Source organism: Tachyglossus aculeatus, chromosome 19 (assembly GCF_015852505.1).
Source record: "Tachyglossus aculeatus isolate mTacAcu1 chromosome 19, mTacAcu1.pri, whole genome shotgun sequence".
NCBI lineage: Eukaryota > Metazoa > Chordata > Mammalia > Monotremata > Tachyglossidae > Tachyglossus > Tachyglossus aculeatus.
This window is the reverse complement of record NC_052084.1, coordinates 39,004,727-39,138,202: the sequence shown is the minus strand read 5'-3', so window position 1 is coordinate 39,138,202 and position 133,476 is coordinate 39,004,727. Positions and strand designations below refer to the sequence as shown.

General features: G+C 48.2%; 3 protein-coding genes and 1 long non-coding RNA gene across 4 annotated transcripts; 1 reads left to right on the top strand and 3 right to left on the bottom strand.

Annotated features, from left to right (window-relative positions):
* Positions 1 to 17,445: 17,445 nt before the first annotated feature.
* Positions 17,446 to 22,260, bottom strand: LOC119940919. The gene is made up of 7 exons (XR_005455065.1): positions 21,808 to 22,260; positions 20,941 to 21,660; positions 20,698 to 20,772; positions 20,036 to 20,185; positions 19,771 to 19,922; positions 18,929 to 19,061; positions 17,446 to 17,890 (listed from the first exon to the last, which is right to left on the bottom strand). It is a non-coding gene; the product is annotated as an uncharacterized LOC119940919 (long non-coding RNA).
* Positions 22,261 to 58,973: 36,713 nt separating this feature from the next.
* QRSL1 (glutaminyl-tRNA amidotransferase subunit QRSL1) lies at positions 58,974 to 72,721 on the bottom strand. The gene is made up of 11 exons (XM_038761442.1): positions 72,635 to 72,721; positions 70,198 to 70,357; positions 69,537 to 69,635; positions 68,716 to 68,812; positions 66,403 to 66,579; positions 64,633 to 64,808; positions 64,432 to 64,544; positions 62,645 to 62,837; positions 62,314 to 62,431; positions 60,338 to 60,543; positions 58,974 to 59,552 (listed from the first exon to the last, which is right to left on the bottom strand). The coding sequence occupies exons 1-11, from the start codon at positions 72,656 to 72,658 to the stop codon at positions 59,341 to 59,343; spliced, it is 1,575 nt and encodes a 524-aa protein (XP_038617370.1). The 5' UTR covers positions 72,659 to 72,721; the 3' UTR covers positions 58,974 to 59,340.
* A 617-nt stretch (positions 72,722 to 73,338) lies between these two features.
* On the top strand, positions 73,339 to 90,141 carry RTN4IP1 (reticulon 4 interacting protein 1). Its single transcript, XM_038761320.1, has 9 exons — positions 73,339 to 73,950; positions 75,597 to 75,748; positions 76,442 to 76,510; positions 76,737 to 76,861; positions 80,191 to 80,239; positions 83,604 to 83,740; positions 84,473 to 84,656; positions 85,401 to 85,493; positions 90,004 to 90,141. Exons 1-9 carry the CDS (start codon positions 73,686 to 73,688, stop codon positions 90,109 to 90,111), a joined length of 1,182 nt encoding a protein of 393 aa, XP_038617248.1. The 5' UTR covers positions 73,339 to 73,685; the 3' UTR covers positions 90,112 to 90,141.
* Positions 90,142 to 91,512: 1,371 nt separating this feature from the next.
* Positions 91,513 to 131,516, bottom strand: CRYBG1 (crystallin beta-gamma domain containing 1). The gene is made up of 22 exons (XM_038760894.1): positions 131,511 to 131,516; positions 129,260 to 129,525; positions 128,509 to 129,072; positions 115,651 to 117,970; positions 113,338 to 113,385; positions 113,136 to 113,254; positions 111,527 to 111,695; positions 110,815 to 110,954; positions 110,383 to 110,509; positions 109,672 to 109,707; positions 108,012 to 108,136; positions 107,433 to 107,559; positions 106,931 to 107,076; positions 105,063 to 105,189; positions 104,836 to 104,868; positions 102,235 to 102,347; positions 101,841 to 101,970; positions 100,177 to 100,316; positions 99,281 to 99,404; positions 98,702 to 98,860; positions 96,283 to 96,445; positions 91,513 to 92,042 (listed from the first exon to the last, which is right to left on the bottom strand). The coding sequence occupies exons 1-22, from the start codon at positions 131,514 to 131,516 to the stop codon at positions 91,954 to 91,956; spliced, it is 5,271 nt and encodes a 1,756-aa protein (XP_038616822.1). The 3' UTR covers positions 91,513 to 91,953.
* Positions 131,517 to 133,476: the final 1,960 nt, after the last annotated feature.

The following is a 133,476-nucleotide window of genomic DNA, read 5'->3' as shown; positions in this document are numbered from 1 at the left end:
TCTGTAGGATTTGAGGAGGGAGGGAGTTCCAGGATAGAGGCAGGATGTGGGTGAGGGGTTGGCAGCAAGATAGATGAGAACGAGGAACAGTGAGAAGGTTAGCATTAGAGGAGCAAAGTGAGCAGACTGGGTTGTGAAAGGAGTTGCAGCGAGGTGAGGTAGGAGGGGGTAAAGTGATTCAGTGCTTTAAAGTCAATTGTGAGGAGTTTTGTTTGATGCAGAGGTGGATGGGCAACCACTGGAGTTTCTTGAGGAGTGGGAAAACATGTCCTGAATGTTTTTGTAAAAAAAAAAAAAAAAGATCCAGACAGCAGAATGAAGAATGGATTAGGGTAGGGAGAGACATGGAGGCTGGGAGGTCAGCAAGGAGGCTGATACAGTAATCAAGGTGGGAGAGGATAAATGACTGTATTAATGTGCTAGCAGTGTGGATGGAGAAGAAAGGGCAGATTTTACCAATGTTGTGAAGGTGGAACCAACAGGATTTAGTGATGGACTGAATATGTGGGTTGAATGAGAGAGAGGAATCAAGGATAATGCCAAAGTTACGGGCTTGTGCGAAAAGAAGGATGGTGGTGCTGTCTACTGTGATGGGAAAGTCAGGAGGGAGGGCAGGGTTTGGGTGGGAAGATAAGGAGCTCTGTTTTGGATGTGTTAAACTTTTGGTGGCGTGAAGACATCCAAGTAGAGATGTCTTGAAGGCAGGAAGAAATATAAGACTGCAGAGGGGGAGAGAGATCAGGGCTGGAGAGGTAGATTTGGGTGTCATCCACATAGAGGTGGTAGTTGAAGTGATGGGAGCGAATGAGTTCTTCAGGGGAGTGGGTGTAGATGGAGAATAGAAGGGGACCCAGAACTGAACCTTGAGGAACCCCCCCACCAACAATAAGGTGGGAGGCAGAAGAGGAGCACACGAGGGAGACTGAGAGCGAAGGAGACTGAGAATGAGCAGCCAGGGAGATGTGGAGAACCAGGAGAGGTTCTCTTAACATAAAATTTTTTAACATAAAATATGTTCCCAGTTGTCTTTAATTCAGACTTTCTTGTACTCCATGCAGTAATCAGCTTCCTTCCCCCTTTGAGGAACAAACTGCTGAACACCTAGCATTAAAATCCTGAAGCAATTCAGAGAGCCCTATCGATGTAAACTTCAGCTTGGCTTTAAGGAGTATCAAAATCTTCTTGAAACAGTACTTTTTCAGATTTCACATTAAAGCCTAAACAAGTTTATTAAAAAGCAAAAGAATTTCTGATAAATAGTTGTCTATGCAAAAGCATTTTAGGTCCACTTCTGAAAATGAGACAAAACTCTCCCATTAGTGTGGTTTACAAAACAATTTCTTGTGGATAAATTGAAATCTGTTCACCTGCATGATGGGAGAGCACTTAACTAAGTATGCAGAGCACTTAACTAAGATGGAAGTGGGTGGTGGGGGGCAAGCCCGAAAATAAATTACTGCAAAGAGGTTAGAGACAGTAAATTCTAAGGGGGTGAAGGGGTGAGTGTGAATGTGTAAGTAGCCTAGAAGTGCTGAAGTGGCATTTGGAAGAACCTCAATCAATCTGTGATATTTACTGAGCACTTACAACGTGCTGAGCTCTGTACTAAGCCCTTGGAAGAGTATAATACAATAGAATTAGTGGATACGTCCCCTGCTCATAAAGACCTTACAGTCTAGAGGGCTATAGGAGGAGATACGAATTAATATAAATGATTTATAATATATAATTCAAAGACATTACAAAAGTGCTGTGAAATTAGAGATGGGGTAACAGTTTCTAAACTGTGAGCTCGTTTTGGGCAGGGAATGTGTCTGTCTGTTGCTATATTGTACTCTCCCAAGAGCTAAGTACAGTGCTTTGCACACACAGAGCACTCAGTAAATATGATTGCAAAGTAACATAGAGTGAGGAGATTAGAAACTGTGGAAGGCTTCCTAGATATGTAATTGCAGAAGGGACATTTCAGTACCAATATGGAATCTAATATTTTCTAACTATAATTCTGCCTACGATTAGTACACTTTTTAATAGACATTCATTCATTCATTCAATCATGTTTATTGAGCGCTTACTGTGTGCAGAGCACTGTACTAAGCGCTTGGGAAGTACAAGTTGGCAACATATAGACAGATCACAATGTTTATCTGCCAGGCAAACTAAAGCTACATTTGGTTTCTTAATTTACATGGAGCTATGTGCCAGTATTGTAGAACCCTGTCACTGCCCAAATTAACTATTATTTTTGGTGGCAGAAGAAAATGACATGATTAGAATAACAACTGCTAGAAAGAAGCCTACGGTCACTATTTGAGAACACCTCTTCCTGACCTTTGGCTGATATTTATTTCACTTCAATATCTGGAAGAAGACTGAGGTATTCTCTGAGACTAATGAAATGAACCTTGAATGAATCCTAATTATTACTGTGAAATGTAGCTAAAGACATCCATCCCATATGCCCCTTTCACAAAGTGGTCCCTTTGATAGTAGTTTATTTAAAAAAATCTGCTTAGAAATTTTAGTTTCTCTAGGTAGCTGCCTTCCGTTCATGAGAAATAAATGCAGGAGCAGATTTTATTGCTTAGCCATTCCCTCCTCATATGGAAGTAGTTATTCTTGCCTAGAATAAAGACTTAAATAGATGACAAAAGGGTTGCTTCTATGTACACCATTTTAGAAGTATTTGATTGGGGTCGGGATTTCTGGACTAGGTTCAATCTCAACCTTACAACAATACCCCATGTTTAGCACATAGTAGAAGCTTAATAAATGCCATAATTATTATTAAGGTAATAATTAGCCCTGGCACAGGAATTTATAACCTTTTCATGAACTAGAGCAAATAAAATGAACCTTGAAGCAGTTGGTGTGTAAAGAAACAGAAGAATTGGCGGGGGTAGGGCAGGTAGAGGGAATGCAGAGACAGAAGCAGAGGCCAGATTCAGTCCTGGTTCATTTGGGAAGGGGACTGCAGGTGCCAGAATGGTGAAACCTGCTGCTGTCCTTTTTCTTTCACTCACCTCCTCCTCCTGTGCGGATGCAACTCCAGGCATGCTTGTGAAGTAGGGAATCTGGCTCAACGGCTGGCTTGCATGGGGCACAGTGTCAGGCCGAACATGGGCTCTTCTTTGTCCCTGCCAGAGTGTGGCTGAATGCTGTCCCTGGGGGCAATTAAATGGTAGAGTTTTTTAAGGTTGTTGAAATAAAATATCTTAATGACTCTAACACTGAACATGATTGAAATGAATTTCTGAAAAATGACCACTAAAATGATTTACATTTTATCTATGAAATCATAGAGAAAAATTTCACCCCTGCTGGGCTGAAAATGGAAAAGAATTCCCTTTTATCTTAGTAAGGGTAGAGGGTATTCTCTCTTCATCAGGCAGTCATCTCCTGTTTTCCTCGGGTGATTCTATTCTCACTTTTGCAGGGTGCCTTCAGCTCTCTCTCCTCCTCAAGTCTCCTCAAACTGTTTTTTTGAAACACCGGAGGGCAACAACAGGTGTTTTCCCACTCCTCCCCTCTCCAACTGCTCTATATGGACCTAAACTTTTTCTCTGGTTATTTCTGTCCTTAAAGAATTCAAATCCAGCTGTGTAATACCGTAAGTAAATACTACTCTAATTCATTCATTCATTCACTCAATTGTAGTTATTGAGCGCTTACTGTGTGCAGAGCACTATACTAAGCGCTTGGGAAGTACAGGTTTGCAACATATAGTGACGGTCCCTACCCAACAGTGAGCTCACAGTCTAGAAGAACTCTCAGAACTGTAAAATTCAAACTGTAAACGTTACTGTACTGGGAATTTCTCCCCCAGAAAGTGTACCCAGTAATCTGTTCTGGGAAAAATTTTGATAAATGAGTAAACCCACATTTTAGGGAAAAGGTAGCTTTTCCCTGTTCTGAGGAAATGTTAAGTACACATTCTCAAGGCCAGTATGGCTTTGAAACTCATTTCCACACTTCATTTACCTGTTTTCTCCCAGTTCTGGAAGTTAATCCCATTTTATTTTTTACCTTATCTATTGCAATTTGAAGGTGATTTTTATTGGCTGAACTCAGAAACTTGGGGTTTTTGCCACTGATCTTGAGTCAGGCAATATTCTGTGAAGAAAATCATTTTTTAAAGAATGACCAATCCAAAGATAAGAGTGAGAAAAAACTAACTGCTGTTCTGACAGGATTCTGGAAAATAAAGTAAAAAAAAGAAAAGAGTAAAGTAAAAAAAAGTAAAAAAAAAGGCTAACACTAAAATTTCCCTAGAGTTTCTACTGGCATTTTTTTTTTTTCTGTGAGGGTATTTTATTTTTGCCTATTTTCTTTTTCTGTTTCCCATAGCCTTGCAGGAGTCCACCTCCCTCTCTTTCTCCCCTGCTTTCCCCTACCAAATCCTTAGTGTCCATATCTGTTTTCCTCAGGTAATCTGAGTTAATCCCATCTTACTTTTATCTTTTGCTACCATATACAGAAAAGGGTGACCGTAGAAAATCACGTTAGTCTTTCCCACTGTGCACGAGTCAGGGGATAGTCTGTGAGGAAAATCTTTTCAAGACTGATTTATCTTGTCCAAAAGGAGTGGTAGGTGAACAAAATAGTGCCGCTATAACAGAATTGCACGGAAAACAGAAAACATTCACCGGTCTCTTCATCATTAAGGCACTACGCATGGTTTAGGGAACTTTCTGTGGAAAAAATCGTTACGATTCTCCTTCCATCATGAAAATTATCGGAAAAAATATAACCCTGCTTAGCTAAAAAAGAAAAATAAAATAATGGAGCATTTTCCCTTTTAGTCAAGCTACATGGGACTATTTTTACGGGTTTTTTAGGTACGTGGTTTTTTTTCTCCTTCCGTTTGCAGACAACCGACAGCTAGTCCTTTTCCTAAAGACCCGTTCTCCTCACCAAATCACCTCAAGGCGTTTATATCGGTTTTGAATTAAACCCGTCTTACTTTTTTTAAAATCTATCGCTAACTCCCTTAAGGATGCCTTCGGAACACTGAAGTCGTATGTCATTAAAGTGAGGAGCCCCTCCTTCCCACTGAACACGGGTCAGGGGATAGTCTGTGAGGAAAATCTTTCAGAGGTGGATTTATCCTGACCGAAAATGAGAAGGGGGCAAAATTAGCACTGCTCTGACAAGACTGTGTGGAAAACAGTCGCGGGTTTGTTGAAAAAAAGGAAGACGTCTTAAAAGTTTACCCCGGGAAATGTTCCCTGGAATCCTACTGGCTTCAGAGGCCCTTACTAGTGACCTTTTCTTTTGAGAGTATGTTTTTTTATTCTTACGGCGTTTCTGCCGTGGTGGTTTCCCTCAGGCTTCTCTGGAAACCGACCCCGCGGCTCCCATTCGCTCCCCGAGCCTCCCGCTCTTAGCCCCGCTCGCTCCGCCGTGAATCTCCTCAGAGAGCGGAGGGGCGGAGCCTGAGGGGAGCGACGGGGGCGGAGCCTGCGGGCCCCGAGGGGGGGCGAAGCCTGCCATTTCCCGCGCTTTTCCCTCCTGCCCTCCCCCGCATCCCCACCATCGCACACTGACCCAAGCAGTAAAATGGCACGGGGATTTGGGGTTAGGCTTTGTGTTTTTTTTTTTCTTTTGAGAAAATCACTCAGTTATATTACATGAACTATTTTATCCTAGATCCTTAAACTCGCATTAAGGAGCCTACGACCCCTCAATTAGAACTCCACAACCTAGATTTACTGAGAAGTATATTTCTCAGAGTTGTCTTGTTAACCTTCTTTGCTTGCTTCACTTCATTCGCCCTCATTTATTGTTAACGATAATAATAATAATAATCATATTTCTCAAGCGCTTACTATGTGCCAAGCACTGTTCTAAACCCTGGGGGAGATACAGGGTTATCAGGTTGTCCCAAGTGGGGCTCACAGTCTTAATCCCCATTTTACAGATGAGGTAACTGTGGCCCAGAGAAGCTAAGTGACTTCCCCAAAGCCACCCAGCTTCGTAGAAAGTCATGGAGTCAGGGGATAGTCTGTGAGGAAAATCCTTTGCGATTGATTTGTCTTAACCAAAAGGAATGGGAGGTGAACAAAATAGTGCTGCTCTACCCGAATTGTATGAAAAACATTCCCCGGTCTTTTCAACATGCTGGCACTAAACGGGGTTTAGGGAACTTTCTGTGGTAAAAAATCTTTACATCGATTCCCCTTCCATCATGAATATTCTAGGGAAAATGATAACCCTGCTTAGCTACAAACAAAAAGTAAAATAATCGAGCATCTTCTTCCGTTTTAGTCAAGTTACCTGATACTATTTTTATGGGGTTTTTTTTAAACCTCCCAGGGTTTTTTCTGCTACAGCTTGCAGAAAACTCTCAGCTAGACCCTAGGCGCTTTCTTCTCACCAAATAATAATAATAATGATAATAATGATGGCATTTATTAAGCTCTTACTACATGAAAAGCACTGTTCTAAACGCTAGGGAGGTTACAAGGTGATCAGGTAGTCCCACGGTGGGGGGGCTCACAGTCTTAATCCCCCTTTTACAGATGAGGTAACTGAGGCCCAGATAAATTAAGTGACTTGCCCAAAGTCACACTGCTGACAAGTGGCGGGGCGGGGATTTGAACCGATGACCTCTGACTCCAAAGTCCGTGCTCTTTCACCTCAAGGCGTATCTATCAGTTTGAATTAAACCAATTTTACTTTTTTAAATAACCTATCGCTAAGTCCCTTCAGGGTGCTTTCGGAACTCGTACCCTGAAAGTTAGGAGTCCCTGCTTCCCACTGAACCCTAGCCTCCTAACTTTCAGGAACTTTTATTCTAGGGATAGTCTGTGAGAAAAATCTTTGAGTGACGTATTTACCCGGGTCGAAAAATGAGAAATGAGCAGAATTAGCGCTGCTCTGACAAGATTGTGTGGAAAACATTCGCGGGCTTGTTGAAAAGAGGGAAGACGTCTTAATAGTCTACCCCGGAAAATTTTCCCTGGAATCCTACTGGCTTCAGAGCCCCATCCTAGTGACCTTTACTTTTGAGAATTTTTTTTTTTCCTTATGGCGTTTCTGCCTTGGAGGTTTCCCTCAGGCTTCTCGGAAAACTGGTCCCGCGGCCCCCGTCCTCTTCCCGAGCCTACCGCTCTTAACCCCGCTCGCTCCGCCGTGAATCTCCTCAGAGAGCGGAGGGGCGGAGCCTGAGGGGAGCGACGGGGGCGGAGCCTCCAGGCCCCGAGGGAGGGCGAAGCCTGCCCTTTCCCGCGCTTTTCCCTCCTGCCCTCGCCCGCACCCCCACCATCGCACACTGACCAAAGGAGTAAAATAGCACGGGGATTTGGGGTTAGGTTTTGGTTTTTTTTTTCTTTTGAGAAAATCACTCAGTTATATTACATGAACTATTTTATCCTAGATCCTTAAACTCGCATTAAGGAGCCTACGACCCCTCAATTAGAACTCCACAACCTAGATTTACTGAGAAGTACATTTCTCAGAGTTGTCTTGTTAACCTTCTTTGCTTCTTCACTTCATTCGCCCTCATTTATTATTAACCATAATAATAATCATCGTAATAATAATATTTCTCAAGCACTTACTATGTGCCAAGCACTGTTCTAAGCCCTGGGGGAGATACAGGGTTATCGGGTTGTCCCAAGTCGGGCTCTCAGTCTTAATCCCCATTTTACAGATGAGGTAACTTTGGCCCAGAGAAGTTAAGTGACTTGTCCAAAGCCACCCAGCTTCGTAGAAAGTCATGGAGTCAGGGGATAGTCTGTGAGGAAAATCTTTTGCGATTGATATGTCTTGACCAATAGGAATGGGAGGTGAACAAAATAGTGCTGCTCTAGCCGAATTGTATGAAAAACATTCCCCAATCTTTTCAACATGCTGGCACTAAATGGGGTTTAGGGAATTTTCTGTGGAAAAAAATCTTTACTTCGATTCTCCTTCCACCATGAATATTCTAGGGAAAATGATAACCCTGCTTAGGTACAAACAAAAAGTAAAATAATCGAGCATCTTCTTCCGTTTTAGTCGTTACCTGATACTATTTTCATGGGGGGTTTTTAACCTCCCTGGTATTTTTCTGCTACTGCTTGCAGAAAACCCTCAGCTAGACCCTTTCTTCTCACCAAATAATAATAGTGATAATAATGATGGCATTTATTAAGCTCTTACTACATGCAAAGCACAGTTCTAAGCGCTGGGGAGGTTACTAGGTGATCACGTTGTCCCACGGCGGGGGGGGGGGGGGGGCTCACAGTCTTAGTCCCCATTTTACAGATGAGGTAACTGAGGCCCAGATAAGTTAAGTGACTTGCCCAAAGTCACTCTGCTGACAAGTGGCGGGGCGGGGATTTGAACCGATGACCTTTGACTCCAAAGTCCGTGCTCTTTCACCTCAAGTCGTATCTATCGGTTTGAATTAAACCAATTTTATTTTTTAAAATAATCTATCGCTAAGTCCCTTCAGGGTGCTTTCGGAACTCATACCCTGAAAGTTAGGAGTCCCCGCTTCCCACTGAACCCAAGCCTCCTAACTTTCAGGAACTTTTATTCTAGGGATAGTCTGTGAGGAAAATCTTTCAGTGACGTATTTATCCCGACCGAAAAATGAGAAATGAGCAGAATTAGCGCTGCCCTCACAAGACTGTGTGGAAAACATTCGCGGTCTTGTTGAAAAGAGGGAAGACGTCTTAAAAGTCTCCCCCGGAAAATTTTCCCTGGAATCCTACAGGCCTCAGAGCCCCATCATAGTGACCTTTTCTTTTGAGAGTATTTTTTTTTGTCTCTTACGGCGTTTCTGCCTTGGAGGTTTCCCTCAGGCTTCTCGGAAAACCGGCCCCGCGGCCCCCGTCCTCTTCCCGAGCCTCCCGCTCGCAGCCCCGCTCGCTCCGCCGTGAATCTCCTCAGAGCGGAGGGGCGGAGCCTGAGGGGAGCGACGGGGGCGGAGCCTGCGGGCCCCAAGGGGGGGGGGGGCGCGAAACCTGCCCTTTCCCGCGCTTTTCCCTCCTCCCCTCCCCCACATCCCCACAATAGCACACTGACCCAAAGAGTAAAATAGCACAGGGATTTGGGGTTAAGTTTTGGGGTTTTTTTTCTTTTGAGAAAATCACCCAGTTATATTCGCCCCCATTCATTATTAACCATAATCATAATCATAATGATATTTCTCAAGCACTTACTATGTGCCAAGCACTGTTGTAAGCCCTGGGGGAGATACAGGGTTATCAGGTTGTCCCAAGTGGGGCTCACAGTCTTAATCCCCATTTTACAGATGAGGTAACTGTGGCCCAGAGAAGTTAAGTGACTTCCCCAAAGCCACCCAGCTTCGTAGAAAGTCATGGAGTCAGGGGATACTCTGTGAGGAAAATCCTTTGCGATTGATTTGTCTTGACCAAAAGGAATGGGAGGTGAACAAAAAAGTGCTGTTCTAGCCAAATTGTATGAAAAACATTCCCTGGTCTTTTCAACATGCTGGCACTAAACGGGGTTTAGGGAACTTTCTGTGGTAAAAAATCTTTACATCGATTCTCCTTCCATCATGAATATTCTAGGGAAAATGATAACCCTGCTTAGCTACAAACAAAAAGTAAAATAATCGAGCATCTTCTTCTGTTTTAGTCAAGTTCCCTGATACTATTTTTATGGGTTTTTTTAAACCTCCCAGGGTTTTTTCTGCTACAGCTTGCAGAAAACTCTCAGCTAGACCCTAGACACTTTCTTCTCACCAAATAATAATAATGATAATAATGATAATACTGATGGCATTTATTAAGCTCTTACTACATGAAAAGCACTGTTCTAAACGCTGGGGAAGTTACAAGGTGATCAGGTAGTCCCACGGGGGGGGGGGGGGGGCTCACAGTCTTAATCCCCCTGTTACAGATGAGGTAACTGAGGCCCAGAGAAAAGTTAAGTGACTTGCCCAAAGTCACACTGCTGACAAGTGGCGGGGCGGGGATTTGAACCTCTGACTCCAAAGTCCGTGCTCTTTCACCTCAAGGCGTATCTATCAGTTTGAATTAAACCAATTTTACTTTTTTAAATAACCTATCGCTAAGTCCCTTCAGGGTGCTTTCGGAACTCGTACCCTGGAAGTTAGGAGTCCCTGCTTCCCACTGAACCCTAGCCTCCTTTCAGGAACTTTTATTCTAGGGATAGTCTGTGAGGAAAATCTTTGAGTGACGTATTTACCCAGGTCGAAAAATGAGAAATGAGCAGAATTAGCGCTGCTCTGACAACACTGTGTGGAAAACATTCGCGGGCTTGTTGAAAAGAAGGAAGACGTCTTAAAAGTCTACCCCGGGAAATTTTCCCTGGAATCCTACTGGCTTCAGAGCCCCATCATAGTGACCTTTACTTTTGAGAATATGTTTTTTTTTTCCTTACGGCGTTTCTGCCTTGGAGGTTTCCCTCAGGCTTCTCGGAAAACCGTTCCCGCGGCTCCCGTCCTCTTCCCGAACCTCCCGCTCGCAGCCCCGCTCGCTCCGCCGTGAATCTCCTCAGAGAGCGGAGGGGCGGAGCCTGAGGGGAGCGACGGGGGCGGAGCCTGCGGGCCCCGAAGGGGGGCGAAGCCTGCCCTTTCCCGCGCTTTTCCCTCCTGCCCTCGCCCGCACCCCCACCATCGCACACTGACCAAAGGAGTAAAATAGCACGGGGATTTGGGGTTAGGTTTTGGGTTTTTTTTTTCTTTTGAGAAAATCACTCAGTTATATTACATGAACTATTTTATCCTAGATCCTTAAACTCACATTAAGGAGCCTACGACCCCTCAGTTAGAACTCCACAACCTAGATTTACTGAGAAGTACATTTCTCAGAGTTGTCTTGTTAACCTTCTTTGCTTGCTTCACTTCATTCGCCCTCATTTATTATTAACCATAATAATAATCATCGTAATAATAATATTTCTCAAGCACTTATTATGTGCCAAGCACTGTTCTAAGCCCTGGGGGAGATACAGGGTTATCAGGTTGTCCCAAGTGGGGCTCACAGTCTTAATCCCCATTTTACAGATGAGGTAACTTTGGCCCAGAGAAGTTAAGTGACTTGCCCAAAGGCACCCAGCTTCGTAGAAAGTCATGGAGTCAGGGGATAGTCTGTGAGGAAAATCTTTTGCGATTGATTTGTCTTGACCAATAGGAATGGGAGGTGAACAAAATAGTGCTGCTCTAGCCGAATTGTATGAAAAACATTCCCCGGTCTTTTCAACATGCTGGCACTAAACGGGGTTTAGGGAATTTTCTGTGGAAAAAAATCTTTACATCGATTCTCCTTCCACCATGAATATTCTAGGGAAAATGATAACCCTGCTTAGGTACAAACAAAAAGTAAAATAATCGAGCATTTTCTTCCGTTTTAGTCAAATTACCTGATACTATTTTCATGGGGTTTTTTTTAACCTCCCCGATTTTTTTCTGCTACCGTTTTCAGAAAACCCTCAGCTAGACCCTTTCTTCTCACCAAATAATAATAGTGATAATAATGATGGCATTTATTAAGCTCTTACTACGTGCCAAGCACAGTTCTAAGCACTGGGGAGGTTACAAGGTGATCACGTTGTCCCACGGAGGGGGGGGGGGGAGTGGGCTCACAGTCTTAGTCCCCATTTTACAGATGAGGTAACTGAGGCCCAGAGAAGTTAAGTGACTTGCCCAAAGTCACTCTGCTGACAAGTGGCGGGGCGGGGATTTGAACCGATGACCTTTGACTCCAAAGTCCGTGCTCTTTCACCTCAAGTCGTATCTATCGGTTTGAATTAAACCAATTTTATTTTTTAAAATAATCTATCGCTAAGTCCCTTCAGGGTGCTTTCGGAACTCATACCCTGAAAGGTAGGAGTCCCTGCTTCCCACTGAACCCAAGCCTCCTAACTTTCAGGAACTTTTATTCTAGGGATAGTCTGTGAGGAAAATCTTTCAGTGACGTATTTATCCAGGCCGAAAAATGAGAAATGAGCAGAATTAGCGCTGCCCTCACAAGACTGTGTGGAAAACATTTGCGGGCTTGTTGAAAAGAGGGAAGACGTCTTAAAAGTCTCCCCCGGAAAATTTTCCCTGGAATCCTACAGGCCTCAGAGCCCCATCATAGTGACCTTTTCTTTTGAGAGTATGTTTTTTTTTGTCTCTTACGGCGTTTCTGCCTTGGAGGTTTCCCTCAGGCTTCTCGGAAAACCGGCCCCGCGGCCCCGTCCTCTTCCCGAGCCTCCCGCTCGCAGGCCCGCTCGCTCCGCCGTGAATCTCCTCAGAGAGCGGAGGGGCGGAGCCTGAGGGGAGCGACGGGGGCGGAGCCTCCGGGCCCCGAGGGGGGGCGAAGCCTGCCCTTTCCCGCGCTTCTACCTCCAGCCCTCCCCCGCATCCCCACAATAGCACACTGACCCAAAGAGTAAAATAGCACAGGGATTTGGGGTTAAGTTTTGGGTTTTTTTTTCTTTTGAGAAAATCACCCAGTTATATTCGCCCTCATTTATTATTAACCATAATCATAATCATAATGATATTTCCCAAGCACTTACTATGTGCCAAGCACTGTTGTAAGCCCTGGGGGAGATACAGGGTTATCAGGTTGTCCCAAGTGGGGCTCACAGTCTTAATCCCCATTTTACAGATGAGGTAACTGTGGCCCAGAGAAGTTAAGTGACTTGCCCAAAGCCACCCAGCTTCGTAGAAAGTCATGGAGTCAGGGGATACTCTGTGAGGAAAATCCTTTGCGATTGATTTGTCTTGACCAAAAGGAATGGGAGGTGAACAAAATAGTGCTGTTCTAGCCGAATTGTATGAAAAACATTCCCCGGTCTTTTCAACATGCTGGCACTAAATGGGGTTTAGGGAATTTTCTGTGGAAAAAAATCTTTACATCGATTCTCCTTCCATCATGAAAATTCTAGGGAAAATGATAACCCTGCTTAGCTACAAACAAAAAGTAAACTAACCGAGCATTTTCTTCCGTTTTAGTCGTTACCTTATACTATTTTCATGGTTTTTTTAACCTCCCTGTTCTTTTTCTACTACCGTTTGCAGAAAACCCTCAGCTAGAACCTAGACCCTTTCTTCTCACCAAATAATAATAGTGATAATAATGATGGCATTTATTAAGCTCTTACTAACATGCAAAGCACTGTTCTAAGCGCTGGGGAGGTTACAAGGTGATCACGTTGTCCCACGGGAGGGCTCACAGTCTTAATTCCCATTTTACAGATGAGGTAACTGAGGCCCAGAGAAGTTAAGTGACTTGCCCAAAGTCACACTGCTGACAAGTGGCGGGGCGGGGATTTGAACCGATGACCTCTGACTCCAAAGTTCGTGCTCTTTCACCTCACGGCGTATCTATCGGTTTAAATTAAACCAATTTTACTTTTTAAGATAATCTATCGCGAAGTCCCGTCAGGGTGCTTTCGGAACTCGTACCCTGAAAGTTAGGAGTCCCTGCTTCCAACTTTTATTCTAGGGATAGTCTGTGAGGAAAATCTTTCAGTGATGTATTTATCCAGGCCGCAAAGTGAGAAATGAACAGAATTAGCGCTGCCCTGACAAGATTGTGTGGAAAACATTCGCGGGCTTGTTGAAAAGAAGGAAGACGTCTTAAAAGTCTATCCCGGGAAATTTTCCCTGGAATCCTACTGGCTTCACAGCCCCTTCCTAGTGACCTTTTCTTTTGAGAGTATGTTTTTTTTTTTCTTACGGCGTTTCTGCCTTGGTGGTTTCCCTCAAGCTTCTCGGAAAACCGGCCCCGCGGCTCCCGTCCTCTCCCGGAGCCTCACGCTCGCAGTCCCGCTCGCTCCGCTGCGAATCTCCTCAGAGAGCGGAGGGGCGGAGCCTGAGGGGAGCGGGGAGGGGGGCGGAGCCTGCGGGCCCCGAGGGGGGGCGAAGCCTGCCCTTTCCCGCGCTTTTCCCTCCTGCCCTCCTCCCATCCCCAACATCGCACACTGACCCAAAGAGTAAAATAGCACGGGGATTTGGGGTTGGGTTTTTGTTTTTATTTTTTTGAGAAAATCAGTTCTATTACATGAACTATTTTATCCTAGATCCTTAAACTCGCATTAAGGAGCCTATGACCCCTCAAATAGAACTCCACAACCTAGATTTACTGAGAAGTGCATTTCTCAGAGATGTCTTGTTAACCCTCTTTGCTTGCTTCACTTCATTCGCCCTCATTTGTTATTAACCATAATGATAATCATAATAATAATGATATTTCTCAAGCGCTTACTATGTGCCAAGCACTTTTCTAAACTCTGGGGGAGATACAGGGTTATCAGGTTGTCCCAAGTGGGGCTCACAGTCTTAATCCCCATTTTACAGATGAGGTAACTGTGGCCCAGAGAAGTTAAATGACTTGTCCAAAGCCACCCAGCTGCCAAGTGGCAGAGACAGGATTAGAACCCACGACTTCTGACTCCCAGGCCCCTGCTCTTTCCACAAAGCCACTGTGTTTAAATAGGGGGGTGATTTTGTTTTTGCTTAATATGTCTTGGAGGTAAATCAAACTTCTTTTATGTAGTTTTAGTAAAATAATTCTTTGGAAAATTGTAATTAAATCCATTGCCATTCTTTTTAAAAAAAACATGAAAAATGACTTCATTTAGGAGTGTTTTTATTGTTTCTCTGAGTATTCAAACAATTGCCTCAAAGAATTAAATATCGAAAAGGAGGATTCGGGTTGTTTCTATAATGCTTTTAAGTATTCAACCCTTTTTTATGTCTGTTTCGTAAGTCCAGCGACACAATTGTAAATCGCTTCAGAACACCCATTCTCGAAAAGGAATCCTTTAAGACCTTGCCAGGGATACTTTATTATTATTATTGTTGTTATTATTAATGATAATAACAACAATAATAATAATGGTATTTGTTAAGTGCTTACTATGCACTAAGCACTGCTTTAAACGCTGGGTAATCAAGTTGTCCCAAATGGAGCTCGCACTTTTAATCCCCATTTTACAGATGAGGTAACTGAGGCACAGAGAAGTTAAGTCTTTCCCAAGGTCACACAGCAGACGAGTGGCGGAGGTGGCATTAGAACCCACGTCCTCTGAGTGGCAAGCCCGTGCTCTTTCCACTAAGCCACGCTGCTTCTTTTATCGGAACCAAATTCACAGTCTATTTGGATGACATTGTTAGTGCACTTTCAGTTGCTGGCAATTACCTTGGGATGTAGTACTGTCTAGAAATGGCTGTTTTTAAAGGCCATCAACATATTTTTAAACACATTTGCACTAAATGTGGCTTAGTAAAATTTTGTTTTGAAGAAGTGGTTTTTCATTTGATTTGCCTTTCATGGAAGAAATCCTTTTTTTTATGAAAAAAAGGCTTGTTGGCTAAAAGAGAAAAGTTAAATAGAAACCTGTAGCCTCTCCTGCCATCGTAAGGCGCCTGAAGTTGCTTGATTTTTGATTCAGACGTCATCTTGTTCCTTTTCTGGTTATTTTATTTTCACATTTGCAGAACCCCCTTAGCTCTTCTCCTGAGGGTCCTGCTTTCTTCTCACTCCAGGTGTTTATATCTGTTATTCTCATGTTATCTGAGGTAATATCATCTCACACTTACTTATCTATGCAAACTCTTTTAAGAGTGACCGTGTAGGACATAAGTCTTGAAGGCCTGGAGGGCTTCCTCCCCAATAAACCCGAGTCAGGATTTAGCCTGAGGAAAATCTTTTAGAGGTGGATTTATCCTGACCGAAAAGTGAGGAATGAGCCAAATGAGTGCGGCTGTGACAGGATTGTATGGAAAATATTCGCAGGGTTGTTGAAAACAACGGTAGAACGTTTAGAAAGGCTAACTCTGGAAATTTTCTCTAGACTCTCAGGGGCTTCAGAATTGCCCCTAATCATCTTTTTTGGGAGGGTTCCCCCCCCCCCCCCACCCGCGACCCCATTGTATCTGCGTTTGTGTTTTGCCTCAAGTTTGTCAGAAATCTCCTGCTTCGTTCCCCCCCAGCCCCCGTCCCCCTAAACTCCGACCCTCCCGCCGCTCGCTCCATACTGAGGCTCCGCCCAGATGGGCGAGGCGGGACCTGGCCGTTGCCTCTCTTCTCTTCAGTCAGTCAATCGTATTTAATGAGCGCTTACTGTGTGTACGGCACTGTACTAAGCGGTTGGGAGAGTACAATTTAACAATATGACAGACACCTTCTCTGCCCACAAGGACCTTATGGTCTAGAGGACTTTGCTTCCTCCAGAATTAGCAACCCTCCATCATCCATCATCATAGGCTGAGATTTTGTTCTTGACTAGCAGCATGGCTAGTGGAAAGAAAAAGGGCCTGGGAGTCCAAGGAACTGGGCTCTATCCTGGCTCTGCCACTTGCCTGCTGGGTTGCCTTCGGCCCATCGATTCACTACTCTGTTCCTCTGTTTCCTCACCTGTAAAATGGGGATTTAATAATTGTCCTTCCCTCTTAATAAAACCGTGACACCCCTGAAGGACTGGGACTACGTCCAACCTGATTTACTTGTAGCTATCCCTGCACTTATTACAGTACTCAGCACATAGAAAGCACTTAACAAATACTCTCACTAATATCATCATCATCATTGTTATTATGGTTTTTCTCGCTTATGGTCAGCACTTCACGAAAGGGGTCCATCTTGGAAGGTTTAGTGTGACTGGGGGAACCTGTGAGGGAATGGAGCTGTCTTGTGGGTCAGAGTTCTGGCAATCAGATCGTTTGAGAACAGGTAGGGAGGAAATGGCAACCACTGAGGTGGTGAGAGTTGTCTAAGTCCAAAGAACACAGTTCAGTTTTCCCACCGTTGGTGGCTCGGGCCCAGCACCAAGCAGGCAGAAGACGGCCTGGCCTCTTAAACATTTCAGGTGTACACACATAGGGCTGGCTCAGAGGTTCAGGCCCACGCGCTTCTGCTAGTTCTGTTCAGAGAGCCTCCCTTCTCTTCCCACCTAGAAGAATGTCTTAGAGACATCCATCAACCTGGAAAATCTTTGCCACAAAAGCACTTTCATTCACCCAACCTCCAGCCCTCAGCAAACGCCGCCCCTCAAACAGCAAAGACCTCATTCACAAACAAGAGAAGGTCCACAGGCTTGAGATTGAAGTTCATACATTTTTATTCATTATTCCTGGGAAATGTGTTTTTGTGTGCTTGGTGGGCAGGGGGTGGGGGGGGATGCCGGAGAAGGTTAGACACAGCTGGAGATCCCAGGAAACAGCCTGGGGGAGGGGCTGGAGTTGTCCTGGCTGAGGTGCAGAGGAATGATGATTCAGGCAAGTCCTGGGGTGGCTGTTGAGGAATTATGATTCAAGCAAGTCCTGAGGTGGTTGTCCAGGAATGATGATTCAGGTACGTCCTGCTGTGGTTGTCGCCAGAGACTCTTTGCTTCAGTCGGTTAAATCAGTGTGTGCAGGGCACTGCATTAAGCGCTTGGGAAAGTACAACTTAACACTATCACGGACACATTCCCTAACCACAAGGAGTTTACAGTCTGGAGGATTTTGCTTCCAGCAGAATTAGCAACCCTTGATCATCATCATCTTGATTTCCAAGCCTCATATTGCTCATAGTCCTAAACGTGTCTCCCATCTCATAGGAGCACTGAGCTTAGATAAACCCAGGCCCCTTAATTTGCATTTTCCAGTTAACAAAACAAAAATTTAAGGCATAAGACTTAAAATGTATTACTTTCACAGAACTTGGCAGTTCCCAATTCAGTATGACAGGTTTACAAACTGAATATGAGGGGGTTTGAAAATCTTTCTGAGTTATGCAAAACCTATTAGCCTTCAAAGATGTGCTAAGCAGGTAGAGTTTGAGCATTTGTTAGGCACTGAATTTTCTCTCTTCTTTTGACTTATAAGTGCAACATCGTTTTTTGGTTTCCAGAGCCTGGAGTCTAGTCGTTCCTCAAAGTTCTTGAGCATATGTGTCTATCTTTCAGGAAAAAGATGCAACTGCTTGTCATCCTCCTGAAAATCGATACACACAGATAAGTGACAGCATTAGTGTATACTGACTAGGTTCTATTTTGTGAGTCACGACAGGCAGCAATCTAAGGCATCACAAAACAATGACTAGCATACATACACTAAGGAATGTCTTGCTTTGGTTGCACTCCCCCCAAGCAAATACTGATAGGGTAGCATCAGGCCTAACTTTTTTTCCCCTAGTTTTCCCATCTGTAAAAATCACCATAACTGACGCCTTTCAGCATTTCTTTTCAGCAGTCTAGTACTCTTGGATCCAATTAGGAATTGAAGGTCTTAAATATTGCTGGAATAAGTTTATCACCATCTTTTCCTTGAAAAACATATAACTGACTGGGTTTCCCCTTATCAGAGAAGTAGCGTGGCTCAGTGGCAAGAGCACGGGCTTTGGAGTCATAGGTCATGGGTTCAAATCCTAGCTCCACCAATTGTCAGCCGTGTGCCTTTGGGGAAGTCACAACTTCTCTGGGCCACTGTTACCTCATCTGTAAAATGGGGATTAAGACTGTGAGCCCCATGTGGGACAACCTGATCACCTTGTAACCACCCCAGCGCTTAGAACAGTGCTTTACACATAGTAAGCGTTTAATAAATGCCATCATTCTTCTTCTTATTATTTCAAATGAGTTAAGATTTCTGTTGTTTGCCTGGGTGAACAGGTAGTATCTCTCTTGTCCATCTTCCATTGTCTTTGGAGATCCCTCCCTTCCCCGTTTTGGTTGAAGCCTGGGTCTTTCTAATGAAATTGCTAAGCTGGGGTGCTCACGGTATCTGCTCCTTTTAGGTACGCTTACCTGGACGCTTCCCTCTCAAAGTTCTTCAAGTCAGGTCTCCGTACAGACTGATGCAATAGATTTTGGTATTTGTTAAGCGCTTGTCATTTGCCAGGCACTGAACTAAGCGCTTGGGTAGGTAGGAGACAATCGGGTCAGTTACAGTTCCTCTCCCACACAGGGCTCAAATTCTTAACCCGGTTTTATAAAAGAGATAACTGAGGCACAGAGAAGTGAACCGACTTACCCAAAGTCACACAGCAGGCAAGTGTGGATGCGGAGCTGTTTCAGGAACCTGTGAACGCTTGCTGCAGGATGACCCAAGTGCTGTCTGTCTGACATTGTGACGAGTCGGGGAACGGAACAGCCAACTCCGGCCCCTGGTAACAGACCGGCCTCTGGTAACAGAAAGGACCGGCACTTCCTGGGTTAGAGCTTCTAAGTACTGGCCTCTGGCTAGGCTTTTGGCAGAACTCCAACTCACGAAGGACAGTATTGGGAGAAATTCGGTCCCTCCCGATCTATCTTTTTGATTTCTTCCTCCCTGAGGACATGATCATCATCCCAATAATGCATTTTCCTCTCCCTCATCCTAACCCTTCCGCTCAGGTTATTCATATGGCCGAAACACTGAGAAGCAGCATGACCTAGTGGATAGAGCATGGGCCTGGAAGTCAGGAAGACCTGGGTTCTAATCCTGGCTCCGCCACTTCTCTCCTGTTGGACATTTGGTCATTTAACCTCTCTGGGGATTAAGACTGTGAGCCCCTTGTGGGAGAGGGACTGTGTCCAACCTGATCATCTTGTATCTACCTTAGTGCTTAGTACAGTGCCTGGCACATAGTAAGTTCCTAGATCCCATACAAAAACAGCTATTCTTTTTCATAGTACATTTTACATTGGCATAATGCTTTTTTTAGCCCCTGGGAAAAATGGAGGATTAGCTCTATAACTGGGCATGCATATTCATATATAAACAAGGGCAAGTACAGTTAAATGGTTTCAGAAGCCTCACCTGTACAAGAAATGCAAAAATATTAAGGACCCCTTTGCCACCCAGAAACCAAATGGAATTCCATGCTTACGTACAAGTGCTCTGTAATGTCTCGGCTGCTGTAACTGCCCCTTCACTTTGTTCATGCTTTAATAGAAGACTTTCAAAGTCTTGACAAATTCAGCATCATAGCTGGGCTGGTGAGCACACAGCATTAATTGATCCGGTAGCTTCGGTAGCTTGCTATCTGAAGTTGAAGAGAAGAGAGATTATTATGGGATTAATCGTTGAGAATAAAAAAAAACCAGAACCTTGCAATTGGCATTCTAGTCGTAATTACGATTTGGGGAGAGCACTCACTTTCTCGTTGTCCTGTGCCAGAGATTTTCTGCCAATCCTCGAGAAAATATTTTCTTCCCTGAGAGCTCTGTCAATATTCCTCAGCAGTTCACGCTCCTGCTCCAACTTCAACAGTTCCAGGCAAAGTTGTGATAGTTCCTGTGTGGGAGTCTGCAAAATAATCGCAGCATGAAAAAGGTCCTTAGCTGTCAGGTGTTTATTCCAAACGTGTTATCTAGATGGCTTTCTTGGGAGAAGGCTGTGTGAGGTTGGAGAAATTTAAAATGAGTGACTGAATCTCTTGGACTTAGAGGGAGTAAGCAAAGCATGAAGAGGACATGGAGGTGAAATCAGTAGTACAGCGCTCTGCACACAATAGGCACTTAATATTAAGTGCTTGAGAGATGAGCTGATAGCTGGAGGATGCAGAAGGACAGAGAGGAGGAGTCCCCAATAAAGTGGTAGTCAGTGTTTGGGCAAGGTGAAAGGGGATAGGGTCAGAGGCACAAGTAACCCATTTGAGAGCAGACAGGAGATAAGGCATTTAGAAGAAAAATAGAACCCCTGGGGCAGAACTAAACAATTCTAACTAGCATCATCAAAAGCTAAAAGGAGTTGACCCTTTAAAAAGCAAGATACACAGGTAAAGAATGATCATATGGTTATCATTTCAGCACAGTTACCTATCTTCACTTGTGCTGGTTTTCAGGTTGGCTATTTCAGGTCCGGCTGAAAACAGTTCAGTTCAGGGCTGCCCTCTGGAGCATCAAAGAGATACAATCCCATCAAGGCTCCTCTGACATGTGAAGCAGGAGCACTGTAAACTCCAGTAAAGTAAGACATGCTTTTCCACAAACCCCAACAGAAAAATCCCCCTCAAATCCATGTTGAAGCCACTTCAGACCCATCCAATAGTCAAAACTTACCCAGAGTGCTCTCAAAGACCCCATCCACAAACAAGTTGGGGAGGGGGGTTCCTCAGGCTAGAAACTGAAGTTAATACATTTTTATGAATTATTCCTGGAAATGTGTGTGTGTCCTGGGTGGGGGAGGTGGAGAGAAGAGAGGAGGGAGAAGGGGCGCTGGAGAAGGTTAGAGACAGCTGGAGGCCCCAGGGGACACCCTGGGAGAGGGGCTGGAGTTGTCTCGGTTGAGGTGCCGAGGAATGATGAAGCAGGCGGGTCCTGGGGTGGGTTTCGGCAGGCAGGTGACGACTTCCAGAGCAGGAGGTGAGGGCGCAGGCAGGCGATGAATTCCAGAGCAGGACAGTAAGGGGGCTGTGTTCCAGGATGGAAAAAAAGGGGAGGTAAAGAGGAGAAGGGAAAGACAGGGAAGGGGAGAGACCCAGGAGAAACTGATAATACTCCTTTGCCCTCCTTCCTGGCACTGCCACTGTCCCCCCTGAAATGGTGCTCCCCTTGAGAATCAGGGGGGAACTAGTGGCAGTGGGGCTTAGTTGTTCAAACCTCCAACCCCACCTCCTCGCACCCGGTTTCCCTGCTCCGCCTCACCAGGCTGCCCCCACATCCCCCCTGCAATATGGGGCTGCAGGGACAGCTGCCAGGTCGACGATGCAGACACAGTAAAACGGCTCCTTCATTGTACTTCATTGGTATTGCACTCTCTCCAGCACTTAGTACACTGCACTAAACAACACAGGTGCTCAGTAAATACTATGGAATGGAAGACGAATGAAACCTCAGTATCCCCCAATTATCCCTCCCCTAGAGGAACTGAATCCAGCTAATAACCCTCAAGTCACCTTCTCTACTACCTCTCCCCTCTTCCCTTACTTTGGGTGCAGCTGGCATCTCTCCGCCTGGCCCTCCTCACCCACCCCCGGCTGACATCTCCACTTTCCTTGAAGCCTGCAGGCGATGTGGGGAGTTGAAGTTTCTTAAAAAAAACAAACTGGGTTTGAGAGCAAAGCCACACTTTTTGGGAGACAGCAGAAAGGGCCTAGAGAAGAAGGATGGCGTGGAAGACAGATGAGATACAGAGAAAAGAAGGGGACAACTGATGGCCCAGGGAACACCATGGATGAGGGGCTGGAGTTGTCTTGGCTGAGGTTCCGAGGAATGATGAAGCAGGCGTGTCCTGGGGTGGCTGTCGGCAGGCAGGCAGGCGATGAATTCCAGAGCAGGACGGTAGGGAGGCTGTGGTCTAGGATGCAAAAAAAGGGAGGCAAATACGGGAAGGGAAAATAGGGAGGTGGGGAGACCCAGGAGAAACCAATAATACCCCTTTTCCCTCCCTCTCGGCACTGCCACTGTCCCCCTTGCAATGGTGCTCCCGTTGAGAATCAGGGGGCACCTAGTGGCAGTGTAGCTGAGTTGTTCAAACCTCCGGCCCCACATCCTTGCACCCCGTTTCCCAGCTCCGCCTCACCAGGCCGCCCCACATCCCCCCTGCAATATGGGGCTGCAGGGACAGCTGCCAGGTCGACGATGCAGACACAGTAAGACGGCTCCTTCATTGTACTTCATTGGTATTGTACTCTCTCCAGCACTTAGTACGCTGCACTAAACAACACAGGTGCTCAGTAAATACTATGGAATGGAAGACAAATGAAACCTCGGTATCCCCCAATTATCCCTCGCTTTGCACATAGTAAGCACTTAACAAATATCAACATTATGATTATTATTATCCCTCCCCTAGAGGAACTGAATCCAGCTAACCCGCATGTCACCTTCTCTACTACCTCTCCCCTCTTCTCTTACCTTGGGTGCAGCTGGCATCTCTCCGCCTGGACCACCTCACCCACCCCCAGCTGACATCTGCACTTTCCCTGAAGCTTGCAGGCGATGTGGGGAGTTGAAGTTTCTTAAAAAAAACAAACTGGGTTTGAGAGCAAAGCCACACTTTTTGGGAGACAGCACAAAGGGCCAAGAGAAGAAGGATGGCGTGGAAGCGAGATGAGATACAGAGGAAAGAAGGGGACAACTGAAGGCCCAGGGAACACCCTGGATGAAGGGCTGGAGTTGTCTTGGCTGAGGTGCCGCGGAATCATGAAGCAGGCGTGTCCTCGGTGGCTGTCGGCAGGCAGGCAGGCAATGAATTCCAGAGCAGGACGGTAGGGAGGCTGTGGTCTAGGATGCAAAAAAAGGGAGGCAAATACGGGAAGGGAAAATAGGGAGGTGGGGGGACCCAAGAGAAACCGATAATACTTCTTCACCCTCCCTCTCGGCACTGCCACTGTCCCCCCTGCAATGGTGCTCCCATTGAGAATCAGGGGGCACCTAGTGGCAGTGTGGCTTAGTTGTTCAAACCTCCAGCCCCACCTCCTCGCACCCCGTTTCCCTGCTCCGCCTCACCAGGCTGCCTCCACATCCCCCCTGCAATATGGGGCTGCAGGGACAGCTGCCAGGTCGACGATGCAGACACAGTAAGACGGCTCCTTCATTGTACTTCATTGGTATTGTACTCTCTCCAGCACTTAGTACACTGCACTAAACAATACAGGTGCTCAGTAAATACTAAGGAATGGAAGACAAATGAAACCTCAGTATCCTCCAATTATCCCTCCACTAGAGGAACTGAATCCAGCTAATAACCCTCACGTCACCTTCTCTACTACCACTCCCCTCTTCCCTTACTTTGGGTGCAGCTGGCATCTCTCCGCCTGGCCCTCCTCACCCACCCCCGGCTGACATCTCCACTTTCCTTGAAGCCTGCAGGCGATGTGGGGAGTTGAAGTTTCTTAAAAAAAACAAACTGGGTTTGAGAGCAAAGCCACACTTTTTGGGAGACAGCAGAAAGGGCCTAGAGAAGAAGGATGGCGTGGAAGACAGATGAGATACAGAGAAAAGAAGGGGACAACTGATGGCCCAGGGAACACCATGGATGAGGGGCTGGAGTTGTCTTGGCTGAGGTTCCGAGGAATGATGAAGCAGGCGTGTCCTGGGATGGCTGTCGGCAGGCAGGCAGGCAATGAATTCCAGAGCAGGACGGTAGGGAGGCTGTGGTCCAGGGTGCAAAAAAAGGGGGGCAAATAGGGGAAGAGAAAATAGGGAGGTGGGGAGACCCAGGAGAAACCGATAATACCCCTCCTCCCTCCCTCTCGGCACTGCCACTGTCCCCCCTGCAATGGTGCTCCCATTGAGAATTAGTGGGCACCTAGTGGCAGTGAGGCTTAGGTGGTCAGACCTCCAGCCCCACCTCCCCACACCCAGTTTCCCTGCTCCGCCTCACCGGGCTGCCCCCACATCCCCCCTGCAATACAGGGCTGCAGGGACAGCTGCCAGGCCGGCGACGCAGACACAATCACACGCCTCGTCCTTCACCAGCCGGGGATGCTGTCTTGTTCCTCCTGTAACTTCATCTCATTCTTCCTGGATACGGGAAACCTGGTGATACTCTCCTCCTGGAGGGAACAAATATCCTCCCCACAAATTCTCAAATGAATAAGCCTCAGCAGGTGTGACCGGACCTAGTTGACTCTCCCCCGTCCCCAGATCCATCCCAGGGATACGGCAAGAGCGCGCCACTCGGGACCATCTTCTCTCCCACTCCCTCATACCTCTGTTCAGGCGCACCAGTGGCCTGCTCTGCCGTTCCCCGGAGAGACCGCTTACCTCTGCTCCGCATCGGGGCCTGGTGCTCACTTTTCCGGGTGGGGATGACCGAGCCCAGGGTGACAAATTCCTCCCGTGCTGTGGCCTAAATCTCTAGACACTCAGGGCTGTTGGGACACGATACTACATGTGCATTGTTAAAAAAAGAGAAGTCATGGTTTACTCAAAAAAGAACAAGTGTTTTCACACAAAGAGAAAGCAGAGCTCTGACTGTGATGACATTAGGCTGCCGGCTTTTCCAGCAGAATAAATAGATAGGAGTGTTGGATCACATTCACCTTGCTCACTCAAACCAATTAGGCTAATGGTGGCCCACAAAGCAGAGATAAAGCTTCCCTTCTTTTGTCTTCCAAAGCTGGAATCTAGAGAGAATGATTTCTAACCAAAGATTTCCACATATCTATATTCAATGGAAAGGAGAATTATATGTGATGATTATATGTCAGTGATGCCTTTTTTATATGTTAACTTTTAACGATTAATTTTAATTTTAAACTATTTCATTGAGTTTTGGATTTCCTAGGGTTTTTTTACATTTTACTTATTTATTTTAACTACTTTATTGGCTTTTGAAAGACTATGGATTTAAGGAATGCTGGTGAATGAGCTTGCTTGTAACTGAATCTGATGAATGTATTTTTCCATTGAACATTGATTGCGGGAAGAAAAAAATTAGTTTGTAATGGTTAACAATGATTAGGAAAGAAGGGTAAAGATCTACCTCTGGGTTGTGCATGAGCCATTTAAAAAGTGAGCTGACATCATGGCAGTGCTATAGAATTTTTCAGTCCCCTAAGTTTCTATACATTTTCTCTTCTCTCTCCCTCCCAGCCATGAAGATAGGTGGGCAGGGGAGAACCTGCTTTCTCCCTCCAGCACCTGGGCCTTGCAGACCCAAACAAAGCCCTCTTTTCCCTCTTCCACAGTTTGGGCCATAAAGACCGGAGGGGGTGATTGGGACCCGCGGGCAGTTGCCTGATGTCCATGCGTCCTCTCTTCTTCTGCTGCTGAGAACATTCATTCCAGAGAGTCTTTCTACACCACGGTTGGTGCTGCAGAGGGATAGGACAGATAGTCAAATTCTCTAGTGTATGTACACACAAAGAACTAGCTTATAGATTCATGAGTTATAACCAGCACACATTTTTTCTAACTTTCTGTCCTGCACAAAAACTTAGTTAACATTTATTGTCCAGCCTAGAGGAGCTGGATCCTGGTCATAGGCCCAGGCCTTCCTTACAAGTACAGCTGGAGAGAAGAGAGAAAAATAATAGAATTGACAAAAATTACATGAATTTTCTAAGTTATTTCTGTTTCAGAACACTGAAAACCAAATGTCTTCTACCGAAAACAATGGCCCAGTGTGTGCCCAACATTCACTTTGGAGAGTCACACCTACCCCTACTTTTCTGCTGGGGCTGTTGAGAATTCAGAGCAGAACCTTTATCAGTTCCTGCATTTGCAGAACAGGCAGGAGAGTCTTTAGAAGAGACAAGCTGTGGCAGAGGGGGCCCCATATCTGCAGAACCACCCATTCCATGGGAGTCTGAGGGAGAATTCAATTGCACCAACGCACAGAAATTGAACTATACATTTTATCTTCACGAAAAATAAATGCCACTAGGCTCCTCAGCAAGGTGAGAGGCAAGAGCTTAGATCTGGGCTTCCTTTGACTTCCAGATCCCCTAACCATTACATGGAGGCAATCCAAGCTAGAGACACAGAAAAAACACAATGAAGTCAGATGGAAAAAGCCCATGTTTCTCGTTTTTATGGAGGATCAGAAGTGAAAGGTATTGCCCAGGATTTACTGGGCAAACTTCAGTTTTTGTGCAGGTCTGGATTATATTAAACTAAAGCTTAGGGCACATAATATTTTTGTGAGTTATAATAAACCCTTTCTAATAATGCTAGTAGTTCAAACATTATCATGCCCTCCCGATACAGTTGGGATGTGCAATGCTTCAATGAATCAATCACTGGTATTTATTGAGAGCTTACTCTGCCCAGAACACTCTACTGTGCATTTGGAAAAACACAAAAGAGTTGAGAGACATGCTCCCTGAGCTAAAATCAGCTAAGATTCTAGAGAAGGAAACAACACACTGAAATAAATAACTATACCAAAATTCCCAACATTCTCCACAACCCGATCTCTGGCTACCCTCCTCTCATACCTGTTTCACTGTCCCAGAGGCCCAGGGCCTTGATGCCGTTTGTCCCCCGCAGGTAGTGTGAGAGGATAAAGGCAAAACTCTTTCAGAGGTTTTTAGGGGAATTAGCACGTAGATTTCTGCGTGATTTGTATCTCATATTGGCTCAAGCAGCCAGGACTTGAAGACCCAGAAGAGAATTATGCAGGTGAGACATTGCATGAAGCAAATCTCTCCGTTTCCCTCTCAAATATTATCTCTGATTGCTCATAGTGTAAGGCCTTGAAGACCCAGAAGAGAATTAAATGGGAGACACTGCACGAAGCACATCTCTCCTTTTCCACCTCAAATATTCTTTATGTTCTCTCAAAGCATTAGGCCTTAAAGACCCAGGAGACAATTATGAAGAAGATATGAAGAAGTGGATGTTTCCTTTACCTCTTCAATCATTTTCTCTGCTTTCTTTAGATATCGTGTTATAAAGACCCAGAAGAGAATGGAGGGGAGATATTGCATGAAGCAAGTCTCTCATTTTCCCCCTGAAATATTCTTTTTGCTTACTTGAGGCATTAGGTCATGAAGACCTGAAGAGATGAAGACCTGCATTAAGCACATCTTTCATCTTTCACCTCATATATTCTCTCCGTTCTCTCAAAGGTTTAGGCTATAAAGAACCAAAAGAGAATCAAGGAGATATTGCAACGAAGCAAGCCTCTCCTTTTCTGCCTAAAATATTATCTGCACACGTGAGGCAATAGGTCATGAAGACCTAGGTGACATTTAAAAGGGAGATTCTGCATGAAGCAAATCAATCCATTTTCACCTTAGACATTGTCTCTGCTCTCTCAAGGAGTTAAACCTTACAGGCCCAAAAGGGAATTAATCAGGAGATACTGCATAAAGCAGTTCTCTCCTCAACGTCCCACATTTCCACTGTTCTTTCATAGGGTTTGTCCTTAGAGACCGGTGAGGGAATTAAGGCGGTGATGGTGCATGAAGCAAAATTCTCCTTTTTAACCTCAAACATTCTCTCTGATCTCTCAAGGACTTAGGCCATAAAGACCCAAGAGAGAATTGAGGAGAAGATACTGCATGAAGCAAGCTTCTCCTTTGCACGCTCAAACATTCGCCAGTGCTCTCTCAGGGATTTTGGCCTTAAGGCTCCAGGAGATAATTGAGGAGGAGAGATATTGCATGAAGCAAACCTTCCTTTCCTCACCTCATTCTCTCTGCTCTCTCAAGGAGTTAGGCCTTAAAGGCCCAAGAGAGAAATAATCAGGAGATATTGCATGAAGCAAATCTCTCCTTTTTATCTCCAGACATAATCTCTGCTCAGTCAAAGAGTTAGGCCTTAAAGACCCAAGACAGAATTACAGGGAGATACTGCATGAAGCAAATTTCTCCTCTTTATTGTCAAAGATTCACCCTGCTCTCTCAGGGAGTTAGGCCTTAAAGACCCAGGAGACAATTATGAAGAAGATATGGCTTAAAGGTATTTCTCCTTTACCTCTTCAATCATTTTCTCTGCTCACTTGAGGCATAGGGTCATAAAGACCCAAGAGAGAATAAAGAGGAGATATTGCATGAAGCAAAACTCTCCTTTTCCACTTAAAATATTCTCTCTGCTCACTTGAGGCATTACGGTCGTGAAGACCAATGGGAGATACTGCATGAAGCAAATCTCTCCTTTTTTCAACCCAAACATTCTCTCTGCTCTCTGAAGGAAGAAGTTGGACCTTAAAGGTCCAAGAGAGAATTAAGCAGATATTGCATGAAGCAAACACCTCCTTTTCTGCCCATAATATTCTCTCTGCTCACATTAGACATTAGGTCGTGAAGACCTAGTGAGATTTAAATGGCAGATATCGCATGAAGCACATCTCTCCTTTTTCAGGTCCAACATTCTCTCTGGTTTCTTAAGGAGTTAGGCCTTAAAGACCAAAGGGAGAATTAATAAGGAGATATTGCATGAAGCAAATCTCTTCCATTTACCCTCAAACCTTCTCTACTTTCTGTCAAGGGGTTAGGACTTATAGACCCAGGAGAAAATTAACAAGGAGATACTGCATGAAGCAAGTCACTCCTTTTCATTTTCAAACATATTCTGTGTGCTCTCTGTGGGAGTTTGGCCTTAAAGACCCAGGAGAGAATTAAGAAGGAGATAATGCATGAAGCAAATCTCTACTTTTCTTCCTCAAATATTCTCTCAGCTTGTTCAGGGAACTAGGCCTTAAAGACCCATGAAGCAAACCTCTCGTTCTCCCCCTCTCAGATTTTATCTTTGATCGCTCATGGAGTCAGGCCTTGAAGACCCAGGAGAGAATTACGAAGGAGAGATATTGCATAAAGCATATCCCTCCTTTTTGGCCTCAAATGTTCCCTTTGCTCTCTCAAGGATTTTGGCCTTAAAGACCCACGAGAGAATGATGAAATAGACATTGCATGAAGCAAGTGTCTCCTATTCCCCTCCTACGTTCTGTGGGCCCTCTCAAGGGGTCTGGCCTTAAAGACCTAGGAGACAATTAACAAGGAGATACTGCATGAAGCAAACATCTCCATTTTGTACACTTTTAGGAAATGTCTCCTTTTTAACCTCAGATATCAATTTTTTGTGTCTCCTTGTTGGTAGTCATAAAGATCAGGGGTGGAATTCTTACAAGCTTCTGGGAAATTATGGGGACCCTGAAAGAGTTTTTCTTTATCCATCTCGCAGGTTTCCTCAGCTTGATCCACATGTTCATTTTCTTCTTTACTCTCTTCTTTTTTGCAGTTTGCTTTCCAATGAAGGTCTGAGCCATTTGAATTCGTTTCATTATTGTTCCAGTCCTTTTCTGGGAAAAGAAAAAGCTTTCATCATTATCTCTAGACCATGGTGATCCAGACTTAGACTGGCATTCTTGGTCCATTTTATTCGATGAATACTCAGGTAGTGGATCACAATCCTGAAGGGGTGTGGAAGGCCTGCTTCATTTGGGCAGGTAGCATGTTATGTTGAAGTTCCAGGCATAAATACAGCCCACTTTGCCTTCAATCAGGACTTATATTGTACAATGTGATTTTGCAAAAAACTTCTCAAAGAGAGGTTTGACTAAACTTAACTTTCTTTGACCTTAGCTAGGTGCCAGGTATTTCAGTATCAAATGAAATTTTTTTTAAAAAAAATCCCCATTCCATGCCCTTAAGAGTTACGTTTCAGAATCGTTCCCAGAGCCATCATTTTAATTGTTCACTAGCTCCTCCAGGGCAGCAGACATAGCTTCCATTTCCATTGTGCTCTCCCTATTGCTTAGTAGAGCGTGCTACACAAACATGGGTGCTCAATGAGTACTATTGAATTGAAGATAAAACTTGAGACTTCCCTTAATTTTCCTTCCCCATGGGAAGGAAGTGAATCCAACTATTCCTCATGTCACCTTCTCTACTAGCTCTTCCCTCTTCTCTTACCTTGGGTGCAGCTGGCATCTCTCCACCTGGCCCTCCTCACCCTCCCCTGGCTGACATCTCCACCGTTCTTGAAGCCTGCAGGTGACGTGGGGAGTTCCAGTTTCTGAAAAGAACCAAACTGGGTTTGAGAGCAAAGCCACACCTTCATTTTCCTAGACCAGAGCAGGTGGGGAGCCTACTCCAAATGCTTTCCATATTACCATTATTACAGGATTATCATTGGGTAGAATTTCCTTTCCTCTCTCTCATGTTTATCAAAAGCCTCACGACAGTTACCCAAACCAGTAGTCAGGGGAGAGAACTCCTGAAAATCACAGCAGCTTACAATGCAGAACTGTCTTTAGTATTTAAGGTCAATTTCCTTTGAAAATTTACCCTAACGTTCCTTTTGACCTATTTTAAATTCCCTATTTACTTATTTTCTAGTAAACCTCATTCTGTATCTTATTAAATTGTTCTATTTATTATCTTCCGGCCGACAACACCCTCTTTCTAGCCATGATTAAAAACTTTACATTAGGAAAACACACTAACTAAAGTTTTTTCCACTGAAAATGGATTGGGCAAATATTCTGTGAGGGAAAGTACCAGTATATTTCTCTGGTGTGTTAGGTAATAAGTTTGATAGAGAGATTCCTGAGGTAAGGTACACTTCATTGCTAGGAACAAGGACTTCAAAGGAAGATTTTGATAGAATAATATTAGAATGCCCTCCATCCCCAGGACCAATTTGGAGATACTTATTTTTTTTCTACAGGCAGTCAGCTCCTTATCTGGTCTCAGTCAGTCCAGGCCTTCTCCAGTTTTTCTGTGAAGGTTTCTTTTTTGGGAGACAGCAGGGAGGGCCTAGAGGAGAAGGATGGAATGGAAGACAAATGAAACCTTAGTATCCCCCAATTATCCCTACCCTAGAGAAACTGAATCTAGCTATCCCTCACATTACCTTCTCTACTACCTCTCCCTCTTCTCTTACCTTGGGTGCAGCTGGCATCTCTCCGCCTGGCCCTCTTCATCCATTCGTGGATGACATCCCCACTTTCCTTGAAGCCTGCAGGCGATGTGGGGAGTTGAAGCTTCTTAAAAAAACCAAACTGCATTGGAGAGCAAAGCCACACTTTTTGGGAGACAGCACGAAGGGCCTAGAGAAGAAAGATGGCATCAAAAAGATATGAGATACAGAGAAAAGAAGGGGACAGCTGAAGGCCCAGGGAACACCCTGCCAGAGGGGGCCCCATGTCTGCAGAACCACCCATTACATGGGAGTCTGAGGGAGAATTCAATTGCACCAACGCACGGAAATTGAACTATACATTTTATCGTCACGAAAAATAAATGCCACTAGGCTCCTCAGCAAGGTGAGAGGCAAGAGCCTAGATCTGGGCTTCCTTCGACTTCCAGATCCCCTAACCATTACATGGAGGCAATCCAAGCTAGAGATACAGAAAAAACACAATGAAGTCAGATGGAAAAAGCCCATGTTTCTCTCTGTTTTTATGGAGGATCAGAAGTGAAAGGTATTGCCCAGGATTTATTGGGCAAACTTCAGTTTTTGTGCAGGTCTGGATTATATTAAACTAAAGCTTAGAGCACATAATATTTTTGTGAGTTATAATAAACCCTTTCTAATAATGCTAGTAGTTCAAACATTATCATAGCCTCCCGATACAGCTGGGATGTGCAATGCTTCAATGAATCAATCACTGGTATTTATTGAGAGCTTACTCTGCCCAGAACACTCTATTATGCATTTGGAAAAACACAAAAGAGTTGGGAGACATGCTCCCTGACTAAAAACAGCTAAGATTCTAGAGAAGAAAACAAGACACTGAAATTAATAACTATACGAAAATTCCAAACATTCTCCACAACCCAACCTCTGGCTACCCTCCTCTCATACCTGTTTCACTGTCCCAGAGGCCCAGGGCCTTGATGCCATTTGTCCCCCGCAGGTAGTGTGAGAGGATAAAGGCGAAAACTCTTTCAGAGGTTTTTAGGGGAATTAGCACGGAGACTTTTGTGTGGGTTGTATCTCATATTGGCTCAAGCAGCAGGGACTTGAAGACCCAGAAGAGAATTACGCAGGAGAGACATTGCATGAAGCAAATCTCTCCTTTTCCCTCTCAAATATTATCTCTGATCGCTCATAGTGTCAGGCCTTGAAGACCCAGAAGAGAGTTAAGTGGGAGAAACTGCATGAAGAAAATCTCTCCTTTTCCACCTGAAATGTTCTTTGTGTTCTCTCAAAGCATTAGGCCTTAAAGACCCAGGAGATAATTATGAAGAAGATATGGCATGAAGTGAACGTTTCCTTTACCTCTTCAATCATTTTCTCTGCTTTCTTGAGACATTGTGTCATAAAGACCCAGAAGAGAATGGAGGGGAGATATTGCATAAAGCAAGTCTCTCATTTTCCCCCTGAAATATTCTCTCTGCTTACTTGAGGCATTAGGTCATGAAGACATGAAGACATGAAGACCTGCATTAAGCACATCTCTCATCTTATATATTCTCTCTGTTCTCTCAAAGGTTTAGGCTATAAAGAACCAAAAGAGAATCAAGGAGATATTGCAACGAAGCAAGCCTCTCCTTTTCTGCCTAAAATATTATCTGTGAACGTGAGGCAATAGGTCGTGAAGACCTAGGTGATATTTAAAAGGGAGATTCTGCATGAAGCAAATCTATCCATTTTCTCCTTAGACATTTTCGCTGCTCTCTCAAGGAGTTAAACCTTACAGGCCCAAAAGGGAATTAATCAGGAGATACTGCATAAAGCAGTTCTCTCCTCATCGTCCCACATTTCCATTGTTCTCTCATCGGGTTTGTCCTTAGAGACCGGTGAGGGAATTAAGGCGGTGAGGGTGCATGAAGAAAAATTCTCCATTTTGACCTCAAACATTCTCTCTGATCTCTCAAGGAGTTAGGCCATAAAGACCCAAGAGAGAATTACGGGGGAGATATTGCATGAAGCAAGCTTCTCCTTTGCACGTTCAAACATTCGCCACTGCTCTCTCAGGGATTTTGGCCTTAAGGCTCCAGGAGATAATTGAGGAGGAGAGATATTGCATGAAGCAAACCTTCCCTTCCTCGCCTCATTCTCTCTGCTCGCTCAAGGAGTTAGGCCTTAAAGGCCCAAGAGAGAAATAATCAGGAGATATTGCATGAAGCAAATCTCTCCTTTTTATCTCCAGACATAATCTCTGCTCAGTCAAAGAGTTAGGCCTTAAAGACCCAAGAGAGAATTACGGGGGAGATATTGCATGAAGCAAATTTCCCCTCTTTATTTTCAAAGATTCACCCTGCTCTCTCAGTGAGTTAGGCCTCAAAGACCCAGGAAACAATTATGAAGAAGATATGGCTTAAAGGTATTTCTCCTTTACCTCTTCAATCATTTTCTCTGCTCACGTGAGGCATAGGGTCATAAAGACCCAAGAGAGAATAAAGAGGAGATATTGCATGAAGCAAAACTCTCCTTTTCCACTTAAAATATTCTCTCTGCTCACTTGAGGCATTACGGTCGTGAAGACCAATGGGAGATACTGCATGAAGCAAATCTCTCCTTTTTTCAACCCAAACATTCTCTCTGCTCTCTGAAGGAAGGAGTTGGACCTTAAAGGTCCAAGAGAGAATTAAGTAGATATTGCACGAAGCAAACATCTCCTTTTCTGCCCATAATGTTCTCTCTGCTCACATGAGGCAGTAGGTCGTGAAGACCTAGTGAGATTTAAATGGGAGATATTGCATGAAGCACATCTCTCCTTTTTCACGTCCAATATTCTCTCTGGTTTCTTAAGGAGTTAGGCCTTAAAGACCAAAGGGAGAATTAATAAGGAGATATTGCATGAAGCAAATCTCTTCCATTTATCCTCAAACCTTCTCTACTTTCTGTCAAGGGGTTAGGACTTATAGACCCAGGAGAAAATTAACAAGGAGATACTGCATGAAGCAAGTCACTCCTTTTCATTTTCAAACATATTCTGTGTGCTCTCTGTGGGAGTTTGGCCTTAAAGACCCAGGAGAGAATTAAGAAGGAGATAATGCATGAAGCAAATCTCTACTTTTCTTCCTCAAATATTCTCTCAGCTTGTTCAGGGAATTAGGCCTTAAAGACGCATGAAGCAAACCTCTCGTTCTCCCCCTCTCAGATTTTATCTTTGATCGCTCATGGAGTCAGGCCTTGAAGACCCAGGAGAGAATTACGAAGGAGAGATATTGCATAAAGCATATCTCTCCTTTTTGGCCTCAAATGTTCCCTTTGCTCTCTCAAGGATTTTGGCCTTAAAGACCCACGAGAGAATGATGAAATAGACATTGCATGAAGCAAGTGTCTCCTATTCCCCTCCTACGTTCTGTGGGCTCTCTCAAGGGGTCTGGCCTTAAAGACCTAGGAGACAATTAACAAGGAGATACTGCATGAAGCAAACATCTCCATTTTGTACACTTTTAGGAAATGTCTCCTTTTTAACCTCAGATATCAATTTTTTGTGTCTCCTTGTTGGTAGTCATAAAGATCAGGGGTGGAATTCTTACAAGCTTCTGGGAAATTATGGGGACCCTGAAAGAGTTTCTCTTTATCCATCTCTTGCACGTTTCCTCAGCTTGATCCACATGTTCATTTTCTTCTTTACTCTCTTCTTTTTTGCAGTTTGCTTTCCAATGAAGGTCTGAGCCATTTGACTTCATTTCATTTTTGTTCCAGTCCTTTTCTGGGAAAAGAAAAATCTTTCATAATTATCTCTAGACCATGGTGATCCAGACTTAGACTGGCATTCTTGGTCCATTTTATTCGATGAATATTCAGGTAGTGGATCACAATCCTGAAGGGGTGTGGAAGGCCTGCTTTATTTGGGCAGGTAGCATGTTACGGCGAAGTTCCAGGCATAAATACAGCCCACTTTGCCTTCAATCAGGACTTATATTGTAGAATGTCATTTTGCAAAAAAACTTCTCAAAGAGAGGTTTGACTAAACTTAACTTCCATTGACCTTAGCTAGGTGCCAGGTATTTCAGTATCAAATGAAATTTTTTAAAAAAAAAATCCCCATTCCATGCCCTTAAGAGTTACGTTTCAGAATCGTTCCCAGAGCCATCATTTTAATTGTTCTCTAGCTCCTCCAGGGCAGGAGACATAGCTTTCATTTCCATTGTGCTCTCCCTACTGCTTAGTAGAGTGTGCTACACAAACGTGGGTGCTAAATAAGTACTATTGAATTGAAGATAAAACTTGAGACTTCCGTCAATTTTCCTTCCCCATGGGAAGGAAGTGACTCCAACTATTCCTCATGTCACCTTCTCTACTAGCTCTTCCCTCTTCTCTTACCTTGGGTGCAGCTGGCATCTCTCTGCCTGGCCCTCCTCACCCTCCCCTGGCTGACATCTCCACCGTCCTTGAAGCCTGCAGGTGACGTGGGGAGTTCCAGTTTCTGAAAACAACCAAACTGTGTTTGAGAGCAAAGCCACACCTTCACTTTCCTAGACCAGAGCAGGTGGGGAGCCTACTCCAAATCCTTTCCATATTACCATTATTACAGAATTATCATTGGGGTAGAATTTTCTTTCCTCTCTCTTATGTTTATCAAAATCCTCACGACAGTTACCCAAACCAGTAGTCAGGGGAGAGAACTCCTGAAAATCACAGCAGCTTACAATGCAGACCTCTCTTTGGTGTTTACGGTAAATTTCCTTTGAAAATTTACCCTAAAGTTCCTTTTGACCTAATTTAAATTCCCTATTTACTTATTTTCTAGTAAACCGCATTCTGTATTTTATTAAATTATTCTATTTATTATCTTCTGGCCAACAACACCCTCTTTCTATCCCTGACTAGAAACTTTACATTAGGAAAACACACTAACTAAAGTTTTTTCCACTGAAAATGGATTGGGCAAATATTCTGTGAGGAAAAGTACCAGTACATTTCTCTGGTGTGTTAGATAATAAGTTTGATAGAGAGATTCCTGAGGTAAGGTACACTTCATTGCTAGGAACAAGGACTTCAAAGGAAGATTTTGATAGAGTAATATTAGAATGCCCTCCATCCCCAGGACCAATTTAGAGATACTTATTTTTTTTCTACAGGCAGTCAGCTCCTTATCTGGTCTCAGTCAGTCCAGGCCTTCTCCAGTTTTTCTATGAAGGTTTCTTTTTTGGGAGACAGCAGGGAGGGCCTAGAGGAGAAGGGTGGCATGGAAGAGAGATGAGATATAGAAGAAAGAAGGGGACAACTGAAGGCCCAGGGAACACCCTGGATGAGGAGCTGGAGTTGTCTTGACTGAGGTGCCGAGGAATGATGAAGCAGGCGTGTCCTGGGGTGGCTGTCGGCAGGCAGGCAGGCGATGAATTCCAGAGCAGGATGGTAGGGAGGCTGTGATCTAGGATGCAAAAAAGGGAAGCAAATAAGGGAAAGGACAATAGGGAGGTGGGGAGACCCAGGAGAACCCGATAATACTCCTTTGCCCTCCCTCTCAGCACTGCCACTGTCCCCCCTGCAACGGTGCTCCCATTGAGAATCAGGGGGCACCTAGTGGCAGTGCAGCTTAGGTGTTCAGACCTCCAGCCCCACTACCTCGCACCCAGTTTCCCTGCTCCGCCTCACCAGGCTGCCCCCGCATCCCCCCTGCAATATGGGGCTGCAGGGATAGCTGCCAGGTCGGCGATACAGACACAGTAAGACGGCTCCTTCATTGTACTTCATTGGTACTGTACTCTCTCCAGCACTTGGTACAATGCACTAAACAACACAGGTGCTCAGTAAATACTACGGAATGGAAGACAAATGAAACTTTAGTATCCCCCAGTTATCCCTCCCTTAGAGGAACTGAATCCAGCTAACCCTCACGTCACCTTCTCTACTACCTCTCCCCTCTTCTCTTACCTTGGGTGCAGCTGGCATCTCTCCGCCTGGCCCTCCTCACCCAACCCCGGCTGACATCTCCACTGTCTTTGAAGCCTGCAGGCAATGTGGGGAGTTGAAGTTTCTTAAAAAAACCAAACTCGGTTTCAGAGCAAAGCCACACTTTTTGGGAGACAGCAGGAAGGGCCTAGAGAAGAAGGATGGCGTGGAAGAGAGATGAGCTACAGAGGAAAGAAGGGGACAACTGAAGGCCCAGGGAACACCCTGGATGAGGGGCTGGAGTTGTCTTGACTGAGGTGCAGAGGAATGATGAAGCAGGCGTGTCCTGGCGTGGCTGTCGGCAGGCAGGCAGGCAGGCGATGAATTCCAGAGCAGGACAGTAGGGAGGCTGTGGTCCAGGATGCAAAAAAAGGGAGGCAAATAGGGGAAGGGGAAATAGGGAGGTGGGGAGACCCAAGAGAAACCGATAATACTCCTTTTTTCCTCCCTTTCGGCACTGCCACTGTCCCCCCTGCAATGGTGCTCCCATTGAGAATCAGGGGGCACTTAGTGGCAGTGCGGCTTAGGTGTTCAGACCTCCAGCCCCACCCCCTCACACCCAGTTTCCCTGCTCCACCTCACCAGGCTTGCCCCTGCATCCCCCCTGCAATACGGGGCTGCAGGGACAGCTGCCAGGTCGGCAATGCACGCACAGTAAGACGGCTCCTTCATTGTACTTCATTGGTACTGTACTCTCTCCAGCACTTAGTACACTGCACTAAACAACACAGGTGCTCAGTAAATACTACGGAATGGAAGACAAATGAAACCTCAGTATCCTCCAATTATCCCTCCCTTAGAGGAACTGAATCCAGCTATCCCTCACGTCACCTTATCTACTACCTCTCCCCTCTTCTCTTACCTTGGGTGCAGCTGGCATCTCCCCTCCTGGCCCTCCTCACCCACCCCCGGCTGACATCTCCACTTTCCTTGAAGCCTGCAGGCGATGTGGGGAGTTGAAGTTTCTTAAAGAAACCAAACTGGGTTTGAGAGGAAAGCCACACTTTTTGGGAGACAGCACGCAGGGCCTAGAGAAGAAGGATGGCGTCAAAGAGATATGAGATACAGAGAAAAGAAGGGGACAGCTGAAGACCCAGGGACCACCCTGGATGAGGGGCAGGAGTTTTCTTGACTGAGGTGCCGAGGAATGATGAAGCAGGCGTGTCCTGGCGTGGCTGTCGGCAGGCAGGCAGGCAGGCGATGAATTCCAGAGCAGGACAGTAGGGAGGCTGTGGTCCAGGATGCAAAAAAAGGGAGGCAAATAGGGGAAGGGGAAATAGGGAGGTGGGGAGACCCAAGAGAAACCGATAATACTCCTTTTTTCCTCCCTTTCGGCACTGCCACTGTCCCCCCTGCAATGGTGCTCCCATTGAGAATCAGGGGGCACCTAGTGGCAGTGCGGCTTAGGTGTTCAGACCTCCAGCCCCACCTCCTCACACCCAGTTTCCCTGCTCCACCTCACCAGGCTTGTCCCTGCATCCCCCCTGCAATATGGGGCTGCAGGGACAGCTGCCAGGTTGGCAATGCAGACACAATAGGATGGCATCTTCATTGTAGTTCATTGGTATTGTATTCTCTCCAGCACTTAGTACACTGCACGAAACAACACAGGTGTTCAATAAATACTATGAAATGGAAGACAAATGAAACCTCAGTGTCCCCCAATTATCCCTCCCCTAGAGGAACTGAATCCAGCTAATAACCCTCATGTCACCTTCTCTCATACCTCTCCCCGCTTCCCTTACTTTGGGTGCAGCTGGCATCTCTCCGCCTGGCCCTCCTTACCCACCGCTGGCTGACGTCTCCACTTTCCTTCAAGCCTGCAGGCGATGTGGGGAGTTGAAGTTTCTTAAAAAGACCAAACTGGGTTTGAGAGCAAAGCCACACTATTTGGGAGACAGCACAAAGGGCCTAGAGAAGAAGGATGGCATCAAAGAGATACGAGATACAGAGGAAAGAAGGGGACAACTGAAGCCCCAGGGAACACCCTGGATGAGGAGCTGGAGTTGTTTTGACTGAGGTGCCGAGGAATGATGAAGCAGGTGTGTCCTGGCATGGCTGTCGGCAGGCAGGCGATGAATTCCATAGCAGGACGGAGGCTGTCTAGGATGGAAATAAAGGGAAGCAAATAGGGGAAGGGAAAATAGGGAGGTGGGGAGACCCAGGAGAAACCGATAATACTCCTTTTTCCTCCCTCTCGGCACTGCCACTGTCCCCCCCTGCAATGGTGCTCCCATTGAGAATCAGGGGGCACCTAGTGGCAGTGCGGCTTAGGTGTTCAGACCTCCAGCCCCACCTCCTTGCACCCAGTTTCCCTGTTCCGCCTCACCAGGCCGCCCCCACAACCCCCCTGCAATACGGGGCTGCAGGGACAGCTGCCAGATCGACGATGCCGACACAGTAAGACGGCTTCAGCATGAGACAGCACGAAGGGCCTAGAGAAGAAGGATGGCGTGGAAGAGAGATGAGGTACAGAGAAAAGAAGGGGACAACTGAAGGTAAAAAAGCAATACTTTTTTACTTCAAGCACTTAGTACAGTGCTCTGCACACAGTAAGTGCTCAATAAATACAACAATGAATGAATATTAAGTCGACCCTTTTCCACTGAAAATGGATTGGGCAAATATTCTGTGAGGAATATGTGGATTCACTTAGTTTTCCGATGTCTTGATTAGTAAGCTTGAGAGCAAGATATTGGAGGTAAAATATGCTAATTGCTAAGGACAAGGCTTTTTTAAATGTTCTTTTGGACAGAATAAGATTAGAATTCCCTTCCACACCAGGAACAATTTGAGATATTTATTTTTTTCTCCTCTCCACTGGTCTTGGTGTCCACAGGTATGCTGGATTTCCCTTCAGCTCTCCTTCCTCCTGTGGCCCTTGCTCTGTTAATAACAATAATGTTGGTATTTGTTAAGTGCTTACTATGCGCAAAGCACTGTTCTAAGCACTGGGGTAGATACAAGGTAATCAGGTTGTCCCACGTGGGACTCACAGTCTTCATCCCCATTTTACAGATGAGGGAACTGAGGCCCAGAGAAGTTAAGTGACTTGCCAAAAGTCGGCCAGCTGACAAGTGGCAGAGCCGGGATTTGAACCCACGACCTCTGACTCCAAAGCCCGTGCTCTTTCCACTGAGCCACGCTGCTTCCCCACCTGTTCACCCTGATTCCCCTCAATGTCAGTAAGCTTATACGATAAATTAACTATATACTACACTCTACTTATACTATAAGTCCTCTCTCCTACCTTCAAAAGTATGTGTCTTCTCTCTTCCCGAGATATTCCTCTTACATCTATTTTTTCCACTGTATTCTCTATTGGCCGGGGGAGATCACGGTTGTGGTGCAAAGGAATGAGTCTGAGATGGCTCTCAGCAGGCTGGTGAATTCCAGAGGAAGCTGGATCATATGGGTAGGTATGAGGATCAGGGTCTAGAAGTTGGGGTGCTGTTTGAATAAGGGCATTGTTGTGGAGGTGGTGGGGAGGGAGAAGGAAGGAGATGGATAAAGACAGAGAAAGAGAGAGGTGAGGCAACAAAAGGAGGGTTAGCAGAAAAAAGAACAAAGGGGAGAAACTTCAAACCCCCAATAACCCCCTCCTCCCTTCCTCCCTCCCTCCATTGCCACTGTTTCCCTTTGCAATGGTGCTCTCACTGAGGACTAGGAGGCACCTAGTGGCAGTGCTACCAGGGGTTAAAAATCTAAATTTCAACCTCCTCGCCCCCAATTTCCCTGTCTCCATCTCACCAATCTGTCCCTGCTTCCCCCCTTGCAATATGGAGCTGCAGGGACAGCAGCCAGGCCAGCGATGCAGACACTCTCACAGGACTCCTTCATTAGCCAGGATTGTTCTCTTGCACCACCTGTAACTTCAAGTCATTTCCCCAACAATTGGTTTTAAAAACCTACCCAGGCGGTTGGTGTAAAGATACAGTTATATGGTTCCCAAATTTAGTTCCCCTCTCCTTTTCATAGACAAATTAAATTAAACTAAACTGAATTAAACACTGCCTCCTTCCTCCCCTTACACGTGTGTTTCTCCCCTCCTCCCCTGAGTCTTTACCTCTTACACACAAATCTTCCTACAAAGAGGGTTTCTCTTACCATTTTGTCCACCGGCTTGTGACGGTCTCAGTTGGGGTGCAAAGGAATGGTGTATCAGGAATATCCCAGGATGACTGGTGGCAAGTAAATTCCAGGGGAAGCTGGACAATCTGGCTAGCCCTGGTGACTGAGGTCCAGGAATGTCGCTGAGCTGCTGGACTAAGGTGTGGAAAAGGAAGAGGACAGAAAAGGAGGGAGAGAGAAAGAAAGGAGGCCAAAAAAGTAAGGGGCAAGAAAGGAGGAACCCCCGCAACACACCCTCCCAGCACTGCCACTCCCCCCTTGCAACGATGCTCCCACTGAGGATTAAGGGGCACCTAATGGCAAACCTAATGGCAATGCTGCTGGGGTTTTATACCCTCCGGCCTACCTCCTCACAACCAGTTTCCCTGCTCCCTCTCACCATGCTGCCCCTGCTTCCCCCTGCAATACGGGGCTGCAGGGGCAGCTGCCAGGCCGTTGATGCAGAAGCCATCTCACAGCCTCTTCAGTAGCCAACGATGCGCTCTTGCTCCACCTGTTACAACCTCATTTTCCCAGCAAATTACTTATTTAAAACCACTCAAGAAGTAGGGCCAAAAATTAAGTTTCTCGGACACACACATTTAGTCCCTCTCATTGTCCCTCCTTCCCTCATAAATGGGTGTTTGCTTTCTTCTTGTGTGACTGTACTTACCTTATCTAATTCTTCCTTGAAGCAGGATTTCTCTTATTGTTTCCTTCCCTGGCCAGAGATGGTCTCAGCTGGACTGCAGAAACATGTCCCCCACCGCTGGAGTGCAGAAACATGTCCCCCACTGTTGGGTAGGGACTGTCTCTATATGCTGCCAACTTGTACTTCCAAAGCACTTAGTACAGTGCTCTGCACACAGTAAGCGCTCAATAAATACGATCAAATGAATGAATGTCCCAGGACAGCAATCAGTAGGCTGGTGAATTCCAGAGGAAGGTAGACTGTCTCACTAGGCCAGAGCACTGTGGTCCAAGAATGAGGGGGAGCTGTTTGTATATGAGACTTTTTGGCAGAGGAGGTGGGGGAAAAGAGAGAGAAGAAAAGGGATGGAACAAAGAGGGAGAGTGAAAGAGGTGAGGCAAAGAGGGGAGTGTAAACTGAAGGAGGAAAGGAGGGAGGAGCCAGGAGCCACCCTATAATCCTCTCCTCCCTTGCTACTATCCCCCTTGTAACGCTTCTCCCGCTGAGGATTGGAGGAAGTGCTGCACTGGGTTCAGAACTTCTGCTCAAATTCCTCACACCCAGTTCCTTTGCTCCCACCTCACCATACCGTCCCTGCTTCCCCCTTGCAATATGGGGCTGGAGGGACAGCTGCCAGGCCAGCAAGGACTCCTTCACTAGCCGGGATTCCACTTTTGCTCTGCCAGTAACTTCAACTCATTCTTCCAGGAAGGTTGATGATACTTTTCTGATGGAGGGAACAGACATTTTTTTTTGCAAACTTTGACATGAAAAAGAAGACATTCTTCTTTCCCACCCCCTCATACCTCTGTTCAGTTCCTGCCAGCAATCTTCTCTGACATACCCAGGGGAGACCACTTACTGCTGATCCATGGTGGAGCTTGGTGCTCCCTGCTCAAGCCCAGGGTGCCAACCTCTACCTGTGAATTAAATCTCTAGACATTCAAGACCAAGTACTAATTCTGCAATGTCACAAAAAGATGTTCTTAAATAGAAATGTAGAGTTTTAATAGTTATATACATGGGCTAGAGAGAATCTTTCTTAGCCTAAAAAATGTCCATATATCTATGTTCAATGGAAATTAGTACTATGTGAGGGTCTATGTTAACGATGTTTTAATTAGTAATTTTAAACTTATTCCATTGAGTTTTGGTTTCCTCAGTTTTACTGATTTACAAATCTGATCATTGTCCCTAGTTTCCCTCCCCTTAGAGAAATTATATCCAGTTATCCCTTATGTCATCTTCCCCAATTACTCTTGACCCCTTCTTTCTTACCTTGGGTGCTTTCAGTATCTAGCCACCTGACCCTCCTCACCCTCCCCACGGGCTGTACTGTTGTTTCTGGAGTGCAGGTCTGGATCTGGATAACTCCTTGGAACTTCCTGTGTCCAAGGATATGGCAGGCATCCTGGGAATAAATCTATCAACTGTTCAATGCACTTGGGCTTCCGTAGCCTGATGGGGCCTTGGATATCCCAGCACAGTGTCACTTGGAAGATACAGCAATAATAAGAAATTTTACTTGGTGTTTTAAGGAGTATTAAAATGAATTTCCCCTGGAAATGTTCATTTTTACAAGTTTTTCAAAATGTCCTACTCATTCCTCTAGCAAAAATTTTCTTTTCTTTACTTTTTGATAATTATGTATCCCTGAGTGGAATTCAATGAGGAAAACACTCATGCATTTTCCTTATTTCTCAGACATGAATTTTGTGAGAAATGTTTCTGAGATAATAAACACTTAAAGAGAATTTTCAAACTTGATTTGAAGAGTCCAGGCTTAGAATTCCTCCAACCCCACCCAGAAATAATTTGAGATGCTTTTCCCTTCCCTTCCGCAAGGAAGGTGTCTACCAGCTCTGTTGTAGTGAGCACTCAATAAATACCATTGATGATGATGATAAATACCAGATGGTTCCCATGAAGTACACCCAGCACCTCAAGGTATAATTTATTTGCCATACTTGCTTTCTGTGAAGACCAATTTGGGAAGAGATTGTTTATTCTACTTCCAGTAGGGTTTATTGGGAAAGGCTTAGGTAGAGTGGAGTGGGAAGAAGGGGAATTTGAAAGATGATTGGAGGAAAAGGACAGGCAAAATGTTCATTCATTTGTTCTTACTGAGCGCTTACTGGATGCAGAGCACTACACTAAGTGCTTGGGACAGTACAATAGAACAGTAGACACAGTCCTTGCCTACAATGAGTTTACAGTCTAGAGGGGGAGACAGACATTAATATAAATAAATAAATTACAGGTCTGTACAGAAGTGCGGTGGGGCTGGGAGTGGGGATGAATAAAGGGAGCAAGTCGGGGCGACACAGAAGGAGTAGGAGGAGAGGAAAGAGGGGCTTAGTCAGGGAAGGCCTCTTGAAGAAGATATGCCTTCAGTAAAGCTTCGAAGAGGGGAGAGTACTTGTCTGTAGGATTTGAGGAGGGAGGGAGTTCCAGGATAGAGGCAGGATGTGGGTGAGGGGTTGGCAGCAAGATAGATGAGAACGAGGAACAGTGAGAAGGTTAGCATTAGAGGAGCAAAGTGTGCAGACTGGGTTGTGAAAGGAGTTTCAGCGAGGTGAGGTAGGAGGGGGTAAAGTGATTCAATCAATCAATCAATCATATTTATTGAGCGCTTACTGTGTGCAGAGCACTGTACTAAGCACTTGGGAAGTACAAGTTGGCAACATATAGAGACAGTCCCTACCCAAGAGTGGGCTCACAGTCTAGAAGGGGGAGACAGAGAACAAAACCAAACATATGAAGAAAATTAAGAAAATAAAATAAAATAAAATAAAATTAAGAAAATAAAGTTTTCAGTGCTTTACAGCCAATTGTGAGGAGTTATGTTTGATGCAGAGGTGGATGGGCAACCACTGGAGTTTCTTGAGGCTGTGGAAAAACATGTCCTGAATGCTTTTGTAACAAAAAAAAGGATCCAGACAGCAGAATGAAGAATGGACTGGGGTAGGGAGAGACATGGAGGCTGGGAGGTCAGCAAGGAGGCTGATACAGTAATCAAGGCGGGAGAGGATAAATGACTGTATTAATGTGCTAGCAGTGTGGATGGAGAAGAAAGGGCAGATTTTACCAATGTTGTGAAGGTGGAACCGACAGGATTTAGTGATGGACTGAATATGTGGGTTGAATGAGAGAGAGGAATCAAGGATAACGCCAAAGTTACGGGCTTGTGAGACAAGAAGGATGGTGGTGCTGTCTACAGTGATGGGAAAGTCAGGAGGGAGGGCAGGGTTTGGGTGGGAAGATAAGGAGCTCTGTTTTGGATGTGTTAAACTTTTGGTGGCATAAAGACATCCAAGTAGAGATGTCTTGAAGGCAGGAAGGAATATAAGACTGCAGAGGGGGAGAGAGATCAGGGCTGGAGAGGTAGATTTGGGTGTCATCCACATAGAGGTGGTAGTTGAAGTGATGGGAGCGAATGAGTTCTTCAAGGGAGTGGGTGTAGATGGAGAATAGAAGGGGATCCAGAACTGAACCTTGAGGGACCCCCACCCACAATAAAGTGGGAGGCAGATGAGGAGCACATGAAGGAGACTGAGAGCGAAGGAGACTGAGAATGAGCAGCCAGGGTGATGTGGAGAACCAGGAGAGGTTCTCTTAACATAACATTTTTTGACATAAAATATGTTCCCAGTAGTCTTTAATTCAGACTTTCTTGTACCCCATGCAGTAATCAGCTTCCTTCCCCTTTTGAGGAACAAACTGCTGAACACCTAGCAGTTAAAATCCTGAAGCATTTCAGAGAGCCCTGTCGATGTAAACTTCAGCTTCGCTTTTGAGTATCAAAATCTTCTTGAAACAGTACTTTTTCAGATTTCCCATTAAAGCCTAAACAAGTTTATTAAAAAGCACAAGAATTTATGATAAATAGTTGTCTTTGCAAAAGCATTTTAGGTCCACTTCTGAAAATGAGACAAAACTCTCCTATTAGTGTGGTTTACAGAACAATTTCTTGTGGATAAATTGAAATCTGTTCACCTGCATGATGGGAGTTGTGTGCCTACAGTATGCAGAGCACTGAACTAAGATGGAAGCGGGTGGTGGGGGGCAAGCCCGAAAATACATTACAGCAAGGAGAAGGTTAGAGACAGTAAATTCTAAGGGGGTGAAGGGGTGAGTGTGAACGCTTAGGTAGCCTAGAAGTGCTGAAGTGGCAGTTGGAAGAACCTCAGTCAATCAATCAGTGATATTTACTGAGCGCTTACAATGTGCTGAGCTCTGTACTAAGCCCTTGGAAGAGTATAATACAATAGAATTAGTGGTTACGTCCCCTGCTCATAAAGAGCTTACAGTATAGAGGGCTATAGGAGGAGATAGGAATTAATATAAATAATTTATAATATATAATTCAAAGACATTACATAAGTGCTGTGGAGTTAGGGATGTAGTAACAGTATCTAAACTGTGAGCTCGTTTTGGGCAGGGAATGTGTCTGTTTGTTGCTATATTGTACTCTCTCAAGAGCTTAGTACAGTGCTTTGCACACACAAAGCACACAGTAAATATGATTGCAAAGTAACATAGAGTGAGGAGATTAGAAACTGTGGAAGGCTTCCTAGATATGTAATTGCAGAAGGGACATTTCAGTACCAATAAGGAATCTAATATTTTCTAACTATAATTCTGCCAACGATTAGTACACTTTTTACTAGACATTCATTCATTCATTCATTCAATCATGTTTATTGAGCGCTTACTGTGTGCAGAGCACTGTACTAAGTGCTTGGGAAGTACAAGTTGGCAACATATACACAAATCACAATGTTTATTTGCCACGCAAACCAAAGCTACTTTTGGTTTCTTAATTTACATGCAGCTATGTGCCAGTATTATAGAACCCTGTCACTGCCCAAAATAACTATTATTTTTGGTGGCAGAAGAAAATAACATGATTAGAATAACTGAACTGCTAGGAAGAAACCTATGGTCACTATTTTAGAACACCTCTTCCTGGCCTTTGGCTGATATTTATTTCACTTCAATATCTGGAAGAAGACTGAGGTATTCTCTGAGACTAATGAAATGAACCTTGAATGAATCCTAATTATTACTGTGAAATGTAGCTAAAGACATCCATCCCATATGCCCCTTTCACAGAAAAATGGTCCCTTTGATAGTAGTTTATTTTAAAAAATCTGCTTAGAAATTTTAGTTTCTCTAGGTAACTGCCTTCCTTTCATGAGAAATAAATGCAGGAGCAGATTTTATTGCTTAGGCATTCCCTCCTCATATGGAAGTAGTTATTCTTGCCTAGAATAAAGACTTAAATAGATGACAAAAGGGTTGCTTCTATGTACACCATTTTAGAAGTATTTGATTGGGGTCGAGATTTCTGGACTAGGTTCAATCTCAACCTTACAACAATGTAAGTGTTTAGCACATAGTAGAAGCTTAATAAATGCCATAATTATTATTAAGGTAATAATTAGACCTGGCACAGGAATTTATAACCTTTTCATGAACTAGAGCCAAATAAAATGAACCTTGAAGCAGTTGGTGTGTAAAGAAACAGAAGAATTGGCGGGGGTAGGGCAGGTAGAGGGAATGCAGCGACAGAGGCAGAGGCCAGATTCAGTCCTGGTTCATTTTGGAAGGGGACTGCAGGTGCCAGAATGGTGAAACCTGCTGCTGTCCTTTTTCTTTCACTCACCTCCTCCTCCTTTGCGGACGCAACTCCGGGCATGCTTGTGAAGTAGGGAATCTGTCTCAACGGCTGGCTCGCATGGGGCACAGTGTCAGGCTGAACGTGGGCTCTTCTTTGTCCTTGCCAGGGTGTGGCTGAATGCTGTCCCTGGGGGCAATTAAATGGTAGAGTTTTTTAAGGTTGTTGAAATAAAATATCTTAATGACTCTAACACTGAACATGATTGAAATGAATTTCCGAAAATTGACCACTAAAATGATTTACATTTTATCTATGAAATCGTAGAGAAAAAATTCACCCCTGCTGGGCTGAAAATGGAAAAGAATTCCCTTTTATCTTAGTAAGGGTAGAGGGTATTCTCTCTTCATCAGGCAGTCATCTCCTGTTTTCCTTGGGTGATTTTATTCTCACTTTTGCAGGGTGCCTTCAGCTCTCTCTCCTCCTCAAGTCTCCTCAAACTGTTTTCTTGAAACACCGGAGGACAACAACAGGTGTTTTCCCACTCCTCCCCTCTCCAACTGCTCTATATGGACCTAAACTTTTTCTCTGGTTATTTCTGTCCATAAAGAATTCAAATCCAGCTGTGTAATACCGTAAGTAAATACTGTTCTGACAGGATTGTGGAAAATGAAGTAAAAAAAGAAAAGAGTAAAGTAAAAAAAAGTAAAAAAAAAAAGGCTCACTAAAATTTCCCTAGAGTTTGTACTGGCATATTTTTTTTTTCTGTGAGGGTATTTTCATTTTGCCTATTTGCTTTTTCTGTTTCCCATAGACTTGCTGGAGTCCACCTCCCTCTCTTTCTCCCCTACTTTCCCCTACCAAATCCTTAGTATCCATATCTGTTTTCCTCAGGTAATCTGAGTTAATCCCATCTTACTTTTATCTTTTGCTACCTTATACAGAAAAGGGTGACTTCGTAGAAAATCACATTAGTCTTTCCCACTGAGCACGAGTCAGGGGATAGTCTGTGAGGAAAATCTTTTCGAGACTGATTTATCTTGTCCAAAAGGAGTGGTAGGTGAACAAAATAGTGCCGCTATAACAGAATTGCATGGAAAACATAAAACATTCACCGGTCTCTTCATCATTAAGGCACTCCGCATGGTTTAGGGAACTTTCTGTGGAAAAAATCGTTACAACTATTCTCCTTGCATCATGAAAATTATCGGAAAAAATATAACCCTGCTTAGCTAAAAAAGAAAAATAAAATAATGGAGCATTTTCCTTTTTAGTCAAGCTACATGGGACTATTTTTACGGTAATTTTTTTAGGCACCTGGTTTTTTTCTCCTGCCGTTTGCAGACAACCGACAGCTAGTCCTTTTGCTAAAGACCCGTTCTCCTCACCAAATCACCTCAAGGCGTTTATATCGGTTTTGAATTAAACCCGTCTTACTTTTTTTAACATCTATCGCTAACTCCCTTAAGGATGCCTTCGGAACACTGAAGTCGTATGTCATTAAAGTGAGGAGCCCCTCCTTCCCACTGAACACGGGTCAGGGGATAGTCTGTGAGGAAAATCTTTCAGAGGTGGATTTATCCTGACCGAAAATGAGAAGGGGGCAAAATTAGCACTGCTCTGACAAGATTGTGTGGAAAACAGTCGCGGGCTTGTTGAAAAGGAAGACGTCTTGAAAGTTTACCCCAGGAAATGTTCCCTAGAATCCTACTGGCTTCAGAGTCCCTTCCTAGTGACCTTTTTTTTTGAGAGTACTTTTTTTATTCTTACGGCGTTTCTGCCGTGGTGGTTTCCCTCAGGCTTCTCGGGAAACCGACCCCGCGGCTCCCGTTCGCTCCCCGACCCTCCCGCTCGCAGCCCCGCTCGCTCCTCCGTGAATCTCCTCAGAGTGCGGAGGGGCGGAGCCTGAGGGGAGCGACGGGGGCGGAGCCTGCGGGCCCCGAAGGGGGGCGAAGCCTGCCCTTTCCCGCGCTTTTCCCTCTTGCCCTCCCCCGCACCCCCAGCATCGCACACTGACCCAAGGAGTAAAATAGCACGGGGATTTGGGGTTAGGTTTTGGTTTTTTTTTTCTTTTGAGAAAATCACTGTTACATGAACTATTTTATCCTAGATCCTTAAACTCGCATTAAGGAGCCTATGACCCCTCAATTAGAACTCCACAACCTAGACTTACTGAGAAGTGCATTTCTCAGAGATATCTTGTTAACCCTCTTTGCTAGCTTCACTTCATTCGCCCTCATTTATTATTAACCATAATAATAATCATAATAATAATGATATTTCTCAAGCACCTACTATGTGCCAAGCACTGTTCTAAGCCCTGGGGGAGATACAGGGTTATCAGGTTGTCCCAAATGGGGCTCACAGTCTTAATCCCCATTTTACAGATGAGGTAACTGGCCCAGAGAAGTTAAGTGACTTGCCCAAAGCCACCCAGCTTCGTAGAAAGTCATAGAGTCAGAGGATAGTCTGTGAGGAAAACCCTTTGCGATTGATTTGTCTTGACCAAAAGGAATGGGAGTGGAACAAAACAGTGCTGCTCTAGCCGAATTGTATGGAAAACATGCACCGGTCTTTTCAACATGCTGGCACTAAACGGGGAATTTTAGGGAATTTTCTATGGAAAAAAATCTTTACATCGCTTCCCCTTCCATCATGAAAATTCTAGGAAAGATGATAACGCTGCTTAGCTACAAACAAAAAGTAAAATAATCGAGCATCTTCTTCCGTTTTAGTCAAGTTACCTGATACTATTTTTATGAGGTTTTCTTTTAACCCCCCTGGTTTTTTTCTACCCCCGCTTGCAGAAAACCCTCAGCCAGGCCCTTTCTCCTCACCAAATCACCTCAAGGCATATCTATCAGTTTGAATTAAACCAATTTTACTTTTTTAAAATAATCCATCGCGAGTCCCTTCAGGGTGCTTTCGGAACTCACATCCTGAAAGTTAGGGGTCCCTACTTCCCACTGAACCCTAGCCTCCTAACTTGCAGGAACTTTTATTCTAGGGATAGATAGTCTGTGAGGAAAATCTTTCAGAGATGGATTTATCCTGACCGAAAAATGAGAAATGAGCAAAATTTGCGCTGCTCTGACAGGATTGTGTGGAAACCATTCGCGGGCTTGTTGAAAAGAAGGAAGACGTCTTAAAAGACTACCCCGGGAAATTTTCCCTAGAATTCTATTGACTTCAGAGTGCCTTCCTAGTGACCTTTTTCTTTTGAAAGTATGTTTTTTTTTCTTACGGCGTTTCTGCCGTGGTGGTTTCCCTCAGGCTTCTCGGAAAACCGTTCCCGCGGCTCCCGTTCGCTCCCCGAGCCTCCCGCTCGCAGCCCCGCTCGCTCCGCCGTGAATCTCCTCAGAGAGCGGAGGGGAGGAGCCTGAGGGGAGCGACGGGGGCGGAGCCTCCGGGCCCCGAGGGGGGGCGAAGCCTGCCCTTTCCCGCGCTTTTCCCTCCTGCCCCCCCCCCCCCCACGCATCCCCACCATCGTACACTGACCCAAGCAGTAAAATAGCACGGGGATTTGGGGTTAGGTTTTGGTTTTTTTTTTCTTTTGAGAAAATCACCGAGTTATATTACATGAACTATTTTATCCTAGATCCTTAAACTCTCCTTAAGGATCCTACGACCCCTCAACTAGAACTCCACAACCTAGATTTACTGAGAAGTGCATTTCTCAGAGATGTCTTGTTAACCCTCTTTGCTTGCTTCACTTCATTCGCCCTCACTTATTATTAACCATAATGATAATCATAATAATATTGGTATTTCTCAAGCACCTACTATGTGCCAAGCACTGTTCTAAGCCCTGGGGGAGATACAGGGTTATCAGGTTGTCCCAAGTGGGGTTCACAGTCCTAATCCCCATTTTACAGATGAGGTAACTGTGGCCCAGAGAAGTTAACTGACTTAACTAAAGCCACCCAGCTTCGTAGAAAGTCATGGAGTCAGAGAATAGTCTGTGAGGAAAATCCTTTGCGATTGACTTGTCTTGACCAAAAGGAATGGGAGGGGAACAAAATAGTGCTGCTCTAGCCGAATTGTATGGAAAACATTCACCGGTCTTTTCAACATGCTGGCACTAAACGGGGAATTTTAGGGAATTTTCTGTGGAAAAAAAATCTTTACATCGATTCTCCATCATGAAAATTATAAGAAAAATGAGAACCCTGCTTAGCTACAAACAAAAAGTAAAATATTCGAGCATCTTCTTCCGTTTTAGTCAAGTTACCTGATACTATTTTTATGGTTCTTTTCTACCCCCGCTTGCAGAAAACCCTCAGCTAGGCCCTTTCTCCTCACCAAATCACCTCAAGGCGTATCTATCAGTTCGAATTAAACCAATTTTACTTTTTTAAAATAATCTATCGCGAAGTCCCTTCAGGGTGCTTTCGGAACTCACATCCTGAAAGTTAGGAGTCCCTGCTTCCCACTGAGCCCTAGCCTCCTAACTTGCAGGAACTTTTATTCTAGGGATAGTCTGTGAGGAAAATCTTTCAGAGATGGATTTATCCAGACCGAAAAATGAGAAATGAGCAGAAGTAGCGCTGCTCTACAAGATTGTGTGGAAAACATTCGCGGGCTTGTTGAAAAGAAGGAAGACGTCTTAAAAGTCTACCCCGGGAAATTTTCCCTCGAATCCTACTGGCTTCAGAGCCCCTTCCTAGTGACCTTTTTCTTTTGAGAGTATGTTTTTTCTTCTTACGGCCTTTCTGCCGTGGTGGTTTCCCTCAGGCTTCTCGGGAAACCGGCCCCGCGGCCCCCGTCCTCTTCCCGACCCTCCCGCTCGCAGCCCCGCTCGCTCCGCCGTGAATCTCCTCAGAGAGCGGAGGGGCGGAGCCTGAGGGGAGCGACGGGGGCGGAGCCTGCGGGCCCGGGGAGGGCGGAGCCTGCCCTTTCCCGCGCTTTTCCATCCTCCTCTCAAGCAACCCTCCTCCATCGCACACTGACCAAATTAATTAAAAAAGTGATTTTTCTTTTTCAGAAAATAAGTCATTCAGTTACACTCCATGATCCTAGAACCTAAAATTGGGTATTGAGTACCCTATGACCCCACCACTAGAACTCCACAAGGTAGATTTACCGAGAAATACATTTCTCAGAGATATCATGTCAATGTTTTCTTCACTTCCTTTCATTTGCCCTAATTTATTTCTGTATTTAAATGTTGATGATTATTTTGATGCTTTCTATGACTTTGAGGTAAATAAAACTTATTTTGCTTAGTTTCATTAAAATTATTTATGAAAAATTGTAATTAAATCAATTGTCATTCTTAAAAATACATGAAAAATAACTTCATTTAGGAGAGGTTTTTTTCCTGAGTATTCACACAGTTGCCTCAAAAAATTAAGTATCAAAAAAGTGGTATTTGGGTTGTTTTTATAACAGTTTATAACAGTGCTGAGCGCTTAGTACAGTGCTCTGCACACAGTAAGTGCTCAATAAATATGATTGATTGATTGATTTTATAATGTTTGTAAGGATTCAGTTCTTTTTTGTTAATTTCATAAGTCCAATGACACAAAGGGACTGAAAACCACTCCAAAATACCAGTTCTTGAAAAGGAGTAATTTAAGGCCTTCCCAAGTGGTTACTTGGTCAGAACTAAATTCACGATTTACTTTGATGACATTGTTACTGCACCTTCAATTGTTGCCAATTCTTCTGAGGTGTAGTGCTTTCCATAAATGGCTGTTTTTAAAGACTGTTAATGTATTTTAAATATTTTTGCACTAAATATGATTTATGGAAATTTCTGTGAAGAAATATTTTTCGATTGATTTGCCTTTCATATAGGAAATTATTTTTAGAAAGTCTTGTTGGCTAAAAAGGGAAAATGAAATAGAAATCTGTAGCCTCTCCTTCCATCGTAAGGCTTGAAGACGCTTTACTTTTTGTTCAGTATCTCCTTTTTCCTTTTCTTATTTGTTTCTTTGCAGAAACACTTTAGCTCATCCTTTTCCTGAGGGTCTTGCTTTCTTCTCACACAAACTATTTATATCTGCTTTCTTCATGTTATCTGCCCTTGGCCTCCGGCCAACCCGGACTCTCCCCTGCTCATGAATGACGGCCGACCCTCCCCGGGGACCCCCCAACTCCTCACCTCCTCCAGGAGGCCTTCCCACACGCAGCCCCCCATCCCCTGCTCCTCCTTCTCCCCTCAGCCGTCCAACTAGCCCTCTTCCCCCCTTCAAAGCCACACTGAGAGATCACCTCCTCCCGGAGGCCTTCCCAGGCTGAGCACCCCCCTTTTTCTCTCCTCCTCCCCATCTCCCGCCTCTGCTCTACCCCCTTCCCCTCCCTACAGCCCTTTTGTATATTTGTACGTATTTATTATTGTATTTATTTTATTTGTCCATATTTATTATTCTACGTATTTTATTTGTCCATATTTATTATTTTAACAATGCTTTGCATATAGTAAGTGCTTAATAAATGCCATTATTATTATTTTATTTGTCCATATTTTTCTACTTATTTAATTTGTCCATATTTTCTACTTATTTTATTTGTCCATATTTTTCTACTTATTTTATTTGTCCATATGTATTCTATTTGTTATTTGTACATATTTATTATTCTGTTAATTTTACTTGCACATATTTATTATTCTATTTATTTTATTTGTACATATTTCCCTTTTTTATTAATTAGGGGTATCTAGCTATAATTTTACTTATTCTGATGGTACTGACACCTGTCTACTTATTTGGTTTTGTTGTCTGTCTCCCCCCCCCTCCCCCCACCCATCTAGACAGTAAGCCCGTTGTTGGGCAGGGATTGTCTCTATTTGTTGCCGAATTGTACTTTCCAAACGCTTACTACAGTGCTCTGCACACAGTAAGCGCTCAATAAATACGATTGAATGTATGAATGAATTAAGTATTAGTAGCATGGTGTAGTGGATAGACCACGGGCCTGGGAGACAGAAGGCCATGGGTTCTAACCACGGCTCCACCACTTGTCTGCTGTGTGACCCTTGGGCAAGTCACTTTGCTTCTCTGTGCCTCAGTTACCTCATCTGTAAAATGGGGATTGAGACTGGGAGGCCCACATAAGAATAATAACGATGGCATTAAGTGTTTATATGTATATATGTTTGCACATATTTATTACTGTATTTATTTTACTTGTACATATCTATTCTATTTATTTTATTTTGTTAGTATGTTTGGTTTTGTTCTCTGTCTCCCCCTTTTAGACTGTGAGCCCACTGTTGGGTAGGGACTGTCTCTATATGTTGCCAACTTGTACTTCCCAAGCGCTTAGTACAGTGCTCTGCACACAGTAAGCGCTCAATAAATACGATTGATGATGATGATGATCCGAGCTACACAAAGGATTCCCGGGCGCGCGAAACTTTGGCACCCTGTTGTGAGGATATGTCAGCAGAAGACATCGCCCACACAGGATGGGGTCGTTTCAGACAGGGCGTAGCCGCTTTGATCATCCTCTTTGATCAGTGTCCGCCCTCCTCGATTACAGAATCTTCCGCGAGGCCGGCGCCTATTCCTCACACACCCTGCCGTTAAGCCTTGCTTACAATGGAGTCGTTTATGCATTTTCCTTTAGGGAAAATGCAGTCAGTGCCGCTTCTGCTGGAGTATGCGGCTAAAGTGGACAACACCACGTGCCAAGCACTGTTCTAAGCGCTGGGTAGATACAAGGTTATCAGGTTGTCCCACGTGGCTCACAATCTTAGTTCCCATTTTACAGATGAAGTAACTGAGGCACAGAGAGGCTAATTGATTTGCCCAGTCACACAGCTAACAAGTGGCAGAGCTGAGATTCGAACCCATGACCTCTGGCTCCCAAGCCCATGCTCTTTCCACTAAGCCACGCTGCTTCTGGGACATGGGACTATGTCCAACCCGATTTGCTTGTATCCACCCCAGCACTTAGAACAGTACCTGTCACATAATAAGCGCTTAACAAATATGATTATTTTCCCGCAGCACTCATATATATATGTATATATCTATAATTCTATTTATTTCTATTAATGACTGTTTACTTGTATTGCTGTCTATCCCCCCGGCCCCACCCTAGACCGTGAGCCCGTTGTGGGCAGGGATTGTCTCTCTTTATTGCTGAACTGTACTTTCTCAGCCCTTAGTACAGTGCTCTGCACATACTAAGTGCACAATAAATACGATTGAATGAATTAATGAATGAAAGCCTGGAGTGCCTCCTCCCCACTGAACCCGAGTCAGGGTTTAGTCTCAGGAAAATCTTTTAGAGATGGATTTATCCTGACTGAAAAATGAGAAATGAACGAAATTAGTGCTGCTCTGACAGGACTGTATGGAAAATATTCGCAGGCTTGTTCATTCATTCAAGCGTATTTATTGACCGCTTACTGTGTGCAGAGCACTGTAATAATAATAGTAATAATGATGATGGCATTATTAAGTGCTATGTGCAAAGCACTTTCTCTCCCCCTCGTCCCCCTCTCCATCCCCCATCTTACCTCCTTCTCTTCCCCACAGCACCTGTCTATATGTTTGTACATATTTATTACTCTATTCATTTTACTTGTACATATCTATTCTATTTATTTTATTTTGTTAGTATGTTTGGTTTTGTTCTCTGTCTCCCCCTTTTAGACTGTGAGCCCACTGTTGGGTAGGGATTGTCTCTATATGTTGCCAACTTGTACTTCCCAAGCGCTTAGTACAGTGCTCTGCACACAGTAAGCGCTCAATAAATACGATTGATTGATTGATTAATGGTATTTGTTAAGTGCTTACTATGTGCCAGGCACTGTACTAAGCGCTGGGGTGGATACAAGCAAATCGGGTTGGACACAGTCTCTGTCCCACATGGGGCTCACGGTCTCAATCCCCATTTTACAGAGGAGGTAACTGAGGCACAGAGTAAAGTGATTTGCCCAAGGACACAGCAGGAGACGTTTTGAAAGGCTACATCTGGGAATTTTCTCTGGACTCCTAGGGGCTTCACAGTTGGTCTTAATAATCTTTTTGATAAGTTTTTCTCTCTCTACAGTATCTGCGTTTGTGTTTCCCTTCATGCCTGTCAGAAATCTTCCGCTTCGTCCCCCCGCCGTCCCTCCGACCGCTCCGCCACTCGCTCCGTAGTGAGGCTCCGCCCAGATGGGAGGAGCGGGGCCTGGCCGTTGCCTTTCTTCGCTTCTGTCAATCAATCAGTCGTATTTATTGAGCGTTTACTGTGTGCAGGGCACTATACTAAGCGCTTGGGAGAGTAAAATATTACAGACACATTCCCTGCCCATAAGAAATTTACAGTCTAGAGGACTTTGCTTCCTCCAGAATAAGCATCATCATCATTTATTGAGCGATTATTGAATAGATTTGGTAGACATGTTCTCTGCTCAGCCCACACTGTCCCACATAATAGAAAACCACAGGGATTTTTTTAAATTTTAGTTTTGTGCTCAGTAAATGCAGGTGATAAATTAGCTTTAAAAATGATTAACAATGGTAATATAAATAAGCAATACTATAATTATTAATTATACTACGTAAACACACTAAATAATTATTGATAATTGTTACTTAATAATATTAATAATTAATGATGATGATAACTGTGGCATGTGTTAAGTGCTTAGTATGTGCCAGGCACTGTACTAGGCACTGGGGTGGATACAAGCAAATCAGGTTGGACACAGTCCCTGTCCCACATGGGATTCTGTCTCAATCCCCATTTTACAGATAAGGGAACTGAGGTACAGAGAAGTGAAGTGATTTGCTCAAGGTCACACAGCGGACAAGTGGCAGAGCTGGGATTAGAACGCATGACCTTCTGACTCCCACGCCCGTGTGTTTTCCACTACGCCATGCTGCTTCTCTGTTTTGATGTTTATTGAACATCTGTGAGATTGTGAGCTCATCCCTAAACTCAAGTGCATTGTGGCGTGTCTACCAACTCTGTTGTACTCGCCCAACTGCCTAGTTTAGGACTGCACACAGCACTCAAAAGTACTATTGATTGATTAATTAATGTAATATGGCTTCCATTAAACATGGAAAAGTATGTGGAAAATTTTAATCAAAGCAATCTTCCTTAAAAACAACAAAAATGATTGTTCATTTGGGAAGGGTTTTCTCTGGATAAAACATTCATGTTATTACCTCGAAGAGGTAAAATTTCACCCAAAATATGGTATTACTTTTATAATACTAGAAAGGACTCAACTTATTAGGGAAGAAAACGATTGTTGTTGAGATGCCCTTAAATGGGAATAATTTGGAAGGAAACCAGCTCTCCAAAATAGGGTTAGGATTAGATGCAAGGGGCCCCAAAATAGCTAACAAGAAATTGACTACAAGGCTGATTGGAGTTGTTTAATCAACCATTCGCTGACCATTGGCACAGCAACCAGACATGCACAGTGGCAAAGTATATTCATTTTTTCTTCAGGAGAAACTGATTTGAGTTTTAATGTTGTGTATGTAATATGACTTTGCAGTTGAGAGTATGGGTGGTTAACGATCGACCCCCTGGACAGCTCTCACAGAAACCAAGGATCATAAAATGGGAGCCTAAGTGTGGGATTTTCCCATCAGGGCATTCATTGTCTCCTGTATGTGTCCTTGCTCTTGTTTACTGATATCTGGGGTGAAGGGTCTTGCTCTTTGGGTCATTTGGCAGAGTCTATGAGGACTAGGCAATAAATTCAGTCCTAGTTACATAAAGGGTTTCACTTGTGACAATGTGAAGGGTTTCACTTGTGACTTAAATCCAGTGCAACTGCCGTGTGACATTATATGAACCTCCCTAAACACAGATTCTCTAAAAGGAGTAACTTAAAACCTTTCCAGTGGTACTTCATTGATACTGAATTAATGAGCTACTTTTATTATATTCTCAATCAGTCAGTCAATATTATTTACTGAGAGCTTACTGGATACCAAACACTGCACTAAACGCTTGGGAGAGTACAGTAGAGTATGTTAAACCCAATACTCCGAGCCCTCCAGCTCCTTGTTATCTTTCTCCTGGGGCCACTCACTTGCACTGGTGCTAGGAAGCTCTGCAGGAATAGGCCCACCTCCGCACCTCTCCACATCACCAGCCTGTCCCCACTGGCCTCCTCCGAGTCCCCCGCTCCAGGAGAGGTAGGGATGGAGAAGGCAGAAAGGAGAGAGGTGTGAGCAGCCAGAGCAGGGTGGGGCTACCCAGAAGTTTTGAAATTGAATCCAAGACTGTCTTCACTCAACCACCTAGATCAATAAGGTAGGCTGGATTTTTTACATGTAAAATGGAAGAAGTGAGACCAGTGTTTTGGGAAAGAAATTCAATGGATTCTCCAATAACTTGAAGATGATAGTCTTGAGGAACCACACCGCCTTGACTGACATCACTTCCACAAGGCACTCTGCCCTGGCATTTGCTGTCAGAATGTTCCCAAATTCCCCAACAGCACTTCCCCCTGCCACCCCCCCCCCCCATCTAAAACACACAGGGAAGGCACAACTACAGGAGAACTGATTTTGTGTACAGCATTTATTTTTCACTTTTTCACTTTCACATGATTTATCCCCTCGTGCATTTCATGCAGAAGAAACCGAGGCCAGAGCAGTTAACTGATGTGCTCAAGGCCATTGGCATTGTTGAGATGCAAATCAAAGGCCTCTGACTCCCAGACTTGTGCTCTTCCCACTAGATCACACTGTCTCTCCAGTCCAATCTTTCTCTTTATTGGAAGCTGGCTGAACGATCAACCTATTATTCACCCCAGACAAAAGATGTTTGTTTGCTTTGCTTTTAGCCATCTGGGACAGCAGTTCATCTCGTATCGCTACGAAGGACTGCTTCTCCAACCGACTGTGACACTTCTGCGCATCCCCTGGTTCTAAGACACAGAGACCGATTTCTCACGCCGAGCAGCCACCAGGCTGGCCTCCGTCAGGTCCTCGAGGCACAGGGCAGGGAATCTGACTTGTTGTTCGAACCACTTGGCAACTGCGAGAAGCTGCTGCTCGCAGAATGCCCGGCCGATGAACTGGAGTCCGATTGGCAGCCCCCGCTCTGAGTGAGCAGCTGGGACAGTTACCGCAGGCAGCCCTGAGTGGGAGACAATGGGGATTAGTGATCCAGTGGCCCCGCAGGGCCAATGCACTGTTCTTCCTCAGACCTCCCCCAGACTGTGCTGGCACAAACGATTCAATTTCTATGTTTGGAGCTTCTTCCTCCCTCTCCAGAGCCCTTCTTGACTGTCCCCAGTTTATGAGGGAAGGACTGATGATGAGGGAGCCCACGAGTGACTGGAAACAGAGCGAGGGTCGGTCAGTCTGATGTCTGGGCCCTACGCCAGAGTGTGGACAGCACTGGCAATGGATCATCCTCTGGGTACACAACTAAGCCCCGCAACCTAGCCGGGGCTGGGGTTCTCCTCTGCCGGAGCTGTGGGGTCTGCCCTGGATCCACCCACCTATGTTGGGGGGCAGATTTGAGGCTGCACTTTGTGGCAGCTGCTAAATTACCAGGAATGTTGGCCCACTGGGCCAGCAACAGCCCTGTGGGAGCAATGTGGAACTTGAGAGGATTCCTTGGACAATACCGTTCCACAGCTCTTATTCCTGGGGGGTTATTATTGATTTATTCGTTTAGGTTTTAATGTGTTTCCTGTCTTTCCTTGTGCATCTTTCACCTGTTCTCCTTTGGGAGGCTGAGCATCCCCCAAGGGCTTATAGTCTCCGAATTACAATCCTTAGGTTTTCCCCAGGGCACAGCAGTGCTCAGCACAAAGCATTAACTACTGCAATGATAAAGAATAATAAGTGCTGGGGTAGAGAGAAGATCATCACATCAGACCCAATCTTGCAGGGACAAAGATGCTGCTTTCTTACCGGCCATATTCACAGCCTGGGTAAACACGTCATCCTGGGCGCTCCGGGTCCTGTTGTCTTCCTTGATGAACTCCAGGTAGGGAACGGCATCGCTCAGCGTTGTGGGAGTGAGCAGCACATCCACACCAGAACTGAAGACGTGGATGAAGTCGTTGGCAATGAGTCGCCTCACTTTCTGCGCTTTGATGAAGTAGTCATTATAATTCCTGGAAGAAAGGGGTGGTAGACAGATTGTCAGCCTTTATGGCTGTTAGGGGATAGCAGAATTTCCCGAGGCTGCACCAGCTGACCAACTCAGAGCTTTCCCCATGCATACTCAGGACTTGGCTAAGTACTGGTCCTCAGTGGCCTGCTCCAAGGAGGAAAGACTGGCACAAGGGGGAGTCCCTCTGGATGCTGGGAGAAAGAGAAAAAACTAGAGATATGTGTCCCACCCAGGAAGGCAGAAGTCCCCAACCCAAGTGGGCTATGAGGGAGGAAGCTGGGACTCGGTGGTGCAGTGACTGCCACTTGCCATTTTGGCAAGCAAAAACAAGTCTCCCCCTAAGCATGCCACTCATAACTTCAGGAAAAAGGAGCCATCTCAATGAATCAATCAATGGCATTGATTGAATACATACAAATTAATTTACCAATGGAAAGAGCTCGGGCTTGGGAGTCACAAGGTGTGGGTTCTAATCCCGGCTCCTCAGTTATCAGCTGTGTGACTTTGGGCACGTCACTTAACTTCTCTGTGCCTCAGTTACCTCATCTGTAAAATGGGGATTAAGACTGTGAGCCCCACGTGGCACAATCTGATTACCTCGTATCTCCCCCAGCACTTAGAACAGTGGTTGGCACATAGTATGTGCTTAACAAATACCATTATTAGTATTATTATTATTTATTGAGTTCTTACTGAGTTCAGAGCAGTGTACTAAGCACTGGGGAGAGTACAAGGCAATAGAATTGGTAGACAAGATTCCTCAAGGCACTTAGTTTAGTGGCAGAGACAGACATTAAAATAAATTACTGATAGGGGAAAGGGCAGAGTAAAAGGATATGTACACAAGTGCTGTTGGGTTGGGGAGAGAATCAAAGTGCTTAAGAGTGATGTGGGACTGGAGTGGGGAGGGGACAGGGTTTGGGCAGAGAAGATGAGGAGTTCTGTACTGTTTGGGACATGTTAAGTTTGAGGGGCTGGTGGGACATCCAAGAAGAGATATTCTGAAGGCTGGAGGAAATGCGGGACTGCAGAAAGGTCAGGGCTGGAGAAGCAGATACGAGAATCATCTATTTAGAGATGGCAGTTGAAACTGTGGGAATGAATGAGTTCTCCAAGGGAATGGGTGTAGATGGAGAAAAGACTGTACTACATTAAGACAATTTACAAGTTAAAGGAGCAGGAGGATATGATGAAGTACAAACATGTCAGGATGAAATGGCTGAATAAATGATTTGATATATGCATTAATACACATATACAAAAGTGTTGAGGAGAGGAATTAAAGACAAAAGTGGCTGTTGCACTGAAGTGGTTAGGGTGTGGGGAATTAATGGGGGACGTATTTCTCGAGGCGGTAGAGTTTAGAAGGGTTCGGAAGGTGGAGAGGGATGTGGCTTGTTGAATTTGACGGGAGAAAGAGTTTTGTGTCAGGGGAAAGATGAGAGCAGAGGGTTGGAGACTCAAGGGTCATGTGTGCAGTACAGCTAAAAGGTTGATTTAGAGACAGCAAAGAGTGCCAGCTGGGGAGAAGAGAGTGATTAGATCAGGAGATGACAGCCTTAAAACCAATGTTTGATTAGGATTAGGAGTGTTTGATTAATACGGAGAGAACTGGGTAGCATTGGAGGTTTGGAAGCAGGGGCCTGAAACATCCTGACGGGCGCTTTAAGAAGCTGGATGGAGAGAGACTAAAGAGGGGAAGAGGCTTGAGAGAGTCATAGGCTTGGAAGTCAGTGGGATCTATGTATATTTCCCAAATTTGCCACCTTACTCTTTTAGAAGGAAAAAGTTTCCTGAGATAATTCGTCCTCTTACGACATCATTGAACCCTTCTCGTCTGGTCGCAGCATACATGGCCTCTGTGGACACATCTGTGTTACACCGGTGACCTGCGGGGCCAATGTGGAAGACCCATGAGCCTGGACACTGAGGTTCAATCTATAAACAATCTGGGTTGCTGACAAGACATTGAGGTTTGGGGGATATTTTATCTTTTGGGAATCTAGGGTCCGCCTTCCCGTGGAGATTTGGGAATTCCAAATAGGGGAATGTTATTTTGGAATCTGGAGCAGCATGCAAAAAGGAAGGAAGGAAGACCTTACCATATTCCAGTCCATCAAATCTTGCCATGTTCGATGCCACTTCTGCTGTGCACAGCACATGATAGCAGACTATTGAGTAACTGGTGTGGGGGAGCGACACTTCGATCACTCTGGCCCCAGCGCTCTGGAACAGGTCAGCAGCTCTGGTCCAGAAGGCTTGAGTTTCACAGGATAGCCCTTCAGCCCGGTATTCCTGATAGGAAATCAAGTCAGTGAGAGACTACTTTAGACTGGAACGTCTGACCCAATTTGCTGATTTTCTCTGACCTTGGCTCAAGCTAAAGAAAGCACAACGTGCCTAGCTAAACAGTGGGACAAAACCGTTAGTTGAGTATTCCCCTCAAATACAACATTCCTGTATTCTGAAACCTAAATTTTTTGGGTAAGAGGAAACAAGATGGCTCCAGGGTGATAAGACAGGAGCAAAAGAGTGTGGGCAGTGGGCCGGTGTCTCAGAGAAAGAAAGAGGGGATTAAGACTGTGAGCCCCATCTGGGACAGGGACTTTGTCCAATTTGATTAGTTTTTATCTACCCCAGCACTTAGAAAATTGCTTGACACATAGTAAATGCTTAACAAATACCATTATTACTATTATTATTAATAAAGAGACATGAAACAGAGATAGGCACAGTAGAACAGACGGCAAGGAACTAAGAGAGGATCCCACATTCAGGTAAAAGGTTCCTCAGGGAGGTTAGCAGGAATTTTTTTGTCTTTTGCTTTTTTTAAAAAAATGGTACTTGTTTAGTGCTTACAACATGCTGAGCATTGTTCTAAGCGTTGGGGTAGATACAAGTTTATCAGGACAGAAAGAGTCCCTGTCCAAGAAAGGACTCACAGCCTAAGTAAGAAGGAGAACAGGTACTGAACCATTTTTCAGTTGAGGAAACCGAGGCACAGAGAAGTTAAGTGACTTGCCCAAGGTCACACAGCAGGAGACTGGCAGAGCCAGGATTAGAACCCATGTTCTGACTTCCAGGCCTGTGCTTTTTCCACTAGGCCACACAACGTCCCTGTTGGCTCCTATGCTTCAGGGCTCGTACAGTGATGGAGTGTGTTACCAGTAATTACTCTCCCTAACTTAACCTTCCACAGAGGACTCTGTCCAATCCAACGCTACTACTTCAGAGGACATGTATCCTGTTGTTGTTCCTGGATGCACAGTTGGTGATGTCTCCCAACAGCACGGGACCATTTATTGGTGTCATCAAGATCTTCGCTGGGCGGGTAAGGCCTGAGGCCTGGGGACGGCTACTAGAACTGAGGGTAGCAGAGTAGCTACTGCATTTTTAACATTCAAGATGTCACAATTTTGCAGAAGGCCTCTTTCACTTAAACTACTTTTGATCTAATTCCCTAAATGCTACCGGACGGCTCTTGGGGTAGAAGTGCTGACCCAGATCTCCTGAGTGCTAGGCAGTGCTGATTCAGAATGCAGAAAAGTCTCAGCTCATGCCTCACGTGAGGCCTCATAGAGAAGATTTACACTTGTGGGCTCACTATTGCCAGTCTGTTTTCCTTGACAAGAACTCCAATACTGAAGCCATTCACTTCTCTATGGCGGATGGAAATGTCTTCAGTCAGGGACCACTTGTGTCCACCCAACTAACCTGACTTTCTCCTTCTCACCTGCTCATTAGAGAGCCCTCCTGACCATGACTTTGGAAAGCTGGACATGTGGCATATCCCTTTAAGATCACCTCCAGCTGGAGTCTCCCCCATGTGCCTGGAGTGAACCCAGGAGGCCCAGGTTGGCATTTCATGGTAAGAAATTAGCAAAGGTACCTTGGGTATCCCAATGCACAACTTGCTGATGTCCACCGAACTGGGGAGGGCAAATGGACTGACAACGTCTTGTACCGTGGTAGAATCTTTGGGGTCGTGCCCAGCCAGGACCTCTGAACGGAGAAATGATTCCAATGAGTAACGCAGGCTGGATTTCTACTGTTAGGAAACTATATAAGAAGCCAGTAAGGCACAAAATACCCAAGACGATGGCTGCATCCTCCACGCATCTGGTCAAGATTCCCGGCACGTCCATCGAGTTCACCAGCGGAATGAGGCCGTGACGGGAAACCAGCCCATACGTGGGCTTTAACCCGACAAGGCCGCATTGGGCGGCTGGGTTTCTGGTCGACCCGCCCGTATCGGATCCCAAAGCCCTGGAATTTAAACAGGATTTTCATTAGTACAGTGCAGCACATCCAACTGTATTCAGGTTCTGCAAACTAAATTATTCAAAGAAGCTCTAAAAATGCATCATGAAGGAACAGTGCTCCCCAGAAGAGCTTCACTGAGGATGGTGTTCGCAAGCCTCAGCTACTCTCAGTCTCTCTTGTATTGACTGGCTCAGAGCAGACAGCTTGGGACGCACAAGTTGACCTCCCCACAGAGGCCAGAAAGGACACGGCCCCCTGGTACGCCGCAGACAATGCCAGGGGTTAACTTCCACTTTAAGCAAGCCTGTGTGAGATACGGGGGCAGAACCCTCCACCTGTACCACTGAGATCAAGCTCCTGACATATTTATTGTTCGTATCTCCTACTTGTGGAATTTGTTAAGTGCTTACTTTGTGCTAGGCACTGGGGTAGATACAAGCAAATCGGGTTGGACACAATCCCTGTCCCATATGGAATTTATAACCTTAATTCACATTTTACAGATGAGGTAACTGAGGCTCAGAGATGTGAAGTGACTTGTCCAAGGTCACACAGCAGACAAGTGGTGGAACTGAGATTAGAACCCAGGTCCTTCTGATTCCCAGGCCTGTGCTCTATCCACTAGGCCAAATTGCTTCTCACTTCTCCCAGGAATTACATGTCCTGGTGCCAGTGCTGCTCCAGGCTACCAGGCAAAAAGTACAATGGGGAGGGCAGAATTCATTCATTCATTCAATCATATTTATTGAGTGCTTACTGTGTGCAGAACACTGTACTAAGTGCTTGGAAAGTACAATTCGGCAACAAATAGAGACAAGCCCTTCCCAACAATGGGCTCACAGTCTAGAAAGGGGGAGACAGACAACAAAACAAAACAAGTAGACAGGCAAGTAGCAGCAAGATGGTAGCTTCCGCTGTGGCCCTTGGCTGGCTCAACCCTCATTATTAAAATGGAAGAAAATCCCCACAGATGCCAGCAAAGGCCCTGAACTCTGACAGTTTCAGAGAAACGAATGAAAGAGGTCAAAGCCCATAGCAACTTCCGCACTTCTTGGCCGAAAGAAGAGTAGGGTCCGAGGAAACTCTGGACCAGTTAGTCTCTACTGGTGCCGATGGGCCCTGTGCTTTTTAATTAATAATTAATTAATAATTTTATTTATTTCTGTTAACCTCAGTCTCCCCCTCTAGACTGTAACTCACTGTGGGCAGGGAATGTGTCTGTTGTATTGTTCTATTGTACTCTTCCAAGCTCTTAGTATAGTGCTCTGCACATAGTAAATGCTCAATAAATGACTGACTGACAGACATGTCTTTCTGAAGGTTTTAAGACATGCAAATATTCAGCTCAGCCTCTCCTCCAGCAACCCTCAGATAACAGTGGTGCCTTCATCTCCCCAGTGTCTCTCTGCAGTTCAATGGTGCTCGCACTAGCCCATACTGGAGTGGTTCTAAGGAAATTCCAATTGTCCCCAGAGAAGACTGAAAAGAAGGAGAGTAAAATAGTAGATAGGGCAGGTGGCCTGTGAAGACATTTCTCAGGGGAAGCTGTGGTGGGGCCAGTCTGTGGGGCTCCAGTGTGGTTGGAAAAGGCTCTTACGCGAAGCAAGTGAAGGCAGCCACTGCAGCAGCACTTCCCCCAGAGCTCCCTCCGGCCACCAGCCACTGCGGCTCCTGGTCCTCTTGGCCGGAATCCGAGTTCCCCTTCTCCCAGTACTGCCTGGAGTAACTCCAGGGGTTTCTGACTGGGCCGAAGACCCCATCCGTGCTCCCAGATCTGAGGAGAGAACATGGAGAATGTCTGGATGCAGACTTTTTTCTTAACGATATTTGTTAAATGCTTACTTTGTGCCAGGCACTGTACTAAGCACTGGGGTAGATTACAAGCTAATCAGGTTGGCCACAAGTCCATGTCCCATGTGGGGCTCACAGTCTTAATCCCCATTTGACAGATGAGGCCCAAAGAAGTTAAGTGGCTTGCCCCATGTCACGCAGCAAACTTGTGGCAGAGTCAGGATTAGAACCCAGGTCCTCTGACCTCCAGGCCCGTGCTCTATCCAACAGGCCATGCTGCTTCTCAATCACTCTAGTCTACTACCTGCTCGAGCCTGGTTCTAGCTACTGGTGATTCACCAAAGCATAAACTGGGGCAGGGTAGGGGGAACACCTGTATACCCAGACCGCTTTTCTTCTTCCTCCTGTCTGAAATTCACTTTGGTTTCTATTTCCCCCATTAGACTGTAAGTGCCTTGAGGGCAGGGATCATATCTTCTGATTCTGTTGGACCCTCCCAAGTGCCTAGTACAGTGCTCTGCATGTAGTCGGTGCTCAATGAGTACTACTGACTGATTGAACCTGCAGGTCATCCTTGGAAGAAGTGGAACCTTTGATGGAGTCTCCCAACAAAAATGAGTCAGGCCCTGAGCTGGTCACTTGTGAGCCTGCACCCTGCCAGTTTTCCAGGGATCGCCTCTGAGCTAAAAGCTTCACTCCAAAGGTATGTGAACCGACTTTCCCAAACAAGATGCCGGAGTCAGAGACCTGGAACTCCGGTCTTAAGAAAACCAAATCACTTTTGAGTCAGTCCTTTCCTGGGCAAGGATGGAGCTTCATTGGTGGGGGCACGGTGGACGGGGATGATGGGGAAGAGGAGCATTTTCCTAAGACTTCTATCATTCTCCAGTCAATGAAGTGTTACCTAGGCACTGAATTCTAGGCAACAGGGTGTTGGGCTGCAGGGCATGCCTAGTACCGGTGTCTGGAAAAGAAGTATTTCCTCTCAGACTCCCAGAGTAATCTGCAGAGTCTCTATTACGTGAGCAATAGGGGGAATGAAATATGCCATTTCACAGAGGCCTGGTCCCAACAAAAAGAGGTTAAAAATATGTCCCATCGATGGAACACAGACTTATAAATTAGATTTAAGGGATCTTGGGACTGGAGAGAACCTTGCATCCAGTTAGCCCAATCCCCTGTCTTCAAGCAGAATAGTACTAAATACCAATAGGGAAGTTTTTCTAGGTATGCACATGTGGGTGAAGGTAGAGGTGTGACCAACGGATCTTTCCCCACCGGGCATGCATTAAGATCTCAAATTTTTCTCACAGATCCCCAAGGGTCTAGACTAGCAGTCTGCCCAACACAGGCAATTATTTGGTCATTTTGATTGTTATTACTATTACTACAGTATTTGTTAAGCGCTTACTATGAGAAGCAGAGTGGCTTAGTGGATAGAACACAGGCCTGGGAGTCAGAAGGATATGGGTTCTAATCCTGACTCCGCCACATGTCTGCTGTGTGACCTTAGGTCACTTAAACTTCTCTGTGCCTCAGTTACCCCATCTGTAAAATAGGAATAACAGTGTGAACCCCATGTGGGACAGGGATTGTGTCCAACCTGATTAACCTGTATCTACCCTAGACCTTAGAACAGTGCTTGGCTCATAGTAAGCACTTAACAAGTACCATAATTGTTATTATTTATTATTACTATGTGTCAAGCACTGTTCTAAGCGCTGGGGTAGATAGAAGCTAATCAGGTTGGATACAGTCCCTATCCCACATGGAGGGCTCAGAGTCTAAGGAGGAGGAAGAAGAGAGTATTGAATCACCATTTTACAGATGAGGAAACTGAGACCCAAAGAAGTTAAGTGACTTGCTCAAGGTCATGCGGTAGGCAACTGGTAGAGTCAGTATTAAAACCCAGATCACTGCTCTTTCCTCCAGGCCATGTTGCCCCTCTGTCCTGTCAGTTTCCCAAAGAACATGCTTGGATCCTGTTTTTTATGTATCTCCATAGTACGCTGTTGGGCGATGTATAACCAGGCAGCAAAATCCATGGCAGCACTCAGCCAACTAATTGGATTAAAGATTCAGAAGAGAGACACCTCAGGAGAAAGTGATTGCAACTCACCCCATAGCAAACTCATCTAAGTTTGTTTTTCCCATAAGCACAGCCCCCTGATCCAACAACTTCTGAACAACTGTGGCATTATAAGGGGGTACATAACCTGAAAAAACAACATAGTTTAAAGTTATTTCTGCCCTCCGATAGGGATACTTAGGGATGAGCTCAGTGTGGCTCACCACAAGCTATGATCCAAGGGAAAGAGGACTGCTCTGGGACATCAGGAGATCTGGGTTCTAGTCCTGGTTCTAGCTGTACCTGGCTGATGTGGCCAAAGACCACACATGCACCTTGCAACATGCTGCAGCCCTTTGGAAGTAATACATCTGTGGAAATCCTTTGAATTCAGGCTACTTTTTCCATCACCTTTCTAGCACTGTTGTCAGTGCAACTGGCGACTTACAAGAGGTGAATGAGTCACTGCACAAACATGCCACCTGCTCTATAGTGCGCCGAAGGACAAATGTTTTTTTCCCCTCTAGACAGGTGAGGCATAGACTGACTGATCCCCTGCCTAGAATTACGAATGGAAACCCACCCTCAAATTCCTTATTCAGTGCTCTGTCCCCAGGCCTTTCCGTATTCTCAGGATGGCAAGCAGCCAATGCACAAACGGAAGTGGGCTGGATTCCAAAGGGAAGTAGCTGGAGTCCCTGGGACAGGTCACTGCTCCCGGGGCATTTACTGTTCTGGCCCCTCACTTCTCTGGCAACTGAGAGTGATAATGCCTCAAATGCCTAGCTTCCTCCTAACTTCTGGCCTCCCAGCAGCACTGGTCCCAGCACCACTATTCTTAAAGCCGGTCAGGCCTCCGAGCCTCACTGTACCTTTCAGCATATTTGATGCACATGTCGTCTCAATGCCCGCGGTGCTGAAGTTGTCTTTTACTGAAAAGGGAATTCCATCTAAAACTCCCAGTTCCTGCCCTGCAAGAAAAACCAATCAATCCATCAATTGTGTTTACTGATCACCGACCTTATCCAGAGCACTGTCCTCAGTGATTGGGAGAACACAATACAATCAGCAGATATGATCCCTCCTACAAGGAGTTACCACTGGGTCAGGGAGATGGGCATAGAATAATATACAAATAGGAGGAGGAAGAAGAGGTCAGATAGTGAAGTGTGTTAAAACATATGTATAGAATTAAGGGAACAGTGAGAATTTGTGAGAGCAAAAGTGCTGAAAGGATATTAGGGAGGTGTGTCCCTTTCAAGGGCAAGGAGAAGGAAAGCACTGCTTTAAATGAACAACCCCATAACACATGTTGCAAGCTCACCACTGACTTAAGACACAAAAAGAATCAACAAAGCTCAAAATTTTCCTTCCCAGAGAATCACCCCTCTAAGTAATTGCCTGAGAAGGAAATTTTAGCATTTGGATGGTTGGTTGAAAGATGGTTTACTACCTCTGTTCACTAAAAATGTTATACCCAGTTTGCCAAAGACTTGCCTAGAGGAAAAAAATAATATAATTGAAGACATTTACCTTTTTTGTACCTTTTCTCAGATTCTTCAGCTTGATTTAAAGCCCTCTCTTCCGCCACAGTAATATAAGCATTAAGAAACTTGGTTTCTTTGATGCGGGCGAGACATCTTTGACACAGCTCTACTGGGCTTACTTGGCCTTGTTTCAGAGCGGCAGAAATCTACAATTAAATTTAATGCCATTAATCATTTTTGGTAGTCCAAAGGGATCCCCAGTTTGGGGAAGAGAACAGGCAAACTTCTTGACTTCCAGCAATTTTGGATCCAGCCAAAGGCAGGCTAATACAGGCAACCCAGTGGGTGCTTTATAAAAGCTGCTCCCGCACTGCTGAAGGTGGTCAGTGACTTTTGGGACCACGGTGACTGCTAAGTAGTTTGCATGGAACCAAGTCTGGAGGGGCTCAAGGTACCTCTCCCTGGGAGACAGTGGAAGATTGTGTGCTCCAGAAATTTGGAAGTCTGAGAGATGGTGGGTGGTGGGGAAGACAACAGGGCCCTTCAGAGGCTTCAGAGGTGGGGGCGACTTGGACACCGATATACATAAATAAAGATGGTGGGGAGGAGAAGCAAAGCTATAAAGTAGATGAAGGAGCCGGGCGAAGCATCAGGAGGAGGATCCACCAAATGATTTCAATCTTCTCATTGGAGGAAGATGCAGAGGATGGACATCCAGCTTAAGGGGTTGCCTAGAGGGGTAGAATAGAGCTCCCTTTTGTGATCCAAGATGAGCTCCTGACTGACAGAGGGATTCCAATTTGTGAGCTGGGTGAACGTGTTTGCCTCTTTCAGAGTCTGTTGTGGTTTTCAAACAGCCTCTCGGTTTCCTGATTTTTCTCCAAGCCACCACTCCAGGAGAGCAACCCCTGTCCTGCTAGCTGCCAGCCAGGCTGGTCAGCCTGCTACTGGAAATGTCCACTGCTAGAGCACATTGCTTAGGGCTAGGCTTCACTGTGTCTTTAAAAGTTTTTTTTACTTGGTTTTAGCTTTTGCAAGCAATGGAAAAGACTCTCCTGGCCCTACCAAGACACTCGTTGAGTATCGTTCCTTGAGTAGAGGAGGTGTTCTTCTGTTAGAAGATGCCACTGCCAAAGATGAGACTGTGTCCACGAGGGTGAGTGTCTATCACATGTTGACATGCCAAAGGGATGCACATAGTAAGCGCTTAATAAATGCCACTATTATTATTATTATTATTATTATATTGACTGAGCCCCCTCTTTCCTCTCCCCCTCCTCCCCATCCCCCCAGCCTTACCTCCTTCCCCTCCCCACAGCACCTGTATATATGCATATATGTTTGTACGTATTTATTACTCTATTTTATTTGTACATATTTATTCTATTTATTTTATTTTGTTAATATGTTTTGTTCTCTGTCTCCCCCTTCTAGACTGTGAGCCCACTGTTGGGTAGGGACCGTCTCTATATGTTGCCAACTTGTACTTCCCAAGCGCTTAGTACAGTGCTCTGCACACAGTAAGCGCTCAATAAATACAATTGAATGAATGAAATGAATGAATACTATTATCATTACTATTATTAAGACTGTGAGCCCCCCGTGGGACAACCTGATCACCTTGTTGTTACAGAACAGTGCTTCGCACATAGTAAGCGCTTAATCAATTCATTCATTCAATTGTATTTATTGAGCGCTTACTGTGTGCAGAGCACTGTATTAATCAATCAATCAATTGTATTTATTGAGCGCTTACTGTGAGCAGAGCACTGTATTAATCAATCAATCGTATTTATCGAGCGCTTACTGTGTGCAGAGCACTGTACTAATCACTTGGGAAGTACAAGTTGGCAACATATAGAGACGGTCCCTACCCAACAGTGGGCTCACAGTAATCAATGCCATCATTATTATCAATGAATCAATCGTATTTATTGAGCGCTTACTGTGTGCACCGCACTGTACTAAGCGCTGGGGAAGTATAAGCTGGCAACATATAGAGACAGTCCCTACCCAACAGTGGGCTCACAGTCTAGAAGGGGGAGACAGAGAGCAAAACCAAACACACTAACAAAATAAAATAAATAGGATAGATGATGATGATTATTATTAAAGGGGCCGAGTCGGTGACTTGGGACCTGAGCCCCCCCTCCTTCTCGCTCCCCACCAGGGAAGCAGCGTGGCTCGGTGGAAAGAGCCCGGGCTTTGGAGTCAGAGGCCATGGGTTCGAATCCCGGCTCCGCCACAAGTCTGCTGTGTGACCTTGGGCAAGTCACTTAACTTCTCCGAGCCTCAGTGACCTCATCTGTAATAATGGGGGTTAAGACTGTGAGCCCCACGTGGGACAACTTGATCACACTGTATCCCCCCCCAGCGCTTAGAACAGTGCTTTGCACATAGCAAGCGCTTAACAAATGTCATTATTATTATTATTTATTATTATCATTATTATTATTATTATCTCGACCTCCGGCGCCACTCACTTCTCGGAGGGTCAGGCCCAGCATGGTGGCCGAAGAGGCTTCGGGAGGGGCGAGAAGGTCAGTAGCCACCGCCGCCGCCGGGTAACATGGGCGCAGCCATCTTGGGTCGTTCTGCGGCACCTCTCTATGCCGGACGCTTTGATTGGTTGTGGCCGCCCGGCGAGGGAATCATCCTCGCTCGCCATTGGTTGGCTCGAGGAAGCCACCCCAGGCCGACGGAAGACTCGGGCTGGAGCAGGCGCAGCGATCTCAGGCCTAGTGGGATGGGGGGCAGCGAGCAGGGTGGCACCCGTCAATCAATCAATCGTATTTATTGATTGCTTTCTGTGTGCAGAGCACTGTACTAAGCGCTTGGGAAGCACAAGTTGTACCCGTCCTGAGGGTAATAATAATGGTGGTATTTGCTAAGCGCTTATGTGCAAAGCACTGTTCTAAGCGCTGGGGAGGGTACAAGGTGAGCAGGTTGGCCCACGGGGGGGGGCTCACAGTTTCAATCCCCATTTTACAGGTGAGGTCACTGAGGCACCGAGAATCAATCAATCAATCGTATTTATTGAGCGCTTACTGTGTGCGGAGCACTGTACTAAGCGCTCGGGAAGTACAAATTGGCAACATATAGGGACAGTCCCTACCCAACAGTGGGCTCACAGTCTAAAAGGGGGGGGGGGGAAGTGAAGTGACTTGCCCAAAGTCACCCAGCTGACAGTTGGAGGAGTCGGGATTTGAACCCAGGCCTCCGACTCCAAAGCCCGGGCTCTTTCCACGGAGCCACGCTGAGGGTAGTGAGATTGAAGTCGGAGAGAGCGGTCGGAGGCCGGGCCAGCTGGCTGGGGGTCCCGGCGAAAAGCCTTTCCTAATGATTTTCAGCAGACGGCCCCCTTCACCGCCCCGCCCCGGGGCTCGAGAGTTGCCGTAGTGACCTTTCCCGGGGTTTGCACGCTTTAGCTCCAACCCGGGCCACGTCCGGAATTCAGAATCGAATAGGATTAAGGTGCCAGTTTTATCAGAACCGGGGGATCAGGGCGGGAACTGGACAGCGGGTCCGGTGGTGATGAAGTTCGTGAAGATGTTCGTGCTAAAGAGAAACGCCTGTGGCCTGGGGAGATGCAGAACCCTGAGGACGCCTCTAGTCAAACCGATCAGCACCACCGCTTCAAGGAGTACAGTTATGCCGGCCTGGGTGATAGATAAATACGGGGGGAGTGAAGTGCTGCGGTTTACGAGGAACATGGTGCTTCCCGCTATTCGGTATCCGAATGAAGTCATTATTAAAGTCCATGCCGCAAGCGTAAACCCCATAGACATTAACATGCGAGGTAAGTATTGATCAAATCGGTGTGTTCCTCGGGGAGCTGGCTCGAGGATTCACCCTGAGGGGTGAACGGTTAACGTTGGGTCATTCATTCATTCAATCAATCCTATTTATCGAGCGCTTACTGTGTGCAGGGCACTGTACTAAGCGCTTGGGAAGGACAAGTCGGCAACATATAGAAACGGTCCCTACCCAACAACTGGCTCACAGTCTAGAAGGGGGAGTAATGATGGCATTTGTTAAGCGCTTACTATGTACAAAGCACTGTTCTAAGCTGCTGGGGAGGATACAAGGTGATCAGGCCATCCCATGGGGGGCTCAACGCCTTCATCCCCGTTTTACAGATGAGGGAACTGAGGCACAGAGAAGTGAAGTGTCTTGCCCAAGGTCACACAGCTGACAATTGGTGGGGCCGGGATTTGAACCCACGACCTCTGACTCCCAAGCCCGGGCTCTTTCCATTGAGCCACATTGCTTGGGTTTACCACTCACCTGGAAGAACTGCGGCTGCCTGGCCGGACTCCAGAAGAAGGGGTGGGCCAGCACGCGGCGGGCCGAGGGGCGCAGCGGGGGCCTGGCGCTCAGCATGGCTTCCACCAGCTCTCGGGCAACCATCTTGTCGTGGGTCATCCCTTAACTATGTTGTCTAGATTTTAAGCTCGTCCTCTGGACGCGAAGCTTGTGGGCTGGGAACGTGTCTGCTAATTCTGTTGTACTCTCCCAAACTCTTAGCACGGTGATGTGCACATAGTAAGTGTTCAGTAAATAACATTGGTTGATTGAGAGGGCAGAAAAATGAGACCCAGGCTTCCAGGGCTGCAGATATACCCAAAGCCAGCTTATTAGAACTTGCATTAAATTCCAGGAGCTTGCATAAAGGACCCTGAAAATGGTTACTTTTCTAATGGGGATTTCTGTATGTCTCTGTTTTGAGACTCTTGTAACCCCCTGTTAAGTCTCTCAGAATGTATGGTAGCCCGGAGTTTGCAAACCCATTTTTATTTTGTCTGCAACCAAATTCTGCCTTGTTTTCCTTGGACTTGTGAACCTACCAGTAATGAAATAGACCAGTTTTGAAACTCTTAGAACAGTGAGACAGACCACATCCTGAAGACTTACTGAAAACGTTGCCTAGGTCCTAGAAAATTTGGAGCTAGCCAGGCAGAGGGGTGGGGAGGGGGTGATGATGAGTGAAGAGGTGGAAGGGGGTGGCTGGCCTAGGGAGCCCGGAAAAGGGTTGGATAGGAGGGGCTAGAGAACTGAGCCAAGGGGGCTTGAGGGAGGGAAGGGCTGGAGAACTGGGAAGAGGCTACTTGGGCCATTTCGGTAAGTCAGTTGTATTTATTGAGCATTTACTGTGTGCAGAGCACTGTACTAAGTGCTTGGGAGAGTACAGTATAACAGACATTCCCCGCCCATAATGAACTTATATTCATTCATTCATTCAATCATATTTATTGAGTGCTTACTGTGTGCAGAGCACTGTACTAAGCGCTTGGGAAGTACAAGTTGGCAACGTATAGAGGCGATCCCTACCCAACAGCGGGCTCACAGTCTAGACTGGAGGGCATCTGAGATGGGGTTACAGTCGCCTTGCTATAGCTGAGTGAGAGGCGAGATAGGAAACAGCTACATTGTTGTCCTTTTTAGGAGGTTATGGAGCCACAACATTGAATGTGAAGCGGGATCCCCTGCATATCAAAGTCGCTGGAGAAGAGTTCCCACTGACTCTGGGCCGTGATGTCTCCGGCGTGGTGATGGAGTGTGGCCTAGATGTGATCTACTTCAAGCCTGGAGATGAGGTGATACAATCACATCTGGGGCCCTGGCCCCCTTCCTGGTGGATTACTGTACTTAACTAATCGGTTGCGCTCATCTCCTCTATCTAGTGATTTCCTGGGGGTGGGGTGCCAGGGGTCTGTTCCTCATTCCAAAGACCAGCACTTTGAGGCAGTGTTTTAGGCTTTTTGTAAGTTGAAATTTGAAGTGTTTTTAAAGAGGGTGTTAAGGCTACATTTTTTTTCTTGCCAGGGGAAACTATTCCTTTCTCTTCTGAAGGTTAATGTGACCTAAAATAACAATCTGACAGGGTTCAGCAGAGTTGGCTTGCCACCCTATCTGTGCACATCATTTCAATAAGAAATGTTGTTGCAGCTTGACCTCAGTCCCACAGAATTCTGCGTAGAGCCAGGTTTTCTTTAGGTATTGAGCCTTTCGGCCCTCCTGGGTTTCACTTGCCTTCTTTTCTTCCCACCAATTCACGTCCCATTCCGGTTAGGTGGGGCACTCCTTTTCCGTTTATCCTCAGGAGCCCTGTAGCTTGTGGGCTTTGACCCATGATTGGCTGCCTCATCCATGGCAGTTAACATTCCTGACTAGATCAGTAATCGGGAATGGGTCGGGGGCTGGCCTGGGATGAGACCCGTCAGCTCCATACAGCAAGGGACTGGGAATTGAGAGGTCGTTCACGTTTCCACACACTCTTTCTGTTTCAGGTGTGGGCCGCAGTCCCTCCTTGGAAACAAGGCACCCTGTCTGAGTTCGTGGTGGTCAGCGGGAATGAGGTAACGAGATGCAGCATTCTGTCATAAAAGCAAGAGGGAATGTCTGCACACATGGTTGTTTTTAAGACCTCCTGCGCCTCCCCACCCCCAGCCACAAAGCCATTGGGATTTAGAGGGAGGGTCTGGAAAAGCGGCCCAAGCCCCATGTGTATAGGTCGATCCGTTTCGGGGTCATTTATGCTAAAGGTCCTCAACTGTGTCTTGAACATCTTCTCGTCCGGTGCAGGTCTCTCACAAGCCCAAGTCACTTACGCACACACAAGCTGCCTCCTTGCCCTACGTGGCACTCACCGCCTGGTCTGCCATGAACAAGGTTGGCGGCCTGACTGAAAAGAACTGCAGGGGCAAACGGTAAGGCTGAGGGGACTGGGGGCCACCTCCACTGCTTCCTGCCCCTTCCCCAGCATCGCCTTCGGAAATCTTCCTGAACATCGGTCAGGATCAAGCTATATCAAAATTTCAACAGTGCAGTTCCAGAAATCTGGAGCTTCACGAGGCTATGGCTGGGGGTGAGGGGACATGCCTTCCTCTGATGCTGGGAGCAGTGTCACCCTCTCCTCTCTTAGCCATTGTTGCCTCCAGCTGAGGCCTTGCTTATCTACAACTGTTTGATTATCATTAGGTTAAAGAAGTACTAGCGGGGTTCTAGAGTAGTTATTTGCCTAGTTTCTGCAACATACGTCTTCCCAGGAAGCCCATGGAAAAATGGACCGAAAAGAAGCCAGAGCCAAGGGTATTACATCTGCTCTCGACCTGTTTTTATCTTGACTGATGGTGACAAGTTCTTTGTGACTCCCCACCTTGGCCTCACAAAGATTTATGACCGCTTGTCAAGTCGAGCAGCCAGTGATCAAATGATCATTTCATCGGTAATGTACCAAATTGCAGCTTAATAGTTGACCCAAATCAATGATAGTAACCTTTGTCAGGGCCAGAGCTGTGCAAGCTGATGGTCCCGGGAGGCCCGTTGTGGGAGCATATGGTGCCAGGCCAGGTGTGGGCTGTGCTTCCTGGAGAGGAGGGAGAGCGTGCTGTGTCTGTGCAAGGATGACACGCAAATTCGTGAAGCGTTCCATATTTTTCCGCCATCGACCCCCGGCCCACGTCATCCCCCGGGCCTGGAATGCCCTCCCTCTGCCCATCCGCCAAGCTAGCTCTCTTCCTCCCTTCAAGGCCCTGCTGAGAGCTCACCTCCTCCAGGAGGCCTTCCCAGACTGAGCCCCTTCTTTCCTCTCCCCCTCGTCCCCCTCTCCATCCCCGTCTTACCTCCTTCCCTTCCCCACAGCACCTGTATATATGTATATATGGTTGTACATATTTATTACTCTGTTTATTTATTTATTTATTTAGTTTACTTGTACATTTCTATCCTACTTATTTTATTTTGTTGGTATGTTTGGTTCTGTTCTCTGTCTCCCCCTTTTAGACTGTGAGCCCACTGTTGGGTAGGGACTGTCTCTATGTGATGCCAATTTGTACTTCCCAAGCGCTTAGTACAGTGCTCTGCGCATAGTAAGCGCTCAATAAATACGATTGATTGATTGATTGATTGATTGTGCAAGTGTAGCATGTTAATGCATGTGTAGCGGTCCCAGCAAGTGGCCAGGATCTGCAGCATCTGCAGCAGCCCTGCATTAGGAAGCTGTGTACGCAGCAGCGTCCCAGCTGTCGCACTAACTCCCCCCCGCCCCCGACTTCAAAAAGTGCATGGGGAAGTGGCAGCGCATCCAATCCTGCCTGGGGCTGACTTGGCCCGACAGAGCTGGGCTGCACCCAGTCTTAGGTCCTAGCGGTGGGGCATCCCAGGCCTGGTTGAGAGTGGAAAGGTGAGGGCTGGCTGTGGGTTTGCATTACTCCCACTTGGCCAGTGACCGACTGTCATCTGGCAGGTGAGGAAGGATGTTGAAGCTAAAATATTCGGTTTTGAGCAGCTGTTTTCTGGGCCAGTTCTGATCCTGTTTTGTCCACGACCACGGCATCCCAGTGGAGAATCCCCTGATGGCATTAATGTGGGTTTTTTTTGCTAGCCTGTGGTTTTTTGTTGTTGGGTTTTTTTGGGAGTGGGGGTTGATATAGGCAGAAGTTTGGAGGCTGTGGAATTTCAATTCCTTTCCCTGTAGCATCTTAAATTAACACACATTTCTTGGGCTACCTCCAGCTCATGAAGACATAAAATTTTATGAGACAACTAAACAGGAATCGTACAGGCCATAAATTGTAGAGAAACCAGACCCTTGACTGGCCTGCTGAGGTTGAGCTGGGCAGAATTCTAAATTGCTGAGGGCAGCGCTAATGGTATCATTGTGCCTTCCTCATCCTCTTCCTCCTCCTGCTCCTCCTCCTCATCTGTGTCCTCCTCCTTCTCCTTGGAGAACCAAACCAAATTATCAGGACACCAGGAGGTTGTAGGTCTCCCTCCAAAGAGAATAGCTTTTCTCTTAATTTACTGCAACCCTCCTAAATTGTCAGTGGTGTTTAATTTTTATCCTGTCAAAAGATGATTGGGAGAAAAGCAGCATTAGTAGGCTCAAGGCAAAATATCATCACAGGGTTCTGTTGATATAAAGGATCCGCTTAGTTCTCACATTGCCATTACCTGAAGCTTTGTGAAATTGCTTCCTGCATCAGACCCATCCATTACGCTTTATAACTTGGACTTTTCAGTATTACTTATTTACACCCTCCCTAGCATGCATGTGTGTGTGTATATGTATTTGACCACTTTTCTATTTTTAAATTTATCTCCCCCATTACATTGAGAAGTAGCGTGGCTCAGTGGAAAGAGCACGGGCTTTGGAGTCAGAGATCATGGGTTCAAATCCCGGCTCCGCCAGTTGTCAGCTGTGTGACTTTGGGCAAGTCACTTAACTTCTCCATGCCTGTTACCTCATCTGTAAAATGGGGATTAAGATTGTGAGCCCTCCGTGGGACAACCTGATCACCTTGTAACCTCCCCAGTGCTTAGAACAGTGCTCTGCACATAGTAAGCGCTTAGTAAATGCCATCATCATTATTATTATTGTAAGCTCCTTATGGATAAGAGACCTGTCACTGCGATATTCTGCATTTCCCAGAATACCTAGTTCTGTACATTGCATCCAACAGGCCTGTAGGTAAATGCTACCACTGTGATGATTACTACTATTAATCTCTGCCCCTAAACCAGTTTTCGATTTGTGTCACTTTGGGCAAGTCACTTCTTTATGCCTCAGTTTTATCGGTAAAATAGGGATGAAATACCTCTTCTCCCTTCTACTTAGACTGTGAACCCCCTGTGGGACAGGAACCGGCTCCAGTATGATTACCTTATATCTGCCTCTGCACTCAGTACAGTGCCGCACCTAATATCCTGCAGCATGGTACATGGTAAGCACCTAATATGTACCTTTATTATTATGATTAGTACTACTACTACTAATATTAATAAAACGCACTATAGAGTTGGACCCTCCTGGTAACATAGGTTCCAAGTGGAATTTAAACTTTCTCGAAGTTCTCAGTAATAATTCTGAAACTAGGAGGCCACCATGTGTACATTGCCATTCTACTGTTTGAAGTGCCCATGACCCAAAAGGTTAAGCTACCTCCCAAAACCCTGCCAGAAGGGTCTGGTTTAGTTACAGTCAGTGGAATTTTTCTATAATTTGTTCTTAACGGCTGTGGCCCATCGTGTCTTGCAGCATCCTGATCTTGGGAGCTTCAGGTGGAGTTGGTACCTTTGCTGTTCAGGTAAAACTTGCACTCCTCTTCTGAGCTGCCTTCCCTGATTCCTAAGTCCTGCTAACCCAACCCCCAACACTAACCCTATGTGTACTTCTGGCTTATTTGTCTATCTGATCATCAACGTGGCTGTTGAGACCTGATGGTTTTGTGCTACCTATCATACATATCTGTGTTCTTCTGTTCTTATTATTAATGAATCATTTTTGCCTGTCTTTCTGCTAGATTGTAAACTCCATGAGGGTTGGGAACATGTGTCTTTTTAAAATTATAATAATAATGATGGTATTAAACCCTGGTGTGTGTGCCAGACCATCAAACCAGTCAGGCCGTTTCCCACAAGGGGCTCATGGTCCAAGAGAGAGGGAGAACAAGCATCTCACCCCCTTTTTAAAGATGAGGAAACTGAGGTCCAGAGAGGTTAAAATACTTGCCAGAGGTCACACAGAAGGCTAGGGCAGAGCTGTGACTTGAACCCGGGTCCCGTCTCCCAGGTCTGTGATCTTTCCACTAGGCTATCTTTCCTCTCAGTCGGTGGTATTTATTGAGCACTTACTGAGTTTAGAGCATTGTACTAAGTGCTTCGGAGAATACAGTACAACAGAGTTGGTGGATGGATTCCCTGACCACAAGGAACTCAGTTTAGAGGTAGCTCTGTATCTTGCTTCAGCTGTATTCTTCCTTGGGCTAGGTACTGTGCTCTACTCTAAGCGTTTTCATAACTATAATTGATGAATTGACCGGGTGGTGGATAAAGTAAGTTTTGGGGTATTGTTTTGTTTTTTTAAAATCAGGTTGGACACAGTCCCCGTCCCACGTGGGGCTCATAGTCTGTGTTGGAGGGAGGGGGATTTAATCCCCATTTTACAGGTGAGGTAACAGACACAGAGAAGTTAAGTGACTTTCCCAAGGTCACACAGCAAGCAAGTGGCACAGCAGGATTAGAACTTAGGTCCTCTGCCCCTCAGGCCTGTGCCTTTTACACTAGGCCATGCTGATTCTCTATTTTGATCTGTTTGGCATAAATGCACTTTTTGTATACTACTTTCCTCAGTTCATCTCAGTATATACCTCCACTTGGAGCACATTTTAAATGTAGAAAAGGATGCTTTAAATTTCCCGATTCTCTCTGCTGAAATCACGGGGAGATTTGAGCCATCAAGGGAATGACATGATGGGAAACAGACAGAAAAGACTGCCATTCGGGAGGAGACTTCCTGTGTTGAACATTTTGAACATTTTAGGTAAGCTTTTCGTTTAAGTGGAAATGAAGTCAATTGGAGAGAACCTCATTGAACAACATGAGAGTGTGATATAAACTATCCTTGACGGTTTAATGGCATTTCTCATGTGTGTTCACGGCAGGGGAGCTGCTCAGAATGCAATTTCCCTTTCTCCTGATGGCTTTGATTTTTCTTATCGGTGAATGGGCAGCTGTTAATGAGCTATTCATCTTCCGAAACTATTCTGAACGCATTTGCATTTAATCCAGGGCTCGGGAATTGAAAGCAGTGAACCATTGCACTTGGGTCTCTTGTCTCCAGCCTGGAAAATAATACATCTTAAATGAATTCTGCAGTAAATATTTTTTGAATTTCCAGGGTCGAATCCCGGGACCTCTGACCCCGGAAGAAAGTGAGGCATGGGGTGGGAAAGAGGATCGAGCAGAGTTCCCTGTCGGAAGCAGCTCGGGCTGCCGGGAGGAAGTGGTTTAGGCAAGGGTGTGCTGGCAGCCAATCTGCCCCGACCTTGAGCTCTGAGGAGGCGGGTAATAATGATGATAATAATTGTGGTATTTAAGCGCTTACCGTGTGCCAGGCACTGTACTAAGCACTGGGGTGGATACAAGCAAATCGTGTTAGACAGAGCCTGTCTCATCTGGGGCTCACAGTCTTAATCCCCAATTTGCAGATGAGGTAACTGAGGCACAGAGAAGTGAAGTGACTTGCCCAAGGTCACGCAGCAGACAAGTGGCAGAGTCAGAATTAGAACCCACAACCTCCAGACTCTTAGGCCCATGCTCTATCCACCATGCCATGCTGGTTCTTGGAGCACCAGTTCTCTTGTTCACCAAGGGCCAGAGGGTTTGTGGGGGTGGTATCCACTGGGATAAAGCTACAGAGTCCGTCCCTGCAGCAGCGTAGGGAGGCTGAGAGGAATTGCTTTTAGTTTCCAGGAAGTTGAGGATTCTGGGGAAAATAGGATAGGGGTTCCCTGCCAGCTGTGGCCTCTTACCTCATCTTGGCTGAGCACTTCCTATGTGGCAAGCACTGTACTAAGCTGGGGTAAACACAAAGAATTTGGAAGACTCTGACTGGTCATCCTGTTGTTGGGAGGGGAAGTTGCAGGGAGAGGAGGGAGCTCTGCCCTCCTGGCCATCTCTGAAGCTTCGAGAGTAGAGGTGGGTGCAGGCTGCAGGCAGGGTTATGGGGCCAGAAGCTGCAGCACCCATAGTGGGTGCAGAAAGAGCAGAGCCTCTTGGTCCGCGAATCCCACCCCCACATCTGATTGTCACGTATCAACAGCACAGTGCTATGCTCGGGTCATAGTGAACACTGAACAAATCCTGTAACTAAACAATGAGATGAGCAGCAGATCCCAGGTCTAATCCCAGAGGCCAAAGGGGTGCGCAGGCGGGCCTGGTGGGGGCTCCCCTCTGGCCCATTTGGAGGGGATCACCACCCATGTCTTTTCTAGAGGAAAGACGTGGTAGTCGTGCATGCCATATTGGGCTCTTTCCAGTCTGGCTTATTACAGCCTCCTTCCCTTTGCCCTCAGCAGATTGGTTCTGGGCCCTTGGGAGATGGCTGACTAGCTGGGTGGCTGGCAGTTTGCTTTGAAGTTTGAAACTCCCATTGTCCCTCATGTGGACAGATGCTCAGGATGCCACCTCTGACCTTGGAAGTGAGAAGGAGGCTTGGTTTTTCTGACAAACAGTGTTCCCTCAGGTGTCAGCTGCCATGCTGGGCATGGTGGAAGTTTTGGGGGCCCAGGAACCCAAGGTACCTCTTATCACCCTGGAACAAGCATCTCTTTCCTTTTCGTTTTTTGATTCTTTGTCCCAGGTCCATCTTCTCCCCAACCCCATTTGAAAGAACGGATGAGTGTTTGCTTTTGAGGATTGTGAGGCTGCAGAGCCTTGGTTCTAATTTCATCAGGGAGATACGCCCCCTCTTACCTCCCCTGGGGAAAGAGAGAGAGAGAGGGATTTTCCTCTCTTGCCCTCCTCCTTTTCACCCCCGGACACAAGCCCAGGCCATTGGACTGGTGGCCCGGTGACAGGTGTCGGGAGAAGCCATGGACAGCAGAGGCTGCGGTCACCCCACGGTACCCTGATGTTGGGATTGGCTGAGCAGCTCCTCCCTTTCCATAGGTGGCAAAGGCCTGGGGAGCACATGTCACCGCCGTCTGCTCACGGGATGCAGAGCAGCTCGTCAGAAAGCTCGGTGCAGACTGCGTTGTCGACTACAGGTCCGGAAACCAGGAAGAGCAGTTGCGGTCTTTCAAACCGTATGTACTGGGGCTTCTCTTGTGGAGGTCCTGGGAGGCCGGGCGAGGGCCCTGGTAGGCTTCCGTCTTGACCAGGATTGTGGCTGTCTTTCTTGGTCAGCCCACTCTAGCTGGGTCCCAGGCTGTTGAAGCTTCCGGCTCGCCATTTCAGGAGGAGCAGATTGCCCTCCCCAGGTGGCTCTGAGCTGCTTTTCCTCAGCACTGGCGTTAGAGCTGCTCTAATGACCTCAGTGATGTTGTCTGAGCTGACGGTTCTCTCATCCTCAAGCCCGTGTTGGAGGTGAACGTTGGCCTATGAGTAGCCTGGTTCCTGCCTCAGTGAATTCAGCAGCAGGCCCAGTTGACTGGGCTGTGGTCCCACGGCCTCACGGTCTACCCTGCGGGACTCTGGCTGTCACTGCCACATGGTTCCCAAAGGTCTTCTGCACCAGCAAAACTTGTGCAGGGCTGCACTGAACCCACCTGGACTTGGAAACCTCCTGTGCTTCCTGGCTGTGAGGGACCATTGTCCTCACAGAACCCGTGTTCAGAAAAACACAATGTAGCACTCACCATGTCGCGCGCCACACACAGGGGCATGACTGGCTCCCTCAGTGCCGTACCAGGTGGGGTAGCCCTGCCTGATGAGGGTCCCCACTTCCCTAACCTCATTCTAGCCATAGCGCTGAGGGGAAATATATTCTGGCAGAAGCCTAGCTGTAAGCATTTAACACTGTAATTATTGTCCTCCAGGTTCGACTTCATCCTGGACAATGTCGGGGGAGCCACTGAGAAATGGGCCCTGAGCCTTCTCAACAAGTGGTCAGGGGCCACCTATGTGACCCTGGTCACCCCTTTCCTGCTGAACATGGACAGGCTCGGGGTGGCAGACGGCATGCTGAGGACAGGGGTGACCATTGGCTCCAAGACCCTAAAGGTAGGGGAAGGGATTCATGGTGGGGCAGACCCACTCCCCGGGCTGCTGGCCACTGTCCTGGAGGCTGAGTGGACTTTCCTCTTCACGCTCCCCTGTCCCCATTTCCATTCTCCTTCCTTAGTCCCTGTCTAGGCAGGCCACTTTCGGTTCAAGATGAGGCTGCTACTGGAGGTTTGGGTGGCCACTGCTGTTTCCATTGCTGGCCTGCTGGTTGGGGAGGAGAAGGCTTAGCCTGGCTCCAGAGAGGGCCCTGGGTGTGGGCCAGGGTCCTTCAGTATCTATCCTGCTAAAGGTCCTGGGGCGATGAACCATGATGGAGCCTGTTATATGGGAGATGTGTGGAAAACGCCGGGTGGCTTGGGACCTGCACTATCTCTGTCCCCTCCACTTGCCTTGGGAGTGGGGCCTTGGGGGCACCAAGCAGCTCTTGTTTGGGAACCACTTGTTTCCTGTATACGATGATGGAAGGCAGATATTAAGCAGGGAGAGGCTATGTGCCTTGCATCACGGCGCCTGTCCTTTCCTCCCCGGCCCCCCGCCAGGGTCAGCAGGGTGAGATCTTTAGTTCTAGATTGTGGGGAGTCTATGCTGAAGAACTCACTTTCCCGTCCCACCTCCAGGATGAGTGAGGCTGTGCTTGTATTGTATCATGACTGTCGTCGGCAATGTTGAATAGCTTGTATCCTGGTCTGGGTCATGTTCCCCGCTTCTGAAAGCTAGCATTTTCTGTCTTGTTCAATGCAGCATTTCTGCCAAGGAGTCCATTACCGCTGGGCGTTCTTCATGCCGAGTGGCCCCTATCTGGACGATATTGCTGAGCTGGTGGACAGAGGCAAGGTAGGGGAAGGCCACATCGCCGCAGTCCCATCACAAGTGGTCAAAAATGAAAATTCAAGTGGTTAGGTGCCATCTCCTCCATGGCTTGACGGTGGATGAACGGAAGCAATTGGGTAAGGCTCGGGTAAGGCTCGTGGCCGGGATCGCCCCTTCGTTCGCTCAGCTGTCCAGCCTGATGGATCGGCTCTGCCTCCTCCCCTCCTGCCTGGGGGTTTCAGGTCCTGTTCTGGGACTTGCCACTGCCAGTTATGGGTCTCAGGTCCCATTCTGGGACTTTCTGCTGCCAGTTACAGGTTTGTAGCAGTGTTATGTCCATCGCGGCTTTTCTGGGTCCCCGCGGCGCCAGCTGAGGGGCTGGACAGCTGGAGTCCAAGCTGTCACGGCCCTCGCGGCAGGAGGGGAACCTGTCTGGGCCGGTCTGGGCGCTGTTTGATTGTGGAGGGGATGTGTCACTGGCCTGTCCTTGATGCGAGAGTGTTGATCCCTGTTAAACCTGGGCGGCCCCAAGAGAAGGAGAAAACCAACAAAACCGTCTCCCTCAGCCTGTCCCCGGGAAACCCCAGTGAGTTCTTTGACAGCACCTTCTGCCGTGGTGACCTGCGCAGCTGCTTGGCCTCACTGGGGAAAGCAGCCATGGTCCTCATGACCTGGTCGTGGCAGCACGGCCATGCCCGTGGTTTGGGGGGAGAGGTGTTGCGCATCACCAGTTTCTCTCTGCTGTGCATTGTTGCACGCCTGAGCACGAGCCCTTAAGTGAGGGTGTTTCTGCTGACCTGGGAGAGGAGTTCACCTTAAACGCAGCAGTGGGGAGTGGGGACCAGATGAGGTTGGGGTTTGGCAACTCAGAATCTGTCTTCTCCTTGTTCCCCTGCAGATGCCTGCGGGGCCTGGGGCACAGGGCCGAGGCTTAGTGGTGGGTTGGTTGGGGGGGCATAAAGGGACTCCCAGTCCTCCTGACCCTTAGTCTGTGTCTGCTCCCCACGCTCCCACTCCTGGTTCTGAAAGTACTGGGGTGGCTGAGTGCTGTGGTCAGTCTAGAAGCTCCTGACTCATCTGTCGACCACTTTTGAGGGGCAGGACAGCTGAAGAAACCCACAGCCTTCTCGTCTGGGCACTTGCTCTCTTGAGTCCTGCCCAGTGGCTGGGGCAGTAGGGTAGAAAGTGGCTCAGCGTTGGTTTTTCTAGCTCCTGTGTGAGTGCATTTCCCAGTACACTCTTGCCCTGTGGTATTCTGAGGGAAGAGAGATAGACAGACAGAGACCATTTCTCAGAGCATCCCCACCCCATGGTATTTGGCTAGAGAGAAAAACATAGTGCCTTTCCCAGAGCATTCTTGCCTTGTGTGAGAGAGAGAGAGAGTGGAGCATCTTTTCCCAGATTTCTGTTCTGTGGTATTCTAGGGAGAGAGAAAGTGCCTTTTCCAGAGCTAACCCTCCCTCCTTATGATATTCTGGTTAGAGAAAGTGAGGCACCTGCATCCTTCCTCATTCCTGCTCTGTGAGGGCTGCCTCCGGGGCCTCCAGCTGATGACTCGTTCCTTTTCTCCGAGGATACAGGTGGAGGAACCCATTCTTCTATCTTATCTCCTGGTGCATGGGACTCCAGCCATGGCCCTGAGCAGGCAATATGAAACTTGATTTAGGTTTTCAAGGGCCTTATGGATGATTATTTCACTCGCAGCTTGGTTTAGGTCCTGCCTGATCATCGGAGCAAAGGACTTCTTACTCTGGCTTCATCAAGGTGGAAAAGAAAGCAAATGACTTCCTGGAAACTTGCTCCCTGGCCAATAATTGTTTACACAGTAGAGCTGAGAGAGAGAGAGAGAGAGAGAGAGAGAGACAGAGAGAGAGAGAGAGAGTGTGTGTATGTGTGTAAATGTGTGCGCATGTGCACGCACACTTATCAAGCCAGGGAGGGACTGCCCTATTGCTGGTGGAGACCATGCCATGACTATGGATGTCTGCACATGCCCTTATTTGTAGCGTGGAGTTTCTCAGACTGGGCCCTGCAGATGGCAGTTTTGCCAGATCAGAGTCCAGAGCTGCAGACCCTTGGTCACCTGTTTGGCACTGGCAGAGGATGAATGACCAGAGCAAGTGAGGGCTAATTCTGGTCCCTTACTCCCCCCTCTCTCTCAGTGTCAGCCTTTAAGATAGAGAGGGAGATCAACGGGGTTTTTCTTGTGCTCGGCAAAGTGGTGATGGGACTTGGGAGAGGGCAGGGATTAGGTCACTGGAGTCTTTGAGGGTTTGACAGGTGAGGAAATTTGAGGATCACCATTAAAGGAAGGTCATGGTGAGATCATTTTTGCCTCATGTTTCACCCATCCCCTTGGCTTGGAAAAATAAAAAAGAAAGGGCCCTGTTGGCAGTGGTGGTTGGCTGTTCAGGCCCTGCCCCAGGAGCATTTGCTGCCTCCAGTGCTGAGATGGTGAAAATTGATAGGTGAAACCAGATAGGTCACAGAGGCTCTGCACCGCCGACAGGGGCAAGCAGTGAGGAGGGGTCACTGTCTACCTGGGTCTGGATGCTGAAGTGGGAGGGAAGGCAGTATCCAGAGATACTTGTGATTGGGAAAGAGCAAACCCAAGAACTGGGCTGGTGACAAAGGAACTGGTGCATAGTTAGGGGCTAACTGTCCACACCCTTTGCTTACTTTTTCTCCCTCGTGCTGCCCGGCTTTGTGGTCCGTTTCCCTGTTTGCTAGGTCAGAGGAAGGGAACTGGCATCCCATGGGGTTGGTTACTTCTAGGGGAGCAGCCAAGGAGACCAGTGGAAGCTGAGGGCAAGCAAGCAAGAGTGGGTGCAGGAGCCTGTGGGCCAGGTGCTACCTGGGGGGGACAGGAGGCAGTCCTGACTGGCCCGAGGGCCTGATTCCCTCACCACACTCACGGTTGAAACGGGCAGAGCCCTGAGGCCTTCCCAGAAGGGAGGTTTGCTACATATTCTCAGATGAAGTGATTCTTGTCTCTGTTGTAATTTCATATTTACGATCGCCTGTGGGCATTTAGCCATCTGATCTGTTCTCTTTCAGTGAGATCTCCTCCTTCTGGGCTATGAATCCCCAAAGGTGGCATTTGTTGTGTCTGGGATGTCTGAGCCCCATCATCCTACTGCTGGAGGAAGCATTTACTAGGCATGGGGCCATGTAAGACTTAAGCAAGCACATGTTTGTGTGGGAAGGAACTGATGTGAGGAGCAGGGGCGTGGGGAGGGCATGGTGCCTGTGAGGCCCAAAGCTCTAGGCCCCTTGAGGGCCTGGATCGGGCCAGGCTGGGTGAGGGCATGGCCCAGATGCCCCAGCCTTGGCACTCCCGTAGCCCCCGCTCCATCCGCGCTTTGGCTGACTGCTCATCCTCAGTGTGTATAATCCCTGTGTGTTCCCAGAATTTTCCCTGTAATCCCTCTCCCCACCAAGGCACATGCCACCCCCGGTCTCAGGCGAGGCTGTAGATGGGCAGGCTGACTCTCCAGCGGTCACAACACGGTCACCCCACGGCAGCATTGGCCTGCTCGCTAGCAGAAACTTTTCCTGACTCAGTCGCTCTAGTTAGAACTAAATGCCATATTGTGCCCCCTCAGCCCTTTTTCTGGGCCCCCACACAAAGAACCCGGTGAGCAGACGGGCGACTGGCCAGATCACACGTCCGATTGCGAAGAGTGCAGCATCATCAGTCTACCCCGGCGGCTCTGGGCCAGAAAGGGGGCTGGGGATTGAGGCAGCAGGCCCGGCTTGTGGGATTTGAGCCTGTTCAGGGCATTGGTCTGGAACTCTTCTGTAAAATATCATCAATCGTATTTATTGAGTGCTTACTATGTGCAGAGCACTGTTAGATATGGTTAAATGGTAAAATATGGTAAAGTATGGTTAGAATCCTTGCTCTCCTGCCTTCTAAGACTGAGAGCCCTGTGGAGGACAGGGACAGTGGCCCAGCTGATTCTCTTGAATTCGCATAGCACAGGGTTTGGCATCCAGGAAGTACCTAATTGGTATCCTAGCTTCTTCAAAGAATCTTACTTTTTGCTCATCGATCTCTAAACTGGAATTTGAGGGCTGTTAGAGCAGATCTAGCATTCCTGGTTTAATGTTTTTTCCTCTGAAGGTTTTGAATTTGAAAGATGGTATGGGTTCTTGGGAAATGAATGATGAAGAACAGTCCATTTGGATGGGGAGGAAAGGATGGGAGGGTCAGGGGTGGGGGTGGGGTGTATGCATGTGTCTGTTTTATTGTTGTAGTAGACTTCTCCCAAATGCTTAGTACAGTGCTCTGCACACAGAAAGCGCTAAATAAATACAACTGAATGAGTGAATGTACACCCACATGCCCCTCATCCCCTCTGAGCTGGGTCCCGCTACACTGGGCTGGGAAGAGGGCGAGGATGGAGACAGCTTGGTTCTGAACCCTTAAGCAGTTACTTCTGGCTCCTCAACGCAGGTATTTTTCTATTTGACATCAAGAAGTATCTGTTCCTTCTTCCAACTTCCATTGTTTTTTATCTGTGCTGTGCAGGTCCAGCCGGTGATCGAACAAGTCTTCTGTTTTTCTGACGTCCCCAAAGCCTTTGAGAAGGTAGAGGGTGGTCACGCACGTGGAAAGACTGTGGTCAACGTAGTGTGAAACAATAAACTTTGGCATTCACAGCTCTCATTTCCCATGTGTATAGCCTTATTTGAATTGACTGGTAAAATGTTTTGAAAGTCTCTTTTACAAGAGTATCTTTGGTTCGAAATAGGAGGTGAATGGAGTCTAGGATGACAGTTTAAAAATTCTGTTTAGTCATGTGCCACACAAGTCAGACGGTATGCTCTCCCCACTGAGGCGGGTGTCCAGGGGCACATAGATTCAGTTCTGGGCTGAGGACAAGGACACCGCTCCCACCCTCGCAGTGGGCCACAACCCTCCAGCACTGTGACTTTCTTAGACCTGTGCCATGTGAGTGGGGGGCCTCAGGACTTTCCCCTACCCCGAGGAGTGGTCAAAGATGATCCAACCAGAGCTCCTCGCTTTCCAGTGTCACCGGCCTTCACTTGTGTGTCTGCCTTGTTTTCAGTCCAGCTCGGAACAAGGAAGGTTTGAAAGTATGCCTGCCCTGGGTCTTCTCCCTCCCTGCGTGGCCTCTGGACCCCGTTGGGCTTCTGCCTCACTGGGTTGACAGGTAACTTGTTCAGAGGGCATAGGTCATGAACCCCTCCACTTGGTGGGTTCAGCAACATACTTCCCACTTAGAAGGGGCAGATGTGGGCAGGTGGGGGGCAATGGCCATGGCAGTCCTGGTCTTCACCAGCCCTGGAGAGCAGGGGGAGAAAGTGCATGACTGCTACCCCACCACCTCCCTAAGCAGAACTATGGGGGGCCCAAAGCAGGCCCAAGCCTTTGCAGACCTCCCAAACTGGTGAGATGTGAGGCACTGACAGCGGGGTTCCTAACCTACCCCCAGCTTAAGCCAGGTTAGACTCACACTGGCCCCAACCTCGCTGGACGTTTGGGCCAGTTTGCTGCTTGTACATCTGAAGGGAGAAGCCCCTGTGGTCCAGCCCGAATCCAAGTTCGCCTAGGTTTTACTCCCAGCTCTGCTGTGGGACCTTGGACAAGCCTCCTCTTGCCCTCTCAGGACCTGTCTCCTCATCTGTAAAATGGAGAGAGTTGGTTTGCCCCGCGGGGGATAGGGACAGTGTCTGATCTTATTGTCTTGGGTCTATGCCAGTGCTCAGCACAGTGCTTACTAAACAAGGTAATAATACCACAGAGGTCAGACAGGACATGGATGAAGACAAGCTCTCCCCACCTTCTCCCTCTACTCTTCACTACAGCAGCTGAAGCCGCAGACTGACCAATCCGGACCCATACTGACCTCGGCGAGAAGGTAACTTGGAAGGAAGACATGTGGAGGCGGACATGGCTCATGGGGGGACTGTGGACCCACACCCTGCTTCTGACACACCAGACAGACAGTGGGGCTACCAGCTACTCATTGTGTCGGGCCCACGGTGATGGCATAGAGGAACAGAATGACAAGTCCTCCACCTCTTTAATAGTTCCCGAGGGAAAATGCAGCATTTCTGGGGATTGTGCTTAGTCAACTTCTTAAAATTTCAAGTATGAACACACACCTTAAAGCTCCCCCCTCCCCACTGCGGTGGCTGAAACAAAGTGACACGTCACAATGAGACGGTCCCTGTGAAATATTTACAGTTTCCTTTTAGTCCTTAGACTGTGACTCTCCACCTAGAGACAGGTGAGTCCCCGGTCCCTTCTCCGATCACTGCAGGTCAGTGATAGAGGCGTGGCAGGCCCCAATGGCTGGCTTTGGCCATGCGACGGACGACACGACACCCGCGTGGCATTAGGCTCGCTGGTGGCAGGAGCCTAGCACTGGTTCCAACGTCTAGGTGTCCCGGTCAGGCTGGGAGAAAACTGTCCGATGGCCCGGTCTCTGCTGGGTAGGGTCTCGGTGGCGGGCTAGAGCACCAGGGCTTCCCACACCTGTGTTGACTTGTCTTTGTTGACTGTGTTGAGGATGATGTGGTTTTGGTCATACTGTGTGCCCCCTGCAAAAGACAGACACGATATGCCATGAGGTCGAAGCAAGAACTGGCGGGCAAGGTGAGTACGGCTGCGGCCAACCCTGACCTGCAGAGGAGGCCCCTGAACAGAAGGTTTGAGGTGTTCCTTACCTGGTCCTGGCTATTTGGCAGAGCATTGCTCAGGTACCAAAGGTGAGACTAATAATAATAATAATGACTCTGGTATTTGTTAAGCACTTTCTATGTGCCAGGCACTGTACTAAGCGCTGGGGTGGATACAAACAAATCGGGTTGGACGCAGCCCCTTGTCCCACGTGGGGCTTACAGTCTCAAACCCCATTTTACAGATGAGGTAACAGGCACAGAGAAGCTAAGTAACGTGCTCAAGGTCACACAGCAGACAAGTGGCAGGGCTGGGATTAGAACCCATGACCTTCTGACTCCCAGCCTTTGATCTATCCACTGTACCAGGCAGGGGGTGTCCTACTGCTAGCAGGGCCTGTGCTGGAGCTGTGTCAACAGCAGTGGGGCTGGCTTGCATGGAGCCATCCGCACTCTCAGGCCCCAGTCCCCTGGGCCCTGCAGCATGCACCACTAAAATGGGTACAGTCTGCTGCCACCACGGGACATCCGCTCCCTGACGCAGTGAAAAGGCAGGGCTTAACTTTCCCCACCCCAGATGCTCAGCCAGGACCCCACCCGAGCCCATCTGGACACACCTGCAAGCATTTGAGGTAACAAGTCTTCCCCGCCGAGGCATGGATAGAAAGACCTCCTACCCCCACAGGGTGTCTGTCACAAGAGGGGCTTCCTCTGGAAAGGAAGGAAGAAGCTCTCTTTCTGGGTCTACCTGGGCTCCCATTCCTCTTGTGGTCATTGGCCAGTTGTGTAACAGGCCATCCCACTCTGATAATAATAATGTTGGCATTTGTTAAGCGCTTACTATGTGCAAAGCACTGTTCTACGCGCTGGGGGGAATACAAAGTGATCAGGTTGTCCCATGTGGGGTTGACGGTCTTAATCCCCATTTTACAGATGAGGTAACTGAGGCTCAGAGAAGTTAAGTGACTTGCCCAAGGTCACACAGCAGACATGTGGCGGAGCCAGGATTCGAACCCATGACCTCTGATTTCAAAGCCTGGGCTCTTTCCACTGAGCCACACTGCCTCTAAAATCTCTTCTGGCTGCCTTACATTAGTAATGATAATGGCATTTGTTAAGTGCTTAATATGTGCAAAGCACTGTTCTAAGTGCTGGGGGGGGATACAGGGTGATCAGGTTGTCCCACGTGGGGCTCACGGTATTAATCCCCATTTTACAGATGAGGTAACTGTGGCTCAGAGAGGTTAAGTGACTTGCCCAATGTCACACAGCAGACATGTGGCAGAGTCAGGGATTCGAACCCATGACCTCTGACTCCAAAGCCCGTGCTCTTTCCACTGAGCCACGCTGCTTCTCCAATCTGATCCATACTGACTCGTGCGACTAGAGCCCTGGTTACATGATGTTAATAAACAAGTACTGCTGCGCTCCCAAATAAGAAAAACCATGCCATCACCTTGCCCCCTCCTACCTCACCTCCCTTCTCTCCTTCTCCAGCCCAGCCCGCACCCTCCGCTCCTCCGCCGCTAATCTACTCACCATACCTGGTTCTCGCCTGTCCCGCCATCGACCCCCGGCCCACGTCCTCCCCCGGGCCTGGAATGCCCTCCCTCGGCCCATCCGCCAAGCTAGCTCTCTTCCTCCCTTCAAGGCCCTACTGAGAGCTCACCTCCTCCAGGAGGCCTTCCCAGACTAAGCCCCTTCCTTCCTCTCCCCCTCGTCCCCCTCTCCATCCCCCCATCTTATCTCCTTCCCTTCCCCACACCACCTGTATATATGTTTGTACATATTTATTACTCTATTTATTTTACTTGTACATATCTATTCCATCTATTTTATTTTGTTAGTATGTTTGGTTTTATCTCCCCCTTTAAGACTGTGAGCCCACTGTTGGGTAGGGACTGTCTCTATATGTTGCCAATTTGTACTTCCCAAGCGCTTAGTACAGTGCTCTGCACACAGTAAGCGCTCAATAAATACGATTGATGATGATGATGATGATGAAGCACTGCTGCACTCCCAAATAAGAAAAACCATGCCATAGCGCAGACAAGTTGGGAGCCAGGCAATGTACCCTGGCGTCCATAGGGTGGCGCCATGCCCGGCCGTTTGCTAAACGGATCAGTTCACTCCTAGTTCGAGGGGGCCCTCGAGTGGCTGTACACTTGAAATTCTAATCAATCAATCAATCATACTTATTGAGCGCTTACTGTGTGCACAGCACTGTACTAAGCGCTTGGGAAGCACAAGTTGGCAACATATAGAGACAGTCCCTACCCAACAGTGGGCTCACAGTCTAGAAGGGGGAGGCAGAGAGCAAAACCAAACATACTAACAAAACAAAATTCTAGAGAGCAACCCTTGGAAAAAGGAAAGTGGTTCAGCATTCCCCACCTCCCTCCGTCCTCAAGGTATTCAGCGCTATGGGCCAGGACTGTGCTAACTGCTGGGGTAGATCTAAACTAATCTCGCTGGACACAGTCCATGTCCCACGTAGGGCTCAATCTTCTGTGCCTGTTACCACGGGGATTAAGTGACTCGCCCAAGCTCAGAGCATGTGGGTGCTGCAGCCGGCTTAGAACCCAGGTCCTGACTCCCAAGTCCGTGCTCCTCCCCTCTTTCTTTGATTTCTGATGAATACACCTTGCTCTATCTTAAGTACAGGGCAACAGCCCAGCGTGGGCACTGTGAGAGCCAGTAATCAGTTCCATTTCTCTTTTCCCCAATGAGCAATAAAGCCCTTTCTTCAGGTTGAAATGGTTCACTGTCCCTAACACCTGCTGTAAGCAGGACAGGAGCCTACGGCACAAAGACACTACCTGACCTGCAGCTTCAGTAGGTACACTCTAATGCCAAACCTTCCAAAAGTGGAGTGAGAAAACAGCTACAAAAACACTCAAGTGAGCTCTTTAAACCAATGAGTGAGCACTGAAACCCTTTCCAGGCAGGTAGGTGGGGAGGGGGCAGGGGTGGTCCAGAACACCCTTCTGGCCCTCGCAGGGGAGGGAGATGTGCTGGCAGCCCCCGGCAGCGGGCCAGCATAGGGCACACTCAGTGCCCTGACCTCATCCCTGTGCACAGACAACAGGCAGAGGCAAGAAAGGGAGGAGGAAGCAGAGGAGGGACTCATGGCTTTCTCTTCCCTCCCCCCACTGTGTTCCTGTTGCTCTTGGCCTCCTGCTGCCTCGCTGAGGCTTCTGTGGCAATGACTTCCTCCTGAGCGCCCCTCCTCCCCGTGCCCATCACTGTGGGGCACCGTCACCTTGGCAGCACAGCCCCGCCCCCCGGCTCCCTGGGCTGCCAGAAAGTGGGTGGACGTCTGGGAGGAAGCGGCTCTAGGAAATAGGAGGTCTGACGTGCAGACCCACGCAGAGATGTAGACAGGTGCAGAGAAACATGCAGGGATGGAGACATAGAAACACAGATGGAAACCCTGAGAGAAAGAAACAGAGACTGAGACGCAGAGACGAAAGATGAAGAGAGACACACAGAGACAGGGAGCGACAGACGGAGACAGACAAAAACCTGCAACAGGCAGAGAAGCAAAGAGTGAGAGAGACATAGATTCCAAGAGGCAGAGACAGATCGAGACAGGCAGAGGTGGGGAGAAACAAAGATGGAAAGCATGCAGGAACAGAGATGGAAGCACAAATGGAGAGATATACAGATGAGAGATTAAAAGATGCAGAGAGAGACAGAACGGAAAGGTGCAAGGACAGATGGAGAGAAATGCAGAAAGATGGGAGGTATGTAATGACACACAGTGTTACAGACATACAAATGTGGAGTCTTGCAGATAAAGACATGCAGAGGAGGTAGACATGGAGCGACATGCAAAGAGAAAGGGAGAGACTTGCAGAGATAATTTATAGCCACAGGGAGAAGAGCAGATGGGGAGAGACAGAGAGGAGAGGCAGGTATATATGGGAGGCAGGGATGACTCAAGCTTTTCCAATCAACAGCTGTAGCAGGTTTTTTTTCACCTGGTGACAGTACACTGATTTCCACTCGGTCACTGGCTACCCACTGGCCACCCAGGAGGGCCAGTGATATGCTGGAGTTGATAGGCTGTGAAAAAGTCCCCTGTCCCTTGCAGGCTTGGGGTGACCGTTGCCTGGGTGCCCCCCGGCACGTCTCCCCAGATGCCCCCTGCGTATCTTACCTTTGACGTCTAAAACTAAGTTTGGCTTCAACTTGCTGTAGATCCTGCCATCAGCCTTCATGCTCCAGCCCTGGCTGTCTTGGCTGCGGTCCAGGGCCAGCCCCAGCTTGGAGCCAGACGTCACCAGGCTCCCCACAATGGTCAGACAGCAGTCCTCAGCAATCTGTGTTGGACATGGGATACCCTCAGGATGGCGGCACCACCCGGTGGGACCGCCTCTTCCCTCCCTTCCCCTTTTCCTCCCACCCCCGAGCCAGGACACCAGGAATCCAGAGAGGGTCTCTTTCCTCCACCACTCGCTCCAGCTCCCCAGGCTCCTGCCGACTCAGAACCTGGGGCATGGCGCAGGTGAGATCCCACGAGCCCCCAATGCCAGCTCCCTTTAGCCCGGCCCTGTGAACGTTATGGGGAGGACTCTTTACTCCCCACAGGGACTGCTGCTGTACACACTTTTCAACTTCAAGTCACTGGCCTCTTGGTCCTCCTTGCAGGGGTAGGGGGGCTCGTCCTGTCAGCTCTGTTCAGGCTCAGTGCCCGGCTCCTCCTCCTCACAGCCACCTCTCACCCTGGCAACGGACCTGTCGGGTTTCCGTCTGTACATGAGGCTGTGGCGAGTCATCCCAGAACATGCGGGGAATCCCCGGGGCACAGGAAGTGGCAGGCATGGGTGTTTTGGGGCAGTGATTCTTCTTTTTATCTGCTTCACCCACCCTGAGTCCGCCGCACGTCCACACATGCCTCACTGTTTACACACCAGGGGATTTTCCCTCCAAAACAAGAGACCCAGGTACCAGCAAACTCTGGTCCCTCCTGGCGTCTCCTGCCCATCTTTGCGGCCTGGGGTGGGTGTGGACAGATTCCTCCCTCACAGTCGAGCCCAGAGTCAAGCTCATAAAGCCGAGAGCTGGAGACGGTGATGAGCCCAGTGGAAAAGAGATGACAGACTCCTGGGGAGCTGTCTCCTGGCCTGATCCACGGGAGGTCCTGCTTAAACCACCTGACCCTTCTTGTGACAAGCACTCTCCATTTTGCATGGACTGTAGTGAGAGAGAGGGGCAAATACAGGGAGGCAGGGAGAGAGGGAGACGCTGGAAGAGACAGAGAGAAGCAGCGTGGCTTAGTGTAAAGAGCACGGGCTTGGGAGTCATAAGTTGTGGGTTCTAATCCTGACTCCACCACTTGTCTGCTGTGTGAGCTTGGGTAAGCCACTTAACTTCCCTGGGCCTCATTTACCTCATCTGTAAAATGAGGATTAAGACTGTGAGCCCCACGTGGGACAACCCCATTACCTTGTATCTACCCCAGCGCTTAGAATAGTGCTTGGCACATAGTAAGAGCTTTACAAATACTATAATTATTTTATTATTTCTTATTACAACTCTGTTGTATTGTACTCTCCCAAACATGTAGTACAGTGCTCTGCACACAGTAAGTGTTCAATAAAATATCATTTGTTTTTTTGGAGAGTTTTTTTGGTATTTGCTAAGTACTCACTATGAGCCAAGCACTGTCCTAAATGTGGAGTAGATAACAGCTAATCAGATTGGACACAGTCCATGTACCACAAGCAGGGAATGTGTCTGATTATTGTTACATTCTACTCTTCCAAGCACTCAGTACAATGGTCTGCACCCAGTAAGAACTCAATAAATACGACTGACCGACTGACATGGGGATCAGAGTCTTAATCCCCATTTTACAGATGAACTGAGGCCCCAGAGAAGTGAAGTGACCTGCCCAAGGTCACACAGCAGACAAGTGGCAGAGCCAGGATTAGACTCCAAGTCCTTCTGATTACCAGGCCCAAGCTCTATCTATTAGGCCATGCTGCTTTCCTGCGATGAGACAGAGGAAGACAGGGAGCCTTGCTGCATTGACCAATCCCCCATTCTCACCAACACCTCCCTGGAGGAAGGACGCCTTGTTACATTCTGTTTTGGGGCCCATTAGCTCCTCTGGCTTATAAGTGACCGACTTCCAAACCAGAAACTCTGTTCTACTACTATCTAAAACAATTATGGTACGGTATGGGACGTGTGTTCTAGGTAGCATCCAAGACAGTCAACCACTTAACCTGTTCTTCCCAGAGGGAGGTATCTGTCCTGCCCCACATCCTCCACCTCCAGATGATGGGACCGAGGCCTGCAGAGGGTGAGAGACTTGCCCCAGGTCCCATGGCAGAGCCAGTTCTGGCTCTTTCCAGTGGACCTCGCTGCTTCCCCTGAAAATCCCCATGGAGCAACAGATGGGGGCAACACGATCCTTTTGCTACCTGCTGAGATTGCTAAGGAATGAGTACCCCATTTTCAGAGAGGGCAGGAGCATAGATAATAATAATGGTATTTGTTAAGCGCTTACTATGTGCAAAGCACTGGAGCACTGTTAGTCTCACATATACTCCCTGCGGTCCCCCACATACCCGGCACTTGACATAGCCGTCCTGATAGACCCAGATCTGGTCGTCTGCCCCCACGTCCTCCATGACCTGAACGCGGAGAAGTTTCAGGTCCTCCAGGTTCCCGTTGGTCGACATGAACATTCCTGTTGCTTTATTGCGCAGCCGGAAGTATATCCGCCTCTGTGGGGAAGGCAGGTTGGCCCAGCCCGGCCGGCCCAGTCAGGGAACGGAACCGCAACCCGAGTGCCAAAGTACTTATTGACCTTTCTGCTGCCAGGGAGGGCTGGGAGGGCCCAGGGAGAACCCTCAGGCGTGGGGGTGCCAAACTGTGGACACCCCTACCACAGCCAGGACATGAGCTGTTCCTTTCTTTTCCTATGTGTATTAAATGCCTGTTGTGCACTAAGAACTGGGGCAGATCCAGGACAATCAGCTCATTTAAGAGATGGAGAGATTAGGGATCTCATCTGCATTTTACTGATAAGGAAACAGGCCCAGAGAGGGTAAGTGACTTGCCCCAGTCACAGGGCAGGCCAGGGGCGGGGCTCATGGCCTCAGGGGGACGGAATGGCACTTGGAGTGGAGGGAGATCCCCCTTACCTGGGCGAATGGGCGCAAAGAGCCAATCTGGCGGCAGCCGCTGAACTCGTACCAATTGGGAATGTCAGCTGGCGAAAGCAGGACCTGGCGACCCCGGTATGTGCCGAATTCGTAAGTGACCCATCTGCAAGAGACCGGAGTAGGCGTGAGTAGCGGGCGGGGCCCACATCTCCCTGCTGGGGGATGGCGTCCAGTTGGGAGCTCCACATGTCCGGCCGGTCCCCTGGGAGTGCCGAGAGCGGGCAGCTCGACCCCACTGATGAGGCCTTTGATGGGAGTCACTGCCCAGCTTGCACTGGGAAACACCTGCCCCTCTGCCTTTCCAGGACAATACAAATCTAAGTGCTTTCTGGTTGAGCCAGGAGCACCTAAAGGGCCGGTGCCTGGGACTGCAGGTCACAGTGCAATGCTGGCCCACGTCGTATCTCCTTTGCCAGCCGGCCAGCCGATGGAACGGACTGAGTGCCAACTGCTCAGAGCGCTGTGCTAGGTGCTGGGGTGAGAGCTTGACAGTGGATGTAGACAAACTTATCGACCACAAGGGAAATGCTACATTGTACCAAGCCAGACCTAACTTTCTGCTGGGTTATTTGCGAATTGACACTCTCTGAAAGGGGGCATAGGAGTGGTCAGCGTCCACAGAGAAAGGAAGAAAGTTAAATGAAGGATTCCCCGTGGCCCTAGACTTCCCTGCTCTCATGCCCTCAGCTGGAACATTGGGCCACCAACCTGCAAAGCCCCCACGCCTTGGGGGTCCCGTTTCCAGGTGGTTGCACTGGGCATGGGTTTGGCACAGACCGGGTATGGTGACAAATGGGCAGAGGGCTCCCCAGGTAGCTGGCGCTTTCCTTCCCACCTGCCGTGGGCGTATCTCTGCTGATGCTTGAGTTACTCACATGCCACCCAGCACCTGGACGGAGCGCACGAATGGGCTGAGGCCCAAGGAACGGAGGCTGATGGTCTCAGTGGCCAGTTCCACCTTTTTCCCTCGGAAATCTTCTTTCTCAAACAGGACGATGGTTGGCTCAGAAAACTCCTGGTTCAGAGAGGGAATGAGGGGGTTTCAGGTGTGGTCCCTCCCCGAGCCTAGGTGAGCACCCCCAACAGGCTTGGCAGCAGCTGTGAGGCTGGGAATGAGGAGGGCCAAAGTACTGTACTTCCCAAGCGCTTAGTACAGTGCTTTGCTAACAGTAAGCGCTCAATAAATATGATTGAATGAATGAAAGTAAGGAGGAGAGGGGCCCAAAGTTTTTACCAAGGGACTGTGAGGGCTGGTGATTGGGCAAACCAGAAGTGGGGAGGGCAGGTCCTTGCCAGTGCCTACGTGGGGCTGGTGGTCGGGACTTGGTCCTGTTAGCACCCCCAGGAGGTCCAGGAGGAAGCCAAGGCCTGATGGTCATCCACTTAAAATACACAGGTGTGCATATACACCTCCCCCCAACCCCTTTGATGAGCACAGGCCAGATTTGCTGCCATGGTGGCAACTGTGAGCATCAGAAGCCAAGGCAGTGGAGAGGAGAGGACAAAGGACTGTCGGATACCTGAGTGGAGGTAGCGGTACTCTTGGGGCCAAATCTCAATCAGCATCACGAATGCCACCTCACCACTGTGCCCTTCTCTCAGCCTCTCTTGTGGGGGGCCCCGAGGAGCTGAGGCAACTCCTCAGATGGGCCCCAGGCCTTATCTCCCCTGTCGCCACTGCCACAAGCACCTCCGGTGACCCAGGACCTCCCACTCTGGAACCAAGGGAGCCAAGGACTTGCCCTTTCTCTCTCAGAGAACCGAGGGTCAGTCAGAAAGTGGGTAATGCCAGGAGCAGGACTGGCAGCAAGGAGGGCCAATGGGAGAAGAGAAATTAGACCCCAACTCTGGATGGTCAGTCCATTTCCGGGCCCAAAGCCAGCTAGGAAAGACTTGTCGGCAGTGGGGGCTGTGACATTGGGGCTTGGAAAGGGACTGCGGGTGCTGCTGGCCCTTCCCCAGCTCCCTGGGGCAACAACTGCTGGCTATTTGGGGTCTGAGCAGATGCCAAAATGAAAGGACAAACACCCCTCCCCAGCTCTCCAGACATTTCCAGCCCACAGCGCGGGCACCCAAGGTCAAGGGCCCTGGGGCCTATAACTCTTGGTCCGTGTGACAGCAGCAGTGATGGTATTTACTAAGCTCTTACTATGCACAGAGCACTGTGCTGTGCACTGAGAAAGAGTACTTGGGTTCCTGGCCTCCGAGAGGCTTTTAATATAAGAACAGAATGGGGGCAAGGAGACTGGTGTTAGAAAGGGGCTGGGGCCCATCTGGGGAGCATCATGGGCTCCTTGGGACTCCCCATGGGAGAGTCCGAAACAAGGGCACCGCGGTGGGGTGGCTTCCGTGGTGCCAAGCTTCTCTGGTGAGATATGGCCACTGGAGTCCGTTGCCTTCACTTAGGTGTCCATTGGTCCCCTGTGGGTCAGTCCCCCCCAAAAGAAACCCTAAAATAAGGTCAAAGACCAGGAGACTAAAGCAATGACTGGAGGAGTCCCGGCACAGGATCTGCCTGTGAGCGGCCAGTTCCACTCACCACGTCGATGGAGCGAAGAGACCTGAAGCCAGTCCCCGGAGGACACCCCATCGCAGATAGGCTCGGGTAGTGGCCTTCTTCTAACACGAACTGATTTCCGGAGAAGTTTTCCCCATCGTAAGCGACCCAGCTGTGGTGCCGAAAAGAACCCAGCAGTGAGAGCCCCATGAGGATAAGTGCTCCTTGGGAGCTAGCCCGATTCAGAGAGGAGAAATCACTAAGGGCCTTTGGGTGAGCAAGGAAGACACAAACATTTTCCCCCCTCTCCCGAGGTGGAAGGCCAACAAAGAGGTGCAAAGTTCTGTTATGGGCACAGGGCCTAGCATTAACTAGGCTGGTCATTGTGGGGTGAGGGTGGGGTGGATATCGTGGGGGCTTGCAGCCCCTTACTGACCTGCCCCCCAAAACTCTGCAGGACTTCATAGAGAATGAATCGTCAATCTGATCAGTCGTTTTGTCAAACGTTAGACTCTGCCCTTGGAAATCTGCTTCAGAAAACAGCTGAACCTTTGGAAAAGTCAACAGGAGCCCAAGTTGAAACACTTTTCATAAAGCAATTGACCTTCGACCTCTGAAAATGAGGTGTGAACAATCCAGTGACCCAACCCCTCTGGGTCCAGCAGAGTCGATGGTGAACACCCTCCAACCCCATTTTCTGCTGCCACACCAAAACAGAAGCTGTTATTACCATTTTAAACCACCTCTGCTAGTGCATTTGTTACTGATATAATTCAGCAACATCAAAGTGACCAACTCTCTCAGAACACCAGTTGTAATAAGCAATGAAGTATTTTTAAAGCTTTGGGGAGGGCCAAAGGTCCAACTAAAGCACCTCCCACTTCACATACCTATTCTAGGCCTGAAGAATCAAATTCAGCTTGGAGAAGCCCCTATCGTGCCTGCTCCTCACCACCCCCATTTAGTCTCTTTCTCCTCCTTCAAGGGGGACATCTCCTGGTTCCAAACTACTGTCGGGGCAGAACGCAGCTTGACACTTGGCCTAATTATGGCCCTGAAACCGTCTTCTCCATTAAAACCTGCATCTGGGCCACAAACCTTCAGCTGATGCTGACAGCAGAGGCTGAAGGAGATTAAAGGGAACATTAGCCCCTTTCAGAGCCCCTGCCAGGGCGAGCGCGCACGCACGTGCACACACACACCCGCCTTTGGCTGCCTCTCGCCCGAACGGAGGCTTTTCCCGTCCTGTGCCAGGTGTGCCCCGTGCACGGCCTTTTCCTCAGGCAGCCTCTCCCCCTGACATCTGACCCACTTTCCCCAGGCACCTTCCCAGACATGGCTCTGACTGAAGCCACTCAACAGGAGCTAGTCCTTCCTGATGCCTGAATACTGACCCATTCCCTCGCCTTTGCCCACAGCAAATATAAAACTTGGATTATAGAACCAGTTACAATACACTTCACTCCTCTAATGCCAAACCTACTCACTCTACTTCCAACTCATCTGCCTTGCTGCCAACCTCTTGCCCACATCCTGCCTCTGGCCTGGAACTCCCTTCCTCGTCACATCTGACAGAGTCACATACTCACCACCTTCAAAACCTTACTGAAGATACATCTCCAAGAGGCCTTCCCTAAGCCCTCATTTCCTCTTCTCCCACTCCCTACTGTGTCACCCTTGCACTTGAATTTTCACCCTTTATTCACCCCCTCCCTCAGCCCCACAGCATTTATGTACATGTCCATCATTTATTTATATTAATGTCTGTATCCCTTGCTATATTGTAAGCTTCCTGTTGGCAGGAAATGTGTCTGCCAACTCTGTTTTATTGTACCCTCCCAAGCGCTTAGTACAAGGCTCTGCACACAGTAAGCACTCAACAAATACAACTGATTGATAGAATGATTCAGTGGTCTGCGACAGCAATATGAGAATCAGCATGACTTAATGGAAAAAGTACGGGCCTGGGAGATAGGGGAACTGCTGTTACATGTAGTGTGACCATGGGCAAATCATTTAACTTCTCTGTGCCTCAGTTTCCTCTTCTTCTCCCCCAGAGAGTCTGAGCCCCATGTGGAAATATAAGCTCCTTCAGGGCAGGAAAGTGTGACTACCAACTCAATAGCCGTGTACTCTCCCAAATGCTTAGTACAGTGCTCTGCACATAGTAAATGTTCAATAAATACCACTGATGGATTGATCGTGGCAGGGACTGTGTCTGACCTGATGATCTTGTACATCTATTAATCAATTGTATTGAGTGCTTACTGTGTGCAGAGCATGACCTTGCAGTCTAAAGGGGGATACAGACATTAATATAAACAAATAAATTATGGATAGGTACATAAGTGCTGTGGGGCAGACGGAGGGGTGAATAAAGGGTGCAAATCCAAGAGCAAGGGCAGCGCAGAAGGGTGTGGGAGAATGATCATCTATCCAAGTGCTTATCATGCTGCCTGGCACAGAGTAAGTGCTAAACAGATACAATGAGGATTATTATGTTGTTAATGAAGGAGAACAAAAGACCACATTCAGTGGGTCACTTTTTTTTACGGTCAGTCATATGACTAATGCTGACTTCAAGGAAAACCAATGATACAGTCGATAGCAATCAGGTCTGATCACTGATAAATTGAAGAAGCGATGGAGAAGCAGTATGGCCTACTGGAAAGAGCATGGGCCTAGGATTCAGAGGACCTAATCCCGGCTCTGCTACTTACTTGCTACGTGACTTTGGACAAGTCACTTTAACTTCTCTCTTCCTCAACTGTAAAACGGGAACTAAGCACCTCTTCTCCCTCCTACTTAGACAGTGAGCACCCTGCGGGACAGGGGTTGCATCCAACCTAATTAACTTGCACCCACCCCAGCACTTAGAACAGTGTTTAACACATAGTAAGTGCTCAACAAATACCATAAAGAATTGAAATTTCAGAGTGAAACTTTAAACACAGCTTTGCTGCTTTCCAGCAAAAACAAACAAAACATAGGAAACATCTGCCAAAATGTTTTTTTTCTTTTAAAAAGGAGCGCTTACCTTATTTCTGTCTTTTGGGTTCCCGAGAACGTCCTAAAGAATGGAGAGGGATAAGAGAGGGTGGTGAACATTTTGGAAGAGGGACAATTTGGACACCGTAAGTGCTCAGGAAATACAGCTGATTGACTGACTGATCTGCACACAGTAAGTGTTCCGTAAATGCCACCCACTGATCCAACACCACACAGGGTAAGGTTGCTCCAGGGGCCACCCACCCGGGTCCTTACCAAGCTTATTGGCTGGACCGAGGAGATCTTGCAGTTCTTGCCGCCCCAGTCCTCGAAACTGGCGTACAGACCTTTATCAAGGATATACTGCTCTCCTGTGAAGTCAGGGTTTTCATACGCCACCCACCTAAAGATAGCAAATGGAAAGGTGCAAGACTGTTCTTTTATGGTGTTTGTTAAGTGCTTACTATGTGCCAAGGCACTGTACTAAGCACTGGGATAGATTCAAGCTAAACAGTTTGGACACAGTCCTTGTCCCATTTGGGGCTCACAATCTTAATCTCTATTTTACAGATGAGGTAACTGAGGCACAGTGACTTGGCCAAGGTCACCCATCAGACAAGTGGCAGAGCCAGGATTAGATCTCAAGTCCTTCTGATTCCCAGGCCTGTGTTTTATCCACTAGGCCATGCTGCTTCCTCTTTGTAAATGGAGGCTGCAAGCAAGCATGCCACGACAGTTCACCTCACGCAGATCACTTCGTGGTTTCATTTACCCTTGCACAAATCCCAGCTAATCGGGCCAACCTGTCTCAGGCCGTTCCCTGGAGAATCTTTTGCTAGAGTCACAAATCAGAAATGTGGAATTATGGGCCCCTGGGGATTTGTCCTGCGTTTGGAGCTAATCTTTTGGGAGATAAAGGGTCTTTACCTCCTCATCTCTTTATTTCACAGAGCTATACATCCACTGGCATAGGCTTGGAATCAGAGAAGCTGCTGAGAAACTGCACAGAAGCAGCATGGCCTAAATGGACACAGCACAAGTCTGGGAGTCAGAAGGACCTGGATTCTAATCCCAGCTCTGCTACTTGTCTGCTGTGTGACCTTGGGAAAGTCACTTCACTGTGCCTCAGTAACCTCATCTGTAAAAATGAGGAATAAGACTGTGAGCCCCATGTGGGACATGGACTGTGTCCAACCTGATTAACTTGTATCGACCCCAGCACTTAGAACAGAGTTTGACACATAGTAAGTGCTTAAAGTATACATTATTATTATTATTGTTATTAATGTTCACCTTGCCTTTTCTCCCCCTTACCCTCAATCAAATTTCAAATCTTAGAGTAGCTGTAAGTATTATCATTATAATCTCTGTACTTATTAAGACTTTACTACATGTCAAGCAGGATAATCACATCGGCATTGAATGTAACCCATTAAGTCCAGGGAAGAAAAGCAGGTATCTGATCTCATTTTACAGATGAGGCTCAGAGAAGTGAAGTGGTGGTCCAAGGTCAGCCAGCAGACCAGAGGCAGAGCTGGGACCAGGACCCAGGCCTCCTGACTCAGGGCCACAGGCTTTTTCAAGCGGGCCATACCGCCTCTTTCACCCCTTGCCCAAGAGGTGGGGTTGGGATTAGAACCCAGGTCCTTCTGACTTCAAGGCCTGTGCTCTCTTAGGTCGTGCAGCTGCCCAGCATGAAAATCACCCTAAAATTGCACATCCAGTTTCAGAAACAAGCCCATAAAGGGCAGGACAGGGAAATGGGGACAGGGTGGGGTTGAGCAGGGCATGCCAAAGGAGGGAAGGTGGGGCAATGGTTCAGGAAATATACACAAAGTTCCCCCTTTCCTGGGTAAGCCTGGTGCCAGGAACAAGCTGGTAAATGGCTTGAAAGCATCTGGGATGGCTCCCTGGACCCCCCACAGTGGGGCAGGAGTCCTGAGTTGTGTCTGTCCTTCCCACCTCCTCTCTGCTCTCTGACACGGCTCCCGCTCCCAAGCCTCCTCCACGCCGCCCACTGGCTCCCTTCGGGGAAAAGCTATCAGCAGGAAAGCCCTGAGCAGAGTGCAGCGCGCAGTGAAAGAGCAGTGCAGGGAGAGCCCAGAGCCCAGAGCCCAGAGGGATCAGTGGCCATGGCCACTCACACTCCGCTGAGCACGTTGATGGACTGGGTCTTCAGCCCATAGCCGGTCTCCTTGAGGTCGGCAATGATGCCCATCACGTTGATGTTGACACCTTTGGGCCCAAAGTTCTTTTCGCTGTACATGATCATGTGAGCTTCCGAAAAGTCCTGTGGAGAGATGGGGCCAGAGTCTGAGGGGGCGGGGAGCATGTGGGCAGCTGGGGAGCTGACGTGGGGAGTCCGTCAGTCAGTCAGTTGTATTTACTGAGCACTTACTGTGTGCAGAGCACTGTACTAAGCACATGGGAGAGTACAATATGATAATAAACAGATACATTCCCTACCCATAATGAGCTTGCAGTCTAGAGGGGGAGACAGACATTTAACATCAATAAATAAATTACAGATATGTAAGTAAGTGTTATGGGGCTGGGATGGGGGGTGAATGAAGGCAGCAAGTTAGGGTAATGCAGAAGGGGGTGGGAGAAGAGGAAAGGAGGGGAGGGCGCGGTTGGGGCACTTACCGCTGACAGAGGTCGGAGGGACTGCAGCTCCCCATCGTAGCCAGCCCAGTCCTTCCACTCCCGGTACTCGCCCTCCTCCAGCAAGTACTGGTGGCCGGTGAATCCCGGTTTCTCGTAAGCCCCCCAGCTGCCAAGGGAGAGGCAGGGGAAGGGGAGGTCAGATGCAAGGGGATTTGCTCCTGGTTTTCTCTTTTCAGGAACGGATAGGGCACTCGTTGCCAAACTGGGGTAAAACCCTTGGTCATGACTGCAGCCAACCCCACAAGGGCCAACAGAGGGACAAACCCCACTGAAAAATGGCTGCTTATTAAGGCGAAGTAGGAATTCCTTTGGGAAGTGGGTGGGGGTGGATGGGAGGGCCAGAGGTTTAGCAACCCAAGGTGGGCAGTAAGTTTGGAACTACAAAGGGGCTGAAAGAAGGATCTAGAGGAGGACTGTGCAGTCACAGTCCGCATGGAAGGGATTCTCTGGGCCCCCAAGGGAGGACAGGATAATCCCCGTGGGGATGAATTGGGCAGCGATGAAGATTTGGGCACCAACACGCCGCTACATGGCAGAGGAGTGCTCCTCTCCACTTACATGCCTCCCAGCACCTTTATGGACCCCACCATGGTCAAGGGAGAGTGGTCGTCTCCCAAATTGTACAGTTCCGTGTCCAGCTCCAAGGATTTCCCCTCAAAGAAAGGCTTCTCGTATATCATCACCTGCAACAGAAGGGAGGGAGCTGTGGGACTGTGTCCAACACACTTATCTTGTATCTGCCCCAGTACTCAGTACAGTGCCTGGCACAAAGTAAGCACTTAACAGATACCACAGTTATTATTACTAAGTGGGTAGTGCTGGGGCCAGGGGGCAGCTGCGCGGTAGTCGATTTCACCATGGTCATGGGAAAACCAGACAGTACGTGGGGACGGATGGTGGTCTACATGTCACCTGCCATTCTGAGTCCTCCCCGTTGGCAGACAATGGGGGAAAATGGCGCCCTTCTCCTCAGCCCAGGAGAGAACCTGCTCCCACAATGAGCCAATCAATCAATCAATCGTATTTATTGAGCGCTTACTGTGTGCAGAGCACTGTACTAAGCGCTTGGGAAGTACAAGTTGGCAACATATAGAGACAGTCCCTACAGGCGCAGCTGCTGTGGTAGAGAAAGCTCTCCCCCGCCACCCTCGGGCATGGGGTGTGCGTGACCTTGGGTAAGTCACTTAACCGCTCTGGGCGTCAGTTTCCCCACCTGTAAAACAGGGATAAGATCACCACTTTCCCCTTCTCTTAGACCATGAAGCCCTCATGGGACAGGGACTGTGCCCAACCTCCCCTCCACCACTTAGTACAAAGCATGCCCCTAATAAAAACCATCATCACCATTATTACTACCACATTAATAACAATCACTAATAATCACTGGTGTTTTTATTATTGGTTATTAATACTTAATATCACTTTATAGTAAATTAATTGTGCTTGGCACAAAGTAAGACCCATATTAATCATTTTCTCCTCTGGTATTTCAATGTTGCTTTTCAGAAGCCAACACTGGAATCAGAAAAATACTCATCCAGGCTTGATATCCGCCTAAATGGAAAATCTCTTCCCCTTCCATCTTTTAAAACAACTTCTTGGCTTCTGTTAAATGACAGGGTAAGAAAATTCTAACTGTTCAGTGCCATTTCTCTATTTATTATGCTATTAATTAGCTGCTATAATGATAATAACACTTTCAATTTGTGCAACTCTTTTTTTTCCAAAGCATTTTTGATTCATTTATCCTGTTTTTGACTTCAAAGCATCTCTGGTAGGGAGGGAAGGAGAGGCGTGCAGCTGGTGTCAACAAATCCGACAGGTTGTAGAGTTTGTCCAATGTCACACAGCACCAACATCAGAGTAGGAACTACAATCCAGGGCTCCCTGACCTGTACTCTTTCCACCAGCCCACTGCCAGAGGATGGCTACCTGCATTACATTTCAGGCCGTGGGGTCCACTTTCTGAGCATTATTATTACTTTGGGAGGGGAGAGTTGGGTGGGATGGAGGGGTAAATACAAACCTCTCAATTTCAGAGGTTAATACAGAATATTCTTTGGTCAGAGATTGAGATGAGTTCTTAGCTTTGCACGGTGTCAGAAAATCTTTACTGTGGGTATTACTGGACTTTTAGTCAGAAGTCATGAGTAAGGAAACATCTTGCTAGCAAATAAAAGAGGTAGAGCATGACATTTCAAAGTGTTTTTTTTTTTACCTTTGGATCCACTAGAGATTCAACCTTGCGGCCGCCCTGAAAAAAAAGAGCACAATGAGAAGTGAGTCAAGCCCTGTTAGTGATTAATTCTACCCCCTGTTCTCACTGCCTGCCTGCCTCTCCTAGTAGAATGCAAGCTCCTAGAGGGCAGGGACTGGGTTGGTTATTTGGGCTGCTGCTGCCTTCCTGAGCACTCAGCACTGAGCTTTGTACTCAGCAGGAACTCAGTGATCCCACTGATGAGAGTGAGAGAGAGAGAGAGAGAGAGAGAGAGAGAGAGAGAGAGAGAGAGAGAGAGACAACAAGAGCAAGACCAACCCGCCATGACACGTCAACCAACAGCTGGATGGGGCTTTAGAATATGGCAGACCTGTTTCAATGTTACCCGTTAAGAAACTCTCCCAAACTCCCCAGCATAGTGATGACAACCAGAACAGACTTCCTGCAGAAGTCCATTCTGTGAAGCGCTGGCCTCCCAGAATCCCTGCTCAATGCCTCCCAGGGAATCCAGGACGATCAAAAATTGATGGATTTCAGGCACCTGCCCGGAGTTCCCAAAACTTCACTGACAGTGTGGGAATTTGTGAAGCTGCTTACTCAGTGCAAGGTTGAGGGGGCTCACCACCTGGCTCCCGGGGCAGATAGGAAGGCGGGACAGTATGGGACAGATTCACTGACTGGCCCCCTGGGCCGGGGGCGTTACCATCCTACCATCTTTAGAGGCCGCATGGATCCGATGTACGCTTCCTCGGTGTTCCAGAAAGACAGGTCTGGATATTCCCCAGGCTCCAGGATGAAAGGGATACCCTGGAATCCTGGTTCCTCATAAATCAGCCACCTGGACGAGCACCAGGTACAGAGAGAAGCAATCAAATATGACCGGTCTGAGCTACTTCCTCTCTCTGTCTCACACCCTCAGGCCGAAGCTTGACCCCGACCAGAGAAAGCAAAACCCACTGACAATGGAAGGTGAAATGACAGGATCATTTTGTCACAACTGCAGCCACAACCTGTTTTCTGGTCAGCCCTGGCCTCGTCCCCACGGTCTTTGCACCCTGCTCCACAGACGGTACCCTCCAGCCCATTCCCCCCACCCCCTGCCTGGGGCTGGGTCCCACTGGACGGAGAACAGAGGAAACTCACACGCCCCAGTGCACTTTGATGGAGCAGGTCTTCTGCATGGCTCCATATGCTTGCATCTCCTCCGTGTCATCAAAATAGGAATTCATGAGTCCCAGCCCCTCTGGCTCCGTGAACAGGTCAATTTGGCTTACTCTGTAATCCTGGGAATGACATACGTGGCATCACAGACACAACATCATCACATCATCATGATCATGTTTCACCATGTGAGCCAGCCCTGCCTCTCCCCTGCCCCACCTCCATGCTCACCCCCTGCTGGGCCTGAGGAAGGGGATGCAACCCCATCAGCTCCAAGTCTCAGCTCTGGACTCACCCCCAGCCTAGTTCCCAGAGCCGCTGAGCGGCCAGACCCCATCAGAGCCCGGCCTGCAACTTCCTCCTGTCCTCCACTCCCTCCCTCATCCCTCTCTCTCTCACCACCCAGGAGGCTGGCACCAGGAAGCCAGACCCATGATCTGGCCCGGATGTCGCTGCATGTCTCTAGAACAGGGGAGCCACAGAATGAGTCCTCTGTCATTAGCCCTAAAGGTGCTGGAACACTGGAAGAACAGCTCCCTGCTACCAGAATCCTCTTCAGCCACGCAGCTGGATGGACGCTTGGCTTTGAAGCTCCCCACCTCCTTCCTGCCTTTGCTTTTCTCCAGCCCGAGCTCTCCTCCAAGGCCACCCCATATGGACAAATCCGGGAGCGGGGACCAGAGGGAAGGCCCACCTTGATCACGTGACGCAGAGAGCCTATCACCATGGGTTTGGTGGGCACGGGGCTCTCATCATTTTCTTCTAAAACTTCTCCCATTGACCAGAGATCAGACAGCTCCACTTCACCTTCTTCCAGGGGAAATGAGTTCCCTTCAAAATTCGGTTTCTCGTACATAATCCAGCTGAACAAGAAACACCGGGTTTTCCCCTTGTCACATATTCAGTGTTTGCCTCGGCTGCCCTCACTCCTAAGGATACCATCTTCGGCATCCGGTTAGTCCGAGAAATCTGAATGTGGACTATGAGTCCATACATTTAGGATTGGCTGCAGCCAGTAACCGCCGAGCAGCGGATTGAAACCACCTCCCAGCCCCAACGCAGCCAAGAGAAAAGGAGACAGCTTTGATTTAGTTGCTAAAGCATCAGCAGGCAGCCACGTCCTTGGTTACGGAGAGTTTTCGCCATTCCTGGCTAAGGGGAGAATGCCTCCCCTCAGTACATCCTGACATTTGCAGGGACAAAAGACAGATTAGTTCTATCCATGTACAGTTAAAGGAAGGTAGGCCATAAAATGAAAACACCCGAAACCCAGTAAGGAAGAGAGACTGTACACATGGGACACAAAACAAAACTTTATGGCAGCCTAACACGGAAAAAAAAATCATTTGAAAAACGTTTGGTGCGTCCAGTGATTTCAGGCCTTTAAAGCCTTGCTGATGGCCAGCAGCAGGGTCCAGGAGAGGGTGCAACCCCACAACCAAGGTGATGCTAGGGAGGGATGGCTAATCAACACCCTCATAAACGGGCAACTCTCCTTACCTATTGGTGAGGCTGTCCCTCAGCTCCATTGCCAGAAGCAGCATGGCCTAGTGGGAAAGGCCACAGGCCTGGGAGTCAAAGAACCCGAGTTCTAATCCTGACTCTGCCACTTGCCTGCTACGAGACCTTGAGTAAGTCTCTTCACTTCTCTGGGCCTCAGTTTCCTCAACTGTAAAATGGGGATGAGCCCTATGTGGGACAGGGAATGCATCCAATCTGCATGTTCTGTATCAACCCCAACATTAATACGGTGTAAAACGTGAACAAGGTAAATCATGAACCAATATCACAGTTACTACTACTGATATGAAACTCCACAATGTTTCCTCTAAGGGAAGGAAGGTGATGAATCTCGGGAAACTGGAGAACCGAGTCCTTCAAGCCCCCCTTCCGGTAAAGTCAGCCTAGCCAGTGAACACTGACCCTGGGTTCCTCCACTCATGCCCCCTGCCAGCATACCCATGTGCCCAGCTGGCCTGCGTCGACCCAACTGGGCATGCCACACATCTCCAGCCAGTCTCTGAGGGTGACATGGAAGACTTCCCTATCAGACCTGCAGAACAGCCTCGTCCTCCATGAAGGGGGCTGCTCATTTGGGGGTTCAGCCCGGACTGGGTTAAAATGCTCACAAGAGGGGCATCTGCCAACTCTGGAGCCTCTGTCACCCTGGGATTGGACGGTACCATCTTCTTCATGCCGCTGCACCGGAAGGACATTTTGAGGGTACGTTGAAGATGACAGGCCGTGAAGAAGAGGCAGAGAGAAAAGCCCGGAGCCCTGCACAATCTGAAATGACCCCTTACCATCCTCGGACCACCTTGATGACAATGACGGGCGACAGATCCCAGGCGCTGCCGTCCGGAATGTCACCGAAAACTTCTATCCCCTCCCCTCCAAGGCTCGGCTCACTGTATATCACCATCTGTGGGTACACAGCATCAGCGTCACACCTCGCCGAGTCGCTGCCGACCGGGCAGGAGAGGCGGAAGCAGATGGGACACTCACCTTCCCGGGCCGTGGGTTGATTTTATTTTGCAGGTTTCCCTTAAACGCCTGGCGAGGGAGAAACAAACACAGAGACAGAGGTCAGAATGGCCACCTTCCCTCATTCCCTCTCCTGTCCCGATCTGGGGAAAAAGTCATACGCCTGGGTGTCTACGCTCTGTGCCCCACTTCAGTAGATCTCCAGGGGCGGGAGGAATCATTCTCTCGGAAGCTGCCATCACACTCTACTATCCTTTGACCTCCCACTCCGTGCCAAGGTCCAGTCGTAACTCTGTGGCCACCTGGCCTGACCCACGGAAGCCCACAGGGCCATGGACTCCCTCCTGGGGTGATTCCATGAAGTGGGAACCTGGGCAAGAGACTGGAGGGCCAGATACAACACTTCATTCCCAGGATCTGAACCAAATGGCAGAAACCTGGACTTGTCCAGTTTAGCCAGAAACCACCCCTGCTGGCACTGTGTACAGACAATGCCGAAGTGGTGTGTTTGTGCCCAGAGCTCCCAACTGTTATGCAACCCAAATCCTTACTGCACTATGACGGAGGCTGACACTTCCTATATCTCACAATTTATAGCTGTCCATGACGGCTTCCTTCCAGCCTGGGCCAAAGGAACCATTTTTTTAAATCCAGCAGCAACTCAAAGAATGACATTTGATCTCCAGGACTACCTGGTGGAACTGCTAAAACAGGTTCAGCTAGCCGAGGCAATATGCTGGTTATGCAGGTCAGACTCTGCTCAACACAAGGAGCATGGAGACAACTGGTCTGGACTCCAGTCCCCAGCCTCACCCTCGGTCACGGCTCAGAGGTGTCCCTGTTCAGGAACAGCCCCGGGGTAAAGGCTCTCCAGCAGGACTGAGAGCAATGCCACCACAGCGTATGACCGAAAGATGCCAGGGATCCACAAGCACCAAGAACCGTATGGCTTCCCATGTTGTTCCCACTATAAGCTCCTCGAGGGCAGAGATTGGGCTTACCCACTCTATTGTGCTCTCCCACGTGCTTAGTACAGTGTTCTGCCCACAGTAATCATTCAATAAACACAACCAGTTGACTAACATTCATACTGCTTCATCCTTCCCTGTGGTCTGTCACTGGGTTCCCTCCTTGGCCTAAGATTGGGGGTCCAAGGACCATGTCTAATGCTCACCAATGTATTTTTCCCAGTACTCAGGACAGTGATTTGCACAAAGAAGGACCTGGGTTCTAATCCCTACTCCACCATGTCTGCTGTGTGACCTTGAGTAAGTCACTTAATTTCTCTGGCCTTCAGTTACCTCATCTATAAAATGGGGATTGAGACTGTGAGCCCCATGAGGGAAAAAGACTGCGTCCAACCTGACTTGCTTATATCCACGCCAGTGCTTAGATCAGTGCTTGACACATAGTAAGTGCTTAATAAGTACCATAATAATAATAATGTGATGAGTAGTAGTTCTAAGTGGAAGGACACAGAGAAGTGGAAGGCAGGGCCGTAGAAGACCTCTTTTCCTAGAGGAAGGAGGAAAAGCGAAGCCAGGGGATGGCGAGTGAGGCCGGCACCCAGTAAATTCTATTGACTGGCTGCCCAACACCCTCAAATCACACAGGGTTAGAGAATGGGAAGCAGCATGGCTTAGTGGAAAGAGCACGCATCTGGGAGTCAGGGGACCTGGTTTCTAACATCTCCACCCCACCCAGCTCTCTTCTTCCCCGCTCTGTTATAGATGCCTCAAATGAGAAAGGAATCTGTTCTTCCTGATCCTGGGTGAAACCCTGTAGCAGCAATGTGGCCTACAGGATAGAGCACGGGCATGGGAGCCAAAGGATCTGGGTTCTAAACCTGGCTCCACCACCTATCTGCTGTGTGACCTTGGGAAAATCACTTAATTTCTCTGTACCTCAGTTAACTCATCTGTAAAATGGGGATTAAGACTGTAAGTCCCACATGGGTCACGGACTGTGTCCAAACTGATTAGTTTGTATTTACTCCAGTGCTTAGTTCAGTTCCTGGCATAAAGTGCTTAACAAATACCATAAAAAAAAATCCAGCAGCCAAGACAGAGGGCACAGGACACCTGAGTTCTAATCTTGGCTCTGCCAACTGCCTGTTGTGTGGCCTTGGACAAATCACTTTACTTCTCTGGGCCTCAATTCCTCATCTGTAAAATGGGGATTAAATACCTGTTTTCCCTCCCCCTTAGACTGCAAATCCCATGTGAGACAGTGACTGTGTCTGATCTGCTTATCTAGTATTTAACTCCAGTGCTTAGCACACAGTAAGTGCTTACCAAATACCGCAATTATTATCCCCATCCTCCCAGCACTTACCCGTGTCTCCAAGAGCGGCATGCTGGTGAGGGAGAGGCTTGGTTCATATCGACCCGCCCTGAATAATCCGGAGAAATTGGGATCGCTGCCCCCATAGCTTGGCAGGAGAGGCCTGAATGTGCCCTCGAAGGGACCGGACCTCTCCACGTCGTCACCGTTCTTTAGTGCCAAGCGGTCAGAGAGCATCGTTTCTGGAAAACGCAGGCTGCTCTGTGAACCCAAATCCCCTTTTTCCTCTGCTGTTGGAGAGTGTTTTTCCGTGTGGCCCAGCCCTGTCAGCCCTGACCGAGACTTGTTGGAAGAGTCAAAGTTAAAGACATCTGCTGGGGCGGTGGAGGGTGCTTGCTGGGGTTCCCCATCTGAAGCCCGGGGTTGGGAGGTTTCTCCCTGGGGGTCCCTAGGCCGGGAGAGGACAGAGCTGCCAAAGGACGTGGTGATGGTACTGACTGACGTCACCGAGGGAGAGAAGACTTTTTCTGGGGGCAGAGAAGAGGTGGCGGGGGCAGTGGAAGTCAGCATGCTAGAGAAAAGGGCGCTCTTCTCCAGTCTCGATCGCTTAACGCTGTCAGTGACATCCTTCCCGCCTGAGTCCGGAGCGGCCAGGGGCTCCAGCCGGCTGGAGGAGCTCAGGGCCTTGAGGATGAGGCTCTCTTCAGTGGATGCCCGCTTCGGCCTCAGTCTGGCTTTGGTATCCAGGTTCTGCAAGAGCTGCGAGGCCGGCGACATGTCCTGCCGGCCCTCCTTCCGGCCCAGACCAAAGGAGAAGACATTGGGGTCGAACACTTTCTCCAAGTGGTCTTCATGGATAGGTGGCATGGCAAAGTGGGGGGCTGGGGAGTTAGGGGCCCGTGCCTTCTTCTTCCTCTGAGGCACACACCCAGAGCTGTCGATCTTCTTGATGATCTCCGTGAACTTCTCCATGTCCGAGGAGGAATCCAGGATGCTGTCATCACTGCCTGCGGAGATGTTCAGGTGGGTGCCTGGGCTCCTGAGGGGGCTGGGAGGCCCCGCCTCCAGCCCCAGGGGTGCCCCTGCAGGATCCCTCTCCTCAGGCCACTTGGTGGGGGCAAGCTCACCAGCTACAGGGTCGCCGGGGACGGGCTTGGTGGGTTCTGCCGCCCTGCAGTCATCATTCTGGGCCTGGGCAGGAGGGTGGTTCTCAGCTCCAGGGGATGTGGCCAGGAGACCGGGCTCCTCCAGGTTCTGCCCCTCACCTGCAGCACCTCCCAACACCACGAGGACGGGACTCTGGGCCCGGCCCCCATCGCCCTCAGGGGAGCTGACGGTCAAGCCGTCGGTCGGAACGGGTGTGGGGAGGCCCTGGGCGCTCTGCACAGGCAGCATGTAGGACCTCACCTGGACTAGGACCTTTGATGGGGACTGGTCCTTGAGGCCCTCCTCGCCAGCCAAATCCTGTCCCGACGACAAAGCCGACTGCTCTTCTCCCCTCACAGGACCGACCAGGGGTGTGTCCCCGCCGTTCTGGTACGGGACGGGCATATCAGCACCAGCAGAGTCCAGCGTCACTCTCCCTGGGCAACTGATACCTTTTTCTTTTGAGCCCTGGTCACTGTGAGCCGGTTCTTCCTCCCTAGGGGTCCAGAGTAGGGGGCCTTCCTTTCTCCCCGTCTCCGAAGGGGCGGCTGCCGCCCTTGGTGGGGAAGGGCTCAGCCGCCCATTAGGTGTCCCGAGAGGGGGCTCGCGGGACAAACCTTCAGGGTCTCCAGGGGGCACCGGGGCCCAGTCAGAGCCAGACCCGCTGCCCTCCACCAGTCCCTTGCCATCGGTCGATCCCTCACTCTTCTCTTCTGGAGCCGCGGGGATGGGTGACACGCCGTCCCCCGGGGCGGGAGCTTCAGCTGCGGCTACCGGAGCGGAGAGGGTGGCGTCGGCCCGACTGGCTGGGGCCAGACCGGGGTCGACCGGGGCGAGCCCCTCACACGGCTCCTCGCCGTTCACAAGCTCAGGTGGCCGATCCTTCTCCCGCACAGCTCCCGCTGAGCTGCCAGGGGTGCCGCTGTGTGTGCTCATCTTCCGGTCCACCTGCTCGCTCTCCCTTGACTTCTTGGCCAGGTTCAGCTTGGCCCGGCCCACAAAAGTTTTGGAGGCCGCAGAGCCAGAGGGGGCAGTCCCCTTGGGCCCCCGGGTGTCGGCTTGGCGGGGGCTGTTATTGGCCCGTTTGTTTTCAAACAGGGAGATTTTATTGGCTGTGTTCCCCTTGTGCACCGTCTGGGGACCCCCCGGGGTTGACTCATTCCCTGCAGGGTCCAGGCTCTTGGGAGCTTTCAGATTCAATTCCACATGCTTGGGTTTGGCCGGGCTGGGGAAAAGGAGACAAAAAGCCACTTTAGCGACCACCAGGCGGCTCCTACCTAGAAGGCTGTACAAAACAGCAAAATGTGCACACAAAACACACATCTGTTGCTTCCTGAAAGTGCTCTGAGGTTGGAAGTAAAAGCTCTGGGATACTTCACTTCTTTCCCAAACCTGGCGCCTGCTCACTCCTCAGCATAAACACACACATGTGGTGGAGTGGGCTGAGGCTCAGGGGATGGAGGGATGGGGAAGGATTGCTTGAATTCTGGGGGCTTAGAGGAAACCATTTGTTCTCTTTGAGGATGTTCCCACTCTGCCCTCCCTTACGGCCCTAGGAGGAGTTTCCCAAACACCAGAGAATGAACACTCCCATCATTATTTTCCACGTTTTTCAAAAACTATTGCAATGATAAAGTTTCTCTCTCATCATCCATCCTCTTTTCCTTCTTATCCCCTTCTTTGGGATACTCTCTGACTTCTCATTCATTCATTCATTCAATTGTACTTATTGAGCGCTTACTGTGCGCAGAGCACTGTACTAAGCGCTTGGGAAGTGCAAGTTGGCAACATATAGAGATGGTCCCTACCCAACAGCGGGCTCACGGTCTAGAAGGGGGAGACAGACAACAAAACAAAACATATTAACAAAATAAAATAGAATAGTAAATATGTACAAGATACGAAATATGTATAAGATATGAAACATATAAATATGTTCTCCTCAGGTTGACTCTTCGGTGGGGTGGCGGGGGGCGGCGGGGAGACGGGTGAGCTCCCGCATGCAGAATCCATAGACCACTCGATTCTCCCGGAGGGCTACTCTCTCAACTCCTTGCTTCTGCTCCTTCCCCACCACAAATTTCCAACATAGAAAGGCATCTAGAACCCACTACCACGCTGACCCAAGCACTTGTCCTATTCCTCCTTGATTACTGCAATAGCCTCGGTGACCTCTCTGCCTCCTGTCTCTCCTTTCTTCAGTCCATACTTCACTCAGCCACGTGGGTCATTTTTCTAAAGCATGTTTGGTCTACATGTCCCCACTCCTCCAAAATCTCCAATGGTTATTCACCCACCGCTTCACATTTAAACAGTTTACCCCAGGCTTTAAAGCCCTCAATCAGCTGCCCCTCCCAACTTATTCCGCTGATGTCCTGCTACACCCCACCAGAACACTCTGCTCCTCTAACGCCAACCTACTCTCTATACCTCAATCATCTATTCACCACTGACCCCTTGCCCACGTTCTCCCTACTTCTTCATATCCAAAAGTCTATCATTCTCCCTACCACTACAACCCTCCTAAAATCTCATCTCCTCCAAGAGGCCTTCCCTGACTAATACCTCATTTCCCCTACCCACTTTCCCTCTGTGTTGACTAAGTACTTGGTTGTGTACCCCTTAAGCATGATGACAATCACCCCCACCTCACAACACTTAGGTAAACATTTTTATACTCCAATATTTTACCTACCTGTAATTTATTTTAATCTCTGTCTCCCCGTGTAGACTGTAAACTCCTTGTGGGCAGGGATCACAGTACAACTCTGTTGTACTGAACTCTCCTAAGCGCTTAGCACAGTGCTCTGCACACAGTAAGCACTTAATAAATATCACTGATTGCTTGATTCTCCAGAAGCCCCTACTCTGACCCCTGGGAGCACCAAGACCCCCTAACCTGCCCTGCCAGCAGATACCCCAGCCCCCTGCGCATGAGTGGTTTGGGGTCACCGCTTTCTCCCACAGAAGCAGTGATCCCTGCCTCTGGGGTCTCCACACCCCTCCGGTGACCACAAGGCTGAGGTCTGTTGAGGGAACTGGGAGGCCAGCAGCTACACAGAGGCCAGAGAAGAGGCTCTGACCGGGTGAAAGAAAGTCCCTGTGGCACTGGCTACTCCCTAGCTACCTACTCACCCCCAGAGTCCACTGTCCAGTCAGACACTGCTCTGCTCACACCACACATGACTCTCACCCCAAATACTCTGTTGTCACGGATGCCAGGCTTTTGCCATCAACCAACAAATCAATCGATCAATGGCAGGCATTGAGCACCTGCTGCGTACCGAGCACTGCACCGAGTCTTAAACAGCAGCACCAGCAGGAGCCTACAACCAGTCCCCCAACACTGGAGTGTCGGGAATCCCCTGCTCCAGCCAGGATGGAGTCAAACAGCAGCAGCAGCAGCTGTCACTTTTGGACTGAGGCCCGAGGAGCCCAAAATTCAGCCTCTCCATGAACAACACTCCACTGCTCCTGTCATATTTACGGTCCCTTAATCCCCTACTAGATCGACAGTCCCTTTAGGACAGAGATCGGGTCTATCAACTCTAGTATACTCTCCCAAGTGCTTAGTACAGTGCTCAGCACACAGAAAGCCCTCAACAAACACCACTGATTGACTGAGTGATGTCTTTTTCTCCTATGTTTTTATGTTTTCATATTTCCTATGTATCTGTCGCCCAACCCATCCTCCCTCTTCCTCTTAGATTATTGACTTCTGTGGGGCAGGGACCGTGTCTTCATCTTAGCTTTGCACTTTCCCAGCACTTGCACACAGTAGGCACTTGGTAAATACCACCATCAGTACTACTACTACAACGACAAATGCATACAACAGTGTCCTTGGTCAAGTCACTTCACTTCTCTGTGTCTCAGTTTCCTCAACTGCAAAACAGGGATCCAATACCTGTTCTCCTTCCTACTTAGACAGCATGCCCCATGTGGGACAAGAACTGTATAATAAACCTGCATTTACCAAAGTGCTTAGAACAGTGCTATACATGTAATAATCAGAGTGGCCTACTGGAAAGAGCACGGGCCCAGAGGGCAGAAAGACCTGGGTTCTAATCCCAGCTCCACCACGTGCCTTCTGTGTAACCTGGGCAAGTCTTTTAACTTCTCTGTGCCTCAGTTACCTCATCTATAAAATGGGGATCCAATCCTACTTCCTCCTACTTAGACAGTGAGCCTCATGTGGGACGGGGACTGTGTTCAACCTGATTAACTTACATCTACCCCAGTGCTTACAAGAGTGCTTGGCACAAAATAAGTACTTAATAATAATAATGATGGCATTTGTTAAGCTCTTATTATGTGCCAAGCACCGTTCTAAGCGCTGGAGGCGATACAAGGTAATCAGGTTGTCCCACATGGGGCTCACAGTCTTAACCCCCATTTTACAGATGAGGTGACTGAGGCACGGAGAAGTGAAGTGACTTGCCGAAAGTCACACAGCTGACAAGTGGCGGAGCCGGGATTAGAACCCATGACCTCTGACTCCCAAGCCCGGGCTTTTTCCACTGAGCCACGCTGCTTCTCAAGTACCACGATTATTATTGTATATTATAAATGACATATTTATTATTAGAAGCCCCCTGGCCCAGAGGACAGAGCACGGGCCCGGGAGTCAGAAGGAACTGAGTTTTAATCCTGGCTCTGTCACTTGTCCTTTGGGTGACCTTGGTCAAATCACTTCACTTCTCTGTGCTTTGTTACCTCATCTGTCAAATGAGGACTAAGACTGTGAGCCCCAAGTGGGATATGGACTGTTTCCAGGCTAATTAGCTTGAGAAGTAGTGTGGCTCAGTGGAAAGAGCACGGGCTTGGGAGTCAGAGGTTACGGGTTCTAATTCCGGCTCCGCCACTTGTCAGCTGTGTGACTTCGGGCACGTCACTTAATTTCTCTGGGCCTCAGTTACCCATCTGTAAAATGGGGATTAAGACTGTGAGCCCCATGTGGAACAACCTGATCACCTTGTATCTGCCCCAGCGTTTAGAACAGTGCTTTGCACATAGTAAGTGCTTAACAAATACCATTATTATCCTTATTATCTTTCCCAGTACACAGTTCATAGACTGGCACATAAGCGCTTAACAAATACCATTAAAAAAAAATCAAAATACAGAGGTAAAGGACATGGTCTTTGTCCTCCAGGAGCCTGCAAATTAACGGCTAGGGCAGTTACCGCGTAACTTACTGATAATGGAACTATGGCTAAGTGAACAAGTAAGGGCTTAAACAGCAGAGGGTGTACGTGGGCACAATTCAAAAATTAGATGCCATTTAAAATCAGTGCAAATTGATCTTCAAGAAAATGTGGGCCTAGAATGCAGAAGAGAAGGGGAAGCTAGCTCTGTCTAGCCCAGTGGGCAGATGTGGCTAGTCAAGCTAGAACATCAGAGCCAAGCTGACAAGGGACACTTGCAGGCTACTGTTAGCCAACAGGCTGAGTTAAGCACCTTAAACCACGGCCACACAGCCTGAACATTAAAGACTACCATGAAGATCAAAATAAACTTTACAACCCACCTTTCTGGGCTATTAGGCTCCACTCCCAAGAGTCACCACAATTAACCTAGTTCAGCTGACAAAGAAGAAAATGCAAGTCTTCCCTTTACTGTTCCACCACAGTGTGTATGTGTGTGTGTGATGTGGGGAGAGGGGGAGGAGATGCAGTCTGAAACACGGGGGCTATGGCACGACCAAAAAATTCTCTACAGATAAAGATCACATTTTTTGCAGGGAATTTATCATGATCGCTCATTCATGCAAATATTACAGAAACAGCCCATAATAATAATAGCCATTGAGAGTACTTGCTTTGTGGTTACTAAGTGCCAAGCTCCGTACTAAGCTCTGGGGGAGCTACAATATAAACAGACCATACACAGTCCTGGGGCTCATCTCCAAGTTCTGGGCTCTGTTCTGCCATGAAGGCCTCGGGGTGGGAAGGCAAGGAACAAGAAGAGGAGGAGGAGGAAGAGAAGGGAGAGGAGGAGTCTGTCTTGATTCTGCCCTGGACTGGCAGAGTCCTGGAGGCAAAGGGCCCTGTGTGCTCTATCCACTTCTCAACTGAGGTCAGAGAGGGTGACCAGAGGCAGAAGGCCCAATGCTCACACACACAGTGTGTGGGCAACCCACTCTCCAACCAGCCCACTGGGAAAATGTTGGCTCCCATAGCCTGCCCCCCGGCTCCACCCCATCCTGCCCTCCTCTGCACCAGAAAGGAGGGGTCCCAGGATCTTAGTACAGCACTCTGCATACAGTATGTGCTCAATAAATTCAATTAATGGATTATTCCCACAGGTGGCAGGCCTGTGTCTCTTATCTCTCCTCCCCACCCTGCAAACTCAAAAGGTTGCCCCCTAAGAGGGGTGAAGGTCTGTCTCATGACTTTCACGGAAGCAAACAGAAACAACTTTTTCATGATAGAACGGCGCTTAGAACAATGCTCGGCACATAGTAAGCGCTTAACAAATACCATCATCATCATCACTATTATTATTATCTTCTAAAGCTGAGAAAGTCAAGGATTCCGCACGAGGACAAAATATTGCTCATTTGCTACGATGGTCATGGCAATATCGCCTTCATGGAAATCAGGAAGAAAGATAAGAACTGCTGTAAACATCTGCCCCACCTCCTGTTCCAGACCAAAAGGCCAAATCACTACAGGAAGTGAACTGCTGGTGTGGTCCTTTCCAAAAAGAAGTCGGGGTGCAAAAAAAGTGTCTTTGTTCTGAAAGATAATGGTTTGTTTTTTTGATTTGGAACATGGGAACAAAATATGTTGCAGTGGGATCCTTTATCCTTTCTGTTTCCCACTGCTTCTCAAGACTCTGATCTAATCATCTTGACTCTACCCGAGTGCTTAGTACAGTGCTAAGCACGGCATAAGTGCTTAAGAAGATACCACAGTTCTTATTATTAGAGTCCAACGTTTCCCTCATCACCAGTGTCACCGCCAGTGTAACATTTCTGGTTTCGACACTGTCCTCTTGCAGGCAGGGAGAAAGGAAATAAGGCTTAACGAATAAGGGAATCAAGAAAGCTCTCCCATACTCAACTTCTGACTGTTCAGGGCCCCATTTCTCCCCCAAACAATGGCGTCATTCACTCTCATTTGTTTTTCTGAGGTCGTTACTAAATGAACAGGTGGGTGAAGAGTCAAAGGTATCCGGAGCAGGCAAATTAAAGTGGGTTATTCATTAGCAAAGCGTCTTGCATACTAGTCCAGCTCTGACTGTAAGTTTAATTTACGGTGGGGCTCCGGCCATTGCATGAAACCGAGCAGAGGCACATAAAGAATGAGCTTATAGGAAAAAACCAGGGGTCTTTAGCAGACAAAATGAAAGGGTTGAAACCTCACTTTGAGATTCGGCTGAATGATTACTATTCAGTTTTTCGCTTTAAAAAAAAATAAGGTTTCTTTGGCTTACGAGTTTAAAATCTAAAATCTTGAAAGAAGACCTGATCAAATAGATCCTGGTGGTACGGGCTCGGGGCCGGGGCCAGGTCCAGCTCCCTGCCCCAGGCCTCCCCTTCGCTCTAAGGTTTCTTCTCCTACCTCTCTCCAGCAGCGGGGATGATGATGATGATGGTGAGGACCGAGGGGACACGGGGACCGGCCGAAGGGTCCACTCCTGGTCTCCCCGCGGGGACGATTCCCGTTCAAATCTCCCGAGCGCTCAGTCCAGCGCTCTGCACACAGTCAGCGCTCAGGATATACCACCGATTGAGTCCTGGATCCCGCAAGCAAGGCGGATCCAGGCGTGACCAAAAGGAGTTGCAAATCCACTTTAACGTCTCTGGCTTCCTGTTTAACGCACGCTTTTCGGCTGTGAGGCCGATTTCGGGAAGTTGGGGGGGGTTCGTGGGATGCCTTCTCTTAAACGGGCAGGTCCTGAACGCCCCCACCCAGGGGCGGGTTGGATCCTCGAGTTTGCATTCACGGGATTTTTCCTAATTCCTAAGGGTCTGGAGGGGGGCACTAATCCCGGTCCATCCCCCCTGCCCCGGGTGCAGGGATTTAGGCCCGGGCCCGGCCCATCCCGCTCGTCCGTCGGCTACAGTCATCAAAACAAGTAAACAGGCATCGATAGCCTGCAAATTCAGAGCGTGCTAATGCTTGGGAGCCACGATGGGAAGGCCGCACGGTTTATCCATTCATTCAATCTTATTTTTTCGCCTTGTAACCTCCCCAGCACTTAGAACAGTGTTTTGCACATAGTAAGCGCTTAATAAATGCCATTATTATTAGAAAAACAGCGTGGCTCAGTGGAAAGAGCCACTGTTGTCTCCCCCTTCTAGACTGTTGTCTCCCCCTTCTAGCCTGTGAGCCCACTGTTGGGTAGGGACTGTCTCTATATTCATTCATTCAATCGTATTTATTGAGCATTTACTGTGTGCAGAGCACTGTAATAATAAGAATAATAATGATTATTCATTCATATTTATTCACTCATTCGTATTTATTGAGTGCTTACTATGTGCAAAGCACTGTTCTATGCGCTGGGGGGGATACAAGGGGATCAGGTTGTCCCACGGGGGGCTCACAGTGTTAATCCCCATTTTACAGATGAGGTAACTGAGGCCCAGAGAAGTGAAGTGACTTGCCCAAAATCACACGGCTGACAATTGGCAGAGCCGGAATTCGAACCCATGACCTCTGACTCCAAAGCCCGGGCTCTTCCCACTGAGCCACGCCACTTCTCTATATGTCTCTATATGTTGCCAACTTGTACTTCCCAAGCGCTTAGTACAGTGCTCTGCATACAGTAAGCGCTCAATACGACTGATTGATTGATTGATTGAAAGAGTACGGGCTTTGGAGTCAGAGGTCATGGGTTCGAATCCCGACTCCGCCACATGTCAGCTGTGTGATCTCGGGCAACTCACTTAACTTCTCTGGGCCTCGACTACCTCATCTGTAAAACGGGGATTAAGACTGTGAGCCCCACGTGGGACAACCTGATCACCTTGTATCCTCCCCAGCGCTTAGAACAGTACTTTGCACATAGTAATTGCTTAACAAATGCTATTATTATCAGACAGACAGCATGGCTCAGTGGAAAGAGCACGGGCTTTGGAGTCAGAGGTCATGGGTTCGAATCCTGACTCCACCACATGTCAGCTGTGTGATCTCGGGCAACTCACTTCACTTGTCTGGGCCTTGGCTACCTCATCTGTAAAATGGGGATTAAGACTGTGAGCCCCCCGTGGGCCAACCTGATCACCTTGTATCCTCCCCAGCGCTTAGAACAGTACTTTGCACATAGTAATTGCTTAACAAATGCCATTATTATTAGAGAGACAGTGTGGCTCAGTGGAAAGAGCACGGGCTTTGGAGTCAGAGGTCATGGGTTTGAATCCCGACTCCGCCACATGTGAGCTGTGTGTTCTTGGGCAACTCACTTCACTTGTCTGGGCCTTGGCTACCTCATCTGTAAAATGGGGATTAAGACTGTGAGCCCCCCGTGGGCCAACCTGATCACCTTGTATCCTCCCCAGCGCTTAGAACAGTGCTTTGCACATAGTAAGCGCTTAACAAACATGCCATTATTATTAGAGAGACAGCGTGGCTCAGTGGAAAGAGCACGGGCTTTGGAGTCAGAGGTCATGGGTTCGAATCCCGACTCTGCCACATGTCAGCTGTGTGATCTCGGGCAAGTCACTTCACTTTTCTGGGCCTCAGTTCCCTCATCTGTAAAATGGGGATTACGGCTGTGAGCCCCACATGGGACAACCTGATCACCTTGTATTGTCCCCGGCGCTTAGAACAGCGCTTTGCACATAGTAAGCGCTTTACAAATGCCATTATGATTAGAGAAACAGCGTGGCTCAGTGGAAGGAGCACAGGCTTTGGAGTCAGAGGTCATGGGTTTGAATCCCGACTCCGCCACATGTCAGCTGTGTGATCTCGGGCAAGTCACTTCACTGAACCTCAGTTCCCTCATCTGTAAAATGGGGATGAAGGCTGTGAGCCCCCCGTGGGACAACCTGATCACCTTGTATCGTCCCCGGCGCTTAGAACAGCGCTTTGCACATAGTAAGCGCTTAATAAATGCCGTCGTTATTATTATTATTCTTCTCTGGGCCTCCGTTCCCTCATCTGTAAAATGGGGATTAAGACTGCGAGCCCCACGTGGGACAACCTGATCACCTTGTATCGTCCCCAGCGCTTAGAACAGTGCTTTGCACATAGTAAGCACTTAACAAATGCCATTATTATTAGAGAAACAGCATGGCTCAGTGGAAAGAGCACGGGCTTTGGAGTCAGAGGTCATGGGTTCGAATGCTGACTCCGCCACATGTCAGCTGTGTGATCTCGGGCAAGTCACTTCACTTCTCTGGGCCTCAGTTCCCTCATCTGTAAAATGGGGATGAAGGCTGTGAGCCCCACGTGGGACAACCTGATCACCTTGTATCGTCCCCGGCGCTTAGAACAGCACTTTGCACATAGTAAGCACTTAATAATTAGAGCAACATTGCGGCTCAGTGGAAAGAGCACGGGCTTTGGAGTCAGAGGTCATGGGTTCGAATTCCGGCTCTGCCCATTGTCAGCTGTGTGACTTTGGGCAAGTCACTTCACTTCTCTGGGCCTCAGTTCCCTCATCTGTAAAATGGGGATGAAGGCTGTGAGCCCCAAGTGGGACAACCTGATCACCTTGTATCGTCCCCAGCGCTTAGAACAGCGCTTTGCACATAGTAAGCGCTTAATAATTAGAGAAACATTGCGGCTGAGTGGAAAGAGCACGGGCTTTGGAGTCAGAGGTCATGGGTTCGAATCCCGACTCCGCCACATGTCAGCTGTGTGATCTCGGGCAAGTCACTTCACTTCTCTGGGCCTCAGTTCCCTCATCTGTAAGATGGGAATTAAGGCTGTGAGCCCCCCGTGGGACAACCTGATCACCTTGTATCGTCCCCGGCACTTAGAACAGTACTTTGCACATAGTAATTGCTTAACAAATGCCATTATTATTAGAGAGACAGTGTGGGTCAGTGGAAAGAGCACGGGCTTTGGAGTCTGAGGTCATGGGTTCGAATCCCGACTCCACCACATGTCAGCTGTGTGATCTTGGGCAAGTCACTTCACTTCTCTGGGCCTCAGTTTCCTCATCTGTAAAATGGGGATGAAGGCTGTGAGCCCCACGTGGGCCAACCTGATCACCTTGTATCCTCCCTGGCGCTTAGAACAGCGCTTTGCACATAGTAAGCACTTAACAAATGCCGTTATTATTAGAGAAGCAGCGTGGCTCAGTGGAAAGAGCACGGACTTGGGAGTCAGAGGTCATGGGTTCGAATCCTGACTCTGCCACATGTCAGCTGTGTGATCTCGGGCAAGTCACTTCACTGGGCCTCAGTTCCCTCATCTGTAAAATGGGGATGAAGGCTGCGAGCCCCACGTGGGCCAACCTGATCACCCTGTATCCTCCCCGGCGCTTAGAACAGTGCTTTGCACACAGTAAGCGCTTAATAACTAGGGAAACATTGCGGCTCAGTGGAAAGAGCACGGGCTCGGGAGTCAGAGGTCATGGGTTCGAATCCCGACTCCGCCACATGTCAGCTGTGTGATCTCGGGCAAGTCACTTCTCTGGGCCTCCGTTCCCTCATCTGTAAAATGGGGATGAAGGCTGCCAGCCCCACGTGGGCCAACCTGATCACCCTGTATCGTCCCCGGCGCTTAGAACAGCGCTTTGCACCTAGTAAGCGCTCCCCAAAGGCCTATCATTAGTAGTAGTAGCAGTAGCAGTAGTACTCACAGGCTGACTTTGGTGGTGACCGTGGTCCTGGGCGGGCCGAGGTTGGGGGGGTGTGTCCGGGCCCGGTGTCCGTCGGGCTCCCCGCGGCTGCGGCCGCCGTCGGCGCGGCCGGCCCAGGGGCCGGGCAGCGGCCCCCAGGGCGGGGCGGGGCGGACCTCGCCCAGCAGGGAGCTGCTCTTCACGGGAAGCTCCCGGGGGGTGGCAGGGGCGGCAACGGCGGTGACCTTGCCGTCGTCGGGGCCGTCCGGCTTCCTCCGGGAGGGCTCCGGGCCCGGGCTCGGGGGGGCCGGGGGACAGGTGGACGCGGCCTCCGCCGAGCCCCGACGCCCTTTCCTCTTGGTCGGGGACGGGGACGGCTTGGCCCCGGGAGGGGACGGCCCCGACGACGGCAAGGTCACCGCCCCGTCGGCGCCCTCGCCCTCGTCGCCGTCGGCGAAGAAGACGGCGTTGGGCCGGTCCCGGGCCGGGGGCGTGTCGGCGGCCCGCTGCGACCTCCGCCTCCTGCCGGACCTCCGCCCCCCCGGCCTTCCTGTCCATGTCGCCCGCGTCCCCCACGTCGGGCTCCTCGGGGGGATTCCCGGAGGGCTCCCCAGTGGCGTTGGAGGGCGGCCCCTCGGTCTTCCTCAGGTAGATGTCCAAGGTCAGCACCTTGGCCGTCGGGGCTCGCTCGGTGCCGCGGGCCGCCGGCGCGGGGGGACGGGGGAGCCCGTCCGGAGGAGGAGGAGCAGGAGGAGGAGGGGATGGGGAGGGCGGAGGCTCCGCCTCCAGCGGGTGGCTCCCCCGGGGCCCGTCGGCGTCGGCGTCGTCGTCGTCGGGCTCGGCTTCGGCCGACTCAGTGCGGTGGCAGCCCCTCGGTCCGCCGGGGTCGGGGCCTCCGCCCTTGGGCCCCGGGCTCCCGGGGCTGGCCGAGCCCTCCGAGCCGCTCCTGGAGCTCCTCCGGCGGCCCCCCGCCAACAGGGTCCCCAGCTTCCCCAGCACCGGCTTCCTCCGGGCCTCCTCCGGGGGCTGCGCTCTGGACTGCGGAGGGCGAGAAAAGGGGCACACGGTGGGCGCATCGGCGGGGACAACCGATGCCCTCCCGTGCTCCCAAACGCGCGCAATCTGGGGCCCGGGCCCCCAAAGCTGCCGCCCCTCCGCGGCCCGGGGGCAGGGGACAGTTCCCGGGAGTGGGGCGGGAGAGAGAAACAGGTTCCCAACCTCCCCACCAAGGGCCCGCCTGCAGCGAGGGAGCTGCGTGGATCCCGGGAAAAAAAAGCAAGCTTGCCCCCCCACCCACCCACCCCCGGCCCGCTTGGCTGGGCCTGACTCCAGCTCCCTTGGCTTGCACCGATGGCGCGGGTCTCGCCTTCTCCCCTGGCCCCCTCAATCAATCAATCAATCAATCAATCGTATTTATTGAGCGCTCACTGTGTGCAGAGCACTGGACTGAGCGCTTGGGAAGCACAAGTTGGCAACAGCCACCGGGGCGGGGCTGCCCAGTGACCCACCTGCGAGGCCCGGGCCCACTTTTAGTCCCGGGGGGCGGGGGTTGGGTTCCAGGAAGGGTGGGATGGGCCCGGGGAGGGTGCCCGTTAGGGCGGGAGTCAATCAATCAATCAATCAATCGTATTTGTAGAGCGCTTACTGTGTGCAGAGCACTGGACTAAGCGCTTGGAAGTACAAGCTGGCAACATATACGGCCCCTACCCAACAGTGGGCTCCCAGTCTAAAAGGGGGAGACGGAGAACAAAACCAAACATACTAACGAAATAAAATAAATAGAATAGATGTGTACAAGTAAAATAGAGTAATAAATAGGGACAAACATATATACATATATACAGGTGCTGTGGGGAAGGGAAGGAGGTAAGATGGGAGTCGCGTCAGGCAGAGCACTGTACTAAGCGCTTGGGATGTACAAGTTGGCAACATATACAGTCCCTACCCAACAGTGGGCTCACAGGCTAAAAGGGGGAGACAGAGAACAAAACCAAACATACTAACAAAATAAAATAGAATAGATGTGTAGAAGTAAAATAAATAGAGTAATAAATATGTACAAACATATATACATATATACAGGTGCTGTGGGGAAGGGAAGGAGGTAAGATGGGAGTCGCGTCAGGCAGAGCACTGTACTAAGCGCTTGGGAAGTACAAGTTGGCAACATATACAGTCCCTACCCAACAGTGGGCTCACAGTCTAAAAGGGGGAGGCGGAGAACAAAACCAAACATACTAACAAAATAAAATAAATAGAATAGATGTGGACAAGTAAAATAAATAGAGTAATAAATATGGACATACATATATACAGGTGCTGTGGGGAAGGGAAGGAGGTAAGATGGGAGTCGCGTCAGGCAGAGCACTGTATTAAGCGCTTGGGAAGTACAAATTGGCAACATATAGAGACAGTCCCTACCCAACAGTGGGCTCACAGTCTAAAAGGGGGAGACAGAGAACAAAATCAAACATACTAACAAAATAAAATAAATAGAATAGATGTGTACAAGTAAAATAAATAGAGTAATAAATATGGGCATACATATATACAGGTGCTGTGGGGAAAGGAAGGAGGTAAGATGGGAGTCGCGTCAGGCAGAGCACTGTACTAAACGCTTGGGAAGTACGGGTTGGCAGCGTGCAGTCCCACGAGGCCCGGAGGCGGGGCGCGCCCGTGTGCCAGCCGGGCCCCCGCCCATGCCCGGCCCAGGGAGAAACCCGAGCCTCCGGTGGCAGCCCCGGGCCCAACGGCTCCGCTCCAAAGGGGCGGGCGGCGGCGGCGGCGGCGGCGGGGCTTTCCGCCCGCCCGCCCCTCCCCAACCCTTTGTTTTCTGTCTCCCCCTTTTAGACTGTGAGCCCACTGTTGGGTAGGGCCTGTCTCTATATGTTGCCAACTTGGACTTCCCAAGCGCTTAGTACAGTGCTCTGCACACAGTAAGCGCTCAATAAGTACGATTGATTGATTGAGAGACGCGGGCACCGTGCCCGGGCAAGGGCGGGCACGGCGGAGCAGGAACCCACCGACATCTCGGAGGGTGGAAGGAACGGACTGAGCCCCCCCCTTTTTCCTCTGCTCCTCCTCCCCTCCCCATCGGCCCTACTCCCTCCCTCTGGTCTAACCCCCTCCCCGCCCCACAAAACTTGTGCATATTTGTACATACTTATTATTCTATTTATTTTATTAAAGATGTGTATATATCTATCCTATCTATTTTGATGCTACTGATGCCTGTCTACTTGTTTTGTTTTGTTGTCTGTCTCCCCCCTTCTAAACTGTGTAGGGATTGTCTCTATGTGTTACCGAATTGTACTTTCCAAGCGCTTAGTACAGTGCTCTGCACACAGTAAGCGCTCAATAAATACGATTGATTGATTGATTGATTGAGAGACGCGGGCACCGTGCCCGGGCAAGGGCGGGCACGGCGGAGCAGGAACCCACCGACATCTCGGAGGGTGGAAGGAACGGACTGAGCCCCACCTTTTTCCTCTGCTCCTCTTCCCCTCCCCATCGGCCCTACTCCCTCCCTCTGGTCTACCGCCCTCCCCGCCCCACAAAACTTGTGCATATTTGTACATATTTATTATTCTATTTATTTTATTAATGATGTGTATATATCTTTTAGACTGTGAGCTCCTTTTAGACTGTGAGCCCACTGTTGGGTAGGGACTGTCTCTGTGTGTTGCCAACTTGTACTTCCCAAGCGCTTAGTACAGTGCTCTGCACACAGTAAGTGCTCAATAAATACGACTGATTGATTGATCTATCATCCTATCTATCTATTTTGATGCTACTGATGCCTGTCTACTTGTTTTGTTTTGTTGCCTGTCTCCCCCCTTCTAGACTGTGAGCCGTTGTTGGGTAGGGATTGTCTCTATGTCATCATCATCATCATCAATCGTATTTATTGAGCGCTTACTATATGCCGAGCACTGTACTAAGCGCTTGGGAAGTACGAATTGGTAACATATAGAGACAGTCCCTACCCAACAGTGGGCTCACAGTCTAAAAGGGGGAGACAGATAACAAAACCAAACATACTAACAAAATAAAATGAATAGAATAGATATGTACAAGTAAAATAAATAAATAAATAAGTAAATAGAGTAATAAATATGTACAAACATACATATATACAGGTGCTGTGGGGAAGGGAAGGAGGTAAGATGGGGGGGATGGAGGGGGGCGAGGGGGAGAGGAAGGACGGGGCTCAGTCTGGGAAGGCCTCCTGGAGGAGGTATGTGTTACCGAACTGTACTTTCCAAGCGCTTAGTCCAGTGCTCTGCACACAGTAAGCGCTCAATAAACACGATTGAATGAATGAATGAATGAATGAACGGGCATTGGTGCCCCGGTTCTGCCAGCCGCGCCCACGGGGGCCCCGAGGGCCTGGATCGGGGGCGAGGGGAGGGGGGTGTGGGCACGCCGCCGCCGCTGCCACCGTCCCCCTCCACCAAACACGGTTAAATCCCATTTAGGTCGATACTCTAAGACTTATGCGATCACAATACATTAAATAGCTGAGGAGCGAAAGGAAAGAGGGCCATTTTTTGAAATCCCACCTCCTTCATGAAGCCTTTTCAGATTTGCTCCCATTATCTGAGCTCCTACCCACCCTCTATAGCAGTGCGATGTGGTCTAGTGGAGAGAACACTGGTCTGGGAGTAAAAGGATCTGGGTTCCAGTCCCAGCTCAGCCACTTGGCTGCTGTGTGCTTTGGGGAAGTCACATAACTTCTCTGGGCCTCGGGGTCCTCATCTATAAAGTGGGGATTCAGTACCTGTTCTTGATTCCTCTTAGCACCCCAGGTGGGGTGGAGACTGGTTGACCTGATTATTTTGTATCTACCCCGGTGCTTAGTACACTGCTTGGCAAATATGAATATTACTACTACTACTATTACTACTACTCTGTGCAGAATTCTGTCCTGTACTAAACACTTAGGAAAGTAGATCTGCCCCAAATAGATGCTCAATAAGTACCACTGAT

Excerpts from the sequence above, each read along its gene's own strand:
- QRSL1 (XM_038761442.1), bottom strand. The coding sequence starts at position 72,658 with ATGCTGGGCCTGACCCTCCGAGAA. Across the intron at positions 68,813-69,536 it reads TGCATCAAATATGCTGAAAG|GTTATGTACCCCCTTATAAT; the intron begins GTACAGTGAGGC and ends TTGTTTTTTCAG. Across the intron at positions 64,545-64,632 it reads GGATGCAGCCATCGTCTTGG|AGGTCCTGGCTGGGCACGAC; the intron begins GTATTTTGTGCC and ends TTCTCCGTTCAG.
- RTN4IP1 (XM_038761320.1), top strand. The coding sequence starts at position 73,686 with ATGAAGTTCGTGAAGATGTTCGTGCTAAAGAGAAACGCCTGTGGCCTG. Across the intron at positions 76,511-76,736 it reads TGGTGGTCAGCGGGAATGAG|GTCTCTCACAAGCCCAAGTC; the intron begins GTAACGAGATGC and ends CGTCCGGTGCAG. Across the intron at positions 85,494-90,003 it reads AGCTGGTGGACAGAGGCAAG|GTCCAGCCGGTGATCGAACA; the intron begins GTAGGGGAAGGC and ends TGTGCTGTGCAG.
- CRYBG1 (XM_038760894.1), bottom strand. Across the intron at positions 110,955-111,526 it reads CTCTGCGTCACGTGATCAAG|GATTACAGAGTAAGCCAAAT; the intron begins GTGGGCCTTCCC and ends TGTCATTCCCAG. Across the intron at positions 108,137-109,671 it reads AATCTCTAGTGGATCCAAAG|GTGATGATATACGAGAAGCC; the intron begins GTAAAAAAAAAA and ends CTTCTGTTGCAG.